The sequence below is a fragment of the Convolutriloba macropyga genome, chromosome 8, assembly GCF_964194025.1.
Source record: "Convolutriloba macropyga chromosome 8, txConMacr16.3, whole genome shotgun sequence".
Lineage (NCBI taxonomy): Eukaryota > Metazoa > Xenacoelomorpha > Acoela > Convolutidae > Convolutriloba > Convolutriloba macropyga.
In genome coordinates this window covers 25998124-26142302 of record NC_134475.1, presented here as the reverse complement: position 1 = coordinate 26142302, position 144179 = coordinate 25998124, and the positions used below count along the sequence as shown (strand labels likewise).

The window sequence follows — 144179 nt, the reverse complement described above, 5'->3', positions numbered from 1 at the left end:
TATACAATTTTCGAGTAGATCTTTGCATTTGGTAACCAAACTCTCTACTCTCACTCGCCTCACTCGCTTTTTCGTGAATAGCGTCATCAATGCTTTCGTAAAGTTTGCACAACTCTTTCTCAATCTTGGCCCTTGCATCAAACACCTTAGAAACTTTGCTTGTGAAGGGATTTGACATAATGGGAGAAATAATACAGCAATAGATTAACTTACAGATTTGGTGAACAAACAGAAAAGGAAGGTGAAACAATATTGAACTTAGTGCACTGCAAAATTGGGATTTTAGGACAAGAATTTAGGAGATAGAACAATTTGGGCAAAACAAAGTGATCGATAATTGGACAATTCTCGTGACAGGGGGCGTAACAGTAGGCAGACAGGAGGCGCATAGAAGTTGGGGCGTAACTCGAGGAACAGACGTCTCAATTAGTATAGTTTCTATAATCCCTGTAGTTTAAACTGGGGACACAGAACCCACAATCATTTGAGACTCAGAGAGCAAAACCCCAAATCGTAACAGGACTATAATATTTGCGCACAACAAGAGGACGAAATGGGAAAACGTTGGAGCGGCGGATGCAATAATTGAAAACCTTGAAAAAATGAGTGGTGCCAATCGAACAACACTGCAATAACCACGCAACGAAAGCAGGACACGACGGAGCAACTGAGTCCTACAACAAACAAGCTCTATAAACCCTAGTAGTTAAACTGAGATCACCAAGCCGGAAAGCAATAGGACTCAGTGGAAACTCGAAGTTAACGCCGCTTCAGCGGCGAGTTTCTTTTCTTTTTGGCTCTATGGCGTCGTTTATTGAGTTTGCTATGACGAGTGTTCTTAAGCAAGCGGCGAAGTGACTTCTGATGCGTTAAAATTAAAGTTAACGACTTAAGTTCCAAATGAGCTTTCTGATGCAATTGATAGTATTCTTTTGCTTATTTTGGGTTTTTCTGTTTCCGCTTTGACACTAGGTCAATCAGTACCAGTATAGTCACAACGTCTGTTTGCTTAAGAAATCCAAAGATATTTGGTGCTCCGTTTCGCGGGCAATAAACTATAGCTTTCAAACAAGCTTGGTAACTTTCTAGCACATTAGAAAGTTCGGAAAACGCTAGTGCTCGAAAATTATTCGTTCGGTGAGAAGTCAACGAATTGTTTATAGCGTCGTGCCAGATTATGACATCAGTTTTGTGCCGGAAGACGTTGCTCAACTGATACTTTTTCGTTTGTCTTTCGTTAACAGCAAAAGGATTCAAGCTTAATCCTGGAATTGAAAATACAATGCTTTTATACCAATTTTGGGCGCTCTTTGGTAGACTATTGATTGCGCGGAACAACCAACGAGCAACCAAAATGAATACCATAGGCTCACATCAACGTGTATTTACCGTATCGGGACAAAAAAACTACGAACCTTTCTTGTTTTTGATGTTTTTTAAGATTTTTTCTCAAAAATCGGCAAAATTGACAATTCTCAAAAATTTTGTTCAAAACACAAATTTTTTGTTGAACACCTGTATTATACTGTTACCCCAACTACACTGAACAATAATTTACCAGTTTAACAAAAATTTGGCCAAATTTTCGATTTTTCAAATTTTCGACCAAAATTTAGCAAAAAAAATTGGTAAATTTATCAATTTTTTTAAAGCTGGTTTTTCAAGTTCCTACCCCTTCATTACGTTCGACCAATATCAATTTATCAATTACGAGTGAGATTAATATTTTTCTAATATAACCAGTTTTTCTAAGTTTTTACGTGTTTTTCGTCAATTGCGGTCACTTTCGCCTTTTCTGGTGAAATTCTTCTTTTTTTAACCCAAATTGTGTCGGTCTTACAGTTTTTTGGGATGCACGGTTGCGCTGTCCTGAAGACCGCGTCAGGATGTTCCAGTTAACCGTTTTGCATGTAAATATGATGACTGAAACCACCTCTCTCACTTTTTGGGCTGAGAAACCGACTCTTCACAGGTGTTCAGAATTCTAGTTGTTGTTGTGCTCCCTGATTTTTTCTCTCGGTGGACCAAAATGTCCGCTCTCGTTGCGATAACTTTCGAAAAGATCAATAATCGAAGTCTTAAGAAAAATTAATAAGAATTCAAGACTTAATTTCTTGAGATCAGCAATGTATCGGAACAAAGTCGATATAGCAAGCAAAATCTTGTTTCGGTACAAGAAATCCAAATTTTTGTATTTCACAACGTATAAGATTCAACGTATAAGACTAAACACCTATAAAACTGATAACACTCAACGTATAACAGAAAAACGTACGTAAGATTCACTAGCAAGGTTGTCGGCCAAACGTAATTGATGCTCTTTTCAAGGTCGGAATAGGTCAAAAAAGCTATTAATTTGACCTCTGGATTCCATTTATATAAAAATGAGATTTTGTCCCACCGTGGTTCGAACCGCAACCTCTAGATTAAGGTGCCTAGCTCCTAACCATTAGGCTATGTCCCAGTTGAAACAATCTGTGCGAACGCACAAGTAATATGCTCTTTCATTTACGCTTACACGCTGTGGTACGGTTGTACCTTATTTTAGTTCATATTCATTAAGTTGTACTAAATAATTTATTCTTGTCCTTGTCAGACTAAAAGTCATCATTTCATAATACAAATACTTTACCGCCGACTAAAAAGTCAATATTTCATATTGTTCACATCGCCCACTTTTGACTATTATTCATTCTCTTGAATCTTGTTACTGAATTAAGTTGCATTAAATCTAGTCTGTTTTGCATTAGTCAAAGTCGTATTGGATTTGAGAAGGAAACCCACTCTCAGTAATTTGGTCTGCATTCGCAACACGATTGCTACTAATTCTAAAAGTGTTAATCCACTAATTCAGTAAAAGTTGGATTTGCGCCTCGAATCCATTCACCTAAATCTAAGTGGATTAGTGACACAAAATTGTATCTCTACAGTCAGAGATATCACATTGCGCAGTCAGCAACTAAAGAACGTGCACTCTTGGGAATCGAACCCTTTTGGGACAAACCAACACTTGAACCTCCATTGCAATTCGAGAGATGGCAGATTATGTTAAAGCCGGCTATCATGGCTAAAGAAGGAATATCAGTTGACACTCTCCTTGACGATCCTCCGGACAAAGTCACTCTACCTCCAGAACCCATTTACGAAGCTGATGTCGAAAATAACACGGCTCAAAGTGAACGAGAACGACGTACTAGAAACGAGCAACTAAAAAATTCGTTGCTCAATAGATGTCAAAAAATAGAACTTGTTGGCATACTATGTGGAGAAAAACCTTGGAAGTAGTGCGATAGTATAGCAGTCTCTCTAATATACCTCAGCTTGGGAATAGAAGGGAGACGAATATTCGGTTCACAAGAGCCGAATATCCAGATAGATAGACTGACAACAAAAATCCTTAGGGATTGCCTTGCTGGTGTATTCACGAAGCAAAGAAATATCACATTTGATCGCTACACGTTTCTTACTCGGAAACAAATGAAAGGAGAACCTGTGGAAAAGTTCTACGGGTGCCTTAGAGAGTTGTCCCTAAACTTCGATTTGGGAAGTCACGAAGAATCGATCATCCGAGATGTCTTTATTGCTAATATGCAAGAGGGTGAAATTCAACGGGAACTACTCAAAGAGACACGGACAGCTAAAAAAGCTCTCGAGGTGGCAATGAACATTGAAATGAGAATACAAAACCAATTGAAAATTTCTGGAACTTCCATTCCCAACACTACAAATGAAATTTCAAGTCAATCAATAAATAGTGTCCAAGGATCGTGGAATAGAACGCGAGCACCGACAAATCAATTTGTCAAACCTACGATTTGCCCAAATTGTGGCTATGGCTGGACTCCCTCTCATAGACAAAATTGCCCTGCTCGTGGAAAGTCTTGTAAAAATTGTGGAATCGCTAATCACTTTGCAAAAGTTTGTCGCAAACCAAAAAAACCTAGTAAACCGAAACCTAGAGTAAACTATGTAGATGAATCAGTTTCTGAGGCGGCTTCAATAGGTACCTCAACAACGGCGGCAGAACAAGTTAACAATATCAGCAAACTTCTACAGCAGAAAAGTATTTACGATGCCAATTACGATTCAGATTACGATTACTATAACGATAACTGTGTAGCTGCGATTTCCATCAAAAACGACACACGTGAGATAGCACCTGTAAATTTAGACATTTGTGTTGAAAATACATACACAAAAGCATTGGTGGATTCGGGCAGCGTATGCACTATTGTCAAAAAAGTCTGGCGGACACAGTGGTGTCAGATTGCAACGAAAGCTATTGGGTGGAGTCACCCGAAATACATGATTTGAAAATCTTTTCAAATGAGATGATCAAGATTGTAGGTGTAATCAACACATCAATAAAGTGTAATGACTGGATAGCCACGGGCATTGATGTAACTGTCGTGGAAGATGGTCACCGACCCATCATTGGACGAGATCCTTTTCCAAAGCTAGGCCTTTCTGTTATACAATTGGAACAAAATGCTAATATTGATCAAAATCAATGTCCAATCAAGAGGCAGATCTCTTCTGATTTTCCAGATCTCATCACTCGTGTCGGTAAATTTTTAAAACATTCAGTAAAGTCGACATTCCATAATGAATTTATACCTACACATCAAAAAGGGCGACGAGTTCCAATTAACTTACAACCACTCGTTAAAATAGAACTTAAAAAACTACTTGATGAAAAACACATCATAAAAATAAACAGTTGTTCAGATAAAAAGTTTATTTCTCCTATAGTCATTACAGTTAAAAGAGATAAAACAGTTAAATTAGCTTTAGATTCCAAAATCTTAAATAAATCTATTCATAAAAACAAATACCAAATGCCAAATATTGATAATTTGATTGACACAATTCAACAGAATTTAAATACATCCGCATTACAAGAAACAGCATATTATTCAATGCTGGATTTGAAATACGCATACAGTCAACTTAAATTAGATCCGGAAACGGCTCAACATTGTAATTTTAATATCATTAGCGGTGAGAATACTGGAACATACCGTTTTATTACGGGCTTTTACGGTTTAACCGATATGCCAGCAGCTTTCCAAAAAATAATGGATTACACATTAGTCGGACTCCAAAATACTTACTGTTTTTTGGATGATATTATAGTAGTTAGTCGTGGCTCTAAAGATGACCATTTAAAACTCGTCTATAAATGTTTAAAGAAATTAGATGAGGATAACTTACGAATTAACTTACCTAAATGTCATTTTGCAAAGACCGAAATTGAATGGTTGGGTCATAAGTTTAGTCAATCAGGAATAGCTCCACTTGAGTCAAAAACAGCGGCAATCGCTTCACTACCAGCACCTAAAAATTTAAAACAACTTAGATCCTTCTTAGGTTCTGTTCATTACCTCGGAAAGTTTATTCCTAATTTGTCTCAATTGTGTCATCCCCTTCGTCCTTTATTAAAAAAGAACACAAAATTCATTTGGAACACTGAACATGATACACACTTCCAAGCAATTAAAAATAAAGTTGCAAACACCTCAGAAAATACACACTATAATCCTCACTTGGAAACGCGGATCAAATGCGACGCTTCAAGAGCGGGTTTGGGAGCAGCACTAGAACAATGTTCGCCTTCGGGATGGCACACAGTTGCATTTGCGTCTCGTTTTCTCAACTCTAATGAGGAACGTTACAATATTAATGAACTCGAATTATTAGGTGTGGTGTGGTCTGTAGAATATTTTAAATATTATTTATTTGGCAAATCTTTCACAATCATCACAGATCACCGAGCATTTCTATCCATTATGAAAGAACATAGATCAAATAAATCTTATAATAGTAGATTAACACGCTGGATTGATCGCCTTTTGCTTTTTGATTTTAACATTGAACATATACCCGGTGCAAAAATGGGGCTGGTAGATTATATTTCTCGCCAACCAAATCAAAAAGCAAAAGTTACAAACAAATATGACGAGGAATTTGCGGTAGCAACAATTACCAGCATTTGTGACGCGATTGCAGCAATTTATGTAAATACCACACCACAAACCTGTCAATCACAGCACTTTAACAGCGTTCCTCACACAAATTCCACACGTGCCTCGCATCCTCGCTTAACAAACAATTCTCAATTGCTTTCTGCCATTAATCGAAATACAACTCAGTTGCTTCTTGAAAACTCTGCAAACGCAGCACAATTCCACTCTCTCTCTCTCTCTCTCTCTACAAGCAATACAAAGCCAGTTCAAATCCAGTCTCAATTCAATTGCCCCTCATATGCATCACATATCCTTTCAATCAGTAATCCCAAATGAGCAGCTCTGCATCTAATCCGCAGACTCCCCCTACACACAGCCGGGTCACATTCCAATCTACCCCCAATTCCAATACCACCCGCTCATCAAATGACGGACAAACTTCCCCCAACTTAGAATTGTCAAAAGAAGAGGTCTTTGAGAACAACTTGACGCAACTCTTCACAAAGGGATTCTTAGCAGTTCTCACTAGTAAGGACGCTGTTCTGAAAGAAGTACGCGACTGCGTTCTTCAAAACGACCCCCAAAGGTGTAAGGAAGTGAATCCTTACCTCTTCTCATACTGGAGGGATTTGCATGTTCGCTCGGGATTTGTTTGTGTGGACGAACGCGTTGCGATTCCACACTCAATTCAAGACGCGGTCTTGGAAAGCCTCCACTTAACGCACCCAGGAAGTTGGGGCATGATAACGCTCGGGCAATACGCGTTCTGGCCGTATATGCACCGAGAAATTTTGAATAAAGCGGCCACGTGCAAGCCTTGCACTGATATTGGTAAGAATCTTAAACCTGTTATTCCGGCGTCTAAATGGAAACCTATATTGCCATGTACAGAACCAAATGAAGAAATACAAATTGACTTTGGAGGTCCCATCACCAATGAAAAAGATCAAGATATCTATTTTCTTGCCTGTATTGATCGCTTTTCTAAATATCCTTCTGTAGAAGTGGTTGATAAAGCTAATGGACCTAATGTTATTAAATTTCTTGATGACTACATTCAAATTCACGGTGTCCCTCGAAACATCAGATTAGATCAAGCACGTTGCCTAATAGGTTATAAAGTTAAAAACTTTTGTAAACAACATAATGTTAACATTATCACTGCCCCAGCAAACGATCATAGAGCTATAGGATTAGTGGAGCGTTTGATACAAACTATTAAAAGACGCTTAGGTTGTATGAAATTAGACACTAGAAATAATACATTTACAATTAAAGAAGCAATTAAGTCAATTGTATATCAATAACGTATCTGTAAACAAAAGACAACAAACGTAGCACCTTTCCAATCACATTTTGGACGAAAACCAAATACACCACTAAGTAATATAAGTACAACACCTAAATCATCTAATCTATCATATGAGAACATTCTTCACCACTATTTAGACGCTGATACTGTCCCGGTTGAAGACTACTTAGACAAAAATGGATGGGTGACGGGTGATCGCAGTGACATTTTGATTGACGAGGCCATGCAGAGGGCTCAGGTAGACGCGGGTCGTCGCTACAATGGCGATCACAACAAGTCTGTCTCCCGCTTCATTCTGCACCCAAAATTGAACAACCCAATCCCGCGGGCAGAGCAATCACTTGACCTAAAGTTGGCCCGGAATGTAACGAAGCGCTCGAAACGAGATCTTTGCGGACTCTGGGAAACTCTGGCCCCCGGCAGTACAGTGGTCCGTACTTCCAACACAACTACAGTTATTAAGGAGCCAGGAGTACCGGAAGTCAGTGAACGCAATAGCGATATTGCTAAGTTCGGCACTCGTGCCGAACGCAATACTGATTTATGGGAGTATGCGAAACGTCGACCTTTGCCGTATGAAAAAACGACCGAGGAAAAGATCGCACAACACACCAAAGAGTTGAAGAAAAAACTTCGCGGAGAAATTAAAATCCGTCATCGCCCCAATCAGTCTGATGCAGCATCGGTAGTCTCGTCTGCAAACAGCAACATCTCTAAAGCGATGGCGTCTAGAAAACCCCGAAAACCACAAGCAGGAGGCAAACGTTCCCGAACTACATCTACCACACTGAACACCTCTAATGCATCATCAGTTGCTGCCTCCTCTGCAACATCATCAGTTGCCTCTCCATCAACTTCACATACTAAACGTAATCGCCGCGCGCCTGACTATTACGGATTCGAAAGTTCGGTGTGTTCCTTGAGTGACGATTCAGCTGCTCCCGTATCTAAAAAACAAAGAGCCGCAAATCCTGTAATAGAAACTATTATACAAGAAGAAGCAGCACAGCCTCCCGTTCCTGATACGGACTATGAATTGCAAGTGGTGAGCCCCCCTGCACGCCCTCCAGTGGGAACATGGTCACCCGTGGAGTATGATTATGACGATTATGCACGGGAGATAAGTATGAGCGTCTTTGACGCCGAAAATCAAATTTAAATCAAAAACTAAATAAACTTTCATCATTATTTGTTCAATTGTCCAAATTTCAATCTTGTAATTGTTGAGTTAAAGGTGGAATGGTATTGTTTTTCCACTCATTTTTTTGTTTAGTGTTTACCTTAAATTTGTGTTCGTGTTGGATATTCTTTGTTAAATTTGATGTTGCTAATGCAGCCATATCTTCGATATTATACTTCTGCTGGATTCGCATCGCGAATGTGCTTCAATTTAATTTGCGCGCATACATTTTACGGGAAATGATTAACCGTTTACATTGTTCTAATTTATTTCAACATTCGAGCCACTTTTCCAATATTCATCATCCACTTGTCTGTTGTTGCTCATAATCTTTATTATTTATATTAACCAGTACATATGTTAATATTATCATAAATTTTTCGCTGTGCAGTTTAAAATTTTGCTCAGCCCAGGATATGTGGTACGGTTGTACCTTATTTTGGTTCATATTCATTAAGTTGTACTAAATAATTTATTCTTGTCCTTGTCAGACTAAAAGTCATCATTTCATAATACAAATACTTTATCGCCGACTAAAAAGTCAATATTTCATATTGTTCACATCGCCCACTTTTGACTATTATTCATTCTCTTGAATCTTGTTACTGAATTTAGTTGCATTCAATCTAGTCTGTTTTGCATTAGTCGAAGTCGTATTGGATTTGAGAAGGAAATCCACTCTCAGTAATTTGGTCTGCATTCGCAACACGATTGCTACTAATTCTAAAAGTGGTAATCCACTAATTCAGTAAAAATTGGATTCGCGCCTCGAATCCATTCACCTAAATCTAAGTGGATTATTGACACAAAATTGTATCTCTACAGTCAGAGATATCACACACGCAATTGCGTCAGCACCAAAAGACTTCAGCAAAATGAGGTACATTTTTTTCAGTATAGTTTTAAAGATAACTGTTTTGTCAACAACGAAGATATCGCGAATCTATTTTTTCTGAACTTCACTGATTTTTTTCTGCATCTCCCCATGCTCAAATTCTCCAATAAACTTTAGTGCTGGTATTTGGCGTCATTCGACTAGAACCGTAAGGACCTCTTAATGACCTTGCAAATTGTTGTATTTTGCTCTAGCTTAGTTAACTTCAGTAACGCTCATAACATACTTGAAAACAATTTATTATTATATGACACTGAAAAGGAAGATGCATTCCTTGCGCAGGCTCATACTCCTAATTCTTTCAATAAGCTTCCTGCAATTTAAAAGAACTCAGTTAACAAACAAATGAAACAACGGGAAAATATCTGACCTCCAAAGAAGGGAATGGCGCTTTTTTTGGCTGCTACCATTTTTTGTGTAGTTTCTGATCCGCTAGCGAGAAATCACGAGAGTGTCTCTTGTTTGACGTTCTCATGAGGATTGGATTGTTCCATTTTCGGCTGACACATTCAAACCAATAGGCGCTTTTTGACCTGGTTCCTCGAAGGCAGATTGACAGGCGCTTCTTTGATACCCCAAATGTTCCAACCAAAGCGTGGAGTTCAATGCGGCTAGTTCTTCTCGCGACTGACCTCCTTTCGAAAACTCTCGGGAAGCTCTAGATCTCTGGGGGAGTTTAATGCCGATGAGCCAATATGTGCTGAGGGTCTGGTGCTGAACGAAATTCCTGACAAACTTTGCTGGACATTGTCTTACTGTATCATTTTTCGCTCAATCAATTCTAATAACGACGATTGCTTGACGATCACACTTACAAAAAACAGGTGTCGCTTGAAATTTTTCAACTCTTCAGCAAACAAAATACTCTTCTTTCTCTTTCTGTATAAAGTTTTATCGTTCCAAGATCTGTACTAAAGATATTACTCTTAGTTTTAGAATTCAAATGTAATTAACAGCATACAGTACTTTTGTTAATATTACTATCATTGTTCCGACCCTCTTGAGGGGGGAGGAACTATATACTCAACTGGGTTTTTTTTTGTTCCGTGAATTTTCGCCGCTCGATATATTCATCGTAGAGAGTTGAGACTGGTATCATTAGAAAACTCGTCCAGCGTAGAATATGGAATTAAAAAGATTTTTTTAATTTTCGTTTTCTACAGGGAGTTATCGAGGCTTAAACTTCTGAGAAAAGAAGAGTGAATTCACGTTGTTTTTATTCACATTTTCCGGAATTTTTGCCTAAATTTTCGTCAATTTTGCTAAAATTTGTTATAATTTTTAAGAATAGTGTCGTTGATTTTATTTTTGAAGACGAACAAGCATTTTTGATTGTTTTGATTTAATTTTTTGGTCAAAAAATCTGGATAAACATTTCAAAATTTAGCCTTTTTCATCAACAACAGCACGAAATAAGCTACTTTAGTCCACTTTGATTAAATTTGCCTACAGTACACCCCCAAACAACACTCATACAACCTTTGTAGACTCAGAGGGGGGCTATTTCTACTTCAGAGTCCGCAGAGAGTGCCTTGTAGTTAAAACTTTGCCGTTTTTTGCTAACTTTACTCGTTGATTATCAAAAATGCAAAATTTATTTTGAGTTTCAACTCAGAAATTATCTATATCTACAACATTCGAAAAATCAATTGTTCTTAACGGACAATAAGTATTAACAAGGGTAGTTTTGGGCCATTCTTGGACTGTTACAATCCAAAAAAAAATCGAGTTGTAATCAGTCGGTCTTTTTTTTTAAAAAAAAAAAGACTTTTTTTTTAATAATAAAGAACAGAACATATCAAATCAAAGCTTAGGAGTGATAGGTCCAACCAATTCGCTTGCTAAACAGCTCCAGGCTAATGCATTTAGTTTTTTAATTGAAAGTTTATGGTCGTTTCTTTTTTAAAAATTATTGACTTTTCAATAAATAATGGCTTAATTAACTTTTCCTCTATTTTTTTCTTAATTTGTTCAACTTCCAGCTTAGTGTCAGCAAAAAAAGACTGCTTCTTCTTTCTACTGAGTTAATATTTATTCTCGGTTGCAGTTTTAAGCCTGAAATTGTTGTTTTCTGGCTTTGATACTACAAGATTTTAGATTTTTGTTTGTTTTGATATTTGCCAGTTTTTCACGTTTTCTAATTTTGTCACAATATCACATTATTGACAGTTCTCATGTCACCTTATTAGCATTCAAATTAAAACACAATTGAACATATTAAAATCCTGAAAGATATAAATCATCGTTTTAATGGCCTCGACGCCTCTTTCTTGAAGAAATCAATTGATTTTTTTAATTTTGTCTTAATTGTCATTTATATTTTGTCGTTTCGGCCGTATGAAATTTCCTGTATAGTGATAGCTTTGATTGACTTTCCATGGAAGAATAGAAAAACCGATATTCTGATATTAGCAGATAGCTGATGGCTTTTATGACTTTCAAACCCATCGTTTTCCAAAATTAAAAAAAAAAAAACTTTTTTAACTTCGCAATTTTGTTCTTTCTATGTTTCTTTTTGTTACCTAATCTCGTTAGTTGATTACAGGTCAAATATGACATTATGGGTGTCAAGGGAATAAAAGGGATTGGTGTCCCAAAATCCTTTTTTAAAGATTTTGTTTTGACCTTACTGGCTTCGACACCGCTCTTTCACAAAAAAAAATTAAATTAATTTGATTTTTGTCATATTTGACGTTCTTTTTGTAGATGCAAGAAATATGCTGGGTAGTTACAGGTCTCGAGTGTTTCTTTTTCATGAAAAAACGACGATATCTAAATAGCTCTTTTTGTAATTAATGCCTTTCATGACATTGAATGTAATTTTGTTTCGAAAAAAAAAATTAAAAGTATTACATACTTTAGCACTTCGCTTTTTTGTCTACTTGTTACCTAGTCTTACTGATGAATGGCCACGTACTACATTATAGCTGTTTGAAGAAGGCGCAATCAAATATATTTTGAGTGCCAAAATTTGGCTTGACGGTTTTGACAGCGTTTTCTGGCAAGTTTCAATTGAAATTTTGTTTGTTCTTTGTTGTTCTTTTTAGCCGCTCTAAAAAATGAATAAGGTCAGGTCCTAATGCCCTTCTATAGAAGCAGTGGTAATCGCAAATTTGTGGTAATATTAATTTATTCCTAATGGTATTTATTACTTTGAAGTTAATTGTTTCAAAAAAATAAGTTAACTTTTTTTACTTTTCTGTTTTTGTTCTTTTTTGTATAATTGTTACCAAACCTTTTCATGGACTGGTCGCATATGTTTTCTGGTGATTTATAAGTTATTTTTGTTTAGTTTGAGGTTTATCTGACGGTATGTTGACTTTGTTATTAAATTTAGTTTTTAAGAGGGACATAAATTTTTTGATGTAATTAATGTTTGTTGTTGTTGTTGTTGTTTGATTTTGCTGTTCGTTTTGACTCGCTTTCTTAATATTGACATATTACAGCAATCTAATGCATCAATTTTTACTCCACTGAGTTATTTGTTTTGGAGGTTATCTTATCGTTCATACAGAGTTTTTTAAAAAAGACTTGGGCTTTTTTGGGATTCGCAAAAAATAATTTTTGGGTTTTTCTATCTGTTCCTCATTTGGTAGACAATTATGCCAAAATTGTGGATGGGCGGGGTCGGAACCTTATGTGCCATTGCACATTACCGAGCCGCCTTGTTTCTTATTAATATTTTCATTGATATTATTTGTACTATTATAAATGTTCTGTCTTTGTTTGAGCATCATACTGTCATTATTCATTTTACCTCTTATTTGTGCGCATTTGTGGGGGAGGGATATCGGGGTAATTTCTATACGGGACTAACTAGATTTATGATTAAATATTGGGAGTCGAACTGTGAATTCAACAGAAACATGAAGCAATTTTTAGCATTGAAAAAGAAACTATTGTGATGGTTTGACTGCTTGTAATTTGACTCTGTTTGTTAATTACTGTTTATCATTGCACGATCTGCAGTGCAAGTTTTTCCATTTTACTCAGTTTTCTGACTATTAACTCCTCTTTATTTGAGGCGAAAATGGAAAATAAGCACGTAATGGCAAAAATGGCAAAAAGCCACCGTAGCCCTTTTTTAGACTTGAATAATGTCGCGCTCTTATAGGAAATATGACTCCGAATATGAGACAGGGAAAAAGGAAACAGCGATGCCGTGAAGCCGAGGTCATTTCACAAATTACCATCTCATTAAATGTATCACGTTAGCTGTACAGGGCAGTTTTATCGTATCACATTGCAAGGATTTTCTATACATTTCTCGTGTTCAATTGCGCCCAAAAAATACCCAAAAAATAACAAAAATAAATGCCATGTTCATGTCTTCATTCATAATGCTGTTTCCGCTACACTCATGAATTATATGCAGCTCACTGATTTCAGTTATTCAGAGATTCTGTGACCTCAAAAAAGTATCAGTAGTGACCCTTTTAATCTTTTACTTTACCCTGAGAGCTTGAATATATAATGAGCATTTGCGTACCAGCGGTTGCTTTTTTCCAATGTTACCAATCAAAAACAATGTTCATGTCATAGAACATCACAACTAAACGTATAGAAATTTTTTATTTTCGATTCCAATTGCCACAGTGTTAATTTTTTCATATACGCACTTAGACAAGAAATGCGTTTACTCATAACATAAAATTCACTAAACCCGGGTCCTTCAAATGATAATGGAATTTAAACAAAGGACACTGTTCACTTAGCTAACAAGAAATATGTCATTTTCAGAGTTCATTTTTCAAAAAAAAGTTTGAAATAAATGCTTCAGAGATTCATTCAGAACCGAGATTCATCTAAACTACCGGAAAGGCAAAGCCCCTGAAATATCGTTTATAACGCACACCGATGATATTATTTTGCGCTCCTGGCTGTATTAAAAAAGAGGCAACAACAATGAACGAACGACAACAATATAATACAAATATTATGTTTTGAAATTTAATTTTTTTTACATATCTGGGTGGGTTTCATGGAATTACAGACACTGGTCGGATAAGGGAACATTGTGGTCTGGGGATAATTTTAGCAGGGAAAATTTTACGCGCACAATATTACGGATTAATTTATAGAAATAGTTTGTGCCAGGTTTAAACAGAAGTCTGTCTCCATTCGTCTAATGAAGCTCACAAGGTTTCGAAATGACAAAAGTCTGATATGAAGTCGATTTCTTCCTGGAATCTGATGAGAGTAATTCCAACCAATGTTATTACAATTTTTTATTACAATTCAAAGAATTTGAATTGTATTGGGGCGCTGTCTTTTTTTTTAAGATCTGTTCACACATTTTCATGATTTTTGAAGTCAAATTGGAGTAGTGATTTTGGTCACGCCGAAACAGGAAATGGAGCGAAAAAGCGAGTGGTTTTGCGGCGTGAATTGTTTTCGCTCTAATTTTAAAGTAGAGTGAGAAAACTGCGTTTGAACAAAAATTCGCTTTCTCGCTAGTGGTTTTTTGTTCACATGCGGCAATTTCACTCTGATTTTTACTGTTTTTTCGATTTTTGGAGCGGACTTTTTTCTAAATGGTTTTTCGCAATCCATTCACAGCTCATTCTAGGCCTAGTTTATTGTTTGAATTAAATTTTCATTTCTCCCTAGTGGCTTTTTTGTTCACATGCGGCATTTTGACATTGATTTTTTGTTTTTTTTCTTCTTATTTTTCGATCTGATTTTTTTAAAATGGTTTTCTCAATTCACTCATAGTCCATTCTAGGTCTAGTTTTTCTGTTGAGTCAATGAAAATTCTTTGAATTGTACGCCAGGACTTGTCCTGCTATGTTTTTTATTTTTTTTGGAAGAATTAGTGGACAGAGCTCACACAGATATCAAATTGATGGAGCAATATCTCTTCCACATAATTTTTTGCGGCTTCCCCATTTCCACACGCAAAATTTTTCGTGAAGCAGAGCAGTATGAACTGTCTCGGTCTAATATTAACTTGTTTTTCTCAGTTTATAATTCTGAAAATTAAGTTACCAAAATAATCTCTACTTAAATGGGATTTGCGATTAGGCTCTATTTGATTTGGCTCAAGGGGCTCTGTGATAACCCTGACTATAGGGTACAATCGTGCTGCGAATCCACTCAGATTTAGATGTATGGATTCGAGGTACGAATCCAAGTTTCCAACGTCAATTGGATTGTTACTTTTAGAATTAACTACAATCGCGGTGCGAATGTAGACAATTTAAATGGTGATGGATTTCTCCTTCAAATCCGCTAAGTTTTTATCTAGTGGAAAAGAGATTAGATTGTGAACGACTGAATTCAGTAAGAAGATTCAAAAGAATGAATAGTTGAGTAAAAGTGGGAGGTGTGAACAGTATGAAATAATGACTTTTTAGTCGGCGGTAATTTATAATTATGTGAACATTGACTTTTAGTTTTACAAGGACAAGTATAAATTAATTAAGTACAATTTACTAAATGGGAACTAAATTATGGTACAACCGTACCACATATCCTGCGCTGAACAAAAATTTTAAACTGCATCAGTATAAAATTTAGAATAATATTAAAATATGTACTGGTTATTATAGATAGTATACATAATGAGGAACGATTAATGAGTGCCGTAGGATTAGTGTATTCGAGTCTCAAATGTAAGAAAGAACGAACATAATGGAAATTGACAACATATGCAGTAAATTTTATGCACGCGATATAAATTAATTCACAAACGTGATTCAAATCCATCCAACTTTATAATACGCGGATTAGCGTTACAATTGCAACATCAAATTAAAGGGATGGAGAACTAACACACAATGAGAAATAAAATTAAACGAAAACATGAAATGAGTGGAAAAGCAGGGCAATTCCGAAATGAGTTTTAACAATTGCAGATTGGAACTAAGTTAATAAGATAACAATGACAATTTGAAATAGTTTTGGTTTAAATTTGGTTTTCTGCATCGAATACACTCATGCTAACTTCACGAGCGTAATCGTCGTAATTGTATTCTTCAGGGGACCAAGTTCCCACTGGTGGTGGTGCAGAGGGGCTGGCAATCGTCAATTCGTAGTCTGTTTCGGGAACTGGCGGCCTTGTAGCTTCTTCATGGAGGATTGTTTCAATCACCGGGTTTGTTCGTTTCGGTTTCTTGGAAACCGGAGCTGTTGAATCATCACTAACCAAATTGACCGAGCTTTCGAATCCGTAGTAGTCTGGAGCTCGTCGGTTTCGTTTAGCACTAGTATTCGAAGGAGACGTGGTTGAAGACGTCACGGAAGGGGCAGGAACAGACGATGTATTTGACGTATTCATACTCACCGATGTGGTGCGTGATCGTTTTCCCCCGACTTGAGGCTTTCTTGGTTTTCGTGCCAACATTGCTTTTGAAATGTTGCTGTTGGCAGATGACACACCCGATGCTGCATCTGACTGTGTTGGGTGGTGTCGAATTTTTATCTCCCCGCGGAATTTCTTCTTTAGTTCATTCGTGTGCTGCGCAATTTTCTCTTCCGTAGTTTTATCGTAAGGGAGGGGTCGACGCTGTGCATATTGCCAGAGTTCAGTGTTTCTTTCGGCGCGAGTACCGAATTTAGCAATATCGCTATTGCGAACGCTTACTTCAGGCACTCCTGGTTCTTTGATGACGGTTGTCGTATCTGATGTACGAACAACCGTACTTCCTGGTGCCAGTGTTTCCCAAAAACCGCGGAGGTCTCGTTTGGAACGTTTAGTCACCTTGCGAGCGAGCTTCAAATCCAGTGACTTCTCCGATCTGGGGATGGGGTTATTCAGTTTGGGATGTAAAATGAAGCGAGAGACAGATTTGTTGTGTTCGCCGTTGTAGCGGCGTCCGGCGTCAACTTGTGCCCGTTGCATTGCCTCTTCAATCAGTATGTCGCTTCTGTCTCCCGTCACCCATCCATTTTCATCCAAGTAGTCCTCATTAGGGACAGTGTCAGCGTCTAAATAGTGGTGAAGAATGTTTTCATATGACAGATTAGATGATTTAGGTGTTGTACTTATATTGACAGTGGTGTGTTTGGCTTACGTCCGAAGTGTGCTTGGAAAGGTGTTACATTTGTAGTCTTTTGTTTACATATACGTAATTGATATACAATTGACTTTATTGCTTCTTTAATTGTGAATGTTTTATTTCTATTGTCTAATTTCATGCAGCCTAAGCGTCTTTTATTTGTTTGTATCAAACGCTCCACTAATCCTATGGCTCTATGATCATTTACAGGGGCAGGTAGTATGTTAATATTGTGTTGTTTGCAAAAGTTTTTAACTTTATAACCTATTAAACATCGTGCTTGATCAAGTCTAATATTTCGGGGAACACCGTGTGTTTGAATGTAATCGTCTAAAAATTTTAGTACATTTGGTCCATTAGCTTTATCAAATACTTCTACAGAAGGATATTTGGAAAGACGATCAATACATGCAAGAAAATATGTGTCTTGATCTTTTTCATTCGTGATAGGACCTCCAAAGTCAATCTGTATTTCTTCATTTGGTTCTGTACATGGCAATAAAGGTTTCCAATTAGACGCCGGAATAACAGGTTTAAGGTTCTTACCAATATCCGTGCATGGTTTGCACGTGGCCGCTTTATTTAGAATTTCGCGGTGCATATACGGCCAGAACGCGTATTGGCCAAGCGTTATCATCCCCCAACTTCCTGGATGCGTTAAGTGGAGGCTTTCCAACACCGCGTCTTGAATGGAGTGTGGAATCGCAACGCGTTCGTCCACACAAACACATCCTGAGCGGACGTGCAAGTCTCGCCAGTACAAGAATAGGTGCGGGTTGACTTCCTTGCATCTCTGGGGGTCATCTTGAAGTATGCAGTCCCGTACTTCTTTCAGAACTGCGTCCTTGCTGGTCAGTACTGCCAGAAAGCCTTTTGTGAACAATTGTGTCAGGTTGTTCTCAAACACCTCTTCTTTTGACAATTCGACACTAGGAGAAGGGTGTCCCTCAGTTGAAGATCGGGTCGTTCCTGAATTTGGAGTGGATTGAAATGTCACTCGGCTGTGGGTAGGGGGAGTTTGCGGGTTTCGGCTGTGTGAAGGAGAAGTACTCATTTCGTGATTTTCAATTACGTGGATATGAGTGCGGTTAGATGTAGTGTTTATTTGTGACTGGATTTGAGTTGAGTTTGCACTGGTATTAGAATGAGATTGCAATTGTGCTGCGTTTGCAGAGTATTTAAGGAGCAACTGATTTGTATTTCGATTAATGGCAGAAAGCAAATTGGAATAGTTTGTTGAGCGAGGATGTGAGGCACGTGTGGAATGTGTGGCAATGACGCTGTTAAAGTGTCGTGATTGACAGGTTTGTGGTGTGGTATTTACATAAATTGCTGCAATTGCGTCACGAATGCGGGTAATTGTTGCTACCGCAAATTCCTCGTCATATTTGTTTGTAACTTTTGCTTTCTGATTTGGTTGGCGAGAAATATAATCTACCAGTCCCATTTTTGCACCGGGGATATGTTCAATATTAAAGTCAAAAGGTAAAAGACGATCAATCCATCATGTTAATCTACTATTATAAAATTTGTTTGATCTGTGTTCTTTCATAATTGAGAGTAATGCTCGATGATCTGTGATGATTGTAAATGATTTGCCAAATAAATAATATTTAAAATATTCGACGGACCACACAACACCTAGTAATTCAAGTTCGTTAATGCTATAACGTTCCTCATTGGAGTTAAGGAATCGAGATGCAAATGCAACCGTATGCCAACCTGTAGGCGAACATTGTTCTAGTGCTGCTCCCAAACCCGCTCTTGAAGCGTCGCATTTGATCCGCGTTTCCAAGTGAGGATTATAGTGTGTATTTTCTGAGGTGTTTGCAACTTTATTTTTAATTGCTTGGAAGTGTGTATCATGTTCAGTGTTCCAAATGAATTTTGTGTTCTTTTTTAATAATGGACGAAGAGGATGACATAATTGAGACAAGTTAGGAATGAATTTACCAAGGTAATGTACAGAACCTAAAAATGATCGGAGTTGTTTTAAATTTTTAGGTGCTGTTAGAGATGCGATTGCTGCTGTTTTTGACTCAAGTGGGGCTATTCCAGATTGACTGAATTTATGTCCTAACCATTCTATTTCGGTTTTTGCAAAATGACATTTAGGTAAGTTGATTCGTAGGTTATCCTCATCTAATTTTTTTAGGCACTGGTAAACAAGTTTTAAGTGGTCTTCTTTAGACCCACGGCTAACTACTATAATGTCATCTAGAAAGCAGTAAGTATTTCTTAGTCCGACTAAAGTATAGTCCATTACTTTTTGGAAAGCTGCTGGCATGTCAGTTAAACCGTAGAAACCTGTAATGAACCGATATGTTCCCGTTCTCTCACCGCTGATAATATTAAAGTTACAGTGTTTGGCCGTTTCCGGATCTAATTTAAGTTGACTGTATGCGTACTTCAAATCCAGTGTGGACTAATATGCTGTTTCTTGTGATGCGGATGTGTTTAAATTTTGCTGAATTGTGTCAATCAAATTATCAATATTTGGCATTTGATATTTATTTTTGTGAATAGACTTATTTAAAATTTTTGAATCTAGTGCTAATTTAACTGTTTTATCTCTTTTAACTGTAATAACTATAGGTGAGATGAAGTTTTTGTCGGAACAACTATTTAATTTAATAATGTGTTTTTCATCAAGTAATTTTTGGAGTTCTATGTTAACTAATGGTTGTAAATTAATAGGTACTCGTCTTCCTTTTTGATGAGTAGGTGTAAATTCATTATGAAATGTAGACTTTACTGAATGTTTTAGAGATTGACCGACACGGGTGATGAGTTCGGGAAAGTCAAAAGAAATTTGTCGCTTAATTGGGCATTGATTTTGATCAATGTTTGCCACTTGTTTTGATTGAATTACTGAGAAACCTAATTTTGGGAAAAGGTCTCGTCCAATGATTGGTCGGTGACCATCTTCGACGACAGTTACATCAACATCTGAGGCTATCCAGTCAATGCACTTTATTGATGTCTTGATTATACCTTTTATCTTGATTATCTCATTGGAGAAAGTTTTTAAGTCATGGATTTCGGGGGACTGTATCCAATAACTATCTTTGCATTCCAATACCACTTTGTCTGCTAGACTTTTGTTAACGATCGTACAAACACTGCCTGAATCCACCAATGCTTTGGTGCTTGTATTTCCAACTCGAACGTCCAAATTTACGGGTTCTACCTCGCGAGCGTCGGTATTGTATGAAATTGCTGCTACACAATTGTCATCGTAATCATCGTAGTCGGAATCGTAATTGGCATCGTATATGCTCTTTTGTTGTAGGAGTTTGCTAATATTGTTTACTTGTTCGGTCACTGATGTCGTGGTGCCGACTGTAGCCGCTTCCAAAATTGAGTCATCTACGTAATTTACTCGAGATCTGGGTTTGTTAACTTGTTTTGTTTTGCGACAAACCTTAGCGAAATGGTTAGAGATTCCACAATTTTTACATATTATCCCACGGGCGGGACAATTTTGTCTATGAGATGGAGTCCAACCATATCCACAATTCGGACAGATTGTCGGTTTTACGAATTGATTTGTAGATGGTCGCTTTTTATTCCACGATCCTTGGATATTGTTTATCGAGTGAACTTCATTAGTTGAATTGTTGGTTGCGGTTCCAGAGATTTTAAGTTGTGTTTGTATGCCCATTTCGATACTGATCGCTATTTCGAGAGCTTTTTTAGGTTCTCGTGTTTCTTTTAGCAATTCTCTTTGAATTTCTCCATCTTGCATGTTAGCAATAAACACGTCCCGTATTATCGATTCCTCACGGCTTCCCAAATCACAATTTAGGGAAAGTTCTCGAAGGCACCCGTAGAACTTTTCCACTGGTTCGCCTTTCATTTGTTTTCGGGATAGAAATGTATATCTGTCAAATGTATTATTCCTTTGTTTGGTGAACACTTCATCAAGGCATTCCCATAGAACTTTCATGGTCACTCTGTCAATTTGGATACTTGGTTCTTGTGAACCAAAAATTCGTCTTCCTTCAACTCCCAGGCTGAGATACGTTAGGGATACTGCTTTACTGTCACAGTATTTCCAAGGCTTTTCCCCACATAGTATGCCCACAAGTTCTGCTTTCTGGCATCGGTTAAGCCATGAGTTTTTTAGCTGTTCATTCCTAGTACGTCTGTCTCTTTCGCTTTGAGCAGTGCTGTTTTGAACGTCCTCCTCGTAGATTGGTTTTGCGGGAAGGTTAACTTTTTCTGGGGGGTCCTCAAGAAGAGTATCGATTGATATTCCTTCTTTAGCCATGATGGCTAACTTTAGCATGACCTGCCATCTGTCCCATTGCAATGGAGGCTCCAACGTCGGTTTTTCCCAAAAGGGCTCGATTCCCAAGAGTGCGCGTTCTTTTGTGGTGATGGATTTTGTGGTGATGGATTTATTTAAATGGTGATGGATTTCTCCTTCAAATCCGCTAAGTTTTTATCTAGTGGAAAAGAGATTAGATTGTGAACGACTGAATTCAGTAAGAAGATTCAAAAGAATGAATAGTTGAGTAAAAGTGGGAGGTGTGAACAGTATGAAATAATGACTTTTTAGTCGGCGGTAATTTATAATTATGTGAACCTTGACTTTTAGTTTTACAAGGACAAGTATAAATTAATTAAGTACAATTTACTAAATGGGAACTAAATTATGGTACAACCGTACCACAGGCTCAATTCGGATAAGCGAGTTAATAATTTATTGAAATTAATTTCAAGATTTAGTTATGCATCTAGAAAGAAACCAAACAAAACTCATTGAAATAATTCAATTGCTGAATTCACTAATCTAGACCGCGAATTATCAAAAGACCATCCTCGAGCGATATAAGGCATAAACGGACTGTCTTGGATAGATTTTTGGTATTAAAAGAGTTTGTCTGGACTTTAAGTGATGTCCTCGATTTTGACTGGAACTAAAACAACAGTACTCGAAATTGGCTAGACAAAAAAAACCGTCTCCTCGATTTCGGCTGAACAATAAAAAGTGTCCCGGATTTTGGCTGGACAGTAAAATATATTATATCCTGGAGTTTGGTTAGACAACAAAAAATGTCCTCGAATTACGCTTGCAACTGTAGCAATGTCTTTTTTAAACTTTCGTCAAAGTTAATGACATGTTGCACAATTGGTCAACCATTGGGAATGGTTGGAGAAGGTCACAAGACCAAAACCAGATGGCGGAATTTTTTAGTTTGACTCATTTTTGTTTATGAAAAAAATTTGGCTGGACTTAAGAAAAGAATGAATCTCGACTTTAACTAGGCTCCTCAAACGTGTAATTTTAATTCAAAGTTAAACCGCACCCTGGATTGAAAAGGTTTTTTCATAATGCCAGATCTAGACTAGAGTTCGCTTTGTGACTGAAATAAAACTACTAAATGCTTGCATGATTTATAAATATTAATTTTTGGTTATAAATTAATTTACTAGTTTTTTTTTTAAAACGACACATCACAACTTCGTTTCTTTATTTGAAATCTTATAAACCAATATATTATTCATACAATATCCATATTGCCAAATCGCCCAAGAAGCCTAAATACTTTTGATATTTTACGCCAACTTCTTTTCAATTTTTATTCAAAGCATTAAATTTGTCCGTAAATTTGTGATTTTTGGGCTCAGGTGCACTGATTTAGTTCAACCCATTAAGCGTTCCATTTTGATTACACTTCAGTTAAAAGTATATTCCTAAAAGAAGGAAAGTGAAAAAGCAATACTCCACATATTAATACTTTTGATCGACTACATAGAACCAGAATTCCTGGATTCTCTTTGCAGCACATTAAGTACACTAAAAAGAGCTTAAAAGAAAATGCATTAGTGGTCTGCTTCTAATGGCTTTTATCCTCAATTTCCACCATTCCATGGAAAAATTAAGTTTATGTTTCCTCACATAGCAAAATTGAGAGGTTTTGTGGAATCCAATGCGATGGAATCAGCATAAATTAATACTTAGGGGGCATTTTTAATGACCACGGAACGGATATGAATTTTGTAATGCGACTAGTAAAAGTTTCCCAGTTCCGTTTCCAGGATATATTTTTCCCATGTGAACAAACCTTTGTTTTCTCGTCATTTATCCGTCTGGTCTGAGAGGGCAAAAAGCACGCCGTGGCATGAATAAATAGTACCTATACTAGCTAATATATGAAGTCCTTCTATCCGTTGAAAACATTTCCATCTATTCGGTTGAACACACCCCCCCCCCCCGTATTGTCGCTTTGAAGCATATGGTAATTGTTCCGACCCCACTTGTGGGGGAAGGAACTTAATACTCAAATGGGTTTTTTTTTTTTTGTTCAGTGAATTTTGGCCGATCGATATATTCGTCGTAGAGAAATGTGAGTGGTATCATTAAAAAGCTGGTCCAGCGTAGAATTCAAAAGTAAAAAGATTTTTTTGAATTTCGTTTTTTTCGAGGAGTTATCGAGGATTGAAGTTTTGTGTGAACAATGGGATCTTTAGCATGATTGTTCACTTTTAGTACAATTTTCTTCAAACTAAGATCTTTTTTACGAAAACATTAATTCGAATTTCTATAAAAAGAATAAATTTTGAGTTCGTAAAAGTTGAATGCAAGGCGATAGAAAGACTAGTTCTGGTCTCATAGGGAAGTTCACTATCAAAAAAAAATCGAACTCTAATTGAAAGCCCTTTTTTTAATAAAACTTTTCTCTTTTTTGCTTTTTTAAGTCACCTAGAGACAAGTCACATTTTATATCGACGTTCTATTAATGACAAAACTCCTTTATAGTCGAATGAAGCGCAATGAACAAAAAACGTCGTTTTCAAGGAATTGCTCATGTTTTTTTTGGCTTCGATTCTGAGTTTTCGTAATTTTGAATGAAATTTTGAATTTCTTTTTGAAGTTTTACTATTTTTTTTGGAGTCCTATGGTAGGGATTCATTGACTAAGAGTGCAATATGTTCCATAATGAGCATTAAGTGAACATGTCTATTTCATTGAGGGGGCGGCTAATGGCTGTTAAGACTTAAAAAATAATTTTTCGAATTTTTTTTTGAATATTAAAGAATCATAATCTTATTATAGTGAATTGTAAGTCAGTCCAGGGGTGAGAGCACCCTCTTCCTTCCTACTGCAACCAAAATTAAACTGGTTAGCGGTTTTATCTTCTATCTATTGGTTATATGACTTCAATGACAAAAAATTTCAATTTTTTAAAATTTTTTTTGGATTTTTACGTATTATTGGTTACTTTTGAAATCTTATCACATTATCCAAATATTGACAGTTCACATTAGCTTAAAAACGATGTTCTGTGGATGACCAATAAAAATTTTAAACAAAAATTTATGGTTTAAATGGCTTCGACACGTTCTTCTTGCACTTTTCTACTGATTTTTTGGTTTTCTCCTGTTTTTTTTTGTTGTTTTAATAGTCATTATACTTACTGTGATCTCATAATGAATACCTATGCATGACAAACATAAATTTACTGCCACCGGGGCATCTTTGAGCGTTTTTATTGACTTCCGTTGAAAGCTATTGAATTTAATGTCTGTTAAAATAAAAATCACTTTTCGAAAATTTTATTTGAACAATAACAATTCCTAAATTTTTCTTGAACTGTTAGTGAGTTTCAGTATTGACTGGACCCACTTGCTTTTTACTGCGACTAAAAATATTCTGTTTAGCTGTTTTATCTTCTAGCTATTGGTTATATGACTTCAATGACAAAGATTTCAATTTTTTTAAATTTTTTTTTTGGATTTTTTGAATTATTGGTCACTTTTGAACTCTTTATCACATTATCCAAAGATTATTGTAATCCAATTGGCTTAGAGAGGACGTTCAGTGGATCACAGAGAAAGTTTTCAGAGAATAGCTAATGGTTTAATTGTCTTCGACACTTTCTTCTCGCATTTTTCTACTGAATTTTAGTTTTTGCTGTTTTTGTTATTGTTTTCTGTCATAAGACTTATTGTGATGTCTTTTTAACTATCTATGCATGACAGACATCATTTTCCTCCCTATGGGTTATATCTGAGCATCGTCATTGAGCTCCGATGAAAGATTGAGTTTACTGGCTGTTAAGGGTTTAAAAATAATTTTTCGAAACTTTTTTGAAATTCAACCATTCCTAATTTTTTTTCGTGAATACTCTTGGTCATTGTTGGTTCTAACAGAATCCATTTCCGTTCTACTATAGCCAAAATTAATCTGGTTAGCGGTTTTATCTTCTACCTATTAGTTTTAAAACATCAATGCCACGAGAATTCATATTTTTTTTGGGTACTTTATTTTGTTTTTCGATCCTTTTGAAATCTTATCACATCATCTTACTGCTGAGAGTCCCTATTGGTTTAAGGAAGAAGTTCAACGGATCATAAATAAAGTTTTCAGGGAAGAGCTTATGATTTGAGTTGCTTCGACATTTTCTTCAGGCACTTTTCTACTGAATTTGTGGTTTTTGCCTCTCTCTGTTGTTGTTTTCATAGTCATTAACTTGTTGTAAGGTCTTATTGATGAAATACGATTGGCAAAAAAACTTATTGTCCCCTCGAGGCATCATTTATTGTATATACTGGCTTCCGTTGAAGGCTAATGAATTTAATGGCGTTGATAATACGTGTTTTCCCGCAATTTTCGTGCGTCTAATGTATTTGTTTATATTTGTTGATTTTTTGAAATTATATTGATAAAAAAGGTTTTCCCATTGCTCCTGAAAAATTAATTTAAAATTGAAGAGTGTTTAGTGAACAGTTCATTTTTTTAATGCCTTCGACCCTTTTGTCGCTCAATTTTTTTTCCTGAATTCGCTGTTTTTGTTCTTTAGGTAGCCGTAAATTACTCACAGATCTCATAGGCTTGTAATTGAGGACTGAATGAATGATGTTGCTCGAAACATTCAGTATATAGCGAATAGGTTCCTTTCGTCAAATTTAACTTCTATTCATCAATCAGATGTCCCATCGAATTTCGTGTATTTCAAGAAATAACATATATATTGATATTATGTGCCACTGTTGTTTCGTTTTTCTGAACGTTTATTGAATGGCCATTTTTTGCGTTTCTTTTTCTCTTCCTTCAGAACAATCGCGTAATAACAGATCCCAATGGTTTTTAAATGTGGCCCAAGTAAACTTATTTAATCTTTCAGTATAAATCCTTCAACTGAAATAGCAGAAATAACAACTGAATTAAAAATACATATTCAGATGATAGGTATTGATTTTAATGGTAGCAAAGGTTTGTGTTTTCGCAAATCGTTTGTAATTTTTTGAGTTTCTCTTTAGTTTGTTTCTATGGCATAGTCTGACCACAGACGGGTGCTTTTGGTTTTGTAATGACTTTTTAGTAATTTATCAAGGATTTTTTTATTAAAAACCAATGTTTTTTAAGATTTTTGAATTTTCTTGGTGCAAAAAATGTTGATTAATTTTTAAGTTTCGCCTCACTGTTCGTTCTTTTTGTCGGCTTGTTACCTAGTCTCGTTAAGAAAACTTTTCATCTGCTGTATAGTTAGTAAAAGGTAAACTTGTGTAGTTAAGGTTTTATCTGACTGCATTTTGACGTTGTTACCAGGTGCTTTTAAATTTAGATATTCATTTTTTGCCGCCAAAATTTTGTTGGTGCTATTTTTTTTCTAGTCTCTTCAATGTCAGGTCACGTTGGTGCTGTAATGAAGCATGGCATTAGTAATTCAATTAGTAGATAGAATGTGTAACGATTGTTTTAAACTCAAACATCTATTTTTGTTATCTCTTGATTTGGTTGACATTTTAGTCAAAAATGTAGATGAGCTCGGGTCGGAACATCATGTGCGAACGCACATTAACGAGCCGCCTTGTTTATTATATTAATGTGCAACCTAAGGGCTTATTCTAGCTTTAAGATACCTTTAAGCTGAGGGATAACATAAAATTTTGTTATCAAAAATATTTTAAGTAATCAAAAATGCAAATGAGAATTGAATGCGAAAATGCGACTAAGAGTCACTTTTTGAAACATTGTTTCATAAACGCAAATGTGGCATTTATTTAGATAGGAACTATTCAGCAAACAGATTTTTCATCAAAACGATTTAAGCAAATAAATGGATGGAAATCTAGTTCATTTATTATTTGAGGTCGTTGGTTTCTTTCACCCCTAACAATTATCTACAATTTTGTCTCTTTTTGTAATTAGTACATCAAGACTAGGGTTGAAAATTATGGGGAAGTGTTTTGTGGCGAAAAAAATGTGTGATCAGTAAGGTAAGCATGAAAAAGATATGAATGATATCAAATTATGGTGGGGGGGGGGGGGGGGGGGGGGCTTAAAAAATGCATTGACGTGAAAACAAATATCAACCAACCTGCTTGCTGATTCACTTTAGCTTACTTAAACATGAATCCGAAAATCCTTTTTTCTAATTTTTCAGTTTGACGTAATCCATTTTTCCATTCATAGGCAGTCACTAATTGAAAGACTACTTGCCGTCAATAAAAACATTGACAAAGAACGTTAAACTATGAAAAATAAATGATTCAGCAGATGTCCTGAGGAACTCCTACTATCAATTACTATTTTGCTGCGCCTTCTGAGCTGTAGAAGAGAAGTCGAAAATTTAAACACAGTAGAAATTTATTCTTGTTCCCGAAATTTTAGCAATTTGTTGTTTTGATTTGGCAGTTTACTCTCAGTTTAAATTTTTCATAGGCCAGATATAACTCGGGGCCCAACATCAACATTGATCAGAGGGACAGTACAAGCAGAAGATCATTACGCCGCAGAGGTGCAAGCTAATCGTCACAGGCAAATTTGCCCGATCTGGGTATCTCTAGTCCGTTTTTCCTATGCTAATACATTGAAAATGCAGCAATATCGCGAAGAATATATACTTTAGCAAAACAAGCAAAATTGAAGGGAATTGCGCTACCCGTGTTCGCAAAAGTGACCAAATGTTAACAGCGAATTTGAGATACAAGCTGTGTATCCCATTTTTTGCAAGCTACGTATCACCAATCTGCTTGATTTATGTATTTCTTTTTCGCACACAAATTAATTCTATTTCGCACTTAATGTATCTAATTTTAGAACTGAATGTATCTATAATCCGCATTTAAACCTAATCCGATGCATGTAATTTAGTTGATAGAAATTAAGCGATTGAAAGTGGTTTACAGGTTAATAATATACCATAGTGGTCTCAAATTTATGTTTCATTTGATGTGAGCTGTAGATCAAGAATTGGAATTGGCATCACCCAAAGCCCAGTTTGAAGGTTTTTTTTAGAAATTTTGACAAATTAATTATTTCGAAAGATCCTTCGATTTCAAATTCTTATTTTTGCTCTCTGGTTGAATTGGCTATTTCATCAAAAAACCTAGCATTAGGTAAATTTTTTTATGTATTAATCGAAAGTTTGCCCTGTAGTATCTTATTAACTCCGCTTTTTTGTCCATAACAAGATAAGATTGGACTGATTGAAATTTCGGTAAAAAATCACATGTGAATTGATTACTATTTTTTTCTTGCCAAATTTGACTTAATTAGTGAATTGCATTTGAATTCAGCAAGTGAATGCTAAATTGAATTTGTTCAATATTTTTGCTTCTATTTACAGGTTTACAGGTCTCTAGCTTTTTTTCATAAAAATTCCCTCAATTCTGCGTCTGTCTTGGATGTCCAATTTTTTTTTCTGAAACATTCCTCCATTGCTTGATCACTTCTGCGTCTTTTTACAGGTTTATAGGGATCTATTATTTTTTGAATCAACAATGTGTTGCGCCTAATTACAGGTTTATAGGTGTCTATTATTGTTTTGCGCTCGTTTTCAAGTGTACTAGTGTCTACTGACTTTTTTTTAAAAAAATTCCTCCATTCTGCTCTCTCACTCATTGTCTGTCGCTATAAATAAATCTCAATCAGACAGAAGCAAATATTTAGAATTGCATTTTTTTGGCATTTTATAAACAGTAACAGATCAACACAAACATTACAAGGGAACTTCTATTTGGTACTCAGGTATTAAAATTCTTATATAAAAATTTTTAAATAGTTCACTTTTTGCCCATGACATGTCACTACCTTTGGGATGTCTTTCGAATTCCATCCTGGTGGTGTATCTGCTGCAATGGTACAAAAATAACGAAAATTACATAAACCAAATTTCTAAACAAATGTAATTTAAAATCTTCAAATCATTATGAACGATTCAAATCCATTTTGAATGCTTAATTAATGAAGCTTTAAATTACTTTTGCGTGCTCAAAAGCGCGCTTTTAATTAGACTCTTTTGCGAATTATAGATGAATTTATTGCGCAAAATAGATTTCTAAAATAAGCGCAAACGTGCTACAAGACTTGCACCTACTTTACAGTCTTAAATTATCTTAATTTCGCAAAAATGGCGCTACCCCTTTTGCGAAAAATGAGAAACAAAGCTTTTCTCCTAATTTCTTTCAATTTTTGTATCCATTTTCGCCCGTATTTTACTAAGGCGGAAATGTGACGGTATACCTCTGCGTCGTAATGGTATCAGTTCGTAGTTGTGAAAATTATTTTGAAAAAATGCCAGGGCAACAAAATCCAAGGCCAAAATACCATAAACTTACCCAATACTTTACCCTATTGTCTGAATTATCCATTCAATAAACTCTAAATTTTAGATTTATCTGGAAGGTTATTTAGCATAAAAATGCAAGATCGAGATAATTTTTAAAATATTAATGCGTCACTTTTAGCTAAAAAGCATTTAAGTTTTCAGTTTATTGCAATATCGGTCCCCGTGGCCATGCTTGGCAACAATGGGACGTGCTTTGAGACTATCACAACCGAGCAAATAGTTCACAACCAAGCAAAGTGTTCATAAAGTCATGACTTTTATCAAAAAAGACCAATATTCAACCTATTGATTAGACGCTTTCTGTTCATAATGCACACGCTGTTAAAACACTGTTTTTAAAATGATTCACTTGTTGCTTGCCCTTTTTTGCATCTTTCATGATAGATCTTATTATATTGCGTTATTCTTAACGTTCCTGAAAAAAGTACAACAACTTTACCTAATTACGATCAGTTATTTGAATCAATAAAGACGATGATTGACCAAAAACTGGTCATTTTTTTAACATGATTATTAAAAACTTGCAAGAACCTGATGAAAAAACAAATTTACCTGAAAAAAACTACTGAAATTGGAAATGATGTTATTAAGCAGGAACGTTATAGATCGAAAGTATAATTTACGAACTAACTGCAAACTAATGCGGCCTTAGAAAACCTGGCTTGCAATTTTTTTGCGTATTATCCAAATTTTCACAAAGCACAAAATGCGTGCCGTATTTTAAAATCAATGGAATTGATTGGAACTCAGTAACCGGGGAGATTGTCAAATTTGTACTTCTTGCAGAAAAATTGAATTATGCGGCAGAAAAATATGACTTGCAAATTAACTAAATCTGATTATTAACAGATCAATTATTTTTAAAGAACGATTTACACTTTATGATTAAAAAAATTTAGACTATGCTAACGAATCGGGTGTTATCACTACAACAGCCAATTAAAACTATTTACGAGACATGATAATGGAACGTTTCAGAGCATGTAGTGAGCTCGAAAAAAGCTGTCAATAATTTAAAAGATAAAACAGTCATGAAAAAGTTGCCACAACAAATGAGTTCAACAGATGACACTCAACTACAACACAGACTACACAAAACACAATGCGACGGTTTTATATCCTTGCTCAAATATTTATGGATTTCATCTGAGGAGGATAACTCTTTGAATATTATGCAGATTTTGGTTTGGAACGAGCTAAAAACAACATTTTTTGAAACCAAATGGCACTCAGTTGAGTCATGCTAGAGAAAGTAGTGCAAATGAACGTATGAGAAACTGGTAATCTTCATAACTTCAAACACTTTACTTCTTTATCCTGTACTGAATGGAATAAGCGAAGTAAACTCGACGCTTTCACGATTTTCAGAATTCATTTGGTCTCTGAATATAAGGTCTCTGAGATGCAATCATCATTATTTAAGAATTTTGATGATTTTTATTGGAAAAAGAACTTATATTTTTTCGTCTAACAGAAAAACTGCTCAAAGACAATGGTCCAATAGAGTTTATAAATTGATTATTATCAAAAAATAATTGCACAAAATGTAGAAAACAGGGGGTGCGTTGCCAATTACGTCACGACAAATTTCAATCAAGAAAATAGGCTGGATACGAGGTGGTTACGCCGACACCATAAGATTACTCAATAATCAAAAACAATAATAGCTAAACCTAATGCGATCTTTTAACTTCAATTTTTTCAACCAATAAAAAATCCGAGAAACATCCTAATCCTCGACATGTTTTGATAAGCCAATTACAAACATTACATCAAAAACAGCAATTTGGATCACTATAGTTTTTATTGTGTGATTGGCGCCTTAGTCTGACAGACTCGTGAAAAAATTATCAAGAATAATAGAGTTCACAACAAAATCAGTGATGAATTGAATACTCAATTTTGCAGTGAAAATTACAAGAAAAATGACAACTGACAAACTTTCAGATGTAAGATTGAAAACAAAATTTGATTGGAAAAATTTGAGCCACTAAAAACAGTATAATCTCTTCAAACACAAAACACCAAAAAACTTCAAAGATGTATGCGTTAAGATACAGAGCGTTTAAAAATAGAATAACAAGCTTATTATAGAATAAACAGTACTCTGCAAGTCCAGGTAAACGGTTAAAATTGAAAACAACTCAGAAATTCTTTCATGCACCATTTATGTGACAAACCTTCATCAAAGACTAATATTTAAACATTGATAAACTTACAAGTACATGATACAAAAGAAGAAAAATCACTTAAGGCTCAGAAACTAAAGAATTTTTTCATTATACTAAGGAGAAAAACACAAAAACAGAAAAACAACCCAAAAACATCAAATTAGCTCAATAATTAACAGAAAAAGTAAGGTTTGTATCTCTTCATAACCAAAAAAGAGAGGTTCCGAAAATACTTTAAAAATTATAAACAATAGTTCTTCGTATTGCAATGGCATCTCTGTTACAAATATTATATCTAAAAACAATATTTTGATTCATAGTAGTTTAAGATTGATTCAACAATATTCTGAAACGTAATAGTTCTGTTACAAATTTTACATCTAATAACAATATTTTGGTTCATAGTATTTTGATTCATAGTAAGTCATATGAGCGTTAACTTCATGAGCAGGATATTTTTTTTGACGTCCATGGTTTATGGTGTTTTAAAATTTGTTTATGCTTACAGCAGAATCAATTTATGTTTTAAAACACATTGAAACGCATTTTATTTGAATAAGATCGTGAAAAGTTAGGTTTACGTTTCTTGAAAACAAATTTTCAATAAAAACAAAATTTCATTGGAAAGATTTGAACAACTAAAAAGAGTATGATCTCTTCAAACACAAAATACCAAAAAATTTCAAAGATGAAGGCGTTAAGAGACAGCGCGTTTGAATATAGATTAACAAGCCTACTATAAAATAAACAGTACTCTGCAAGTCCAGGTAGAGAGTTAAAATTGGAAACAACTCAAAAATTTTTTCATGCACCATTTATGTGACAAACATTCATCAAAGACTAATCTTTAAACATTGATAAACTTTCAAGTAGAGGATACAAAAGAACAAAAATCACTTATGGCTCAGAAACTAAACATTTTTTTCATTACACTAAAGAACAAAACACAAAAACAGGAAAACAACCCAAAAAGTTCAAATTAGCTCAATAATTAACAGAAAAGCTAAGGTTTATCTCTTCATAACCAAAAAAGAGAGGTTCCGAAAATACTTTAAAAATTATAAACAATAGTTCTTCGTATTGCAATGGCATCTCTGTTACAAATATTATATCTAAAAACAATATTTTGATACATAGTAGTTTAAGTTTGATCTAACAATATTTTGATTCATAGTTGTTCTATTACAAATATTACATCTAAAAACAATATTTTGATTCATATTATTTTGATTCATAGTTAGTCATATTGGCGTCAACTTCATGAGCTTGATACTTTTTTTGGCGTCCATGGTATATGGTGTTTTAAAATTTGTTTATGCTAACAGCAGAATCAATTTATGTTTTAACACTCATTGAAACGCATATTATTTGAATAAGATTGTTAAAAGTTATGTTTACGTTTTTTTCTTTTTCATGATCACAGTAGAAATTGCTTTGAGATGATCTTATCTACAACTGAAATTGTACGCAAAAAACTTCTAGTTATTTCCCCTTTTCAAAGATGTTGTTAATAACTAGCTCAGACTCTTATAAGAACTCTTATTTGCGCAACTTTTCCGACTTGTTAAGTAGAGCCTGTTTTATGTCGTAAAAAATGTTTTAATTTTGCTCACCAAACGTTCCGCTTCTGTGAAACTTGTTCAAAAGATGTGAGGTTTCAGTTTTGCAGAGCCAAGATTAATTAGGAGAACTTGGTTAACTATCTGGACGGGTCATTGAACTCTACGCAAACTCAGCCTTTGTCCTTGTGTTAAGCCTTCATAATCATTGAAATTTATTGGTTCCTTTCTTTAGATTCATTTCACAACTTTCAGTCACGCATATATTCATTTTTTCCTCAAAGTATTTTGAGTTCACCTTTTTCAAGGGGTTAGAAATGAATAAAATTTTGCGCTTTACGCAGTTAAATTAACACATATGGCAGCCTTAATTGCTTAGATCAAGAAATTAATGCTAGGCTGTAACATCCTAAATATCTTTAAAGAAGCAATTGTTTTCGATTATTTTAGTAGCGAAACGAGGAAATTTCCCCTCCTCATCATGCAACATCCTGCTCCCAGAAACAAACATTGTCAATTTTTCCACAAGCAAAACATATTTATATTCATTTTATTTGTTTCAAATTTTTGTTCTTTACTTTATAGCAAACCATATGCATCCACTCTCCCCAGTGTATGCAAGCAATTTAACTAACACCTAATGATTATAAGCAGGCATATATTCGGGATACATGACGTTGTATGTATAATAGGAAACTGGCGTCTTTTTTATTTAACATTAAACAAAGTTGAACATCGGCTTATTGAGTCAGAACCGAAAACAATGGGCTATAATGACATTCGAGGTCTGAATAGCAGAGACCCCTTCCACCAATTAGTACATAGAAGAGTTCCCACTCAAACAAAATTTTGTTCACGTGGGCCGCATTGGGCTTTAACTGCCAATTTTGTTCTGCTTCTGCGTCTGCAGTGGATTTAATTGGGATAGACTGCTTTATTTTCCTCTTTTCCATGCAAAACAATCTTTTCTTCCACCTCTTTGCCCTAGACTTTGAATAACATTGCACGCGGAAATAAAAGATGTATATAAAGTTTTGTAGCAAAAAATGTCAAGCATATTATCCTTTCCCCGTCAAAATTGAAGCTATAATTAGTTTACGTTTTGGATATCCTGATAATGTAATTATGTAATTGGAATGGCATGGGCTATTTTTCTATGGCTTTTCAAATAAATGATGGGTAATTTTCCTATCAGCCACTATTACTGTTCACAGCCCGAAGAAAAAATTAGAGTGATGTTGTAAAGCCCTCATTTAATCGATTATAAATAGCATTCCAATTGAACAATGTTATTTAGATGTAAAAATATTTCTGAACAAAATCTAAAGCATTGAGACAGGCTTGATTTTCAGCTGTATTTGTTGCAGCCCATTTTAGTGGGGGATACAATTATATACTCAACTGATTTTTTTTGCTCAATCAACTGTCGCCGATCGATATATTCATCGTACAAGATTGTGCGTGGTATCATTAGAAAGCCTGACAAGCGTAGAAATTGAAATTAAAAAGATTTTTCCTTTTCGCTTTTTCTGAGGAGAATTGAAGCTCAAAATTTTGTTAAAATTAGGCTAATTTCTGTTGTTTTAATCAAATTTTTCATAATGTTTGGTTAAATTTTGATCAATTTTTGCTAGAAGATTATAAAATTGTTAACAAAAGTCTCAAGAGTTTTAAGTTTAAAGATAGAGGAGGGTTCATGATTAGTTTGAACCAGCAGTTATGGTCAAAATTTTCAACATTTTTTCATTTTTTTGTCAAATATGCCTATTTGTTCCACTTTGTCCAGTGTGACTAGTGGTAAAGACGCTAAAACTGCTCATACAGTCCTCCTTTCTTCAGATATGTTTATACAGTTTAATATTGATATTCTAAGATTCGCGTTTGCCAAAAAGGATTTTATCCAATTTTATAGAGCAAATTAGTTTAAAACAGCCGGGCAGTTATAACACGGACAGTTTTTGTCTCATTGTTGTTTATTGCAATGAAAAGTTATTCTGATTGTAATTTGCTACCATCCTTTTCGAATTTTTTTTTGCATTTTTTTCATTCCAAATAAAAAAGAGTCTATTTTCATTCATTCTGTTTTATGAGATTTGCATAAAACAGAATATTCTGTGAAATAATATTCTGTTTTATGAGTAGAGTTCATAGTTTTTATGGATTTGCCACCATTTGAGGTTTTTTGTTGTTATATCATAAAATATCAAATGTCTAATGCATTATCGGTGGAGCTAACAAAACATTATCGAATTTTTCCAGTTGATACATATTGGTTTTTTTTGTAATATAACTAAATAAGAGGCCAAAACTCTTTTTATATTTTTGATATAATGATTCTTTGGTACAGTTTATAATGTAATGTAGAAGCAGCAACAACCGGACAAACTTTGATCTAAATGTGGAATCTTAAAGTTCAGAAATTTATGGGATAGTAATGGGGTGCTGCATATATTTTCTGTCTTTTTTGTTTTTTTTGTTAGTTACAGACCAGAATGATTTCAGGTTAAACTTCAATTATTAACCGGTCAAATATAAGTACAAGGATATGGTTTTTAGGGTTTTGACTTTTTCATTAAGTTTTTCTTCACAAAATTGGATAGCTATTGACTTTTGGCCGTATGCAATGCTTGTTGTTTTTATTTGATTCTGATGTTATTCCTCTGTCTTACTCTCCTTAACTGAAGTTATCGTCGGCCCTATAAAAATTTATTATTTCAGTTGTATTTTGGTTAGGGCTTAAAACGAATTTTTAAATGGAGAAACCAATTATCTTTGAAGAGAATGTGATTTATGAAAATTTTCTATATCTTACTCATTTGGTGGACAATTAAGTCAAAATGATGGCTGCTTGGGGTCGTAACATTATTTGTGAAGGCACAATATCGAGACCCCTTGTTTGCTTTCAATTCAAAATTGCTTTGTAAATGAGGAACGGAAGATTAATAACCAAGATCCTAAAGATCAATATAAAGTTATAGCTCTCCATTCAGCATCTTGAGAACTCATCACAAGTTCAAAATGGCTATCTATATGACAAGTATTACCCCGAAACAACTTAAGGCACAGTAAGAAGAGAAGCTAAGAGCCCTTAACGCCCTCCGGGAGCTTATGTTTTTTGTAGTATTGCTAATTGGATAATTGCCGCCGCAATTACCGATACTACAGAGTGTTTATAATTACTTAACCGTCGACTTTGTGAACACTTTAGACTTAGTCCAAACTGACGGAAAATGACGGGAGAGCAATGCTGCGTGAAATGCGTTGAGTGAAAGAATACTTTGTTCATTGCCAAATACTGCTGTGTATTATTTAATACACTATTGAATAGGCCATGGCGGCTGATTCACTGCCGCTAATGATACACGTACTAGGTGAAGGATACTGAAGCTATCCAGGCCGCTCTTCACCGCAGCAAGTCTGAAACGAATATATGACTAAAAACGAATAATAGTCGGCTCCACGAATGACCTAGGAACTAAATCAGAGCTAGTCATAAGTCTTGTGATTTTTGAGTCATGTTGACTCAAGTTTAAACACGCATGAGCCTAGAGCTTGCTGTTGAAAGAAATCAGTTTCTCAACTCAACCAGCGCAACTTAAGCCGCTTCTGATTCAACTCAAAAAAATCTCTCTCTCTTTCTCTCTCTCTCTGCTCTAAGAGCGAAAACTCTACTCCTCCGCTAAGCGAGAGTAACTGCAGCAACTGTAAGTCTGCCAATTTTATAGCAAAACAAACTTAGAGTAATATTCACATCCAGCAGCAAGATGGATTTATTTAATTGATTAAGATTAGATTCCCCACCATTTTTTCAAGTAGGATTTTTTCTTCAAGTGTTCTCTATCTCTTCTATTTGTTTCGTAATTAACCTTTATCTAATCAATTTTGTTTCTAGCAACTAACACATAGTTTTAGAAATTAGCAAAGAACATTTTTAGCTTTTAGTGACACTTATTCTAGCACTTAATTAAGGTCGCGTAAATAAGATTGGTTTAGCTCTAGTGTGTTAATTAAGATCAAGCGAATAAAATCCTTACCACATCAGAGTTAAAATTATGCCCTTTTTTGCATCCAAAAGTTAAATGGGACAGACAAATAATGGCAAACAACAGCCGCAGGAATAAAGGAAACGACTAAAAAGGTCTTGCAAAAAATTCTCTAAATCAGAAATATCGACGAGAAAGAGCCGGTGTTCTACTATCGGAAACTTCAAAGAGACACAGCTTTCTACCAGATCTATAGTGTTTTGAAAAAAAAACAGATGCACATTTTAGTTTGAGGATCTGTTTTTATCAATTTTGTCATACGTCAATAGGTGGATAAACAATGCGTTGTACAACAACGCGTCGACAACTCGATTAGGCGAAAGCATTTTAGGTAAACAAAAATTTTAAATAATTTAGTGGAGGAAATTCGAACAAAAACCATTAAAAGATCAAAACCCGGTACATCAACAGTGCTCATCGCGAAGTCTAACAAGTAATCTGTATATGCATATGAGATGAGTTGTTACAGTGTTTACCAAAAAAAATCAAGTTTTTCAACACTTTGTGGTTTTTCTTCTTTCCTCACTGTTAATTATGCCAAGAACTTTGAATAAAGTAACAAGAAGAGCACGCTTAACATGCACAGTAACCCAATGTTTGTTTTTATCTAAAGAGTCTAGCGCCAGTCAACATTATTGATTTTAAAAAAACAAATCCATTAAGCAATCGAATTTTAAAACAATTATGTCAATGATGTTTTCTTCAGGACAAACATAGTTAAGAATTTGTCTTGCCTATTATATTTGTTGCATCTGCGTATTTCTTCTCTTTAAGTGAGGTTCTGGCTATTATCCTATGACCACGTGGAGAAAGCGTTCAGTATCTAAGTAATACAACCTGGCAAAATCTAGACAAGCAAACGGAGAGAAATCAGATTTTGCTTGCTTTCGGTAAAGATATGCAGGCTCATAACGTGCAAAATTTTTGCGCTTTTGATTTGCAAAAAGATAAGACTTTTAAAAAAATTAAACCAAGTAACCGTAGATAATTTAGGTCGAATTGGTAATTTATTCATAGTGAACTGATATCTTATCCAAAAGCTCCAGAAATCAAGGAGCTTTGAGCTCCTTTTTGTGTTGGCGAGTAAAAAAACTTTACCATTCAATATGCGTTATTAGATGAGATTGATATGAAAACTAATTTTCATATTTTCTTTAGGTTTATCATTTAGTTATTTAGGTCAGGCTAGCATATTTTTAACAGCCGCAATTTCATCAAAGTTTCATAAAAACTTCATAAAAGAAAAAACAATTTGAAATCAAAAAATTTTTTTCAATATCAATGATAAAGTTCTCTGACAAAGTTGGCATTAACAAAGTTATTACCTTAGTTTAATTTTAATCAAGAACAATTGCGAATTAATAGTTTTGATCCAGATTTTTGAGCTTTATAGGTCTTATTACGTTGTACATTAATGAGGCGTTGTACATCGGAGGCGGAGGTCGGAGGAGCCGCAAATCAAAGAGCCGCAATTCGAAATAACTAGATGCATGCGACAAACTCAAAAACTATAACTCAAAATCATTGTTAGTTATAATCATAATTATAATCATGGTTAATCATAGCTATAAAATCAAGGTTATTATCAGTTCAGTTTTTATTTCAGTGAGCATGTATGTTGAATACGCATGTATTTTAATTACGATCAAAATAGATAGCGAGAGAGAGAGAGAGAGAGAGAGAGATCTTGTACGCTATGAGCATATCAAAAACAGGCGGCATTTTAATATGCCCATAATCAGGGCAGATAAAATTTGTTTATGTCCAGACCGCAAACCGAACTAACAAAACTCATGTTCAGAAAAAAGTCAGTTGATGACTCATCTTGTCTTACTAAAATCATACTAAATAGTGAAATCTCGGACCTGAACATAGTGATGGCCCGCGTAAAAATCATTATGATTTATGTTCTGGTCCATTAATGAATCTCTATGACGACGCGCTCCGGGTTAACAATTAACTTTAGGTAAGAACAGTTCTGTGCAAAAACATGGGGCTCCTCTGATTTATATCCAATCAAAACATAAAGCACAATTATAATCAGAGTTAAGATCAAATTGAGCTGCAGAAAAAATTCAACACAGAATTTTCTCACGATATTTTAGTTTATTGAGACTATAGTGTTGCCAATTCTAGCAACGGGAGCAGAAAGCTCAATAATGCCAACGAAGTTGTCATAACCTCTAGGCCGGATAAAACTAAATTTCATAATCTGATTTAGTTTAGTACCATTGACTTTCATAGGAACTTAATAGGATAATAAAATTTTATTAGTACCTAATTAAGCTTTAATGTTCCAGTTGTTCCAGCAATATTTACAAATAATCAACGAAAAAAAGTTTATGGAAGTGATACGAAGAATACAATCCTAGAATCCATGAGTCATACTAAATAAAGTTAAGGTAAATTTACTCTTTAAATCCTTAGGCCTCGCCACCTTAACGAAAAGCATGAAGTTTTCACTAAATTATCTTAAAGCGAAATACCTTAACGTTTAACCATAACAGAAAATTTACACAAAAATTTACACAAAATATTTACACAAAAATATGTTTACACAAAAATTCCTTAATTTTAGTTTAAACTTGCTTCTCTTATGACTTAACTGTTTGGGTAAAATTAAAGTTATTTTGTGTGATTTTTAACTCGCTTACAATCGATATGAGACAAAATGTCGACATCAACTAGTTTTTAAATTCGCTCATGTCAATCAAAAAGAGTTTCTTGCGTTCAGCTTGTTGAACTTTGCATTTTTGAAGTCTTTTAGGATGTCTTTTTGTGTCTCTTTTTATTGCTGAAGAGAGCATCACTTCTTAGTTGAACCTAGAACGTGGAGAGGTCATCAAGACTGTTGATTTCAGAGGAAGTCAAGTCGGCTGCCGCGTCCAAGTGAGCCGAGACAGCCCCCGCCCCCACTCCCTCCAGGTTTACATCAGGCACTTCAAGATCTAGGTCCATTTCCTCTGTTAGAAGGAGCACTAGAACACACCAATTGAGACATAGGTAAAAAGTGATTGATCGATAGACAGGCCACTTCTTTCCGCTTTAACCATGTGGCTCTACGCAACAGGGTTTGTTAGCTATAGTAGTTTGAAACAATGCAAAAGCATCTGATCGCGGTTGTCTGACCAAAATTCATTGTTTACAGTCCAAAATGAACACCCAAGTCGAAAACAAAAGTTAATCTTGCACGACATCACAAGACTAAATTTCTGCAATAACCTTGCAAGATCTTTGAACATTAACTTTTGTTTTCGACTCCGGTGCACAATATGGCTCAAAAACTGGAAACAGTTTCACATGAAAAAAATTGGACATTATGGAAACTGCTTCATAGAAACTCCGCACACAGATCGTCAGAAAAACTAGATGATGTCCTTGGAGTAGGTGAAAATCATTATTATTATACATTAATTTTATTAGTAAAAGAGCCAAACTAATAATTCCAGGAGAACATCATTGTTCCGACCCCTCTTGAGGCGGGAGGAACTATATACTCGAATGGGTTTTTTTGTTCAGACAATTTTGACCGATCGATATATTCGTCGTACAGAGTTTTGAGTGTTATCAATTAAAAGCCCCTCCAGCGCAGAATATGGAATTAAAAAGATTTTTTATGAATTTCGTATTTTACAGGGAGTTATCTAGGTTTGAAGTTTTGTGAAAAATAGATGGACTTCCGTTGTTTTTCTTCACATGTTTCTGAACTTCGCCTAAATTTTCGTCAATTTTGTTAAAAATTGTAACAATTGTTAACAGTAGTACTTTGGATTTTATTTTTACAAACAAGGAAAGTATTTTTGACTATTTTGATTTAATTTTTCTGGTAAAAATTTTGGCTAAAAATTTCAAAATTCAGCTTTTTTCATCAAAAATTGCCCGAAATTAGCTTTTTGTCCACTTTGATTAAATTTGCCGATAATGCACACCCCGAAAACAGCACAACAGTTTTTGTAAACTACAAAGAGAGCCAATTTTACTTCTACTTCTATTGAGAGTAGTCTAGAATCTAAATTTTGCCGTTTTTTTGCTAACTTTATTTTGTGATTATTGAAAACGCGGCATTTATTTTTGACCTTTTAACTAACAATTTATCTACATATAAAGCAGTTGAAACTATTGAGCGTTCTAAACGGACAAACAGCATTAACAGTTTTGGTTTTGGTCGGATCGTGGACTGTTGCAGTCGAAAAAATAATCCGGATTGTAATCAGTCTTATTAAAAATAAATTCGACCTTTTTTATGTTGATTAAAGAACAGAACATCTAGCTCTCAGTTCTTAGGTCCAAATGGCTTCCTAAACAGTTCCAATTAAATGCATTTTTCTCCTACTCCAAAGATTATGGTCGTTTTGACTTTTAAAAATGTTTGCCTTTTAAATAAACTACGGCTTTTTGAATTTTGCCTTTCTTTTTCTTTCAATTTGGCCAACTGGAAGCTTAGTGTCAGCAAAAAGAATGTTTCTTCTTCCTATTCGTTGGAAAGAAGCAGGTTCAAGTTTTCCAGTCTTACGCGTTAAGTTATGGTTTTCTGGATTTGATACTACTTGATTTCAATTTTTTTTTTTATTTTTGGGTTTTTTAACGTTTTTTTCTCGTATTGTCAGATTATCATATTATTGACAGTTCACACATAACCTTATTGGCTTTTAAAATAAAACACATTTGCACATATAAATGTCTTGAAAGGCAAGATATTGTTTTTAACGGCTTCAACACACCGTTCTCGAAGATTTTAAATTAATTTTTTTTACAATTGTCTTTAACTGTCGATTTTAATTTGTCTTTTTAGTCGTATGAAACTACCTGGATAAAAACAGGTTTCATTGGAAATTCATGATGAGTGTGTTTTTATTATGATTTGAGAAGATAGCTGAGGGCATTCATGACTTTGAAATCAATTGTTAAAAAAACTCTTTTTAACAATGTTTAACTTCGCGTTTTGTTCTTTTTTTCTGTTTGTTACCTAGTCATGTTAATTACAGGTCACAAATGACATTTTTGTTGTCGAGTGAAGGTACAAATGTACCACATCTAATGTTTCTTTTTAAAAGAAATCGTTATGAATTTACTGGCTTAGACAAGGGTTTTTGGCACAAAAAGTAAACAATTTTTTGATTTTTGTCTGTTTTTTGTTTTTTTTTTGTAGACGTAAAACATATTGTGAAAATTACACGTCTCAAGCGCTTCTTTTGGACAAAAAAAACAAACCTATTAAAGTATTCCATTTTTTAGCTAATGGTTTTCATGACTTTGAAATAAACTCTTTCGAAAAGAAAACAGAAGTGTTAATTAATTTAGGCGCTTTTTCTCTTTTTGGTCTAATTGTTACGTATTCTCACTAATGAAATACATTTTTTATGATCGATGAAGGCTCAATCGAATCTATTTTGAGGGGACAATTTAACGGCTTCGACAGCGTTTTCTTGCACGTTTTAATTGAATTTTTTTGTTGTCTCCATTTGTTGTTTTTTTTGCAACCGCATAAAAAACTAATAAATGACAGATCTTAATGAACTCTTTTAAAGACGTATCTGATCTTAAACATATTGGTTAAACATGTTGCCATTTAATGGCTTTCCTTCTTTGAAATTGATTGTTTTTGAAAACAAAAGCCAATTTTTTTTATCTTTGCTATTTTTTGCTCTTTTTTGTCTAAGTTTTACCGAGTTTTTCCATAGAGTGGTGTCTTGTCCTTTCTGGTAAAGTAAAAGTCATTTTGTTTAGTTTTAGTTTTATCCGACGCTCTTTCGAGCTTGTTAGTAATTTTTTTATAATGGACATAAAATTTTGGATGTAATGAAGTTTTGTTGTTATTGCTTGATTTTATTGTTTGTCTTGACTTGCTTTCTTAATTATGACTGGTCTCATCAATCTAGCGCAGCATATTTTACTTTCTGAGTTATTTGCGTTGAAGGCAATCTTTGTTCAACACATTTTTATTGAAAAATACTTGAATTTTTGGGGTTTTACAATTGATCTGATCTCGTTCACCAATGGAGATCTTATTCCCAAACTAAGCAAAACGCCAAGATTTGGAACAAAACTTTTTTTATGGGCGCACAACGATAGCAGAGCTAGTTTTGGGTCTCATCGTGGAGTTTTAAACTCAAAAGTTTTTCGACAATGTGTCTTTATAAATCTTTTAGAGATTTACTAAGATTTGCAAGCATTTCTGGTTCTTATCGTAGTCTTAGGACTTTTTCTCTTAAATTTGAGGTCCATTTGACAACCCTAATAATATGTGAACCTATCTAAACGTCTGATTTGTCACCTGCTAACCTTTACAACTTTCAACATAATTTTTTGAACTTTGCGCATTTTAACTTTATTTTGTAGCTTATAGTCAGCAAATAGCTTTGTCTCATTAACTATAGAACAAACAAAAAATATTTTTGGAGGTTGTATGTATTAACGGTTTTATGACTTTGAGACAACGAGTTTTCAAAAAAAAAATTGTAAATTTTGCATATTTGCCAATATTTGAGAGTGTTTTTGGTTATTTGTCACGCTATTAATTAAAGGACAGGACCTGCTGGCGTTGTGAAGAGGCGCAAATGAACATATAAATTGTTTATAAGGAGAATAGATTATTGTTTTAATGGCTGCTGCGCTGTTTTAAAACTTTTAAAATTTTTCCTGTATTTTTTGTTGTTTATTAATTCTATTACTTAATCTGAATAACGAGAGGTCTCATTGGCTTCCTAAAGCGATATACATGAAAATACTTGATGTCTTCAAAGACGGTTTTAATGTTTTCGAATTTATTTGTTTCCAAAGATGTCATTGTATTTTCGGGTTTTGCTCCTTTTTGTTCTTCTTTTATCAAGCTGTAACCTTCTTCCCGTTAATAACAAGAGTTTTCTTTTGAATTAAACTTCAATGTTTTCGCATTACTAAAATTTTTTAACTACTGATTTTATTCTTAATAAAATAAGATGCAAATAACCAAATATAGTTTATTCCTCTAAAAGCGTATAATTTTAATAGATCCAACAATGTGTTTTTGTTGATTGTTTGTGAAATATTGAGTTTTGTCTGTATATTGTATCTTTTTACTTAGTCTCATTCATAACAGGTCTCAAAAGTAAAGCGAAACTTTTTAAACTTTCTAAAGTTTAGGATGCGCTTTTCATTGCGGTCTCGGACACACCAGTAGGTTTATGATTTGCCCCATATAGCGAGTCCTTGGTGAAAAAGCTTGAGGGACTACCTACGCTATAATAGCAGCTTGTCGGAAAACTTTTCCAATTCGTGAAAATCTTGGTACATTTACGGCCTACTTTTTTCTTGAAACTCAATCATTTTTTAATCTCTGCTCTTCACATATAACGCAGATTCCTACTCCACTGCTGATTCTCAAAATGCACATTGATTTGAAAGAAAACATTGTTCATCTAAGTTACCAAGTTTTTAGATTTCTAATTTACCATGGTGTTTATTAAATGAATCAGTGTGCAGGTTGCTGTCTATTTCTAACCGGAATGTGAAGAAAGGTAGAAACATTTTTGTTTTAGAATCAGAATCAAAATATCTGATATGTTGTAGCTGTCCATCAAAATAACAGCTTAGTTATCTTTGTACCTTATAGATGTAGTTCAATCTGTCTGTATTGATGAAGAGCGGGTCAATTTACTCCTAAAGTTTTTTGGAAATTGTTTACGTATTATACTGAATGATTTCTGAAGAATTAAACGTGCTGCAACTTGTTCAGCAGTCAAAACCAGACTGAAGCGTACCTATCTGCATTCTAGTTAATGACCACAGTTTTTGGTATTTCAATCTTATACAATTTTGCATTTTAAGCAGTCAATTCGATTGGTCATTCTATCGGACATCGAAAATGTTCTATGTACTGAAGTGCACTGAAGTTGTTAAGATGTCCCTGTCAATCGCATATTAACTCAAATAGAATAGAAATTATTCTTCCCTGTATTTTTTCTTTCATAGTTTTATTCAGAAGTGAAACACAAAAAGAGCATCTCATAATATTGCCCTCTATGTGAAAGCCACTGTGCAACTAGTTGAGTTTTTAACTATCATTAAATGCAAATTTGGCTTCGATAATCATGTCAAATTTTTGTCTTCCCAACTATTCAGAACCAATTCAGTAAAATCCCATTGGAGTAAAAAACGACAGAAAATATGCCGAAAAATTTGGAGCTCAGTTATTGCAAAACCTTCCATGTACTAAAGAGAACAGATGTAAGAGAATCATCGAGCCACTTAATAGTTTTTACGCAAGCTCCAGCAAATGCTATCATTTAACAATATTAATTAATTATCTAATTGTATTTCTCGGTTTGATAAATTTACTGCATTTTACTTTTCTCGCTGGTATTTCTAATTATGTATTGTTTTTTGCCTAAATAGTTGACTTATAAAAGTTCTGCCTCAGAAACAAACTTTTAAACATATTCTCAGGAGTAAGACATTAAATCATCACTCGAAGTTTCAAAGTCTGTATTGAAATTTATTTTTCAAAATAAAGATTATGTATATTGGGGATTATGTATATTGAATTCTGTAAAGTTCATTTGTTCCGCAACCACTTGTGAAGGAGAGGAACTATATGCTCAACTGGGTTTTGTTTTGATCAGTCAATTTTTGCGAATCGATATATTTATTGTGGAGTTGTATCTGGTATCAATAGAAAGCCCGTCCAGTGTAGAGAGTTTAAATTTTCATGAACATTTTACATTCGACGCAGATTTTGTTTGTATTTTTCGCCTGTATTCCTACAATTTTTTTTGCCGAATTACGCTTTTATTTACAATTTATTTTGGGTTTTTGGTAAACCTGAAGTAACATTGGGTCTTTTCCTGTCTCCTAGTGGTTTTGTAGAAGAAAGCAAGTTTGGAATATTGGATGTAGATTATTCGGTTTCTAGAGCCAATTTTTTTTCAAACTTTGGTAGTCATTCGTCTTCTCGATAGGTTTTTTTCTCGTAACTTTATGACGAAGTAAGCTAATTAGAATGAATTTGCGTTAGCTGTGACAACATATTGTGTTCTTAAGTTGCCTGTAAGGAATTAGCGATCTTGTTGACATTGAAAAAAAATCATTTAAGCTTGATCTATTGTTTTTTTGTTCTTTTTCTATCGTTATTGAGTCCCAATGTTGAAAGGTCTCAATAAAAATCTCGCGGAAGACCAAATAAACGTAAATAATTTTTTTTAGCACTGACTTTTTTGAAAAAATTTGTTTAAGTAAAAGTTTAGTGAATTCATGAGAATTGGGCAATCGTTGTCCGTTTTTGTTCCTATTTTGTATTGCTATTAAGTAACAATATTGAAAAGTCTCGTTGATGTTCTACAGAGGTCTAATTTATCTCAAAAGCTCTCTTGTATATATATATATATATATATATATATATATATATATTATTGGTGATGATTACTTCAAAAATACTTATTTTAGTAAAAATTTGGTATTTTTTGAGATTTGACTTCTTACGGTTTTTCTCTGTAACTTTGACAGCGTTTGAGTAACGAAAAGTCTAATTTTTCTCAATATTGAAGTAAAAAAGCTGATATAGCTTAGAGTGTTTTGACTGAAAGCTATTTTTTTTTCAAAAAACTTTCAATGACTTTTGAATTCTGACCGTTATTCCTTTTAATGTTGTGTCGCCCTTCAGTATCGTTTCTTCAGCCTTCATATAGCATTAATGATCCATATTCATCATATTTTTTTCAGTTGATAGTTAATCCAGATAAAAAGCTGACGCAATTTATTTCCGAGAAAATTAGGTGAGTCGTGTCTGTATTTATAGATGACTCTGAGTTTTGCTTTCAAATGCTCATTGATTTAAATAGAACGGTTTTGAGTTTTTTTAATATGTAGAAATGTTTAGTTTGGCCTATATTTTGTCTGTTACTGTTGCTTTTTTGTTATTCTTAGTAGTCTACAGTTAGACTCATCGGTTTTTCATTTTGATTTCTGACTATTCCGAATGGTCTTCTGGAGAGGCATAATCGAAACTCCCGAATGTGTTCATTCGAAGACGAATGGTTCTTGAATTAGTTTCAAATTAAAAACAGGGTTTTGGACAGATATTAGACCTCCAATTTTATATCGTCAATTGGTAAATTAACCCCTTGACAAGATGCCCCAGCTGATTCAAACGCAACACTATGTGCTTGTGCTTCAATAGTTGAAAAAATTGCTTAAATCGTGACTTACCTCGTGATTATATAGATTGATTAAACTATTTTAAATTTATCTGATTTTGCATTCTCAATTCCGAAGCATAAGTGCACGCAGTTTTTAAACTTCAGCGCTCTTGTATAAATCTAAATATTTAGAATCTTTAGAATGCAACAGACAATCTCCAGAGGCCATTTGTTTCTTAAAAGACATTGCAGTTTGAGATTGACTTTGAAAACGGGATTGTTGTTCACTTTATACAATTGTCTCTACTTTAGAAATTGCAGTAGAGTAGATTTCCTCTATCGTTTTGTTTGTTTGGTGGCACATAATAGTGAAGTAAGAAAATTGAACATACTGGTATGAATCTTTTTGGTAGAGAAGTCGGTCTTTTTTTAAACACTCCATCAAATTTTAATTAAAAGTTGAGCAACTTCATTAGAGACCGTATATCCCGGTTTATTTTGGTAGACAATTGAGAAAGGAGTGTGGTTGAGGTCAGAACATTGTGAGCCAAAGCACATTAGCGAGCCTTCTTGTTTTCATCTCACCTTGAAATTTAAAGATGGTTACAATAGCAGTGAAATAATAATTAATGAGTGTGAGTTTTTAAAATCAGTTGCAATTGGTTCTACTTCTAATTTTATCGTGTTTTGATCAAAATTTGAGTTTTCCAAAAAAATAGCCGGAGACAGCCAAACATTTTTGGGATATAATGCATATAATTATATGCATATCAAATCAACAATGATTTGATATGCACCGGAGTTAAAGTGTAACGAAAGATTTTTGGCTGTTTTTGTACCATGCTTTGATTACTGCATGTAAATCAAGCTTCACTAAACGGGAATATTGATATAAAATTTTCTGAAAAATATTTACTTCATCTATATATAAAAAAGTTTTGGTCCAGAAACTCCTTCTTGTCTAGAGATCAATTAGCACCCCCTTCCAAAAAAGATGGTACAGGAGGTAAGCCTGTTTTGTTCTCTAAATTTCAAAGTTTTGATATTCTCATATCGTAAAAAAAATATGTTACGTGTCACGCAGAATTGTATGCACAAATTATTCCCTCAAGATAGGTCTCCGCCGACAGTTTTCAATTGTATGCCCTTTTTGAGTAAACAATAAGAGCAACAGGACATGGGCTTGTTCTCCAAAATTCAGATTCGAGGTATTAAAGCATAATGACTCTTGATTTCACTTAAAAGTTGAACGGACTAATATTTTAAACATGTTTCACTGAAATGACATCGCAATTCCATTTAAATCTCTCTAACGTCATTTTAAGGAAAAGATAAAGAGAGGTGATAAAGAGATTTTTTCTTCATTCCCGGGTCGAGGTCGAATGGTTATCTTGTAAGAACTTGCAAGTTTCTGGCAGAAACTTACAAGGCGATGCATCGCCTTGCAAGTTCTTACAAGTTAACCATTCGACTTACAAGTTCTTGCAAGTTAACCATCTTTTGCAAGAAACTTGCAAAATCTTACAAGTTAATCATCTTTTGCAAGAAACTTGCAAGTTCTTACAAGTTAACCATTCGGTCTCGACCCGGGAAGCGCAAGCGCTATAACTGTTGATATTTCTTCAGTATCATCTCGCAGGGATCTTAACAATTCTATACAAATTAGCAATTGATGATTCGTTTTTTCTTCCTCTACCAGCAGTGATCTACAGCGAAACATTCCATTCATTGGCATTTTATAAAAACTTATGAAATCGAAATTTTTTGCATTGAAGAGGAACTCGGGATTCCAATACCCATATTTTCAACGGTCCATATTCATTACCTCCAGCCTTTTTTATGAATTTCTTCTGCGTTAAACGGGCTTCCGATTTCCAGAATGCTAGTTTTGCAATAAATCTAATTTGTGATCTCTTAAAATGAAAGTTGTTTTATATTTAAACTAAATTCTGCGAAAAATAATGGGGATTATTTCAAAATCGCAAGATATTTTGAAACTACCAAGTTACAATTTACAGAAAAATAATGAAAATAACAGTTTTATCTTCTGAAAAAATCTGAAAGTCTTTTCGTATTTTTTAAGAGTCCAATGTACCGTTTTTCAATTGATAATTTGAAACTAATACTTTATCTCGACAGCAGAAAAATTACTTAGCTTTGTTTCATAAACACATTGTGTTTATTAGTTTTTTCTATCCGTATTACAGTTTAAGTATTTACTTGAGATTGGATTTTTCACAGTGAATTAGCGAGACTTCATTAGGTTGTTTTACTTTTCAATAACCCTATTGTTGAAACATTTCCTCAATCAACTGAAGAGAAATTTTTTGTGTGTTCCTAACTGGTATCTCAAACACAGCCGATAGTTTCCTTTTCTTATTTCCTGTCGTGCACTATGAAGTTAATCAGAGTAATATCTCGGTAAAAAGGAATTGAAACTGATACTCTGACTTTATTTGTCTGAACTACATCTTACAAATTTTTAGATATCATAAAAATTCTCAATGAATGAAGGAGCAAACTTTTTACTGCTTTTTGCTGTTTCTATTGTCTTTCAAATCCATCAAGTTGCTTACTCAACACTGTTTCACTACTAATATTGATGTGCTAAGCAATTTTGACTATCTTAAACTCATTTCTCTTTTTTCAGAACAAAATTGCCCCAACCAAAACAATCACTTCTCAATCATCCCAACCATTCACTCATTTTACTGTGTATTTGAATTCTTTTTGCTCAAAACTTTTATGCCTCGAAAATCATTTGCAGCATTAATTGAACTTCGTTGCGTTTTAGTTATAGCCAATTTTCAAGAAATGTGCAGAAATATGTATTCGAAATTTCCAGCTTCGGATAATAAAGCGAGCGCTGCTGACATTCTTGAATAATGAAAAACCTGTCGCAATTGACTTGACCGCAAATCTTTTGCTTTAATATGACTAAAAATCGTTATATATTAATTTCTTAAAAAATAAATCTAATAAAGTATAATATTTGTTATTTTAAAACTGTTCACTAAGACTCCAAGAGATATACAACTAAGATAACAAAAGATTTGAAGAGACGTGCACCCGGGTCGAGGTATCACCGCTAAAAGTCGTAAAAGATGTTAGATTTGGGGTGAGTTTGAGTAAAAGTGTAAGATTTGCGTTCAATGCGATGAATGCGGTGAAAAAAAACTTTAAGCGGTAAATTTTTTTGCACCGGCACCGTTTAAGCGGTGAAAGAAAATTTTTCACCGCTACCAGCAGAAATTGATGGTTATCTTGTAAGAACTTGCAAGTTTTTGGCAGAAACTTACAAGGCGATGCATCGCCTTGCAAGTTCTTACAAGTTAACCATTCGACTTGCAAGTTCTTTCAAGTTAATGATTCGGCTTACAAGTTCTTACAAGTTAACCATTCGACTTACAAGTTCTTGCAAGTTAACCATCTTTTGCAAGAAACTTGCAAAATCTTACAAGTTAATCATCTTTTGCAAGAAACTTGCAAGTTCTTACAAGTTAACCATTCGGTCTCGACCCGGGTTAGCATCGATCAGCAAAGTACTCACTTATTTTGCCTGCAGTTGAACTTGAGGAGGGGGCACGCCTCTTACACAATGAGGCTTAAAACAACTCACTAAATTTAATGGAATCTTTTCCTATTCAAAACATCAATGAAAGTAACTTCATTCATACTTTTCAATACATGTGAACGTATTATGCCCGTCTATGGACACTAAATAGGGAAAAACAAAGTTGGGAAAGAGAAAATTTAATGTGCAATGCATAGAGGGAAGGAAACAATATTTTCCGCTAATACATTCTTGTGTACCCTAGTGATAATAATGCTTAAGTCTCATCCGTCACTTTATGGGGTTGTGGGCAGAAGGTAGAAAACTGACTAGATTACACGAGAATAGGGTCCGGGGAGCTGAGGGGGGCTGCAGGCTACGTGGTCTAGACAGGACACTAAAGTGGGGTTGAACTATTATTGTGCAAAGTAGAAAAGGAAAAGGGGAAAATTTCCCAACAAAAAGCAGATCGGATTAACCGTTCATGCATTTTCCTTTATTGTTATCGCGTATGGCGTACTTTCCGAATAAATTGGTATTAACGCGTCTTATTATGCTGAAAATAGTTCTAAAGTTTGATGCCCGAAATGTTTTCTTTTTCCCTAAATTTGTTTAAAACCAAGAAAAAAAATAGGTTTTCCTTTTTAAAAATAGCTGCTACTTTTAAGGAACTGTAAAAAGAAGTTCTTACTTTCTGTGCCGTCTTTTTGCCTGTTCCTATATTCCATCGTGGGTAATTTGAAAGTTATAAAGCAAAATTTGTCTATATTTTATTAGACACTCTTAGATTTATAAATAGATTCGAACCCTCTACCTTAATTGGTATCAGTTCATTCGAGCGTATATCTCTTTTGACCATCGACAAGAAAAGGATGTAAGAAAACTACACCAGAATCACAATTTAGCGTGATATTTAAAAAAACCAACTAGGAAACACTCGTATGCACAATAGTGTGGACGATATTTTGGGCGAGAAGAACAAACAAAATTTCCAGCTTAGCAAAGACCGTAGAAAACTAAAATCAGCGAAAATAGCAGACAAGCTTAGTATCCATTTTAAGCAAAAGTAGTTCCGCCGTTTTTTGCAATTGAGGTACTTTCAAATTGGACATGTAAAATTACCAGTCCTGTAATCGTGCAGTTTTGGTATCTATTTTGAGCACTTAATGTAACTTTTCTCCTCACTGAATTTTTCTAAAATCCGCAGTTAATATACACATAATCCGGAATTGTGCCTATTTTAAAGCGCCCTTTAGAGCTAGTAAAATTGGTTTAAACATTTTTTTAAATTAAACGCTCAAAAGTGGTTAACAGCTTAAAAATATAAAATATAGGACTTAAACAATTTTACAAGTTTTTTATACGTTTTGAATTGTAATTCCGGAAATACACAGCAAAACCATCGTTAAACTAAGCAGCCGGGTTGACCACCATAAAAGAAACTTACTAATCATAAAACGCCATATATGGATTTTATGGAAACTTACTAAGCATACAACGATCATAAAAATTTACGAGTTTGCCTGAGAAACAGTCCAAAGAGCTACATGCAGTTCCAAAACAACGTTTCTGTGCATAAAATTTCAAAATTCTGTACTTTATTTTTATGGTACCGTACTTACCATAAAGAGGCCATAAAAAACCTTTTTATGGACCGTTTTATGGTTACAAATTTTCCATAAAAAACTCTTTATTATAAAATTCCCGATTTTTTGGAGTTATCTTCCGAATAAAATCGAAAGACCAGTCTCAGATCAACTAAATGTCAAAAAACAAAAAGTCCACTTTTATGGTACCGTACTTACCATAAAACGCCATAAAAACCTTTAAATGGACCATTTTATAGTTACAAATTTTTCATTAAAAACTCTGTTTTATCAAATGCCCATTTTCTTGGGGTTATTTTTCAAAAAAATTCAAAAGTACAGTTTTAGTTTCAGACGTGTTTGAACATGATTGATCATTTTCGAGATTGATTCCTACAAAAGTTATTTGATTTCCGAACTTTTTATTGTGTAGTTTTTCCAGGTAATAAAGTTTGCGCCTTAGTTATTTTAGTTCGCCTATTGAGAAGACAAATGGGTAGATTCAAATTAGAAAAAAAACAATCTTGCATTAATACTGTCTGTCGGTTTGCTCCAAACGACAGCTCCACGTTTGTTCATTTTAGAACTAAGCTTGAGATCAAAGCCGCACGTCAACTCTAAGTGTTTAGGTAATGGTAACTTTTCAACCATAGAATGTTCCATAATGGTAAATTTCCAAAACATAAAGAGTTCCATAATGGTAAACTTACAAACCATAGAAAGTTCCATAATGGTAACCTTACAAACCATAGAAAGTTCCATAATGGTAACTTACCAACCATAAAAAGTTCCTCTATGGTAACTTAACAACCATAGAGTTCAAAAATGATATATTGCCAACCATAACAAGACCATCATTTTTTTATGGAAACTTACAAACAATAAAATGGAACATACTGGAAACTTACAAACCATAGCAAGTTCACAGAAAGAAATTTTTTTATGGAACTTTATGGGACCATTTTGGAACTTTTTATGGTTGGTAAGTTTGGTCAACCCGGGCATGCAACCAACGATAAGGATGAGCATTAAACTAATGTATACTAAATTATTTAGTTCCTTATTAGTTACGGACAATCTTGAGATGTCGTCATTTTTTATATTTGTGCCATGTATAATTGTTTTTGCAGCAGGAGAACTTTATTTTGTTATGCTCTACAGTTGATTACACTATTTCATCAAAACATCCACCATTTAGATAAATTTTCCATCTCTTGAAGGAAGATTTTTCCTGACGCCCTTCTGTATCTCCTCCTATTCGTCCATCGTCGCAAAGACTCAAATGAAGGATTTTTGCGTAAAAAGTCGTTTATGAATTGAATACTGTTTTTTGTTGCCTAATAGTTTTAATGAGTGATTTCCAATTCAAATCCTATCAAATGAAACTAATCAATTGAGCTGTGAAAAGCACTTAATGTAACTTTTCTCCTCATTGAATTTTTCTATAATCCGCAGTTAATATACACCTAATCCGGATTTGTGCCTATTTTAAAGCGCCCTTTAGAGCTAGTAAAAATGGTTTAAACATTTTTTTAAATTAAACGCGCAAAAGTGGTTAACAGCTTAAAAATATAAAATATAGGACTTAAATAATTTTACAAGTTTTTTGTACGTTTTGAATTGTAATTCCGGAAATACACAGCAAAACCATCGTTAAACTAAGCAGCCGGGTTGACCAACATAAAAGAAACTTACTAATCATAAAACGCCATATATGGATTATACGGAAACTTACTAAAGATACAACGATCATAAAATTTACGAGTTTGCCTGAGAAACAGTCCAAAGAGCTACATGCAGTTTCAAAACAACGTTTCTGTGCATAAAATTTCAAAATCCTGAACTTTATTTTTATGGTACCTTACTTACCATAAAAAGGCCATAAAAAACTTTTGTCATGGACCGTTTTATGGTTACAAATTTTCCATAAAAAACTCTGTATTATAAAATTCCCGATTTTTTGGGGTTATCTTCCGAATAAAATCGAAAGACCAGTCTCAAATCAACTAAATGTCAAAAAACAAAAAGTCCACTTTTATGGTACCGTACTTACCATAAAAAGCCATAAAAACCTTTTAATGGACCATTTTATAGTTACAAATTTTGCCTTAAAAGTTCTGTTTTATCAAATGCCCATTTTCTTGGGGTTATTTCTCAAATAAAATCAAAAGAACAGTTTTTGATTCAGACGTGTTTGAACATGATTGATCATTTTCGAGATTGATTCCAACAAAAGTTTATTTGATTTCCGAACTTTTTATTGCGTTGTTTTTCCAGATAATAAAGTTTGCTCCTTACTTATTTTAGTTCGCCTATTGAGAAGACAAATGGGTAGATTTAAATTAGAAAAAAAAAACAATCTTGTATTAATACTGTCTTTTGGTTTGCTCCAAACGACAGCTGTACGTTTATTCATTTTAGAACTAACCTTTAGATCAAAGCCGCACGTCAACTCTAAGTGTTTAGGTAATGGTAACTTTTCAACCATAGAATGTTCCATAATGTTAAATTTCCAAAACATAGAAAGTTCCATAATGGCAAACTTACAAACCATAGAAAGTTCCATAATGTTAACCTTACAAAACATAGAAAGTTCCATAATGGTAACTTACCAACCGTAAAAAGTTCCTCTATGGTAACTTGACAACCATAGAGTTCCATAATGATATATTGCCAACCATAAAACGACCATCATTTTTTCATCGAAACTTACAAACCATAAAATGGAACATAATGGAAACTTACAAACCATAGCAAGTTCATAGAAAGAAATTTTTTATGGAACTTTATGGGACCATTATGGAACTTTTTATGGTTGGTAAGTTTGATCAAACCGGGCATGCAACCAACGATAAGGATGAGCATTAAACTAATGGATACTAAATTATTTAGTTCCTTAGTAGTTACGGACAATCTTGAGAAGTCGTCAATTTTTATATTTGTGCCATGTATAATTGTTTTTGCAGCAGGAGAACTTTATTTTCTTATGCTCTACAGTTGATTAGACTATTTCATGAAAACATCCACCCTTTAGATAAATTTTCCATCTATTGAAGGAAGATTTTTCCTGACGCCCTTCTGTATCTCCTCCTATTCGTCAATCGTCGCAAAGACTCAAACGAAGGATTTTTGCGTAAAAAGTCGTTTATGAATTGAATACTGTTTTTTGTTGCTTAATGATTTTAATGAGTGATTTCCAATTCAAATCTCATCAAATGAAACTAATCAATTGAGCTGAGTTATTTTTTTTGCGTCTATTTACCGTTGTCAATGAAGACTAAGATAAAGATAGTGACAAAAAAACAAAAAAAGACTAAGACCTAACTGAGAAATTTTTCAGTAAAAAATTGCATTTGAATTGATTACTTTTTTAATTGCTTTTTCTTTTAATGAGTGGTTTCCAATTGATATAAAAAAATTACCTTTGAAGCCATTCAGAATTCTGTGTGTTTATTGACAGGTGTCGATTGACAGATAAACACCAATACTTGACAGATGGACATTTACAGTTTTTGCGGAGATTCACTAGTGTTTATTGACAGGGCTCTATTGAAAGTGGTCTAAATAGAGGTGTCCATCAACAATTGTCTGCAGACATGTATCTAATGGCAGTTTGTGTCTCAAATAAGTTTACCATTGATTTATTGAATAATCTCAATTGAACAAAATATTTCAATTTAAAAACACTCATTAGTTAATTAGAGTAGGAAAAAGTACGAATTAGCGAAAAAACGTCATTGAAAAATTAATAGATATTCGAATGAAAAACACCTCCATTCGTTTATAGGGATTATTGTTGGGACGTTGATACTTATCTCAATACCTCGAAGAAAGATATTTTACCAGTGCTAACACGATGAAATTACTTTATAGACTTTTTAGGATATTTACAAATTTATTGGATTTTTCGTAATTCAAGACGAGTTCAACACAAACGTTCCAAAAGGCAAAATTGATGTTTTGTGTGTGCAAATTAAGATGGTGTATAACTAAATTTTTCTCCACCTACAATTCAAAGCAAATGAAAACATTGTGGTAAATTTATCCTGGGCCCATATAGGGTTTTTGGTGAACTTTACACCTCTTCAACATGCCCCAAACCGCTCATCAAATAAGGCACAATCGCGGGTTGTCAATACATTGAGTGTGGAAAAAGTTAAGCTCAGTGCAAAAAGTACATACCTAAACTGTGCTGGAAAGTTTTACACAGCGCGAGAAAAAAACGATAAAAAGCATAAATGCGCCGTTAATATTTGGAGATTTTTTGCAAACACAGGTTGCGCAATTGTCTTCAATTTTACCTGACTTGGCTAAAATATCTATTTTTTGCAATGTAATTTTATTTTCAATGTATTAATTTGAGAAAAACAAACCATAGTTACGAAGATCAGGCAGATTTTCAAGTGACGATGTGGGGTATTCCTCTGCGGCGTTATGACAAGTAAAAATAAATTTGATACACTTAACGTTCCAGACTATGTATATGTACGGTTTGTGCAATAAGTTTTGTGGGTGAAAAGATTGCAGTGTCAATTGATATGGGTCATAAGATTATTATGCCAAAAAGTTCTCTTTTGCGCATACTTTTGTCATGAAAAAAAAGTCTAATATAGTATTTCGTAAATGAAAACCAGCGACTCTGAAAAAGTACTTAGCATTATCTTTGTATTGGCATTACTAACCCGATGACATAAAAAAACACTTTGTAAAAATGAAAACAACGACAACGTAAGTTTTAATGAATTTTTGTTTAGCAAGTCATCGCAATAAAATTCCTGTTCTGATTAAGTTTAAAATACAAAGCGGCTAGGCCATCCAAACTTCATGTGAGTTAAAAACTGTATCGATTCATAGAAGTGTGCTCAAAATGCAACTATCCTACGGGAAACAAATCTAATTGTACCTAAAATTCTTGTACACGGGCTTTTTAAACCAATGCGTCGCAAAACATTAATTCTCAGGACACCCAAAACAAACACAAAAATGAGAAATTCTCAAACATTCGCTAAACTTTTTACAAAAATACATAGTGAAAAAATAAAGAAAATTTAAAGATTTCAAATGATGAAATAAAAAAAGTTTTATGTTCCACTAGAAAGTCAGCGGACGTCGTGAAATAGAACAAAATTGATACGAAAAAAGGAGTTAGTAAATATGATCTGAAGTCAAAAGCTGCAAAACTAACAAAAATTTGAACAAGACATAGCATAAAAGTCAAAATCTGCCAGTTGCTCGTCAAAGAATCGTTGCGAAAATTAGACTTCTCTTTGAATTAAAAATTTGCAAAAAGTGTGAGCATACCGTGCAAAAAACGCCACCACATTTAAATCTAAGTTCTTGGTCCTTGGGTTGCAAAACATCATGAGAGGTCTTGAAACACAATTCAAAGAATTAAACAAACAAAATCCCTCACTGTCTGCCGCATTCGACGAACAGTATTTGAAAGTCGGTAAATCACATTCCACAGCTACGAGAAAAATAAATAAAAAGGTCTTGAGGAGTATCTTGATCTGCATTTCGACAAAAATGTCAAATGAAACTATTGGTTATATTTAATAATCATTCACTAGAGATTCATTGAGACCGTTCGCTAGGGCAACTATGTGACAGGACAAGAACAACAGAAACAACCAGTGAAACATAAAAAATTTAATTAATATCGAAATACATCAGGTTGAAGTAAAAGAAAACTAAAAATTTCTTTCTCACTATAGAACAGACTCTCTATATTGGAGACAAAAACTACAACTTCTAAGAGAGAGACCTAAAGTTAACTAACATTTTTTGAGACATTGTGAAAATCCATAAAAACTAAGAGCTATTGACACGAAAAAATAAATAGGTATGTTTACGCTACATTAGAAAGTCAATTTTACCTCGTTAACGACACGAAGTTTGGAGACAACAAAATTTTGAACTAATACGGCAAAACTCAAAAATGACCCAACGAATTATGACTTAACTGACAAACGCTCGAACTTTGAAATTTTGTTCTCATTTTGATTCAGGATTGACTACAATCCTTACTACAGTTTGACTTCTCATTGGAAAGTTGAAAAATATCGAATGTAATTCACAAATTTAGAAAGCGCCAGAGTACAAACCAAAGGTCTTCAATTTGAAAAAAAAATAGAAATGTTCTGGATTACAACTCAGAAAAGAAATCTAATGAATTTTCTCTGAACTAATCCTAACAGACAGCTCTCGGAACTCAACAAGGCAAATGAACTAGAAAAGCGAAGACAGGACGAAGAGAAAAGAATACGCAGAAATGAAAACGCGCTATTTCCGAGAACTGTTGGCTTTAATTTGCAACCTTTCACCTTCTGATAATTTTTTGCTAAATGTGCGTCAAGCACACCCTAAATTTGCTGAAAGCCAATAAGACACAACAAGGCAAAAGCGAATTAAAGAAAGCATTTGTTGTAAGAGACCTGAAAACATCATTTAAAATTTCAACAGAGCGAAAAGAATGATATTTAGCAAGGGAACAAAAATAAATGAAGCAAAAACAATAACGCAAATTGTTTGAATACAAAAGTTTCTGTAAACTCTGACACTGCTTAAGGAACCATTTTCCGTTGCAGTGAAGTGATGATGACACTTTCTCCTAGATACGGCAAAATTAAGTTTGGATTTTACATATTCAGTATTTTTTTTACTTCAGTAGTAGTTGTCTCTAGAATATCAAAAGTTGTGTCCTTTTCAAAATTTCAAAATTCGATGCCATATACCGATTAATTCTTTTACAATTGAAAACCCTGTCAGGAATGAAACTTAGATATTTGCAGAAAAAAATTGAAAAAAGGATCCCTACTTCAAAACCCTATGAGACAAATATTTTTGGGGACAAAACTAATACTTATCAGTTGCTGGAAAATTAGCAAAAAATAAAATACTACATCTTAGCAGATCAGTGGGCCTAAAACTACTACTCTGTAAGACAAAAAACCTTGCTTTCGCTGCGCGTCTGACAAAAACAAATAGTTTTTCGAAATGCTAGCGTTATACATAAATTCGTTTAAAAAATTAAATAACAAAATCAAACACTGTATTTTTCAAAAATTTTGATTTAAATTAACAAAAGGCCAGAAAAACTTCAGTTACAGATAACTCTTTTAGGAAGTAGAAGTAGAAATTGCCATCATCTGAGTTAGCAAAGACTATGTATGCTATTTGCAGGCCTGTAGTTCCGGCCATTTTGTACAAATTGGGCCAAAGAACCATATTAGGGCCAATTTCATAAGAAAGAACCATTTTTTAAAAGTTCGGCCAAATTTTTAACCAAAAAAATGGATATGACAGTTCAGCAACCCTCTTCAAAGGTAAATCTAATAACATTATAGTGCTACAGTTTTAGCATTTTGTAAAAACAATTGATCAAAGTGTGAGCAAAAGTTAGGGAATATCAACACAAACAACGGAAATCAGCCCAATATAAACAAAACTTTCAAACCTTGATAACTCCGCGTAATTAAAAAAAACCAATGAAAAATTCTACACAGAATGGGTTTTTTGATAATAAAAGTCATTTTTTCTGTGTCAAATATATCAATCGGCTAAAATTGGCCGAATGCAAAAGAAACCATTTGCGCATATAGTTCCTCCCCAACTAAGTGGGGTCTCGGCAATAAGTTCAATTTTGGCCTCTAATAACACTACCAAACAATGCAGGAGGCACTTATAAATAGTTCAGGTATAGAAGATTGAATTAGATTAACTATTTGTTTTGTGAATTAATTTTTCTTTGGTAATTAGTAACTGGTTCCCAAGATAGGTAGGTTTGTCTCCATCGCACGCTCAGAAGAACAGTTTTATAATTGATAGACAAACATATACTTTGATAATCATTTCTTGGTTCCATATTTTCTGTTTCATTCTTTCTATAACTTAATGAAGCTCCCAATTTGTTTCACCCCAGGAATTAGTATAGTAGCCTTATTCTAATATTCTAAAAAATTGGTGTATTGTAATGAAAGAGTTGATTATGGCGGCTTACAAGGTTGTCTGTTAGTTATATGACTACAGAATATTTCTTTATAACGTACAGGGTCGAACTATAATAAGTTTATCATGCTTTCAAGGTTCGCTCATTTTATAACAGCTCTCTGACGTCATTTTTCCTGCTATTTCTATAGCATTTTCCCTAATTTCATCCGCAAACAAAGTAAAAGCAACCGCAGACGTTTCAATTTATGTTAATTCTATCCCCAGAGAAAGTTGGTCAAAATTTTGCTAGGAAACGCTCTTGTTGAAGCAACTGCGCTAGAGTTAATTACAGACTATCAGAAAACACGATCGCAAAATGGGTACTTCGTCAAATGCAAGAAAAATATATGAACAGAAGAAAATATCCAATTAAAGTCTAACGAGGCAAGCTAATGAGCGAAAGACTTGCAACCAAGATTTGCAGCCCACGAGGAATAAAAATGTAAATTAACCCTTTGGGAATGTTGTAAGGGTTTATAACAAACAGAACGAACAAATGTAACCTAATGCGAATAAAACTATTGGCCTTGGCATTTCTGTTTTTCTCTTTCAGCTCACGGGAATCGATAGAGGGTGCAGAAAACGGACTTGAATCATTTTTCCTGGTTAAAAATAATATGAGGCAGCAAGTGTGCATTCGTGCTTGGATATGAAAGTATAAATGTGTAAATATGCGTTTGTGTGAGCATGAGTTTTCGAAAAATTTTTGGAACTCAGATGAAAGTGAACCAACCCGCTATATACCACTCAGTTTATCCAAACTTGAAAACACAAAATCTTTTAAACCAAGCTGCAAATCTTACAATGTTATTGTGACGTACTTTTTCTACACAAAAGTGTTGTTGAAATGTTGGATTTTTTCCGTTTGTGCCCCCAGTACGTTATGCCACTCCCTTTTACACAACACGTGCCAATAAATACTAAATCATTATGTAGAAACATGCAACGTGCGTCTCGGGGTGCAAAAAATATGCGCCCACTAAGCTGGAAGAGAAAGATTCCTTTAGGAAACGGGTTGTCTCTGAAAATTTTGGTTATTTGAGTTTAAAAAATTGAAAGCCTAAAAATTATTTGCGCGTATAGAAATATACAGTTTCCAGGAGCCAACAAGGAAACAAGTCAGCCAAAACTGATTTTTAAAAAAGTAAAGCAACAAAACGTCCTCTCGATAGAGAATTGAGTTTTTGTTTGACAAAATTTAGTTCAATTTTTTGACAAAAAAGAGAACAGATCAACATTGAACGGCCAGTTTCTCTTCTTTCTACGATAACTTACATTCAACTATTTCAGATTAAACAACAAGTTACTTTCTTCAATAATTTCACTATTGGCAGAACGAAACGAGGAAACAAGAGAAAACTAATTTTTATATCTTCGTCGGAATAAAAGCTGGCGGCATCGGATTATATGCTTCTCAATAAAATCATTTGTCTTTTAGTTTCCAAAACTTCCTTGTTATTGCACAAAAAAACATTTCAGCAAAAATTTTTTTCAAATATCAGCAAAGTAAAGAAATTTTTTCTCGTTTTTTAAGTTTTCAATTGGTTTTTGGTTTACATTTTCACCCAGTAAGAAATAATTGCTTCTTTTAGAAGTTAAAGGCTCTACTAATATTGACAGCGAAAAATTTACACCTCCCAGTCCGTCTCAGTGTTTCAATTCTGTATGTATATTAATTTTTTGAAGGTAAATTATGTGAACTGTATTATCCGCTACACATTAGATTAACGTTGTATTACTTCATACTCAAATAGTTGCAATAACCTATTGCTCAACTTTACTGAATAGCAAATTGTTTTTTTCCCATTGGACAGAATCAGAAAACCGAAATGATCAAAACAGGTTTCTTGTTATTAACTCAAACTGTAAAAAAATCAGGAATTCCGAATCCTACAAAATGTAGCCTCATATTTCAGCTATCGTGTCACGAAAGTTCATTGTTTTGCTATTAACCAATGAAATGGGACCCCTCTGAGTATGTGAGATCAATTTATTTTCAATGATTCATTTTCATTTCTGATTGATTCAATTTTCACTGATTGAGCCATGGATTCATTTTGAATAACACCAATATGAAACTACTCTACTACTTTGTAAGCCAGTAAGAGCAATTGCTTTGTATTTTGTACAAGTTTCATTTACTGTGCAACTTTGTTACTCCTGCGGCAAGAATGTTTTGAATATCAAATTTGACTTCTTTTTCAAACAGTTCGATGTTGAGTTAAGTTGTACTAATTTCATTTACAGAAAAAAGACATGATAACATATAATTTAGAATCATCGAGTTTTGCTTCAATACGCATCGTATGTCAATTTATTAAAAACAGAATTAATGAGCTTCAACTGATTTTCGGTACTTTTTCAGGCTCGCATTCTGTTGATGGTCAAGTGGTTTCACATGTAAAAAAAAATTGCAGGTTTTTTTGGCGGTAGATTAAAAAGATCTTTGATTGGCTGTAGATAAGAAAGAGGACAGAATTTGAGCAGTTTTCCATTGCATCAATTTTTCAGAGTAAGTTTGATGTCATAGGAAGTCTTTTAACTGCGTATAACAATTGTCGAATATTCTGTATCAAATTGAATATTCTGTTTCATATATATACTATTTGATTTGGTCTTGAGTTGGTTTGGTTATTCAATAAGCTCGGCTTCAACACAAATTTTTCAACACGAATTTCACTAAAATTGTGTTTGCTGTTGCTATTTTTTTTCAAAAAACCATTAAATACAAAAAATTGGCAGGTTTCTACAAATTGCGCAATAATTTAAACCCTGGGGATGCAACAAAAATCACACTAACAATCTTCAGCAGATCCGAGTCCTTGGGCAGTTGTGGTGGAACTCTGTCTGTCAAGTTGGTTGTTCCCATTCTGACTACTCACTCCACTCTCGCTCCTGATCCTGTCTCCCCTCCTCCTATCTGGCTGTCTAAGTCTATCTTCCTGTTCCCCTTGGGTCGGCGAGGCAAAGTCAAGGTCAAAATCTGAGGTCAAGGGTAGTTTGTTCCACCTGGAGCATTCGACAAAAGTGCATTCCCATTGAAAAAAAACTTGAAGTATCATCCCGGGTATGGTGTCCTGGCGTATGTCCAGAAAACAGGTTGGTTGGGGGTGGTGGCTAATCCCGACCTTTTCAGAAAAAGTCTAGAATTTATTTTTTGTCAAGAAGTGATCTGGGCTTACGAAACTTCTGTGTATAGGTGAGGGAATCTGATCATCATAGTTCCGGAGTTTGTGAAAAAAGCTTTGATTATAAGTCAGAGTTTTGTCTGTACATAGGTGGAAGCGAGACCAGTGGCTACAGACGACATAAGAGCAAATTGAAAAAAGCAAGTTGCTCTGTGCTCTGAAGATTTTTTCGGCCGATAGGGTCTATTTTTACCAATGAATGAACTGCATGAAGGATTTCTCTATGATTTTGGTCTTCTTAATAGATAATCAATCAGTAAGGATCTCAAAAATTTTAAGTATAGCAAAAAACAACTTAACTTTATAGTAAAATTTTACTTCAAGATAATTATTTTGTCTCTCTTATTAGATTATTATACTTTTGAAGGAAACCACTGTCTGCCAATTCAACATTACGACGCAGAGGTATACCCCTAAATTTCCGCCTCAGTAAAATTGGCTCTAAAATTAGATACATACAATGAACGAAATTAGGACACATACTTTGTATCTTACTTTTCGCAAAAGGGGTTCCGCCAATTTTGCGAAACATTCGGAACGAAAAGTAGGTCACAAGTCATGAAGCACGTTTCCGCTCAATTTAGGTATCTATTATTCACGCGCATTTTGAGCATGCAATAAGCACATTAATTAAGATTTAATTGAAGCTTTCAAAGCTTTAGAGTGCTTTAAATACATGCAACCAAAAACACTGATTTTTTTTCCGAAAAATCCCTTGCACGTCAAAGGCCTTCTATAACAATATGGGACTGGCCGATTTTAATAAGTAGTAATAAAGAGCACGAATAAGTAGTAATAAATAGTAATAAAAGTACTATAAATAGTAATTAAGTAGTAATTACTACTTGTGAGTAGTATCACAAAATGTGAGTAGTATCACAAAAATGTGAGTAGTATCACAAAAAAGTCGTCCAGCGTAGAATTTGAAAATAAAAAATTTAAAAAATTTCGTGTTCAAATTAAGACCTTTCAAATTAACACAGAGTTTACCATTTATTGTTCCTAGTGGTTTAATCCCGATAAAGAGTCTATTTTTGGTCTCAACGGAAGTTTACTATAAAAAAATCAAATTCGTCTTTTAAAGAAATTTGTGTTTTTTTAAGTCACTTAGTCACTTTTCAGATCAAACTCCCGTTAATGGCAAATCTGATTTACAGTCAAATATTGCTCATTGAACAAGTATTTCGTTTTCAAGAAATCGCTACTTTATTTTATGGCTTCGACTTTGAGTTTTTGTAATTTTTTGTTGAAATTATTTAATTAATTGATAATTTCATTTTCAATTGATAATTAATTTTCAATTAATTGCTTTCCTTTGGGGATTTTAATATATATTTTAGTTCTATGGCAAAGACTCGTTGATGAAAAGAGCAATAGACTTCTTGGGGGGCTTTAGAGAACCTATCTAGTGTTTTAAGTGGATATCCGATGTTTGTTAAGACAGAAAAACAGTTTATCCTAAAACTGACAGCTCGCAATGACTTAGAGAAGATATTAAATTGATCACTGATAAAAATTCCAGAGAAAAGCTTATGGTGTCGATAATTTCCTCTCGCACTCTTCTCCGGAATTAGACAACCTAATGACAACCTATGGATAAGAGATATCGCTGTTTTCCCATCGAGGTATAAGTTAGCAGATTCATTGATTTCCGTTGAAGCTATTGATTCTAATGGCTTCGATACTACGGGAATTTGGTGGTTTCAAAAGATTAGTTCAAATTTGTTGATATTTGAAATCAAAATGTTACAAAAAACAAATCAAACTGGTGCTAGAACAATTAGTTTGAAATAAAAACTTCTTACGGAAAATTGCATTTTTTATTAGCTGCTATACTTTTCTCTTGCAGTTTTTTTTGTGAATTTGCTGTTTTTGCCTGTTTTTTGTTGTGTATGTAGTCGTTAACATTTTTCTAAAAGCTGAGAAGTCTCATTAGCGGCTTATTGAGGATTGAATGCACTTTTTCACTGCAGTAAATTTGTAGCTAAGAGTCTTAAAGCTTATGATATTTGTTTTTTTAAAATTTCTAAGTTTTTAAATTTTTGTAGCTCTTCTTGTCAACTTGTGACTTATTCTCATCACTGAGAGGTCACATTAACCTTCTTGTGATTCAAGCGTTAACTTGTCTTTTGATATTACGTTATGACTGATGTTTTGTTCGTTGGACAATATGCGTTTCCATAAGAATTTTTTGATTGGTCATACTTTTTCACTTTTTTAGCATGACCGGGTTAGTAACAGATCGCAATGATTTTCAGATCAATCTCAAACGGTCATTTTTAATCTTTCTTAATATTTTTTATGGAATCAGTAAAGCCAATAACTGAAATAAAAACATAACTTTCAGATAATAGCTATTGATTTTAATGGCTTCAACAATTTCGGTTTTCTCAAGTTGTCGGTAATTTCTCGACTTTCTGCATCTTTAGTCCCTTTCTCTGGTTTTAAAAGAAATCAGTTTTCTGCAATTAAGCGTTAATCTGACCGTATTTTGACGTTGTTACTAGGTGCTTTTAATTTTAGATTTTAAGATTATGCTGTGAAAAACGTTTCTTTTTTGCTTATTTGGTTGTTTTTTTCTTATAGTCTTATTATTGGCAGATTTTGCGAGGGCTCTAAAGAGGCACGGCATTATGTAATTCAGTTACTAATTTGGGTGTGCAACGATTCTTTCAAGTTCATTTTTGAACATCTCTTCATTTAGCTGACAATTATGTCAAAAATGTAGAAGAGCTCGGGTGGGAACACTATGTGCAAACGCACGTTACCGAGTCTCCTTGTTACAGTATAGACCCGTATTTCTGGAACTGAAATCCGTAGGTCCTACTAAATAACATCTTTACATAACATTTTAGTTCAAAATTTTTTTCTTAGCGTTTTCCATTAATTGTAAATTGGTAAAGTATGTCAAATTCACGGATAAAAATTTGTGTGAGATTGGTAACAATTTTGAAAACAAAAGCAATGTTATCATCGCCATTGAGCTGCTAATAAACTGTGAGGTAAAACTGAGTTGTTGAAAAGTTTTGAGAGGGAGAAAACATTTATACGGTAAAGACGTTAATCAATTCTCGAGGCAATGACCACAGTTGCATAACTTACGTCACTGCAAAAGTAGTCCAATCACAAAGCAAAATTTTTGCAAGCTTCGTTTCAATTTTTAATTATACAAAAATTAAAGAAAAAGTTTTAGTGCCAAACACTCTAGTGAAAACACTACTAAAGAAAATTGTGTTTTTACCTCTTATTTTTCCGTGTTTGGATAATGGCAATATTGTCTGTGCACACTAATTACAGTTTTCTCTACAAAGAAAGGCGTACGTTCGCCAAAAAAAACCGTTACAAAACAAATTGTATGGCTTCCAATTTTCTTTTTAACAACAAAGGATATGTTAATAATCTTTTGGTTTCAAAGAAACCGTGATTATTAGTTTCTGCCAGGGAAAACTGATCATACAAGCCAGCGTCCACAAGAGGAAAATGAATCAGTTGGTCCAGTTTTTGTATCATACACATTTTATGAGACATAAGTCCCAATTTCACAGAATAATTTTTCATCATGTTTTCGAATAATGGGTTCTAACTATGAATACGGAAAATACCTTGAACATTCGATTTTACAACTCAAGTTGCTTAATATCAAAAAATTACAGGCTTCACTTTCAGCATGTTTTTGTGGCTTTGTTTTACTTTGTTATACTTAATACTTTGTTTTGTACTTAATATTTTGGGATTAGCAACAGGCGGCTTCAGGTAATTCCACTTCCAAGCGGATCAAAAGTATACAAACAAGAGTTTGTTAACAAAGGCTTATTCAAACTTAAAACTTTTGATTTTAAAACAGCTCAAAATAAATACAATTCTTTTATACATACGATAACTTATCTATTACTTATCTAAAAACCTTTTCAATGTCTACATAACACAGATGAAAACAAAATTTTGTTCTTTTTCTGATATTTTTGCATTAAAATTTTGTTCAAATTGTTTCCTTTTTCTTGTCTTCTTTTGGCACCCCATTTTAAATCAGCCAACACAAAAAAGCGCAGTTGTTCAAACCAAACAAAGATTAATTTTATTTCTGATAAAAATCCCTCTAAAAATTTTTCTTTCCCACAAACTATTTGCTCCTCTAAAGTTTTATTTATTTTTTAATTCCACTCTTTCATTTCAGGGTACTCTTCGATTGTTCAATCTGAACTAATGGATGCAATGTGTTTGCTTTTGTTCTTGAAAGCCCCACAAAACAACTTTCAAATCTATGGGGAAATTAAACCGCCAAATAGTTCAGGATTTTTTCTGGAATATTTCTCAATCCGCAAGTTTTAATTTGGATTCAAATTATATTGATCTTTTTTCTTTTAAAGTTTAAGCATGTTGAGGTTTAATACAGAAATTATTATAGAAAAAAAAGAGAATTATTCAGAGTAAAGATATTTTTTCTTTGAAAAAAGTTAGTTTTACTGTCCTGAACTATTGGGTTTACACTTTTAATTCTGAAAGAACATAGAATGGTAATCATAGTTCTCGTTCCTTGACAGTAAGTGTTTGCTTTCTAAAGCTCCTTGAAATCTGATCAATGGCCGACAAAAAGCAAAATACAGCTTTATGTGCGCAAAAACCATCGTATAAATTACATGCCGCATTGAGAATGGGCCTAAATAATCAGGGATTGTAGGGCAATTCGGGTGTGTGAATAAAGCCATAAATTTATGACAGTATTCTTCTACTCAATGAAATCTAAGAGACAAAGGTCTTGCACGACTCCACAAAAAAATTAATAGATGATAATTTGTGGAATCGGGCGTTAAAATAATGGTTGAGCGAAACATATTTCGCAAAATTCCGCAATGTAAAATTCTTTTCAATTGAAGTAAAAGGGGAACTTAGGCAACATTGTTCAATGAGATGACTGATAGTATCATAATTGTCGAATTGCTATACCAATCATTGTGGAGCAAAAATTAATTTAGTTCAATTTGTCAATTTTACTAATTGTTAGATTTTCCTGAAGTTGCAAATAATTTCAGTTAATGTTCATCCTTTTCAATTTGTAATGACTCACTGTCTGTTCATGAACTCAGTTTCCTGATCTTTGAAGAAATTTTAGTTTATTCTTTTTTGTTTGTAATTAAGTTTATGATCAAAGTGGTCATCAGAATCTGCAATCATATTAATTTCATTCTTTGGAAATTCAATACTTTGTTCAGTTGACTTTCTCTTTGAATTAGCCATCTGCTGGGCAAATCAAGCAATAAAAAGTCGAACTAAAAATTTATTCTTTCACTAAGCGAATCACTAGAAGTAAATAGTACCTTGTATTCGCGGAGCCAAACCTAACAAAAAATTGCTGAATAACTATATAAATCTGTCAAACAAAATTTTGCGCAATTTCACGCAGCGAAGTAACCCGAGGAAAAGTAAACTAATATTTTGGATTTGGCGAAGTGTAATTACAATCCAATATATACTGTAAATTTGAACAGCATGGAGCAGTCAGCAAACCGCGAATCTCTTAAAGCTCTTTGTCAATAGAATCATTCGGGGAGCAAGCAACGGTGGAACCACTCGTCCGTTGGGGGAAATGTCGGATTAAAGTAAAACCAGCAGTACTAGCACAAGAAAACATCACCCTGGATTTAATGATTTAATTCACCATCAAAATTCAGACTTCTACCCTAACCAAAAAACGAGGCGCCAATTGAAGAGGCAAAAGAACAAACAGAGAGAGAGGCAAATACGATAGAGCCAGCTAAAACTACAATGGGATCTGAAAAGCCATGTTTCAAGGAAACAGGGGAATATTTCGTCGGGAACGTCCATGGACCTTGTGCAATTCAAAATGCGTATTTCTGTATTATCTCAATATTAGCAAAGATTGACGAAGAATACTTAGACAAAAATTTCTTCATAAAGTCATCTACGATTTGTCAACACTCAAATTGTGGGAAATACTAGAAATAGATTTTATTGGAAATCAGAATATCACCTTTGTTCAATTTATTTTATTCTCTAGAAAACAAAAGAAAGGTGAACCAATACAAGAATTCTACGATACCTTGGAAGAGCTCGCAGAAAACGGAGTTTTTGAGAAATGTGAGGAAGACATAATCTAGGACATAATTATCACAAATGTATTTGACGACGGCAGTCAACGTGAACTGGTTTGCGATACGGTTGAACTAGAAAGAGCACTAAGTATTGCAGTACACATGAAAATGGTACAACAAAATCATCAACAAACCTAATTGATGAAAACGAATGCCGTATACACAATTCAACAATACAACTAATTTTGCGGCGCAAACACACAACTACGACAACAAAATTGAACTAACTGCATTCCTGAGCTCACTTGTCAGAAATGAAAATGAGGGAAAAGCTGGTCACCAAATCACAAACAGGTTTGCATCGCCATGGGCAAAAAGTTTAAACCTGTGCTCTTCTCAATCAATTCGCAAACGTATGGCTGATGAAACAGCAATAAAACACATCAGAAAGTAATACAGTAATTAACTTCAAAAATAATGAATGAAAGGCAAATTCGGTCGAACCGTAAATTTCACTAATTACAACGAACAAAATGTCTCTGACTATGATTCTTTATATGATAACTTTGTTCCAATGATTGAAAATACAGACACGAATGAAATTGCACCGCAAAACATGGACATCACAATTGGAAAAACAAAATGTAAAGTGCTCTTTGACTCTAGCAGCTGACGTACATTTTTAAATCTAACAATTGCGAAACATATTATTTATTATTGCGAAAACACTAAATGGCAGAGAAAAACACTAGAAATAAAATGATTTCGAACGACAGGTGGATACACAAGGAACTTTCAGAAAATGCCAGCTCTTTTTAAGGATTGGACAAACTAACGCACAAAATTTACTATCGTTGCGGAAGAATTCAAACCATTTTCGTTCGAAACCTATTCGATCAACCAGGAATCAAAATCAGGCAAAAACCTTTTCCCACTAGTGAATTCAATGACATCAATCACCAATGCTCCATAAAAAAGGAAATCGCAGACCAATTTCCAGAAATATCAAGCAGAATCGGCAAATCGAAAGATAATAAAGTAGATTTACAATTTAATAGAAACTATCAAGTTGCACATCCAAAAGGCCAAAAAGTATCTATCTATTTACAATTCAAAGTAAAAACCGAACTCGAGAAACTACTGAATGAAAGTCACATTAAACAATTGTCAGGTTGTTCAGAACAATACATCATCTCACATATCTTCATTATAATCAAAAAGGACGAGAATAAATATCAAATGCCTCATATCGACTCGCTAAATAAAAAACTTTTAAAGACACTGTCAAACGCATCGCAAGAGGCAGCTTATTTTACAACAATCGATTTGCAATACTCCTTCAGCCAACTTAATTTACAAGCGGATACGGCCCGCCATTGTATCTTGAATCTTATTAGAGGTAATATGACAGGCAGATATCGCTTTAAAAAATTTTTCATGCACAACAGATATGCCTGACGAAATTCAAAAAGCAATTGATTGTACACTGATTGGATTTAATAAAATTTTCCGTTTTCTGGACGACATTGTGATAGTTATTAGGGGAAAAGTGAAGATCATTTATAACTAGAAACAAATTGGTCTAAAAAATCAGACGATGGAAACATCAGAATCAAACTAGCAAAATGCAATTTCACAAAAACGGTAATAGAATGGCTCGGCTACAAAATCACCTAATCTGCAAAAGAACGCAATACAACTCTTTAGTGCACCGACAAACTTAAAAATTCAGATCGTTCACAGGTTCAATTCACCAATTTAGGAAAATTGATGTCAGTTTATCTGAACTCTTTTATTCTCTAGACCGCTACTGCCAAAAGACACTATATTCCTCTTGACAGACAAACAAGAAAAACAATTCAAAGAAAATGAAGAACAGATAGCTGAGATCACCGAAAACTAACATTTCAGTCCGGATTTAGAAACACAAACAAAAATATGAAGTATGACAAAAATAAAATGGGATGCTTCAAAAAAAACCTGAGAGCTGCACCTGACCAACATACCTCGGAAGGTTGGAAAACAGAATCGTTCACCTAGCGTTTTCTTGATTCAGTGGAAGAACGATACAGTGTTAAAGAACAAGAACTCCCAGATGTAGTTTGGTCAATTCAACATTCCAAATACTATTTATATGCTAGACCATTCAATGTCGTCACAGATCTTAGAGCTTTACTATCAATTTTGTGCGAAAATAGAGCTCACAAATAATATAATAATCGTCTCACAAGAGGGATCGACAGACTATTTCGTTTGATTTTTGGATCGAATATTTAACCAGCTCAAAACTGGGTCTAGCCGATCACATTTCAAGCGAACCGCAATAGGCAGCCGCTAAAAAATCTACATATGATGACAACTTCATAGTTGCCAAACTTGACCCAATTAAACGCAGCGCGATAAGTTTTGTTAAAAACAAACAATTATGCAGATTTGGAATTGAGGCCAAAATATGAACGCATATTTTTTAAATTTCAACGGCGAAATATGTTTGAAGTGAAACTGCGGGGTGAATACTAAATTTTTCTAAAACCTGTCATGATGGCAAAATAATTAGCGAATTCAATACCACTCATTCCAATCCCAAACCATCGCCCACGAAACGAACAATTGAATTTCGATTTTTGCCCAATCTCACGCTACATTTCAGTTACCTTCTACACTCTTAAAACTTAACCGCATTGCAAATGAATTGCAATCTGTTTTAATGAAGTTCAACTCAGATGATGAAACTCAATCAAACATTCGCCGTCCACGCCTTCAAAAGTCAGATTTGACGGCGAAGCAAAAACGTCAAATGCAACCTAACTGATAACAACACCCTCTAAACCAGGAACAGACACAAGCATCAGTCGCAAATACCCATCAAAAATGGAGAATTTATACGATGACTCTATCAATTTTGAACTATACATTTTCTACTGCACATTGATGAGTAGCCCCGCCTCGAAGGACGCAATTTTCAGAGAGATAACAGACTTCATCCTCACAGAGTATAATAAAAGATGCAAACAAATTTCACTGCATATACATAGCCACTGGAAGAAACTCTACAAAAGGATTGGATGTGTATGCCTGGACGACATATTTGCGATACCGAATTTGACAACGGACGCGTACATTGAGGCAATCCATGCAAAACATCCAGGAAGCTGGGAAATAACCAATTTGGCGAATTACGCATGGTAGCCTTACTTGCAGCCTGATTTGGTGTCAAAAACATCAAAGTGTAATCCCTGCGTCAAATTTGGAAAAAACTTAAAATCTTTAGTTCCTGCTTATTAACGGGCTCCATTAAAGTTATGTAGAATTCAAATGAAGAAACAGATACAGATCAGGAAGTATACTTCCTCGCATGCATAAAATTTTTTTCAAAAAAATCCAATAGCTGAAGTATCCGATAGAGCAAAGGCGCAATAAGTTTGAAAATTCCTTCAATATTATGTTATTACATGTCATACCACGTGCAATAAGACTAGATCAACTTAGTTTTCAAATCGGGCAGCAAAAATCACATTGTAATTAAAATATTATCAAATTCATTGAAGCCCCAATTCACGACCATAAAGCGATTGGATTAGTGTAAAAGCTTATGCAAATAAATAAAAGTATTTGTCATGAATTAAAACCGCGGGGCTAAAGCAATTTAATTTAAAGGCTTCAATAAATTCGTTAACCTATCGATTACAAATATACCGTCAAGACAATTAATCTTTCATCCCTCCTTTTAGAAATATAACCGCAGAACTGAACTCAAATACTCTCAAATATGAAAAATTCTGAACAAATTTTAAGATCTAGAAACCGTAAGATGGGATCAACTTATACCTGAAGATCGATGGGAGGATGGATCTAGAAGAAACATCAAGTTTGAATAGAGAATCAACACGCTGAATCAGGACTCAGTGCAGCGACGAAAAACAGAACCAAAACAAAAAATCACGAGTGCTTGAAAATCGGGAAATACGATTATCCGCTCCAAGAACTGAAGCATCCCTAAATCTGAAACTGGAGAAAAGATTCCTAAACAAACGCTTAAAGTAGAGTTCGGATAGATTATATGATGTTTTGGTCGCAAGATCTTCGGTAGTAAAAGCGGACAAGCACACCTCTGTGATAAAAGAACCCGAGTAACGATAAGAAACTCAGAATAAGCCAAATTTGAAACCAAAACTTGAACGCCAAACGGACTTCAATGGGAATGCAGAGTGTCAACGCAAACCAACTACGGGCAAAGCAATGTAAGAACTTACTCGAAACACGCAATATATGCTCGCAATAGGATTGAAGGAGGAAAAGGGATCAAAAACAGACAAGTAAAGGACGATACGAGCAGTGTATTATTAATTCATTTGAATGTCTGCAGAGCTTTGCGTGTGAGGATGCCCAATCGCGCGACAAATACCCAGACAAAAAGAGGCAAAAAAAATCCGCGAAGCAAATCATCGCAACCTCACCGTAGAGACCCAAAAGAAAACAAGCGGCGCTAAATCTTATAACACAAAAAACTAAGAGCAAACGACAGCGCAATTCACCTTCCATAGTTGAATCAGAAGAATAGTTGAATTTGACGCCAACATATCCCCCAACTCTTTAATCAAAAAAGCTCCATCTACGCAAAAGCGACGACAAATGATCAGACGAAAGCAGCAAGCAAATCAAAACATAATTTCAACAATTCAGGAAACGGCTCGCCAAAACTCTGATGGACCAGAAACTGACACATAAAACGGATCGTGCTCACCGGACCCCTATATACAGTCCAATATTACGTTTCCCCAAACTATGATGAAACCTCCATTAAAATCAAAGAAGCTGAATATGACTCAGACTCTGATTCTGGTTAACGCGACAAACTTAATAAAACAAAAACTTTATTAGTTACGATAACCAGTACATGTGTTTTTAGTTTTCCGCTATGAAAAAATTAAAATTTGGTTAATTTGGCCACAGGGGAATTGTGATATACGAGTACAGTTGATGCTGATGTTCTTGAAATTTGTGACGCTATTTATCAAAATTAATTTATAACCTCGATTTAATTCGCTTTGTTATTTGTAATTATTCTTAGATTTATTTTCATGAAGCTGTCAATCATTTCAGTTACTATTCAACTTTTTCAGTTTGCTTGATAAGACTCACTGTCTGTTCATGAACTGAGTTTCCTGTTCCTTGCCACAATTTTAGTTTATTCATTTCTGTTCATATTAAGGTTTACGATCAAACTGCTGATCAAAATCTGCATTCAACTTAATTTCATCATTATTAATTTCGTAAACATTCTTTAATGTAGCTGTATGGTGATCAAGTCAAGCAATAATAAGTCATATTCACAGTTTTGTCTATTGCTAAGCTAATCACTAGAATTAATTAGCACCTTGTATTCGCGGAGCGAATACAAACAAAAAGTTGCTATATAACTAAATAATTCTCTCAAACAGAATTTTATGCGATTTCGCGCAGCAAAACTACCCAAACAAAAGTGCACTAAAATATTGGATTTGACAATAGACTGCCAATTTGCACGACAATGAGACCCGCCTCAAATGCTTACTACTTTTTAAGAAACAAACGCTGTTGAATTTTTCGTAAAACTAGATTACTAAAATTTGATAACAGGATTTGTGACTTTTTAAACGCTGATAATGTCTTCTCCTAAAAAGGCTTCCTATTATTGGGACATAATATTCGAACTTGATTCCTTCTGTCAATGCCGTTTCAAGGTCCTCTATGAATGTTTATCGGTGACTGCTAATTTGGACAAAACATAGTCAAGGACGAGTAATTTTTGTAATCTGCGCCAGAATAGAATCCTCATACGGCAGAATCTTGTCTAGATTCCTCAAGAGATTGTAAACTACGTCTGGATCAAACAAAGTCGCACGACAACGTTGGCTTAAGAAGCTATTTTGAACTTCGAATCATGATAGATACTGTGAACAAAAATTTGACAGCTGCACGCGCCTCATTAGAATTTTAGGAAACCCAAGGTTAGTGGTTGCATCTTAATTGTAAAGCCTCGGCGCTTGTGACATTTTTTTCGTTGTCATTTATAACACAATGACGCGTGCTTTGTAAATGAGGGGAACAAAGCGTTTTTTGTGAATCGTTTTTGTTGCATTTCTTATTCACTTTCATTTCACCACTAAAAATTGAAGAAAGACTTTCTTGACCTGTTTAATCTTCCTTTTCTCGTCAGAAACTAATTAAATTGTAACTCTACTCGAGTGATGAAATAAGGCAACTCATTATAACCTGCTTTGGAGACCTGACGGCCCAATTTCACCACTATCATATGCCCCTGCGGTCACACGTTTCTCTCCCTCCCCTTCTTTGGACTCAAAATCTTTCCTCTGACCGAAATTTGATTCACCCGCTCCCATGTTGGGAAAATTATCCTCCTTGGAGTGTAGCCCAAATCTACTTTTTTCATGCCGCAAATTGTGGTAATCCTCTAAGCCCCTGTCGGCCACAACTTCTAAAACAAAGTGTGTTTGTGAGGCAGCAATTAATTCACTTTAAAAGTAAACCTATTGACGTCATCTGACTTAACAAACTGTTTCATACGTTCACACTTAAAATCAGAAATGGGAAACATTACAATTAGATTTTAGGGTGTCCCCCCCCCCCCCCCACCCCCTTCCTGCGGTGTTTTAAATAACTCCTTTTTTGCAAATTACGTCTTGTTATATAGAGCGTTAAAAAATAGCACGTTCTCTTGGGAGTGCGGGTAAAAGCCAGCTGGTTTAGCTGGCTAAGGCAGCTAAGCGCGGGGGGGGGGGGAGGCAGACAGACATAATGGATCCGAATTTCGAGAACCGCTGCAATTTTTAAATTGGTTCTTAATGAATTGTTTCAAAATTCGCTATCTACATCAGAACGCTTGGTTGAAAATTTTATAACATTTGACTATATGCGATGGTAGAGGAGGAAAAACGTTCGCGAAAGAAACGGAAATGAAATATGATTAGAAGACAAGAACTAGAGACAAAGAAATCAATTTAGATCAAATTGTCTTCAGGGAAAATGGCGTTAATTTTATTTTCACTCCGTCAGACGTAATGACGGAGAGGGGGGGGGGATGTTGCTTAGGTATTAATGCACATCAATAGAACCGTAAAATATTTGTTCACGTTCGAGCTTTATCTTTCGGACAAGCGAAAAATTATGCATGAATTGTTTTGAAATTGAAATTGCTTACGTACAAAAAATTGAATGGTGTAAATGTTTGGGTCTAGACAGCGGAAAATATGAAGGCTGCTGTGTTCATAAAACTGACAGCTTAAACAGTTTTCAACAATTTTTTATCAGAATTCATGACTGCTCAAAGAAATTATTGACTGCTGATGCGAGAATGCTTCATTAGTCGAATGGATTTCTCTTGCTGTAAGATTAACACCAAAAAGTGAATAGTTTTCATGTTCTTGACGTCAATTTTGTTTGAACTATACGTGATTAATCATGCTCCATTTGTAGCATACCGTTAAAATTATTACTATTGTTTTATGTTTTTCGAGAAATAAGCGAAAAGTCAGTTTTTACTGTACCTAGCTTCAGTTATTTTCATTAAAAAAATAGAAAAAGATTAGAAAAAAAGTATGCAGACAGAAATGAATAAGAAGGGGTTACGTTAGAATTAATAGGGGGAAATAGTGACAATTAGCTGAAATAGCTGATGTGCGTTGGCACACAATGTTCCGACCCCTCTGATCTAAATTCTTGGCTTCACTGTTTACCAATTAAAGCTGCGAAAGACTACGTTCAAAATTTTAAAAAAGCTTAAAATTAGGCAAACTGAGATTATGTGTTATGTCAAAAAAAAATTACGCCAAAAATGAAATTTTACTGGTGTGGGAGAGCGGTCAAGTAGGGTAACTAATTAGGGCAAGCATTATTTAGATTTAGGATGGCAATTATGTGGGAAACAAAATTCAATAAATGCGCGTTCAAAATATATTAATATTCCATACGTGTTTTCCACGTACAATTGTAAGACTCCATTGAAAAAGAATTGAATCAAGGGTAAGACATAGACGTTTTAGTCTTTGAAATTTTAGTGCCTGACTATGTCTTACCCTTGATTATTTATTATATTAAAAAAGAAACTTGAAGCAAAACAATGTCTTTAATTTCATCATGCTAAAATGTATTTCAAGAGTCGAATGTTTTCAACATGTTAGAATATCGATCAAACTATAGTCTTAAACTTAGTGAGAATTAGAAAGAAAGTTCGACTTACCAGATTAGAAACACAAGCAATATGACTTAGATCAAAGAAATTATATTAATGAATCGTCAAGAAATGGTGCTTAGAATCAATATTCGGTTCAAATTGGTGAATCTTGATAACTATTATTAGAGTTAGATTAAATGATGCAAAATCTTCCCAGCATGTATTAAATGATGATGATATCTCCGGAAGTGTGAATGAATTCTTAGAAAAGTGCAAATGCATTCCATTTATGGTTCCCTTTGCGACTGATTTGCAGAAGCAAACCATATTGGGTAACCTTTGCGACCCCCACTATAAATCACGGTGCTAAGATTAGTTTTGTATCTTGACTTTTTCACACTGATAATGGGTATATATACAGCTGATTTTTGAGTCCTTTTTCATCCCCAAGTTCAAATCACCATCTTGATCTAATAATCAGATCTCTCCTGTAAATCTCTAAATTCTACTGTAAAATATCATTTTGTTATTCCCTCAGTTTTGAGAAATTAATTCTTTTACTTATTTAAAAACGCTTTTTATTCCGCTTGCGAAAATCCATAACCCAACAGGTTATAGGCCCAGCAATTTTCTAAGTCATAAAATTAATTTCCAAAACAAAACTAATTTGTTGTTGACAGTCATAATCCTTTTCTGCTTAGTACCTTTTCTTTTCACAACTGTTTTGCCTGCTCAAACTTCAATGGATCAACAGACAGTGAAGCTTCTGACCTACACAGGAAAGGCACAGGACTTTCCAATCTGGAGCACAAGGTTTGTGGCGATGATGCAGACGAAGGGACTCTACAAATCACTACTGGGGACAGAGGAGCAACCCAATGAGCCTGCGCCACTGGCCGATGGGGCAACCAATGATGAGAAGAAGAACCACAAGGTGCTGAAGGATGCATATGAAAAGGAAGTTGCAGACATCAAGGAGGAGCGGAACAATGTGTGGTGCCATCTGGCACTGACTCTAGATGCAACAACCCTCATGCTGATGAGACATGACTGTGTGGGAGATGATGGCATTGGAGATGGAGCAAAGGCTTAGAAGCTTTTGCAAGAGAGATTTCAGATTGTGGAGACGCCGACAGTGGTGACTTTAGTGGCACAGCTTGCTCGACTGCAGCTTGAGGATTATGAGGATTTGGACAGCTTCTTCATCAGAGGACAGGAGTTGCTCACAAGGCTACAAGAAGCAAGGGAAGCCGTCTCAGAGACCCTCTTCAACGCCTTGGTCCTCAATGGTCTGCCAATGAGGGATGAAAGTTTTGTTATACAGGAAAGCTTCAACCCGGGAACGAACTTCACAGAGTTGAGGAAAAGGCTGCAGAACTTTCATGAGAGCACGGTGCAGAGACACAAGGGACAAAGTGCGTCAGTGGAACTGGCAGTGAAGCGTGACTTCAAAAAGGACCCAAGAAAGGAAACTGCTTTGTGCGTGGGATCCCTGGACACTTTGCCAAGAAGTGCAAGAAGAAGGAGACAGCACAATGCAGCAAGTGTGGTGAGAAGGGTCACCTAGACAGGGCATGCAAGAGACAAAGAGATGGAGGCAAACATGAGTCAGTGGCAATGGGTCCAACATTGGCTACACCAGACGAGGAATGCTGGGCAGCTCTTACCCAGTGGAAGACAGCAGGCATGCTATTGGACAGTGGTTGTACAGATCACATAGTGACGAACATCGATGCGTTCCTGGACTTTGTGCCCATTCAATCAGTGGTCAGAAATCCCAACAGAGAGGCTTCCAGAGTAGTGGGCAGAGGCTGTGTGAGAATCAGCATACCCTCAAACAAAGGGGAATTCCAATGCGAACTCAAAAATGTTCTGTGTGTGCCGGACTATTCTTCGAAACTCCTATCAGTCTCAAGATGCACGGAGTGGGGACATAGCTTCACTTCCGAGAGAGGAAACAGCTGCATGAAACTCCAGAAGGGAACTCGGGTAAAACTAACACAAGAAAATAATTTGTTTTACTTACCCTGCAGCGTTTTAGAATTCAAGATGAGTTCCAATAGCGTAAAACTTGGCAGTGCAAGGAAGTGGCACAGACGATTGGGTCATTTGAATCAAGCAGACGTGGTCAGGAATGCACCAGAGACAGTGGGGGAACTCGATGATGTTTGCAATGTGTGTGCATTGGCCAAGATCACAAAGACTCCAGTACCAAGAGTGGCAGAGACCCAAGCAGAAGAGAAGCTGGAGAGGGTGTTCACAGACGTGATGGGACCTTTCAGAGTAGAGTCACTGTCAGGGTTCCGGTTCTGCATAGTGTTTGCAGACCAGTACACGAAGTTTGTGTTTGTGGAATTGCTTAAGGCAAAGAGTGAAGCATTGGCCAGCCTGAAGAAGTTTGTTCTCAGTGTGGGGACGCCCAAGAAGCTGAGGCAAGACAATGCGAAGGAGTTTCTCTCAGAGCAGTTCAAGACGTACTGCTTAGATGCAGGCATTCTACAGGAGAAGACCATACCAGAGACGCCACAACAGAATGGGTTAGCTGAGAGGTGCAACAGGACACTGCTGGAGATGGCAAGATGTCTGCTCAATGACCCAGGACTTCCCAAGATGATGTGGGGAGCAGCAATTCTTCACGGAGCAAGGATCAGAAACGTGGTTGTGAGACGAGGAGAAGAAAAATGCCCAGCAGAGCTGATGAGAGGTATAAAACCTAAGCTTCCAATTAGTAAATTATCTATTTTTGGTTGCACAGTCTTCATGAGGAAGAGGGACAGAGAAGACAGCAAATTTAAATTCAAGGCACTGGAAGGAAAGTTTGTGGGTTACACTGAAGGAGAAAACGGATACCTGGTATACATACCCAACACACGCAAGGTGATGGCAGTTTGAGATGTGATCATCAAGGAGTCTGAAGTGGGCTCAATCCCTGACACCCAGATGGTCGGAACTGGGAATCTGGCAACCAGATGATGGTCATCAAGACTATGACAACAGAGAACGACAGGACACATCTACGGCAATAAAGGAGGCGTGGCATGACGCAGGGAGCGTGAATACTCACGAAACAACACTGAGACAAGAGGCCTTGGATGTTGGAGAAACAGCACTACAAGAAGGATCTACTGCAACAAGAGGGAGTCAGCGAGACTCAGAGTCACTGGAAGACAGTGACACAGAAGACTTCTCACAGTTAGAGACAGTTGGCTTCAATGAAGATGCACTGGAACACGCGGACAGAGCAGAGCCCAGACGAGGGACACGAGCAAGGAATATTCCGAAATTTTTTGGAGAAGTCAGGACCCATCTTGCTGTGACTGAGGGCAACTATGTGGAACCCAAAACAGTCTACGAAGCCAAGCAAGGTGACGATTGGGACAAGTGGCACCGGGCAATGAAGGACGAGGTCAAGGCACTCCAAGACAACGAGACTTGGAGCCTAGTGAGACCACCCACAGACAGGGACGTCATACCGGGCAAATGGGTCTACAAAGTGAAATTGGGACCCAGTGGTCAAGTGGACAAATAGAAAGCGCGCTATGTGGCGAAAGGCTTCAAACAAAAGGAAGGACTGGACTACTTTGAGACTTTTGCGCCTACCTGCAAGCCAGAGACATTCAGGATTCTACTTCAGCTATCAGCGAAGCAGGGCCATGTGATGCACCAATTTGATGTCAAGACTGCTTTCCTGCACTCACCAATCGAGGAAAAAGTGTATCTGGAACAGCCACAGGAGTTTGTAAAACGTGGATCAGATGGAGAGAAGTTAGTATGTCGACTAAATAAATCAATTTATCGTTTGAAACAGGCTGCTAACAACTGGTACGAAGAGCTGGCAAACTTCCTACTGAGACAGGGGTTCACCAGAAGCAGGAACGATCACTGCTTGTTCGCAAGATCAGAGGCAGAGGATCACATCTTCATCTTGGTCTGGGTTGACGACATCATAGTAGCATCGAGAAGTATGACAGTGGTCTCTGATGTCAAGAAGGCACTAGAAGCAACCTTTCACATGGAAGACAGAGGGAGACTACACTGGTTTCTGGGTCTAAGAATCAGACGAGAAGAGGGCAAAGTCACAGTCGACAAAGAACGCTACATAGAAACAATGCTTGAGCGGTTTCAAATGGATCAATGCAAACCCTCAAGAACTCCAGCTGATTTTAATTTGAAACTTCAGACAGCAGAGAACGGAGACGAAGAAGTGGACCAGAGGATCTACAGAAGCTTGGTTGGACCACTTCTGTATCTGGCCAAACAGACGAGGCCAGACATCATGTTCACAGTCAACATTCTATCCAGACACATGAATGCACCTACCAATCAAAACTGGATGTGCGGAAAACGACTTCTGCGATATCTTCAAGGTTCAAAAGGTTTAAAACTTACTTACACAAAAGAGGCTAGTTATGATTTAGTGGGGGAAAGTGATGCAGACTGGTCTGGAGACGTGAACGACAGAAAATCAACAACGGGCTGTTACTTCAGGCTCAACGGACGTGGCGCAGCACTCAGCTGGGGTGTCAAGAAGCAGGCCACAGTTGCTCTTTCTTCATCAGAAGCTGAAAATCAGGGAATGGCAGCAGCAGTTCAGGAAGCACTCTACCTGAAACAACCTCTAGAGGATTTTGGCATCCAACAGAAACGTCCAATAGCAATTGGAGACGACAACCAAAGTTGTATCAGACTCTGCCAAAACCCAGTCAAGCACAAAAGGAGCAAGCACATCGAAACAAAATTTCACTTCATCCGGGACAAGACGGAGGATGGGACTATTTCAATTCATTACGTCCCTACAGACAAAATGGCAGCGGTCATCTTCACAAAGTCCTTACCCGTTTCGAAAGTGGAAACATTCAGAACAGTTTTGATGGGAGCAGACTCTACGCAATCAGCTGAAATCTGAGTGGGGGTGTTAGAATATCGATCAAACTATAGTCTTAACTTAGTGAAAATTAGAAAGAAAGTTTGACTTACCAGATTAGAAAGACAAGCAATATGACTTCGATCAAAGAAATTATATTAATGAATCGTCAAGAAATGGTGCTTAGAATCAATATTCGGTTCAAATTGGTGAATCTTGATAACTATTATTAGAGTTAGATTAAATGATGCAAAATCTTCCCAGCATGTATTAAATGATGATGATATCTCCGGAAGTGTGAATGAATTCTTAGAAAAGTGCAAATGCATTCCATTTATGGTTCCCTTTGCGACTGATTTGCAGAAGCAAACCATATTGGGTAACCTTTGCGACCCCCACTATAAATCACGGTGCTAAGATTAGTTTTGTATCTTGACTTTTTCACACTGATAATGGGTATACATACAGCTGATTTTTGAGTCCTTTTTCATCCCCAAATTCAAATCACCATCTTGATCTAATAATCAGATCTCTCCTGTAAATCTCTAAATTCTACTGTAAAATATCATTTTGTTATTCTCTCATTTTTGAGAAATTAATTCTTTTACTTAGTTAAAAACGCTTTTTATTCCGCTTGCGAAAGTCCATAATCCAACACAACACAAGTACTGATACATTAATATTCTTTCTGCTTATTTTCACTATATATAAAAACGTTTCCAAAACTGTCAAGTCAATTAATCGAAACTGTAAATGAAAAATTTTGAATAATTGAAGATTAAAAAAACTCAAAAAATAAAGTCAATGCAATCGGTTAAAAACACATAAAATATGACAAGTCGTGGACTAATTTAAAAATAACTGAGAGAAAATTGCACATATATCAGCTCTTTAAAAAAATGTGGCACATAAATTTGATCTAAAATAATTAATACGGAATCTCGCAAAACGAAGCTTTATGTCTCTATCAACCTATTTTTGCTGAAAACTTGGCAATGATTCAACAACTCATATCTGTGGTTTGCGATTAGGGGGGAACAATCTCTACGCGGACGGCATAAATGAGAGAAATACTGAAGGACTGCTCTCAAGAATTTTGAGTGTTTTTTGTCAATTGGCACAATTCAATTGTCTAGATTTTGAGGCTGGAATATACCAAGATACCATTTTTTTAAAACTACAAATTCCAGAAATACACGGTAATGAAATAATACTTGTTGAAGTAAAACTATATCATCAAAAGTCACATGATACAAATTTCAGTTAAAAAAAGGTTCTACAGTAAAAACTACTTGCTTTTGCGGAACTAGTCATGTCTCCGGGAGCGCAGCAAACAAATCGCATTGCTTGTACGTAAGAAAAACATTAAAAAATAGAAGCAACTGCGTTACAGCCATTAGTCGGCAAAATCTATTTGTTAATTAAATCAGCTCTGATTAAAAAATTAAAAATGAAATTTTCGGCACCAAAAGTTTCAAAATGAAGCTCAAATCATTGCAGTTTGAATTAACTGTGGATGTTTTCCACGATCGACAAAAACTTCTTGTGAAGTTTTCACAACAATTAAAACGTTAAACGGACCCTACTGCTTGGAAACTTCTCCTTATTAACTTAAATTGTCATATAGATAATATATTTTTAAAACTTTTGCGGAAATTTCTGCTGTTCTAAGCGAATTTCTGACTTTAAATCCCAAGTTCTCAAACAACTATTTACGAAATAGATGTAGGATGGACGTAAATCTCTCGGCAAACATAGATTTCGTCACTGCACAATTTTCCGGATGACAATATTTCTGGATACTAGTCAAAAACAAAGTTTTTTGCAAGAAAATTAACACTAAATGTTATGACGAAATTGAGTTATTCTACTTAAAAAATCCGAAGACAGATGTTTTATGTTGTTTTAACAAAAATAACGGTTTAAGACTTGCTCAAGGCTACCGATACCTAGGAATTCGCATTGATTCCAAACTGACACGACTCATTTATACATTTTCCTGTGTACTATAGGACATAATTTGTCGTTTTCATGTCTCGTCAGGTCTCACATCCCTCAAAAAGCGAGATTAAGTATTTTGAAATTAACTGGACTGTCAAATTTTTCTGTCAGTAAAATATTTTCACGAAATTTGCAGCCTCAATTGATGCAAAGATTGATGCATGATAGTTTGTTAAATACGTAGAAACCTTTTATCAGTGCCGGCATCTTCTCCTAAATGCTGGTATTATCGTTAACTGGTTAACTGAAATATTCTACTTTGTTTTTGGTATGTTTAAAAATTGTAATTCAATTACAAAGTTTCAGAATTAAGTTTTTGAAAAGTTCGTTTCGGTAGAAATTTTAGGGGAGTCGATAACTTTTCATTCAAAATAAATGTTGCAGCGCAGCAGATATTACCAGCTGATGTCTGTTCCATTTGTTTCACCCGACTGTCCAGAAGCATCAAGGTTGATTTGAGCTCATTCAACTCAAAGTTTGCGGGTGGAACAGCTGGGGTATCGTTATTGGACAAACTGGAAGTTGACTTGAGAAGTCTCTCGGGTCCAGAAATTGAAGAATCTCGCATCATTTTTGAACTCGTATGAGCCACATCGTCACATCTCTAGGCACAAAAGCTGAAAAATTAGACGATGTATGTGACCTTGAGAATGTATGGGGGGCCAACTTCATAAATTCAGGGCACTTTACAACGTAGGGGATGCGAAGATCAGTCTAAAAGACAGAGAATTGCCTAATAATTTAATTCAGACGTTTGAGACACTTGGAAGCTCGTGAGTTCTATTTAAAATGCAGTTGGTTCGATACATTGTGGAAGAGAGCTCAATATACTGCGTTTTCCATTTCACTTGGCACAAAATTGTTCTCACTCATAGCAGGATTACGAACACTGTAGCGCAACAACCCCGATGAGGCGGGACAAGTTTTGCACGTTAGAGATTGAAGCTGTTAAAGCTCAAAAGATATTTGAGAGAATAAGAATTAATTTTAGGAGATTCAAAAGAGAAGAAAATAGTGAAGATTTTAGCAAAAATCAGTCGTATATATAGTCTAAAATATAAATATAAAATTTACAGTGTACATTGGTTAAAAGGTTAATGTATCAAAAATCAGGCGATTTGGGGGCGTATGAGTGGGTGCCATTTCATTATTACATGCAAAAATTTAGTTCACTTGAGATGGTTCACAAAGTTGCATTTCCTATTCAATATTAGTAGATAAATATCAATATTTGACAAACAAACAGTTCAGAAATAATTCACATTCATTTTCTAAATTGTTAGCTGCAGTTGTCGTTATAAATGTGGTAAGTTTGTTTTCTTTTTGAGTTCATTAATATAAGTTAAGTTTCTAAGCTCTAAGATATTTTCTAAGTCCTTTTCTGTGCTCCAATACCCCCACTCAGATTGTTGCCGCTAGGTAAGAATCTGGACTCGCCCAATAGTTGTTCTCGATGTTGTTCTACTTTCTGCTGTGGCAAATTTTTTGTCAGAAGATCTGCTGCCATTTCATTGGTGTGTAGATCAATTTGATAGAGTTGTCATCAACTCGTTAACGAATGAAATGATGTTTCGTGTCGATGTGTTTTGATCGTTTGTGAAGCATCGGGTTAGTTGCAAGCTTTATGCAACTCTGGTTGCCTTCTCCGATGGTTGTGGGCTCAAACCATTCGTACCCCAGTTCTCTGAGAAGACCACGCAAGAAGATGGCTTCTTGCACCGTGGCAGCTAAACCCTGGTATTCTGCTCCACAAGATGAGAGTGACACTGTTGGTTGCTTTTTGACTTGCCAACTGACAGATCTTCTACTGTCTCCCAGCTGAAAATAGTATCCTGTGGTCGATCGTCTATCATTAACGTCTCCACTCCAGTTTGCATTTGTTTCGCCAACTAGAGTGCTGTTGCTGGTTGATGGGAAAAACAGTCTAAGAGATTTAGTATGTTGTAGGTATCTCAACACGCGCTTGCCAGCATTGAAATGCTGAAAAGTTGGGTCATTCATGAAGCGTGATAAGACATTTGTCATCCACATGATATCTGGTCTAGTTTGCTTAGCTAGGAAAATTAGCAAACCTAATAGACTTCTAATCTCTTGTGAATTTACCATTACTGAATTTTCTTGAGCTACTTCAAGTGTTAGGTTATTTTCTGCTGGTGTTTTGCTTGGTTTTCAATCTTGCATATTGAACTGCTCTAATATGTTTTGAGTGTATTTTTCTTGATCTAAAACTATTCCTTTTTCTAATTTCAGAATTCACGTTCCGAGAAACCATTCAAGATCTCCTCTGTCGTCCATTTTAAACTTTGATTCTAGTGAACTTTTCAATTTGTTGATCTCCGTTTGACTGTTTCCTGCTATGACTAAGTAATCGACACAGGTTAGAACATACAGTTTGTCATTTTCTTTGTTTTTTAGAAAAAGACAGTAATCGTGTTTACTTCTCTCAAAACCTTGCTGAATTAGAAAAGCTGAAAGCTCCGGATACCAATTTTTGGCTGCTTGCTTAAGTCCTTATATTGATTTTTCAGCTTATAAACTAGCTTGTTTCCATTGCTGTGTAACGTTTCAAAATCTTTTGGTTGCTCTAGATAGATTTCTTTGTCTATTTTAGGATGCAAATAAGCTGCTTTTACATCTATTTGTTTTAAAAAGAAGTTTTCGATAGCTGATAAAGTTAGTAACGTGTTAAAGGTTTCACGTTTGCTTGTGGGAGCAAAGGTATCCGAATATTCAATTCCCTCAATATGTTTAAAATCTTTTGCTACATAAGGAGCTTTAAACTTATCGATGTGTTCCATTTGAATCATGTTTAATTTTGTACACCCATCGGCCAGGAATAAAATTTTGTGCTTCTTCTTTTAGAACTAAGTCCCAAGTTTGTGTTTCATTTAAACTTTCTATCTCTGTTTTCATTGCTTCAAGCCATTTGTCTTTTTGTTCAGAATTAATAGCGTTTTCAAAGTTTTCAGGCTCGATGATTTTTTTTGTTATTGTGCTTTGAACCGCATGAGAGTAGCTTTTGCCAAAACGTCCCGGGGGCGCTCTAGACCTATCACTTCACTCAGGTTCTCTTTCCTGTGCTGCTTCTTTTCTCAATCTTTTCATTTCATCGTACCCTGATCAAAGTTCGAAGGTCTTTTGGTCTACTGAAGGAATTGCTATTTCACCTAGCTTACCTATCATTTGCAGTCTTGAGGGTGGTTTTACTTTTTTCTGTTGTGAGTTTTTGACAGGTATTGGAATTTTTGAAGGCTTTCTTTCTATGTTTTTTACTGCAATATTTGGATTAAACTGTATGTTAATTTTGGATTTTGATTTGACGCTAGGACTTGATATTTCTTCTTTAATTTCTTGATCAACTTCAGTTTCTGTATTATTTTCACATTCTTGAACGCTCTCTATTTCAGTTAATTCAACCTCTGAACTTAACTCACTTGAGTTGCTTGTATCCTGAAGTTCTTCTCTTACTTTGTCTAAGTCGAGATATAGAAAGCTCTCTTCTATATCTTCGGTTTCATTAGGAAAACCTGGTAGATTGTTTTCATTGAAACTAACGTTTCTAGAAGTGCAATATTTGCCTAGTTTGTATGTTTTGCAACAAATAAGCTGTTGTGTTATCAGAGTAACCAATGAACAGGCACTTTGTGTCTTTTGGATCAAACATTGATTTTTTACTGGCATCACATTTTTTTGAATAGGCTACACAACCAAAAAATTTTAGATGTTGGATGGTCGCTTCTCGGTTTTCTACCAAAATATTTTTCGAATGCTGACTTTGTATTTTTGTCTTTAACCACTAAATTTCTAGCATAACATGCTGTATCTACTGCTCAAACCCAATAGCTGTTTGGCAATTTTGAATCTATTAGAAGGCATCTTTGAAGCCTCTACTACTGTTCTGTTAAAACGTTCTGCAACACCATTTTTCTCGGGTGTTTCAGGAACTGTGAACTCGAGAGCTATTTCTTTGCTCATGCAGAATTTTTTAAAGGCTTTGTTTTTGTATTCTGTTCCATTATCAGTTCGCAAAACTTTTGGTCGGCCATATTGTGCAACAAATTCTTTGAAAGTTTGCAACGCTTGCGTTTCGTATTTCATAAATTTTACTACTGCGTAGCCACTGAAGTCATCTATGAAAATAATTGCATATCTGTTGCCCCCTATACTCGATGGACTCACTGATCCAATAACGTCAAAGTAAAATCTTTCTAGTTTTTGAGCTGCTTTGTTATCGCTCATTTTTTGGAGCAGGCTTTTTCGAAATTTTTCCCAAAGCACAAGTTTCACAAAAATCTGAAGCTTGGGAAGCTTCGTCTGTTGTATTTGATACATCTCTAATGTTCAAATGTCCAAGTCTTTTGTGCCAAAGATTTGCTTGACATGTGCCCCCACTTAAGTTTGAAAAGTGGTGCTTCTTTTCATTTCTGTATGGTAGGAAGATAAGTTTGCATCTTCTTATCAGTCTGAAGCTTTCTCTGCTTTTGAGTTTTAGAACTGACTTAGCTTTTGTGTGAAATAATTCGCGTTGCTTTTGAACTAAACTTGAAACTGAAGTTAAGTTTGTTTTGTACTCTGTTACATGCAGAACTTTTTCAAAAGTCATCTTATGTAGCACACCTTTAGAGTCTCCTGCTTCTACATCTACATCTCCTATTCCTTCAACTTTTGTTTTCCCTCCATCTGAATTGTTAACTGTGATTTCTAGTTTTTGATATTTTTTAAAAACAAGTTTTATCTATCATCAAGTGATCAGTACTGCCTGTATCTACTACTAAATCAGATTTTGAAACTTCAAATGAGCTGTTAGCGCCTAAACTAGATGCTAAGCGTTTATGAGGACTTTTTGGTCGATGTTTACATGCACTTGCTAGGTGGCCTTTAGCCTTGCATATACTACATACAGCGTTGTCCCTTTTGTAACAACTAGCTGCTAAACTAGCAGGTTTGTTACATACAAAACACAATCTAAGGCTGTAAGAACTCAGAACTCGTAGGCTTAGAAAAAGTCTTCCTAGGATGTGATTTAAATGATGAGTGTACGCCAATTTGATGAGAAGCATTCTCTGCTGACATCGCAACGTGCTGATCCTCCTCCACATCATCCCTCTGTCTGCGACTCTCCAAAAAGTTGGTGAGACGCTTCCTCAGTTCCACAAAGTTCTCTGCAAGATTGAAGCTCTCCTGCACCACACAATGCTCGTATCGTTGTAGAAGGCCGTTCAATACCATTGCATTGAACAGCGTCTCCGAAAACTCCTCACCAGCATGCAATCGGGTGACCACTTCTTGCGCTCTGATGAAGTACTGGTGGATTGCTTCGTCCTCTCGAAGTTGTAGTCTGGCCAACTGCCTCATCAGACTGATGAATGTGGTTCTCTCGTCGCTTCTGACGCGTTGCTGGAGACGTTGCCACGCTTTCTGGCCATCTCCGAGACCCTTGCTGTTCACACAGTCATGCCGGATGAGCATGAGGCTGCTGGCGTCTAGAGTCATTGCCAGGCAGCACCAAATCTGGTTTTTGCGGCTCTCATCTTCTTGTACAGCTGTGGCTCTAGCTTGAGTCTGTGCCTCGTGTTCTCGCGTTTGCGCATCATTGGCATCTTCCCTTAGTGGTGCTGGCCTGTCAGGTAGATCAACTGTGTCTGTGAGCGTTTCGAAGAGGCCCTTGGTTTGTGCAAAGGCAGAGAAACGAGCGCTCCATGTTGGGTAGTCCTCTGCCAACCCACTAAACGCCATCCATTTCAAACTATTGTTTGATGGTTCCCTTATGAAATTTAAACTTAAATTTTTTATTACAAATTCTGATTTAGCTTTTATTTACGAAGGAAATTCAAAATTTTGTTTCTTAAAACTCTCGTCAATCTAGAAGTGCGAAAACTGCCATCACTGACACTTCAATCTCAACCAAAACTAGAAGCATCAAGGTTGATTTGAGCTCATTCAACTCGAAGTTTGCGGGTGGAACACCTGGGGTATCTTTATTGGACAAACTAGAGCTTGACATGAGAAGTCTCTCAGGTCAAGAAATTGAAGAATCTTGCATCATTTTTGAACTCGTATGAGCCACATCGTCACATCTCTAGGCACAAAAGCTGAAAATTTAGACAATGTATGTGACCTTGAGAATTTATGTGGGGCCAACTTCATAAATTCAGGGCACTTTACAACGTAGGGGATGCGAAGATCAGTCTAAAAGACAGAGAATTGCCTAATAATTTCATTTAGACGTTTGAGACACTTGGAAGCTCATGAGTTCTATTTAAAATGCAGTTGGTTCGATACATTGTGGTAGGGAGCTCATTATTCTGCGTTTTCCATTTAACTTGGCACAAAATTCTTCTCACTCATAGCAGGATTACGAACACTGTAGCGCAACAACCCCGATGAGGCGGGACGAGTTTTGGCACGTTAGAGATTGAAGCTGTTAAAGCTCAAAAGATATTTGAGAGAATAAGAATTAATTTTAGGAGATTCAAAAGAGAAGAAAATAGTGAAGATTTTAGCAAAAATCAGTCGTATATATAGTTTAAAATATAAATATAAAATTTACAGTGTACATTGGTTAAAAGGTTAATGTATCAAAAATCAGGCAATTTTGGGGCGTATGAGTGAGCTTCATTTCTTTATTACATGCAAAAATTTAGTTCACTTGAGATGGTTCACAAAGTTGCATTTCCTATTCACTATTAGTAGATAAATATCAATATTTGACAAACATACAGTTCAGAAATAATTCACATTCATTTTCTAAATTGTTAGCTGCAGTTGTCGTTATGAATGTGGTAAGTTTGTTTTCTTTCAGTGTTTATTAAGTTAAGTTAAGTTTCTAAGCTCTAAGATATTTTCTAAGTTCGTTTCTGTGCTCCAATACCAAAATAGACTTACTTCCAAAGGGTTGGCATTAAAAAATGACATTGATTACAAAATATTTAGAAACAAAAGTGGAAAACGAATTAAAAACATTGAATTTAGATGTCAATTTGTTGCTGGCGGACGCATCAAGGTTTATGACTAACTGTTAAAGCTCGAAATATTTCCGGTAAATATCGCTAAAAATCAACTGAGCTTTAAATTATTAAGACAGTTGTGGGAAATTATGAGCAAAACAGCTGTTGTATTTCCGGATAGACCAGAAGTTTTCTAGCTTAGAACTTGTCTGTTATTGATCCTCAATGTATAGATGAAGAAAGTTTTACAGAATTGGTAGGCTTACAACTTTAACATAGAGGAGAGTTCTACGACTTCGAATTCTTTTCAAACCAAAGTTCTAGGATAAAAAACTTTTTCATATTCATTATTCACAGCCCGATATTGACCCCCACAGACATAAAAACCAGTCGTAAATCTCCCTCTTATCTCAGACAACAAGATATTCTATTAATATAATTGCAGACTAAAATATATTTTAGAGTCAGATAGCTGAAAAAAATGATCAAAAACAATGCGCACAGAAAAGATTCTATATAGAAACATATAGCACATGAAGAGAGGGGCACAAGAAAAGAGAGTAGACAAAAAAACTCAATAAATTCAAATCAAGCAAAATTATTTCAGTCTTATGCAAAAATTCAGATTGAAAAATAACCAATAAACAAAATAACAAAAACAAATCAACTGTTTCTTTAATGACCATGAAAAATAGAACCAATTTTAGCTAAAAGACTACTTTTTAGAACTAAATCTTATAAGTTGGCAAAAAGGCATGTAACTGGAATTTTAGAATACTTGACAAGATATCTTCTAACCTCATAGATTTTCTGGCGAAAAGGCAACCAGAAAAGTTAAAAGTTGTCCGATTTCCTCCGTTAGCAATTTAAGTCATCCAAAAATAATAATAAAATGTAACTTTAATTTTTGGACTTCGAGTTTCTCAAAACACTCAAAGCTGATCATTTTTAGGAGTGGGAACTCGAATCCCGACCCCCTCCCCAAATTTCTGAAGGACACTTCCAACTTGCCTGATGATTTAGCGAAACTTTAGTCTAGCCCTAAGTCGTCTATCAAAATAAACAAAAAAAAGCACCACTTCTACAATTATGACTATTAGCAGTTATGTGGAGTAATAAAGAAGTTTTCTTATTTTGTCTGTTTATAGTTTGGTTTCCTAATATGTTAAATTTGTGATCCAATAGTTTAATTGTCAACTGCCGTATATTTTTGGACGTCCTATATATAATTGGGGACACCAACGCTATGAACATATCATGGCTGCCTTGGGCACATTGAACGTTGAGTGTCGTAACTTGACATTTGAAGATCAATTATTGACTTTGATCACTTACTTGACCAACAAATCAGAACTGAAAAAAAAAACAACAGGCTATAGAAGAATTTTTTTTATTCTTTGTCTGAAACAAGTTCTATAGGGTGAAACGTCGTTTAGTCTAAGCACAAAATTTCAGTAAAAGCAGTTAGCTCTCAAAATGATTGTAATTTGCTTCATCATCAACATCAGGCTCTAACTTTTAAGTTTTGCAAGATCTTGAAATCATCAATGCTATAAACTACTTTAAAGCTTTCAAACTACTTTAAAGCTTTAAAGCTATATAAAGCTTTCCAAGACAAAAAGATAGCAACAGCAACAAACTATCATTAAATGAAGGCCTACAAAATTTAATAGTTGGGGAATCTAATTTCTCACGTAGGCTAGTCTTAACTCCAATTAGTGAAGGATACAGTCGTTCACAAAGACCAAGCTACCGTGACAGGATTGTCAGCGAAATCAAGCAAATTGAAGAACAAAGCTGGATTTAACTCAAAACCCAAGTTGTAGGTATTTAGTTCCCGGACCAGGCTTAGCGAGACGAACAATTAGATTTTCACATTTTTGTGTTTCATCAATACAGCACATCTACGATGGCAACTAAAAGTTCTAACAGGCATTGGAAAACAATTGCTTGGCTATTGACTGCTCAATGCAAGAAACCGGGAACAGCCATCTGTGGTGCTTCATTTAAATTCGCAAGACCTTTCCAAATTAGAAGATTAGCTTAACTAAAATAAAAACAATGACCGCAAAGAAGGGGTATAATTTCGATGCTGACGCCAGGCTGATGTTGGACGTCAGCAAAAAAAGATGCGGGTTGGACAAATGGCCTAGTACACAACCTAAAAATACTGAAGAACGTCGCAGCAGTGTTGCCAACTATCGACGAGGCACTGAAACGTTCAAATTAATGGGAAAAAGTAGATTCATTCAAATCGAAGCGTCGTTGATAGGAAAAGAGTTGAGAACAAAAAAAAACCATCCGAAGTTCGAAGAACGTGATGTGAACAGCAAAAGATTTTTCAAATTGTGAAGTCAGATATTGCGATTCAGAGTTTCAAGGCTTGGTTGGAAGTGCTGGTACCGAGACAGAATCAAAAAGCATCACAGCAGACAGAAATTGCGGAAACCAGGCATCGCTTCTTGCGTCCACGACATCTAGAGACATTGATTCATATCAAACCACAATTCGAGAAGGAACAAATCTTTGTCTTCAAGACAAAACATTGGGGTTACTCCGAGAAGTGCTATCAAACCAAATAGAAAAGGCCGTCAACTCGCGTTCATTAAAAAAAAGCGTCAACTTAAACTCAACGAATTGGAATTGCCAATCATGGCTAACCAACAAACCCGGCAACAACTGTGGGGGCATAAAAAATCCCAAACCATTGAGAGGATGAGAGGGAGTTCATGAGCCCGGACGGCTCAAGATTGATCAGAAAACACGAAGTTCGAGGGCATCTGGTTCTGCGGTACACAACGTAGAAAAAAACCGATCTAGTCAAAAGAATAGAAAAAAAACAGGAGAGTTGATAAAATTGTTATACAAAAATTTCTTGGCATTTGACTATTTTCTCGGAATATTTTTTTTTACACGACATGACCAAACGTTGAAGACAGACGAGCTAAAATATTCAGTTTCCAACTATTCGTGTTTCAAACTGGTGCGGAGTATCATCAGCTCTCATCTAAAGGGTCGTTTAATTGGTTTTCTTCAATTGCTCTGTGGTTCATAACAATTTCAGCTAGAAAACGAGAAACGTCCTAACCAAATGTAGAATGTAGTAAAATGACATGGGAGAGGGAGAGTAAGTTAGATAAATTAGGTCAAGTTAGACAAGTTAATTAGGTGTTTGAAATAAGCGTTCTTTCTAAAAGGGTTATTGTTTCGAAGGCGCCAGAGAGGTGATTTGAGTGATATATCTTAAACAAACAAAATTGAAGAACAAAAGCATATTGAGCTGTCGATATATTTCTTTTACTAAGCAAAGTTGTATTTGTGCATCAGGCCAAAGTCGAAGTGATTGATTTAAATTTAGAAGTAAACTAGAGAGCGAAGATTTGAAGTGAACTAGATTCTTTGAACAAAATTGGAATTTCAATTTAAAGTAACTAAAAGTGTGATTTCGAATTTACAAAATAATGGGCATCCCCAAACATTGTACCCTCAACTATGTAAGTTTTATTCGTCATTGGATTTTGAAATTTTGTGGGGAATTTCCTCTAATGATTGTCCAAATATAATAGGGATGAAGGGCGCCGGTTAAACTTTTTCCGATCTGATTCATTAGCACGGGGAGTGATGTTATTCGACGATTTTTAATATTTTGCATTATAAATTTGATAGTTTATGGATGAAATAACGGTATAAACCAGTCGTAATAGCATGTACTTGTGCAACAATGTATTGGGTGATCATGGGAATGGTTTAGAAGGTTGTGGGAGAAATTTATTTGCTTTTGGAAGTAAGAAAAGGCAACTTATCAGTTTTTCCAAATACCCTCGGGTAAAAACTTGTCCGACCCCCCTGGGATGGGCAGGAGTTATTGGTTGATAACAGGTCAATGAAGGGAGGAACCCCTAATGGTCCTCTTTTGCGGGTATAATTTTCAGGCGAATCCAACCACCCAATCCCCAGCTATTAACAACGGAAGTAGTGTGATTTGAAGGTTTTTAGGTATTTTACTGTCAAATATGACTGTTTGGGTAATAATTAATGGGATTAATCAGTCATAATGGCATGCACGTATGAGTTAAGGTTTTTGCATGGAAGGGTTTAGGATGTAAAATGGCAATTTTTGGGTATACTGATAATTATCACAGGAAAGTGGTTAGCACCTAAATTTAAACAGTATTTTTTTGAAAAGTTGAAGTCGGATTGACCTGAAAATTGGGGGATAGACTAATTTGGGTACAAGGAATTCGATTTTATTGTCAGATCTGACCCCACACCAACTTGCAGAGGACTAGCGCACGCCCGTGCTCCGGAACGTAAAATTTGAATTGCTCGTGGAGTATTGGTAGTAGCCTCATGATTTTTGGAGGGTTAGTGTAACTTTACAAGGGCTTTCGATTGGTGATATTTTAAACCCCAGATTCCGACAAGAAGTTGGTGCTTCGGGACGACCCGAGTGCCGAAAACCGGAAATTAGCGTTTTTGAGCGGCCGAACGACTTTGAAATGGTATAAATATGATAACCTGAGACAGTTAGTGACAAAAAATAATCAACCCGGTCAATTTTGACGAACTCGGATTTTTCGGGTTTCGGCACCCACGACTCCTTAAAAAATTTCAAAATGCAAACGACTTGCAACGGCTAATCGGTAGGTCACGAAACTTGGGAGGCAAGTTGGTGGCACCCTATAGTCACTAGAAAATTTTACCCGAAGACGTTTTGACTGCTACTTCGCAAGTTATTAGGTATGGAAATTTGGGGTCATCCGGGAGGTCGGTGAAAAGAGTGCGCGGTCATTGCTCGTGTTCTAACGGGAGTTAGGCCATGACATTTTGTGGGTAGGGGCAAATGTGAGAGGACTTTCCTTGACAATAATTAGTTTTTATCAACTTGACCACGAATCTTTGATGATTGACCCCTAATTGACCCCTAGAGGTCAAATTGTGGGCTTTTAGGAATATCAGAATTCTCGGCATGTATTATTACAGGGAATTGCATGAAATGGTTTCAAGATTGAAAATAACAATTTCTCTTAGTTTTTGCGGTTGAGTTTAGTTATTTATTCAACACACGATGTTTGACAGGGATTGATTTATAGTTAGCTAATTTGATAGCGGAAATAAAGGATTAAGAATTTTACAGAACAACGTTCAATGTTTACTAAGCCAACACTGATTGACATGTCAAGTGCATATATGAGATAAAGTGGAGTGGATTTGTTTACATAAGAGTCCAAAGGTCGTGTACTTAAGATAAGGAGAATGCTCAACAATGGTTGGTAGCAGTTGAATGACAGAGCATAATTTGATATTGGTTTGTTTGCATAGCAAACAAAGCCCTCCTACAGAATGTGACAATTTCAAGTGTAAGTTGCAATGTGTGCTTAAGAGATTAAAGTTTGTTTACTTAAGATAAGAGCGTTTTGGTCGAGTATAAATTAAAGTAACACAGAGAAATTTAGGCAGAGGCAGACTTTGGAGATTTAGGGAGAACTTCAGAAGATTGAATTCGCACAAGCGAGAAAAAGTATTTTGTTTAGTGGGACTAAACTGTAAAAGATTAAACTGTAAAAGACTAAACTGTAAACAGTGTGAAAAGCAGGGAGGAGATTGAGAGTGCGATTGAACTCTGGAAAGTTGTAATTACAAGACCAGTTGGGATGCTGTGAGTTGTTTTGATTTAGTTCATTTGAGAAGTGAACCACGGATAATGGTATTTTTATTGTAATTACTTTTATAAATTGTCTTGAATTTGTCTTTTCCATTGATGTGCAAAAAATTCTCTCACCTTTGTTATCCATATAACTAGAATTGATATTACCAGCCCCATTGTGAGTTAACTTATTTCAAGGCAATCTAATTTGCAACAGCATACAAGAGTGGAAGAGGGGAAATAGCAGAGTAACAAATTAACGCTTGCTTCACCAACTCAAAGCCTTTGGTTATTTTATTTGATCGATCTTCTGGGCGACAGAGTCCCCTCACTGTTGAGCCTAGTTAGAAATTCAGAAGACGACACCGAAGACAAACCTACGAAGTTCTTCTACTATAACAAGAAACCGTCTAACAGAATTACATTACCCCTTCATGCCTGTCTTAGACCTTATCCAATGAATGACCATGCCAGACACAAAATTTTTTGAGGAGACTGTGCTCGAAAAAATAGCCATGGAAATCGTTATGCTCAACTCAATTGAGTTCTCAAATATTAATCAAATCACATTTCTCGGTCGAACCAAAATGTTACGCTCAATTTTTGCCTATTTGACGCTCAATTTTTGCTCAATTTTTGCCTATTTGACGCTCAATTTGACGGAAACAAAAATATTTTTAGGAGGCTTTCCCGTATGCAGAATAGCCATTTCCAAATTTAATTCGTTTTGGAAGAACGTCCTAGGTCGAGGAGTAAGCAATATTTCAGTGCTGACTAGACCTGAAAAGTGTTGAAAACATTAGAAAGAAAAGCAAAAGCGACACATCAAAATGAACACTACCTTTTCAACATATGATATTTTCTTCTGAAGTTCCCTCATCTGAGCAGAGTTACTCTCGAAAGTGGAGGCAATCTTTCTATTCTGACTCTTCACATCTTCCATGTCTTGTCTCAGGGTCGAGATCTCATCACGGAACAGTTTCTTTCTATAACAAATGAAAATCACCTATATTTACAGGAAAATGATGATAAAGAATCCTGTTTTATCATGTTTTAGAACATTTGTTAATAAACGAAATGACGAGTTGACCTAGTTGACGGAATGACTGGATTCTGATAAATTCTGATAAAAAAATTTAACATGTCATCTGAATGGTAATGGTAATAGTAATGCAAGTAATTCGTGAAATGATGAGTTATTTTTTCATGATGAGTTTACACTACCAATAACATTACCATCAGATGACACGCTGAACTTGGCAGCACCGTCGGGTGTTAATTGGCATCACTTAGTAAGTTTGCTTCAGTTCGATGGTCAAACTTTATGTTCTTAATGTCGTCTCTGAGTTACTCCTTTTTATTCTTGATCCTATTTGCCACTCAGATCGCATTTTTCTTAAAATTGACATTATTGGTACCTTCCCTTATGTGCTTCCAGGAGAAATGTCTAGAATATACACGTTTCTGCATATGATTTGAGAACAAAACAAGGCGACTCGGTAATGTGCAATTGCACATAAGGTTCCGACCCCGCGCATCCACAATTTTGGCATGATTGTCTCCCAAATGATGAACATAGAAAAACCAAAATTCAAGTATTTTTTTTAAATTGGTTTATGAACGAAAAGATAGCCTCCAAAGCAAATAAGTCAGTGGTGGAGTGAATAATGGTGCATTAGATAGATGAGATGTGCAAATATTAAGAAAGCGAGTCAACACGAACAGCAAAATCAAACAACAACAACAACAACAACAAAAATTACATCAAAAACTTCATGTCCGTTTTAAAAAACAAAGCTTAATAACAAAGTCAAAATAGCGTCAGCTAAAACTGATATTAGAAAAGAAAACTTTTAATTCACCAGAAAAGATATGTGACTATCCAATAAAAAGGCTTGGTAACAATAAGACAATATAGAACAAAAACAGTAAAAGTTGTAAATTTCGCTTATTTTTTTAATACAATTAATTTCAAAATAATGAAAACCATTAGGAATCAACTAAAATATCCCATAGGTGAACGATCACCAATTCTTCTATAGAAGGAATAAAGAACTGCCGGTATTCAATTTTTTTATGGGGTTACAAAAAGAACAACAAATAAACAACAAACAAAAAATCAAGTAAAACTTGGCAGAAAACGCTTTCGAAACCGTAAAGCCATACTATGGCCGTCAAAATATTTTCAATTGCACTTTTGGCGAACACCGATAATGTATTATGTAACGTCTCAATAATGAAGCTAGGTAACAACTAGATAAAAAGTTAAGTAACACTTTAATTTTTTTTCGTAAAAAATATTTCCAAAGACATGAACGCCATTAAATACAGAATGAAACAATTAAATAGGTTCATTTATTCTTCCAAAACAATTCCTTGAGAATTGAAATTATCCAGAATATGTCTTGCATCTACAAAAAGAACGTCATACATGACAAAAATCAAAAATTAATTTTCTTTTTTCCGTGTCGAAGCCAATAAAGTCGACGAATTCTTTAAAAACATTAGATTGTGTGACACCAATCCCTCTTGGAACCTTTCTTTGACAATAATAATGTCTTATTGGGCTTGTAATTAACGAGACTAGAAAACAAATAGAAAAAAAATGGAGTAAAATTGCAAAGTTACAAAAGGTTTTTTTTATTTGTAAAACAATTGTTTTCAGAGTCATGAAAGCCATCAGCTATCTACTTATATCAGAAAATCGGATCATTTATTCTTCCATGAAAAGCCAATCAAACCGGTTCATTGTACTGGGATTTTCATACGACTAAAAAGACAAAGTAAAAACCACAGTTAAAGACAAAATTAAAAAATTCAATAAAGTTCTTCGAGAAAGTAGTGTCGAAACCGTTAAAATCATAATCTATATCTCCAAGGATTTTAATATTATCAATTTTGCTTTATTTTGAAAGCCAATAATGTGATATACGAACAGTCATTAACGTGATAACGTGACAAAAGTAGAAAACGTTAAAAATGGGCAAGTACATAAAAATTAAAAAACATGTGAAATTTAGTAATATCAAAGCCAGAAAAACATAACTTAAGGCGTAAAACCGCAATAAAAATGAATTTGATTTCAATAAAAAGAAGAAGCATTCTTTCATTGCTGACTATAAGCTACAAGTTGACCAAATTAAGAGAAAAATAGAGGCAAAATTCAATAAGTCATTAATTATTTAAAAATCAAATACTTTGAAAAGTCAAAACAACCATAAGCTTTCAAGTAATCAACTAGATACAAACACTTGGAGCTACTTAGGAATCCATTTGGATCTATCATTAGTGAGCTTTGGCTTGAAACGTTCTGTTTATTATTTAATGTAGAAAAGATCGATTTTTTAGAAAAAAGACCGACTGATCAAAATCCGAATTGTTTTTGGATTTTACCAGTCCAGGATTGGTCAAAAACTAACCCTGCTAATGTTGTTTGTCTATTCGGAACAAATAATTATTCGAATGTTCTAGATATTGATATTTTGTTTGTTAAAAACTCAAAAATAGATGCTGCGTTTCTGATAATCAACCTATAAATTTAGCAAAAAACGGCAAAGTTTTAATTACAGAGCACTCTCAACGGAATTTGAACTAGAAAAGGCCACATTTTGAGTCTAAGTAGATTATGTCATTGACGGGTCTGTACCTCCTGTAAATTTAATCAAACTGGACTAAAGAAACTTATTTCGTGCTGATTTTGATGAAAAAGTCTTAATTTTGAAAAATTTAGACAGAATTTTTGACAAAAAAAACTAATAAAAATAGCCTACAATAAAGTTTTCTGTCTTTAAAAAAATAAAAATCAACAACATTTTCTATAAAAATAACAAATTTTAGCATAATTGGCAAAGTTTTAGTTAACAAAATTCCAGAAAATGTGAATAAAAACTCACCGGAATTCACTCTATTTTCTCAAACTTTAAACCTCGATAACTCCATGTAAAAAACGAAAATTAAAAAAATCTTTTTAATTCCATATTCTACGCTGGACAAGCGTTCTAATGATACCAGTCTCAACTCTCTACGATGAATATATCGATCGGCCAAAATTGACTGAACAAAAAAAACCATTTGAGTATATAGTTCCTTCCCCCTGAAGAGGGGTCGGAACAATGACCTTCTGCTTGTACAAAAACTTGGTAATGATATTAAAATAGTATCACACTAAGTAAAGTTAAGGTGAATTAATTGAAGAAAAAACATAATTCATCTTAACTGTTGAGATTATATGACTGTCGGTTGCCGTACGAAAAAAATCCTTCTTCATTTTAGATAGAAAATAAACCCCCAAGGAAATAAAACCCCATGGAAATAAACTCCCACTTTACTATTGAAGAGCTCACCTTGAAACCCATTTTTACTCTCTGTATGATAAAAAAACATTTTGCAGTGGTTTGATACCAAAAACTGTTTTTAATCCACTTTACCCCCTACTCAAGCCCATGTTTTCTGATTTATTAACTGAGTTATCTGACTGTCACTTTTATGGGTCAAAAGTTTTTCTGCTGACATAAAGTAGCTGCGAGTAATCAAGCAGTATTCAAGCGTTTTAACATTAACAAAAATTTGGGGAACCCTGGGTGAGATAGGATTATTTTCTTGCAAAATTCTAGAATAAGATGAATATCTTGTTAGACCTTGCGAGAGTCGCACAAAAGAAAGTTGCGAAAACTTGAAAAACTGACGATATATCACGTCGGATTTGCACATCTCTGTCGTTCGAGCTCGGCTGTTATTGGCTTTTTTACGCACTTACTTGGTTGATGAAAAAGTTACCTGAGCATCGATAGCGATTTTTTGATGAAAACCGATAAGATGATACCGAACGAAGTTTCAATAATAATAAAAAATTTTTCAGCACTGAACTCTAATCAGTTTTCTCCAATAATCACTTTCTGAAAACATCAAAAATTTATTTGTTAATTTCATTTACAGGTATCTATGTTACACAACTGCACTGCAAATTCTATTAAAAGTTTCAGAACTTTCCTGCGGTAAAAAATGTTTGAAACATTTTTTATACAGATCATTTTTTACTGTTATTACTTGAATCGAGCATCTACAAGGCAAAGAGTTATGCTGAATATTTTTTCAAGTGTTTGAAAACTTTTATCTTAAACAGATCTTAATGAGACAAATTGCGTTTTGCAAATTCATAAAAGAAAAATGTAGGTAAAACAGAAAAGGACGCTATAGCAAACGGTACTGCAAAATCAAAAGTTCAGTTGCGGTATGCTGATTTTTTCCTCGCAGATCAGTCCCAATGTTGTCAAGCCTAGAAGTTGACCTGGGCCATTCTATTACTGATGTGGACTTGGAGCTAATTTTTATCTTGTTCGACTGATTAAGAATTCGAAAGAATGATACGAGGTTGGAAAGAATGCCAAAAATCCGTCCAATACAACGCAGAGGTTTACGTACAATTTATTTGGCGTAATTTTGCCGAGTCATCAATTGTGAATTTTAGCTACAGAAGTTGAGCAAAAAGCTTGCTATAAAAAAAATGGTTTCAGAAACTTGCATTTTCCTTTTGACAAGCACTTTCAATTGTGTTGACAATCATAAAGGATTTTCCCGCACAACTATTGATTGTGTAAAATTTAGTGAAATCCAAAAAAATGCCATTATTTACCAATTTAGGCAAACCATTAATTGGCCTATGTCAGATTTAGCAAGTAAATCTACTCCATTCTGATCCTTATTTTCAATGCTAGTTCCCTCATTCCAAATAACTTTGATTGTCACAATCAGACCCATTTAAAAGAAACCCTAATTGATGAATAATTTTAAAAATGTCCCGCTTGATACCAGTTGTTGATTAGTGGTTTTAAAACTACAAATATCATTGACGAGAACAAAAGGTGAACAGACAAAATAGTCCCAGACAAAACAATCCCAGACAAAAGAGTCCTAATTTGTGAAATTGTTAAGTACAAAATAGTCCCAGACAAAATAATCCGAGGAAAACAGGCAAAAGAGTCCCAGACGAAAGATTCTTGAATTGCAAAATGGTCGCAGACAAAACAGTTCCAGACAAAATAGTCCGAGGAAAACAAGCAAAACAGTCCCAGACAAAACAGTCAACCCCCAACCAAACCGCTTGTTAGACAGATCAAAAATAAAGTGCAGACTTGATCTTGAAAGACAACTTTGAAGTCGGAAAATCAAAATTACCTTCGCGCAGGAGTTAGTGCCCTAGGCGCACTTGGAGGTCGCTTGTTCGAGCCCGATCGAGGAAAAAATAATTATTCAGCAATCATATTTTAAGGTAAATCGGATCGGAAAATCGAAAAAACTGGGAAAAAAAGTGCAGCTCTGTCTTTCAACGCCAAGCGGAATTTTCTCTTTTCAATACCTGCTGCATCAGGTAAATGGCCAAAAACTGTGATAACTTCGATTTGTTCGTTGCGTAGCCTGACTATTCCATTGCATCTTCTAATACAGCAGCGCCAAGAAAATTTGCCATCTGTAAGTTGTCCTTGCCTACATAGCCTGCAAAGACGAGCAATTTAGATTTTTTGTTTATCTGAAAGAATTCCATATTAACAATTTTTAACAAAAATTACGCCGCCAAACATCGTGAAGCTTTTTTATATGCTTCCCAATTAAAATAAAACCTGTCATTGAGTTTAATAACTAATTTTGCGTCCAGTTTTAGTACTTTAATAATTTGATTCGGTTTAGCTTTGTCAAATTAACTTTCGTTTATTAATGCGTTGAGTCCAAATCGGTAAAATTTTGCGACTATTTTGTATGGGACTGTTTTGTCTGTTTTTGTGACTGTTTTGTCTGCGAGTGTTTAGCCTGGGACTATTTTGCAATTCAAGACTTTTTTGTCTGGGACTGTTTTGTTAGGGAATGTTTTGTCCGGACACGTAGCAATTATGTCTTTGAATTGTTTCTCAAGTAAGTACGAAAATTTTAACTGCTTTGATAACAAATAAGTTCTCAGTTCCTCTCAACAGATTTTATAGTCAACGAGATATATAGGTAACGTATTATGTTTGTTATGATGCATTAGCGTACTCTGTCGGATTGGTGAGGGCCTGATAAGATATTGGTTTAGAATTTCAAAAAGAGAACTTCTAGAAAATATACTTGTTGCTTTTAATGTCTTGTTGTTGTGAAGAAGGATTACAAACAGTTTAATGTAAAACTAACCACTGACTAAAATAAAACCTCATTATTGTATTCGGAAAATCAAATTGTTAGAAGATTGTTGTATCTATAAATTTTCTCAAAGGTATGTTCCTTATTGATAATTATTTGTTCTAATATTTGTTTTGTTTATTATAATGCTGCTACAATTCATGATAATTTTCAATATATTTCTTGGCCACCATTACTACACATACGATCCGCCACTATACATTGCATTGCTTAACTCTTTACAATCAGTGATTTTTTCAATATCTAGGCAACAATACTGAGTCATTCCAAATAATTGCCCAGAACAAACAGGGACCTCATGTGTACTGATCTCTTAGAACTCATGTGTCCTAACGAAAACGAAACATGTCTGAGTTAATCAGTGTACAGTCTGTTTAAAGAATTTATTCCAGTGTAATACTGCTGACCTTGAAGCTCAGAAATATCCTATCGCAATTCACTGAAATGTTTTCTTTCCCACTTATTCCCTAAAGATCCCCCCGAAGCTGTTCGTTTGTTCGGTGGATTTCAATAGTAGAATACAAACTAAATCACTACCCAATTATTTTAAACCTACTCATTTTATAACGTTGAATTTGTGTTCAGTTAATTCGTTCTAAGTAAAGGAGCACAGAAAACATGGAGTTATATATTAATTGGATATCGCTCGTGGATTCCTTATTTAGTTCACACAAAACGAGCGCAATTGATTGAAACATGCAGAGATTTAGTGAAATTAAGGTGGGGTTGGATGTGGGGTGGGGGGGGGGGGTGCTAGGGCGACGACAAGATAGGGGACTAATTACCCTCTGATCTCAGCTGCGAACGCCGCAGGCTTGCTCAGTATCGCAAGAACCATAGCGGAAATTTCTCTCTTCATGAAAGAAATAAAAAGACGCAATTGTGCGTGATCAAAAACACATCAATCGCTGTTATTTATGAACAGAGTTACAAATACTCTTATGAAGTGATTAACAGGAAGTAGCATCTTCAGGTGAAAAGATTACTTCTCACCAATTGTGATGAAATATTTCTTAGGATTTTTGAGGCAGAAAAGTTGCGTGATTAAATGGTGGAATTACTTACATGTCTCCGATGTCTGATACAAGGGAAGTTATTAAATCTTCGCTCTTCATGCTCTTGTGTTGATGACTAGAAAGGCTGAAACAGACAAAGAGCTGAGGTTGCAAAACTGCTATTTTTGAGCAAACGACAAAAGAAGTCATTTTGGTTCTGTAATTTTGCAAAGAAAGAGAACGCAAGAAAATCAGCACACGCACAAACCGCTGCACAGGTTTCTAGGCATAATTGGATGAATTCAGAGAGAAAACCTCTAAAAAATGTGGAACATGGAATCTGGACTAATTTTGACTTACAATTCAAATGGTATTTAGGAGAGGTTGGCGGAGAATCGCTTCTTGTCGGTAATGAGGATAGACAAAATTAAATATTTGGATGGTTGAGAGGATATACAAAATTCTGGAACTGACTGGCGAGAATCGTTAGCAAATTTGTTCAAAAACTTAAGAACAGATTTCCGGCGAAATTTTCGAAAATATCAGTTTTTACAGCTTCTAATTCGGGACTGCGTAAAAAGCAATAACTGAACAATCTGAAAATCATAGTTACCCATAGTTACGCACAATTCTTATTATAAAAAATCTTAATTCACTTTAGAAAAAGAATAATTTTATTAATTACCAATTTTTTTAATTGACTATGATTTTGGAAGAGTATGAGTTAGTTATCATTTCCCTTAGTGTCGTTCCAACGAGTTTGACTAACTGCGGTATGTGTGCTTTGTGCTCGTTTCTCTTGGAACATCTCTGTCTAACAAACTGATATAAAGAATACAGTTTTGTTCGGTTAATATGTTTTGACACGAATCCCGTTCCCACTGGATTCTGATATAGCATGGCGGCGGAGTACTGCGTTGAATGTACTGCGATGGAAAAACACGATTCTAGGAAAAACTTGAACAGTGGACCTCTCTGCTGAAATTAGCATTCATAGCGCGCGATAACATTTCGATCGACGACCTCCTCACAAAAAACCCTCTATAGCAAATACCTCCAGTAACAGATTGTTTCAAGAGGAAACATATTGTGTCTACATAACTGTGTAATCTTACACGATGACAGAGCTATGCAGAAACAATGTAATAAGTTCTTATTTTGATTGCTTGTCGGAAAAATAATTGCTTCACCTTAAAAAAAACTTAACAATTCAAAAATTTAAAAACATTAAAAACATTCTGAAAAAGAATAAAACTCAATTTTTTACAATTCAATTTTAATTTATTTGAAACTGCGGTAGTTCTTTGCAATAGTTTAAAGTTTAGTATAAAGATTTTTGGTTCATTTCTCTAGTGCCAATTTGCTAATATCAATTTTTTAGATCCAAGGTGTTTTTTTACTAAAATATTTGAAAGAGAAAAAAGCTGGTCCTCAGGCTGACCTAATTTACAAAAATTAAAACAACTGATTTTTTGGGAAGCTGCAAAAAAGCGGGAGAAGCTTTCAAACACATAGTTTCTTATCCACAACCCTATGGCCTAACCGAAAAATTATCGGTCCCCTTAGCTTTGGAAATAACAAAGTTATTTTAATGATAAAAACGATAACATGTTGATGATAATCGTTTCGTCGCAGTTCGTTTCGCGACCTATTAGAAATATAATGTTCATCCTCTAATGATGTTCATCCATGTTCATCCTACAACAAAAACTAGACGGGCAACCTCAGGAAGTTAAAAGCATGATTGAGTTTGTCACAGTAGTTTTGTCATTATGCCATATTCAGGAAACACGTTAAATATCATTGTAATTCGTTCAATTGTTGAAAGAGTGTCGAAACAACATCTGAAAGTAACTTATGAGTCTCGAAGTTGTTTTTTCTAGGGATGAGTAGCAACAATAAAAATTAAGAACAATTGAATTGTGCATTAGCTCACCTACTATATTTATGTCTACTGATAGTGATAAAACCAGTCAATTTATTCACATCAAAACTTTTCCCAGAATCAATTGAGCCATCTCCGAAAAAAGACACATTCAGGTCTTAATTTAATATGTAAGAGAAAATACTTAATCTTCTCATTTAATCTCCTCTCTCTCTCTCTCTCTCTCTCTCTCTCTCTCTCTCTCTCTCTCTCTCTCTCTCTTTCTCCCTTTAGAACATTAAAACAACGTTCCTTCATTGAAAGAAGAAATCGGACATCTAGATCTAACATCTTTAAAAAAACCAATTAAATTAGGCCTTGATATCGGTGCTTAAAAGTTTCATGTTCCAGGTTACAACTGAACAAAAAGCTAAATTTTCCAACGTTTCTTTAAAATCAATTTGCAAACTTTTTACAACTCTTCGCAAATTTTTGTTGGGAGACTCGATCGCGCCCAAAGAACACCTCGAAATCATGATATTCATTTCTGATTGAAATTTTTAACATTTTTCCAAAAGTCTTTGAAGCTATAATTATGTAAAAATTCTGCGCTGTTGACTAAATTTAACTATGACTTCATGAATTTATATTGAGCACTGAGACATTCTAGCAAGGATGGAACAGATGCACGTAAATGTTCTCACTAGTTCAAAACAATTGTTCAAAAAAATTTTGTTCAATAAGTCATTTTGCAAAAAAAACATTATAATGAGAGTTCATATGAACCCCACTCAATCCTGCTTTATACAACTAAATTTCTTAATATGAAAGAAGATATATAGTTTTCTTTAAGAAAAACGGGAAAAAAATAGAAAAGAAACTGTTCTTATAATGTTACAGTTTACTATAAGTTTCTGCTGAATTTCTTCTACTAGTGAAGGCTGTTTTCTTTTCATTTTGAGTCAATTAATGTACTTTAGGGAATATCTTTCAATCTGATTTTGAAAAAAAAAATCGATTAGAGCCATAGAAACAGGAAATTAGGTTTATAAGGGATTATAAATTTTTGTGTTTATTTTTTTCTAGTTTCCGTTTTCTTCCTAGGGTGCAACCAATAATTGATTGCCTTAGAAAATGAATGGAACCATTTAGAACGCATCGACGTATGAAACAAGTAAATTAGAAAAAGAGAATTCGTCCAGCGCAAAGAAATTTTGCTTTAAAATTGCTAAAATGCCAAAAAAGGGCTTTAAAATGGTATCTTCCTTGTTTTTGCAATGTTAATTTTGAGCACCTAGCTTTATTCCAGAAAGCATTTCCAACATTTTGGCTGGTGTTCAGATGCGCTATGAAATGAAAATTTTAATTAAAATAAATTCAAACAATTTGTTTTGTTTTGATAATGGGTTTGGTAACACTAAAAATCAAAATGGTTTGACACTTTGCTGCCCAATTTCTTCTGTCTAGACAAAACTCAAATAACACAATGTGAATGATAGTGATAAAGTGTCTAATATTTTGAGTTTTTGCTGAGCTAACCAACCAATTAACCATTTTCACCAAAAATTCAAAAAATTGAAATGTTAACCAAATTTTGTAAACTGTTTGTAATTTATTTACAGCTGTGTAACACCACGGAAACGATGAGGTTCAGCAAGCACTTCAAATGAAATCACATTAGCTGGAAATGTATGGAAAAAAATACTCAAATTTTTCTGCATTAAATATACCAATCAACTTAGTAGTAAAATACATTTCCGGTTAACTTTTTTTTTATTTGAAGTGCTTGCTGAACTTTATCGTTGCCGTTGTTTTATTCAGAGCCTTACAAAAAGGCGAACAGTTGACAAAATTTCATTAATTTTTCATTTTTTGAATCTTTGGTAAAATTGGTTAATTGGTTGGTTACATAAGCCGTTCAACTTTTCAGTCAGCTTAACACTAGCCTTCACACTATATTGTTTGAATTTTGTCTATATAGGAGAAATTGTGCAGCAGAGAAATTGTAAACCATTTCGCTATCTAGAGTTACTGAACATTTTTTCAAAGAGAACCAATTGTATGATTTTTTTTTAATTAGAAATTTATTTTTCTTAGCACATCTGAACACAGGCCAAAATATATTGAGAGAATTTTCGGGAATAAAGCTAGGTGCTCAAAGTTAACTATGCAAAAAAAAGGAGATGCTATTTTGAACCCATTTTTGTCGCTTGGTGAAATCTTGTTTTCTATTTTGCTTGTTCTATTGTTCGAAGCGTTCTATATGCATCCATTCATTATATAAGACAATCAATTATTGGTTGCAGCGTTCGGAAGAAAAAAGGAAACCAGATAAAGCTAAATGCAAAAAGTTTATGATCCTTCATACACCTATTTTTCTTGTTTCTAAGGCTCTAACCGAAGTTTTTCTGAAATCAGATTGAAAAAGGTTTACTAAAGTAGATTAAATGACCCCAAATGAAAAAGAAATGGCTTCATCTAATGGGAAGAAACTAAGCAGAAATAAATAGTAAATTGTGACATTATAAAAACAACTCATTTTTCATTTTTCATTTCATATTTGTTTTCTTTCATACTAACAAATTTAGTTGTAGAAAGTAGGTTTGCGAGCGGTTCATATATACTCTCATTAGAACAAAATTTTAGAAGAAAAAAGTTGATAAACTTGATGCAAATTCTTGATCCAAAATGTCAGAGTGATTTTGATAAATTGGGGGGGGGGGAGGAGGACCGAGAACAATATGGCAATATGGGCACTTAAAAAGCGCGTCGTCCTCCATTTTGTCGACATACCCGTTAATTTGGTGTTGCATCTTTGCAAACTGGTCCATAAACTCGTTCCTAAACAATTCTAGTTGTCTTGAGTTGTTTCCCGCAGCAGCTGCAGCAGCCAGAGCAGCAGGGTGGTCCCCTTGATGTGCTAGAGACCTCCCGGATGTAGAGACTTCCATCTTCTCCCGCATACTTCGCATGTCTTCTTTGAGATCCTGTAGGACGTGTTCTTGATTTGACTTTTCGCGTTCAAGACTTCGTATTGTGTCGTAGAGATTCTCCATTTTCTATTAATCACAACAAAAGACTGTTGAACGCGCTATCAGTTGTATTTTGGTACTCGTTTTTATTAATGGGTTATTTTGGCATAAAAGCAATACATAATATCCCTCTTAATTTAAACAAGGTTCTACTTCTTTCCGGACCGGTTTTTTTTAAGCCAGCACCAAATCATTTCACCCCGCAAATTAGCAGTCAGCATTACAAGAATGTTTTAATGCTGTTAGGTTGGGATAGTTTCATATCCAGTCCCACAGGCCACTGAGGCATGGCCAAACTATATTACCAATTATATCAAGGATTGATCTCGGGGTGAAATGACAGAGAAGTAAAGAAATTGGGATGAAATGATAGAGTGATAAATAAATAGGGGTGAAAACGCGTGTTACCCCCTAGACAAACTCCGAGTTTCATGCAAATGATGCTTATCTCGCAAGATCTTGTAAAATTCTTGCAAATGACGCTTATCTTGCAAGACGCAAGCTCCGGACGACTATCTTGCAAAAGATCTTGCAAGACAGAAAGACAGATTTCGAAAAAATGTTAGAGACAAAAGTGCAACTTAAAAGACTGATTAACTCAATGATCATATTCTTTTATGAGTCCATTGAAGTGAGCCCTCGGTTCAAATTAGAAACTTTCATATCTTTCTATCTTCGTTAAGTATTTGAAAAACTCTTTTCCAAAATAATTGTTTAATGGTGGCTTTAATGGTTCATACTGTACAAACCAAGTGTGAATAGGTTGGTAGCTTGGAAAGAAGCTCTCCAGTGCCCCTTCCAGCTGATGACATGAAGTGTTTTATTCTTTTTTTTTGTTCATTAAATAAGACGTTTCTATGACTCCATTGATTTTGAATCATTATTAGGTAACAAGTACCACCCAAACCAATTGTCATCCACCAGTTGAGACTGAAAGAATGCATAGTTACTGAAAAATAGTTAATATAACGTTTTCCATTGTGATAACATAAAGCTTTTCAAAGACTAAATATGCACCTGGCGAAAATCGTAAATGTTCAATTTTGCCAATCTTCCAATCCAACAGAAGCCAAAAAGGCCCACGCACAAGCTAAGACTAGATTTCTGGACGCCCATATTGCAAGGGTCTTCCAAGACTTCACCGCTAATCTTGCAAGATCCTTGCAAAAATCAGACGCTTATCTTGCAAGATTCTTGCATAAACGACGGCTATCTTGCAAGATCTTGCAAGATGTTGCGTAATCTTACAAGACTCTTGCAAGATCTTGCAAGATAGCCGTCGGCAATAGACTAGGGCTGTTTTTAAATATACATATGAAGATTGCGCACTCTTGTAATCTTCATAACATTTGACTTGTGGACCCCTGCCTTGACAAACACTAACTTACGCCACTACCATAAAATAAACACTGAAATTAGCACATGAGTGGCTAATTCCCCCCCCCACACACACACAGCCCCAATTATGATGTACTTACCTTGATGGCGGGACTATTGTTTATATGGGCACTAGGCTAGGGGCTATAATGGGAAAAGCCCGTACCTTTTAATAATTAAGCTTTTCTGAACTGACAATTTGGTTTAGAAAATAACTCTTGCGTCGCTTCAGATTCGATTAAAACATTGGGTGAGAAGTCATGAAATCGTGGTATCTTTTTTTAACGGTTTGAGCTGTTGCAGAACTCCAACAGTATTCTCCATTTTTATACTCCTGTTTCCCCTTTTCAACTCACCCTCTGCTGTGTGTCTATTTTCTGCTTGAGCATTGTACTCTGCCCGAAGTTTTCCCGGTCCTCTGTACTAAAAACAAAAACTCGTGTCAGACACGTTCAAAATACGTCTCAGAAAATCGTCAGAAAAAACATATTCTCAAAACTAGTATGAATTAATTCACGCTGAAATATCTTATCTAATGGGCTCAATGCGCTTTTTCAAAAATATTCCGCGCATTACTCTTTTGTTTCTTTATAGCACTTAAGTGCGATTTAATTAATTGAAGGTAGTTTTCCATACTTTTTGAACCCATTTTTTATTTAAGAAACTGTAAAACACGAAGCAATACCATTTAGCAAATTAAGCAAAAGCGTCAGAAGTTATCAAAATTTAATTTTTTAAATGATTTCTTGAATGGTGGTATGGTCAACACAACTCTTAATTTTTGGATGATTTTTGCAGAGTGTACGTTTGTTTGACAAGTTGCCACTGGTTGAATTTAAAAAAACTATCTACATAATGAAAAAAACTTACTCGATGTCAGGGATCTCAAATGGCCGCTGACTGGGTGCCATGCTCCGTTGATCCGCTGTCATTGCCTTTTGTGACGTCACACGCGTGAGATCGAGTCCCGTACCGGTCGAATATTTTGTCAAATTGTTATTGAGCCCAGCTCCAGCACTCGCAGCTTTAGTACTAGGCATAGCCGAGTGAGGTCTTCCGGGTTCTGTGACTATTGTCCTGACGAGGTGTTGGGAATTCGGGTTGTGCAGGGGAGTCGTGTACCGCATGGTGGTTTCTCTTGAGTCGTGGACCAATCGTGGGGCTCCGAGTTCCATCTCTCGCTCGTCGTAACCGAGTTCTAAATTATTCAGAAGTATAAAACTGAAGAACTCTTCATCAATTCATAGTTTTAACTGAAATGCATATCAATTCACAAACCAACCAGAACTAGACCAATTAAAATTTCCTGTCAAGTTCGAACTTCAAAATGGCTCTTCAATTTAAAAATTTGCATTGTTATTGACTATTCAGTTGAAAGCCTGTTGGACTGTTTACACACTTCAAAAACGTTGAACGTGTAAAAGTACTTCAACCAGGTCAGAAGAAAGAACATATGTTAATATGCAGTAAATAAATAAATGAATCAGCGGTTGAGTAGGTGAAGGTTAGTACATATTCTGTATGCAAACTTTCAGGCATAATAGTCTTGACACTATTTTAATGCAGAAAACGAAATTCAAAAAACACAAAAAAAATGTCAGCTCTAAAGATCAGCTGATAGAAGCTCCTGTTGAACCCACGTCTGTCCCTCTGGCTGGTTCCGCACTGTATCCCCTACAATGGAGGGTGGGGATGCAAAACTAGAAACTAGTTGGCAGAAGTTTGAAAAAAACTTATTTCCAGCTTTTAGCACAATAACACAAAATGTACTAATTTAAACTTTCAAAACAGTTTGTGAGTAAATTTTTGTAATTTAAAAATGAAAATTCGCCTCCAGGTTCTATTTAGGAGCGTTTTCAGCAATGCAAACGGGTCTTTCCCCTCATATTAATTTTATTTATTATTTGAATTATTTATGACTACTGACCTTGTTTAAGTTGTCGATCACGCTCTTTCAGATTCTCTCGTTCCTGCCATATTCTGTACAACACATCCCGACCACTCTTGTAATACTCTTCAGCTCCAAACAGATCTTTGTGCGAGTGTGAAGACTTATAGTTCCCAGTCTTCTCTCGCTCGTCATTCATCCTCTTCAAACCGGACTCCGAGTATCGAACCTCGTTCGGACTTGGACCGGAGTCTCCCGGTTTCGAACCTCCATACTGTCGGAAGTAAGTCCAATAGTTCTCGGGCGCTTCACTGATTTTACTGCGAGATTTTTTATCCTGAAATGTTCTTGTTTAGTAATCATCTCCAATTTTTCAAAAGAAAGCGCCATCAGCATTAACTCAAATTTTTCAATAGTTCAACTTTCAATATATTTGTGATAAAAATCTCAAAGAATGAAGTCATGCACTAGTACTACGAGAAACCTTATTATCCTCGGAAAGTTGAAGCTAAGGCAACTCTTATATCCTCAAAACTACCTGTTGTTTCTCGTAGAAAGTCCTCCCTTTTAATCTGTCGGTGGCCGTTTTTGACGCGTCTCTTGTTGCGTAACCTACAACGTCATCGTCGCTCTCCTCATCCAATGAGATTCGAGTTCCCTTTATAGTCTTTCTTCTTCGCTTCCTTCAAACCAAACAGCATGAAATTGAGCTATATATGTTTCAAATTTCGATGCATTGAGATAGCCAAAAACTTTAAAGATAAACAGCGGGAAAATGAATAATAATACTAACAAAAAACAGCATCAACGAAAAGGCTATCATTTGAGAAAGTGAAAAGAAGTAAATTATTATTATAAGTAGCCAGAGGATTGACAGCAAAATTTTCTTAAAAATGATACCACGATCAAAATTGAAAGCATGCAAAACTATGGTATTGTCAACATATAAAACACACGCTTAAGGAGCACTGAAATGATAAATTGCTACCATAACCTTAACTGTAATCAAACTATCTGGGAAAAGAATATTTGAATGTCTATCCCAACTTTATACTATTCCAGCGTTACAGTGTCATAAAAACCTTTCAGAAATTTTTTAATGAAAATAATATTCAACAGCGTGAGTGAGGAACAAAAATTTATAAAATGCGTAAAATGACATCAAACATTATCTTTTAAACCGTTTCCATAATTCTTGTTTTTCCCAACTCATTTTTCGGGAAAACGCAAAAAATAATGGTTTTGTTCCATGGTTTTTTTTCGCTCAAAAATTTTTACATAATAAATTATGAGTTGCAATAGTAAATGACCCCCCATTTCCAAATATCTTGTTGCCAAAACTCATACTTCCTTAATTTATTTTCCTAGAATTTGGTCAATAATTAGAAGTTAAGTCCCGCAAATGGCACGCGGTATATATAGTTCACACTTTCATTCCCATCTGTTCATAAATATTTAGGTTTCCCGCAGTCTGCTGAATTATTACGAATTGAAGAGGAGTATTGAGATTCTACAGGTTTTTTTTAGAAGAAATCAAGTTTGTTCATGACTTGAGTTTTGACTTCTTTCTATTCGAGCTTTTACCTCCGTTTTTGATTGTTGACTTGTTTTCAAACATTGGACTTTAACAATAGCTTTGTTTGTAATGTATAGCAATTGGTAACAGTCTGTAATTCAAGGTGAAGAGGTCAATTTGAGAAAATTTGATCCCATTTAACTACCCCCCCCCCCAAAAAAACTACCCCCCCCCCCACTAACCTACCCCACCCACCCCCCCCCCCCCAACAAACCTACTCCTCCCTCCCCCCCCCCCCCAACGTACCTACTCCTCCCCCCCCCCCCCAACGTACATACCCCCCAACCCCAACGTACCTACCCCCACCGCACTTACCTACACCCCCACCAACACCTGCCTGCCCCCACCTACCAACCCCCCCCCCACCACCACCACCACCACCAGCCACCAGCACCTACCCACAACTGAACTCAAAGAAAAAAATTTAACGCTTTTTATGTTATATTGGTCTACTATTTTTGTTATTTCTAGTGTTTTTTTCGATATTCTGATTTTGTCCAAGTTAGTGTAGAGATTGTTTTTGCACGACGATTCGAATCGTTTCCGGTATTCTACCGGCTATGTTTTACATTGAATTAAACAAAGTATTTTTTGTTTCATACTCTGAGTTGTCCTCCTGTAGTCAAGTTCAACTCTATAGTTTTTCAGTGAGCAGAAAAAAAACTAAGCGGATTCGCATCATTAATCCACACATTTGCAAAGGTTATACTTTTCCAATTCAACTCTTTCAAAGTAGGTATGCTATAACAATACTGAACAGAGCAAACCAAAAAAAAACACAGTCAGTGCACAAATACGTAGCAAAATTTGCCTAAAAAATTGAACGGAATATTTTTGAAACCAACCTACATTTGAATCGCCCCTCAGATGGGAACGGTGGCGAATACACATCAAAATACCAACTTCAGCTAAAAAGTAATTTAGTTGAGAAATTCTTGGCGGATCTTCCAAGTGGAGTCAGATTACCCAAAGAGCCAATCAACGATACTGAAAAAGAAACCAACCAACAACGCACAGTCACGGCAACCAACCAACAACGTGGCAGAATAATACGCAACAAACAACTCAAATGATCACAAGTCAAAAGATTACGGCGGTCTCTATACTCTACGGGGAAAAGCCACGAAGAACTTCTGATTCAAAAGCGGCAACTTTGATGTATCCCAATTGGTGTACATAAGGAGGCACATTTTCAACTCAAAACATTCAGCGAATCCCTTGCACGAGATGACAACAGAAGATGGGAGGGATCTTTTGAACAAAATACTTCTTTACAAATCAACAAACTCATCTTTAGAAATATCACGTTCGATATTTACTTATTTCGAAGCTAACAGCAACATAAAGGAACCGATAGAAAAACTTTGAAAGCAAACGATTGTTATTTGAAAGGACACGCAGGGAATTCGGACTTCGGGGAAACAGAATATTGTATTATCGGTGCGGTCTTCATGGAAAACATGCCAGACGGTGAGATTCAGAGGAGACTGCTGTAAGATGCGGTAAAACCCAAAATAGCCCTCAATCTATCGATCATAATTCAAATGGGTATTCAAAATTAACTCAAAGTGACCGAAAATGCTAATTCTACTTTTATGACTTCCAATTCCATTGTTCATATTATACAACGTATTCGCACGACGAATCCTTATTGGTTACAAAACACGAAACCGATGCAGCCAAAAAAAAACAAATGGCCAATTTTGCGGACTTTCATTGTCAGCAGATCATCGCAACAAGCTTCCAGAGAGAAGAAGTACTTACCACAATTGCAACCATGCTTATCATTTTTTCAAACACAAATCACAAAATAGCTTGAAACCAAAACTCAGAAATATTAATTTAGCAAAAAAAACTATTTTGATGATGCTACAAACCAAGTTAACGAAACAAAATAAAACTATAGTCACAAATGTTATTCTGATTGTTTTTTTACGCAAAAAGTTTGTGACAGCAGTGGCTTCAAAGTCAAATATTTCAAATTACGATACCACTGCAAATTAGAAGTACAAAAGGATGAAACTGATATGAAAGCAATATTGGATTCAGGAAGCGTTTACGCGTTAATAGAATGGCGAACAAAATTGTTTGCGAAAAAATAAGTAGTCACATTGAATGAAAACAGCAAACAACAGGCAATCGAAAACAATCTTCAATGTCGCAATCAAAACATTGGGAGCAATACGCACGGCTATCTAATGCAGTAATTGGAAAGCGATTCCAATCTAAATTACAGTAGTTCCAGGCAGTCACAGAGAAGGGCCCAATGTAATTACGAAACTCGAATTACCAATATCCCTACTGCAAGGTGTGACTAACAAAGTTGCTGGTTTCTTGAAGCATCGTCCCGGCCCAATCAACGAAACGTTTCCTCGGAAACGTTCCAGTTTTAGCACCACGAATAGTTAGATGAAAAACCCACACTGTATGTTCGATCAAAAGCATTTACATGTGCAGAAATCTCCATGAGTAACTATAAATTTACAAACTGAGGCAGATTCAAGCGAAAAAACATTACCAGACTTATTGAAAAAGGACAAGCTGAAATTTGTCAAAGCCACGCAGATAATATCATTATATCCAAATCGTCATAACAGTTAAAGGACACAGTTAAAGAAAAGTTCCATTAGATTCCAAAATATTAAACAGAGCAGTTTTCGAAAACAAATTTGTAACGCCATAGATTGAATATCTCATCAATTCCTGCTCACAAAAACTAAACAGTGAAATTTCTGAAAATACAGCAGTATCACTGAGTCTGCAATAAGTGTAAAAGTCAACAAAAATTAAGTTCGCATACAGAAGGAAACAATAAATTTAGTATAGTCACTGCAGGAGCTACAGGTCAATATAGATTTGAAATAACTGGGAAACCAGTAAAATTTCAATACACCTTGGATTATATATTGCTCGCTCCTTGTTTTTTTAAAAAAAGCAGAGGAAATTAAAAAGATCATTTGCGAATCTTTTATTATTTTATTTTATGGGTACTTAAGTGATGTTGACAATGAAAATCTGATCTCAGTTTATCAAAATGTCATACGGCTGCAAAAAAAACTATTCGCTGTAGTAGATATGAGGAGTTGCATCAGAAGTTGCATCTGTAACTTTTGCATTACAAGTACCAAAATCTTTGAAAATATTCGCATCAGATTCAAGTTTTATACAACATTAAAGTGAAAGTTTTCCGAATTTATCACAATTATATCCTGCCTTAGGAGCGATCCTTGAATGAAAACAAAAACCACGGTTTGAAAGAAATCCACCATAAACCTCTCTATTATATCAAGACTAGAACTGGAAACGAGACAAAGAACAAAGAATACGCAGTACTTGTTGAATAGCAGCACTTAAAGTAGTTTTTCGTTAACAATTCTGCAAAACGTTAAAAACTACAAAAAAAATAATCAAACAAGAATCAAATTCACCCCAAAAACCCGATGGCGGATAACAAGACCGAATTAAATTCAACAAACAAAATCAGCAACAAGAGTAAACTTCCAACCCACCCCCATTTCGAATCGTAGTGTAAAGATAGTATAGACGCAAGATCCTCAAGCGCGAAAAGGGATGTAGAACTGTCCAGAGAGGGGGTGTTTGAGAATAACATCAATCAATTGATCACGAAATCACTCCTATGGCTGTATTAACCTTAAAAGATGCGATGACATTCTGAAAGATACACCATCACACAAAATGCTCAGAAACAATTGAAGTAAACCGAACACATTTTTGAACGACCAACTTTTATCAACAACAATTGATGTTTTGATCGTATGTATTGACAGATAGAGCAGAAGTCTTTTTCAACAGCAGAAGTCTTTGCAAGAACGAATGGAAATCATGTAATAAAAATTTTACCAGATTATGATAATGTTCGCGGTATAGAGAGCAATGATTGCCTGTATCAAGCTATATACTTTGCAGACAAAAACATTTTCGGTGAGTGGGAGAAGGCACAGAGAACCATTTGACTAGTAGAGAGATTGGAAAAAAAACGCAATTTCCTTCACGCAATTGCCTAACAAAGAAAACATTAACACTAGGATCATTTTTATTCCGATATTGATTTATTGTTCCGACCCCATCATATGGGGGGGAGGAACTATATACTCAAATGGGTTTTTTTTTGTTCAGTGAATTTTCGCCGATCGATATATTCATCGTAGAAACTTATGAGTGGTATCATTAAAAAGCCCGTCCAGCGTAGATTATAGAATTAAAAAGATTTTTTCGAAATTCATTTTTTACAGGGAGTTATCGAGCTCCAAAATTTTGTGATCATTCTGGCGTTTTTGTTCACTTTTACAGTTTTTTTTCACTTTTCCGATAAAAGCATGTGTCATATCATTGAAAAGCCCTTTGAAATAGATTATATAAGTTTTTTTTGAAAAATCCTTGATCAGGTAATATATTTTTTTAGTTATCATATTGACATTTTCGTGGTGTCAAAGTGTATTTCTGATGTTGGTTTTAGATTTTCGGTTTTTGGATAGCAAATTACCGTGTAAAAATATTCACTGCACCTAGGGTAGAATGATACCAATTTCGTAAAACCTTCGAAACAGAATAGATTCAAAAATTTCTAATTTCTGTCTGGAAAAGGCAAAAACAAAATTTTTGGTTTTTGCCAGTTAAGGTTATTAAAAAATTATTAAAAGGCTTTAGAAAGTTAAATTTAAAAAAGTTATGTCACCCTGATTTGGGGTTTTTGAACAATAAAGTTCGAAAACACCAAATCAGATTGACAAAACCTTTCTAAATTTAAATTTCAAGAACTAGCAGATTTGGATCTAGTCTATCCCCCACCAAAGTGGGTATCTATTTTTACGCCGCCCCACGCCTACGTGCTGTTGTTTTGCACAGTGATACGCTGCATCAGGACTCTTGAATTGTAAATGGTAGTAATGAAAAAAAGATAGGGGGCGGCGGAGCAGAACAGATCCCATAATTTTTTCCCCTTGTCTAAAAAACAGGGGTCTTCCAATTATAGGACCCCCCCACCTCAACTTAGTGGTCAGATAACCTATAGCCCCCCCCCCCAGTCATAGTAATTATACAATAATGGGGGCTAAAATTTCATGGGGGATATAATGGGAAAGACCGAAATATAGATCTGCACAACTTTAGTTCATATGTAGTTGAAACCTATTCAATAAATGGTCTTTCACATTATAGCCCCCTGCAATTATAGCTCCCCATTATGGTATATTTACCATGACTGGGGGTTATAAGTTATATAACCACTAAACTGGGGGGGGGTTATAATGGGTAAGACCCCATTATTGAGCCTGTTTCAACTAAAAATTTATAAAAAAATGTGTCGGTCTATCTTTTAGATATGGGGGGAGAATTATGGGATCTATTTCCCCCGCCCTCCGTACCTTGTTTCTTAATACTACGTTTTACAATTCATGTGTTGTGATGCAGAGTATTACTGTGCAAAACATTAGCATGTAGGCGTGGGGTGGCGTAAAAGTTACGGGTCGTTCCCATTATAGACCCCCCATGAAATTTTAGCCCCCATTATGGTATAATTACCATGATGGGGGCTATAGGTTATCTGACAACTAAGCTGGTGGGGGCTATATTGGGAAAGACCCAAAGTTACATACCCACTTTGCTGGGGGGGATAGATTGGTTCCAAAACTGATGGTTGCAATAATAGCTTTGACCTCATTCTGATGGTGATAATTAAAATGGGAGTAAATTGTATTGTGTTTGCAGAAATCAAACGTGCGTTCAAATCATCAAAAAAGTTGTGATTTTTGGCAGAGTTGTTTTGCTGCTGATGATTTCGCGCCAAGTCAAAAATTGCAGTGACAAAGAATTTTTTGCTCATCTCAATCTATAGAAGTCAACAGAAGTTATATTGTTGGGAAAAAAGTCGGTGTCCCCAAAGTACTAAATATCATCCCCCCCCCCAAAAAAAACATACATACACAAAAACACACACATACCCAAACACACACACACACACACACACACACACACACACAATCATGTATGCGTGGAGGGCGTTCGAAGTGGTTGGGGGGGGGTCGGAACATAATGTGCTGTGCACATTATCACGATTCGCCTTGTTTAAAGATTTGCAACCAAAAGCAACAACTGTTACACCATTTTATGATCATTATAACAACTAGATGATATGAGTACTCAACAATGTCGCTTAAACTTTACTGTTGATGAAAAAATTTTTGATCACTATTTAGAAGACTAAAGGAAGACCAGTTGAGCATTACCGTGACTACAAGGGCTGGGTAAACGCTAATAAGAGTGACCACGATATAGAATATTCTATCTGTGCTGCTCAGAAGAAGGGCGACAAACTGTATTGATATTCGGTGGATTGATACGTTATTCACACAAAAACTGGCGAAACCAAGTTCAGGGGATCGAATCCTCAATGAACATTGAAATTGAGCGGAAGCTACTAGCACACAAAAGAGCAAAAAGTCATCTGTCTGGTCTCTACAAGGTCCTCTTGCCTGGTTCAACCGTCAGGAAATCTAATCCAATATTTTCTGTAAAGAAATAGAACGGAAAAGTCAATTAAAAAAGGAATAGTGAATGCTTCAAAAGCGGCACAAAGATTGTTGCTTCGATATTTTGTGGAGCTATGCCCAATGCCCACCCACATGTATGCAGAAACAGTGGACATAAACTTGGCAAGCACATACAAGATTTGAGCTGAGGAGAAAAGAAATTGTGAAAGACAGAGAGAAACATCTGTCCGATCATCTGCAAACTCTAATGTCTCGCATGCTATGACTGTACGTAAACTTAAAAGGCCCCATTTTGCAAAGCAGACAAAACTTCTGCTCAAACAGCTGTACCCGCTCCGCTAAAATCAGCTCTCGCCAAATACACCTGAGAGAAGAGGACATAAAAGACTCGGCTATTTGTTCTGACCCCCACTTTAGTGGGGAGGGAGGAACTATATACTCAACTGGATTTTTTTTGTTCAGTCAATTTTGGCCGATCGATATATTCATCGTACAGAATTGTGAGTGGTATCATTAAAAAGCACGTACATCCTAGAATATGTAATTACAAAGATTTTTTCGATTTTCGTTTTTTACAGGGAGTTAGCGAGTATTAAAGTTTTGTGAACATTCAACTGTTTTTGTTCACATTTTCAGTAATTTTTGCTAAAATTTGACACAATTTCGGTAATATAATTTAAAATAAGTTTAAATTTTTAACGGCAGAGTGTTATTGATACCGTTAGAGAAAGATGAGCGTTGCTGAATTGTTTTTATGAAGTTTTTGGCTAAAAATTTTTGATGAAATTTTCAAAATTCGAATTTTTTCATCAAAAGTTGGCACAAAATATGCTTTTTTGGTCCACTTTGTTAAAGTTTTCCAGACGTAGTGACCAAGAAACCTTAACATAGACTCCCTAACCTCCAAAAGAGCGCTAGCTGAATTTAGACGCCCTATGAAAGTCTTCTGGAATTAAAATTTTAATTTTGCCGTTTTTTGTATATTTAACTCGATAATTATACAAAACGCATCGTTGTTTTTATTTAACATTTGAAGAATTTCACTCAACAATTGGTCTAAATCGCAAACACTTGGAATAGTTGGGCGGTTTGTTGGGAGCGCGGCCAAATCGGGGATAGGTTCGATATTATCATGGATTCCTAGAATCAGAAACCTTCAATTTTTATTTTAGTGCTGCCTTCTTTCAAAAAATTTTGCTTTTGTTCTTTTAATGTTAACTATTGACAAAAACTTTATCACGACTCCATAAATGACAGCTCCCACTTAAGTTAACATGAGGCTGATTGTAGATAGAGTCTGTTTTCAGAGAGCAATAGGGTTTTTATGGCTTTGCGGAATGTATTTGTTTTAAGGAAATTTCAGTGATTTTTTTGAACTTGTCAATTTCTTATATTATTTAAGTCAATTTTTGCGTATTCACAGTAAATACAGGTTAAACATTCTTCCCTAAGAGTACAATCTAATTTTGTGGCAGATTGTCTTAACGGAAAGTTTTCTTGTTTTTGGTACTACGAGTTTTCATACAAAATTTTATAATTTTTGTGCATAATTGCCCAATTTTGCTGTTGTTTTTGATTCTTTGGTATATTGTCACAATAGTTAACAGTTTATCTGAAAAAACTTTTACAAAGTTGGAATTGAAGGATTTTTGTTTTCATTACATATGGTTTGTTTGGGCTGCGACACCATTCCCTTGCAGAATTTGGTAAAGTTTTTTATTTTTGCCCTGTGTTTGTTGTTAATTTTTGTTGTCGTATGAAAATATTTGGTGATGAAAGGTCTCAGTGGGCAACTATAGGTAAATCATTGAACTTAATAGCTGATATTGGTAAATAGCTAATGATTTTATTGACTTTCAAACTAATTTCCTAAAGAAAAGAACAATAGTATCCCTTTTTTGATCAGATTCGGGTTTGTTTTCGTGTTTCACAATGTTGTATCTTTTTCGTAACTTCGCATTATTTAGAGCTCTTTTTAATGTTTCGTTGAATCAAACTTTAAAATCTCTGTTGTTCAAACGTTTTGACTGATGTCTTGAGGGCTTAGACAATTTGTTTCAGAAGAATTTTGTGAAATTTAGATACTATCTTGTTTTATGGTTCTTTTTGCTGTCATTTTGTGTAATCGATTTACAAAAAGACTTTATGATGATCAAACAAGACGGAAATGAAGATTTTAGGTTCTCCTGGATAATTTTTTTTATTGATTTTAATGGTTTCGACCATGTGGTTTCGTAAAGTTGTGTGTGAAATTTTTTAGTTCAGCTTGTACTTGATGTTATTTTGTAGTCCTATGATTTATTATCACTAATATCAAGCGCAACTAGTTTTCCAGTTAATTGCAAGATGAAGTGTCTACTCTTTTAGTCGAAAGTTTTTTGTTGTCTATGAATTTTGAAAATATTTGTTTTTCAAAAAAAACAATAGATTTTTGAGAATTGCCAATCTTTTTTCTGTAAACTTGTTAACTTGTAGCTTAGCATCTCTAATGACAGGTCACTTCATTTAACTATTGAAATACAATTCGCTCTTCATAACGGTTCTATTTTCCTCAAATGGTCTTTTTGCTTGGTAAAACCAGTTTTCAAAAAATATTCTTGATTTTTGCATATTCGCTTTTTTGTAGGTTTTTGTTTCCTTTTCACAGTGTTTAAATAACGGGCGTCATTTGATTCTCATTTTTTTCACTTTAATAAAGCGCGATTGAAGATTTTCAATGCTTTTAATTATTAGCTAAATGTTAATTGGCTGGGACATCGTTTTGGTGCAAATTTTTTTCGTGCAAATTTTTCCGTGCAAATTTTTATTTTTGCATGTGTTCGTCGTTCTTTTTGCAGTCGTATGACATATCCTGAGAGTGAAAAGTCTCAATCGCCCTCTGTGGAGGTATAAAAGAATCTCGCAATGTTTTCATTTGATGCATAATGTTTCTAATAAGGTCGAAATTTATTCTTTTTAAAAAAGCAATATTTTATTAAATTTTGCCCTTTTGCTCATTTCTTGTCGACTTGTTACCTAGTCCCATTGAGGATAAATTCAATATTTTGTTCCTATAAAGTACAGTTTAACCTTCTTAGTATAAGTTATCTGATGCCATCTTGATTTGGTTATTAAAGATTTTCAAAAAATGGACAACGAGTTTTGGTCGTAATTAATATTTGAAACTATTTGATTTTTATCGCCGTCTTTTCTGGTAGTCATATTATGGTGGTCACAGTTCGCATAGGCCCTCTAAAGTAGATTGTTTAATTCATTTATAAGTTTGTTGAACGACATGTTGCCGTATTGATTTTTTTATCTCTTCCTCATTTGGTAGACAATTAAGTGAAAATGTAGATGAACGGGGTCGGAACTTAATGTGCGAACGCACATTACCGAGCCTCCTTGTTTGATTTGATGATCCAGATACTTTTGTTATTGTGGCAACTCCAAATCAAGAGAGCAGCAACAGTTCAATCACCTTCAAGTCCAAGGCCCAATTGCGTGATTGTAAGTGAATCCACCGGAAAAACAAATTATATGTGACTTGCAGACCTATAAGTGCCAAGACCTGAGAGCCATCGTGATCCAAAATTGAGATGTGAAATCAAACTCAACCCAACTAAATAACTAGAACTTCCGTGTTACATTAAATTAATTGTTTACTTTCATTTTAAATTGCTATTAGAGCCTTTCTGTTTGCTATGTATTCATGTTTCGAATACACAAATTTGCCATTTCATCTTGACGGAAACCGCCAATTTTTGACAATTTTTTTCAGTAAGGATTTCTGTGTTGTCAAACGGAGATCATATATGGTTTGCCAGTGGTCATAAAAGTATCATAAATGATTTCAACTAACGGCGAGTCCTGATGTCCCCCTTTGGCAGATGAAGCATAAAGTTAACTTTTAAAAAATTGAATTTCAGTTCAAGACGGTTGCGTACTTGGTTAAAAACCGATCTTCAAGACTCAAAAACACTTGAATATTTGTCTGGTTAACGTGCACAGGAAATGTATATCAAACGCTTTCTTTAGTGAGATCAAATTGTTTGAAACATAAGCAGCCCAATAAGGACAAAACTAAAATCAATTTTTGGAAAAAATACCTTAGTAAATAAAAACCGGTTAAAAGCTGTAAAAACACATTGAAAACGGACTTTTCTTGAAAATGCCGGTCGTCAAAAACTGTTGTCACTTCCTGCAAAGGAATGGTCGTTAGTGACCGATCTTCTCCAATGAGCGGGGGGGGGGGGGGGGGGACAAACCTTAAATGTGAGATATAAGTGCTGAACCAATCAGTGTCCTTCCTGAAGTTTGTCTCCATATCTGGATCAGAAAAGTAACCAGTCGCCACTCCTCCCCCATTTCTGTCGACTCCTATCCCTCCTCCCGTAGATGTGACTGCCCTCCCTACTACACCTGGTGTGGTTGCAGCCATTGACCTTGAACCAGCATTCGGGATAGTTGAGGAAATGTTATTCTTGGGTGCAGGTTTCGAAAGTACACCTGGAAAAATTGATACTATTTTTTAACAATTAGTTCATAGTTTAATAGTTCCTCCTCTACATGTTAAGGCGTATAACAATTCGTAATACTGATCAAAACATGAAAACATAGTATTAACTTTTATCGCCATCTTAACAGCTCTGACAGAACATTACTTGACATTACTATTTCGATTCCTGAACATTATGAAAACTGAGAAAGCATGTAGCTATAGAACCATTTCAGTTGTTAAAGAAGCGAAACAATTTACAGTATCCAGTATTAAAGAAATTGAAAAAAATAGTAGCTGAATGCATCTAGAAGGGGCTATCATGTACTGAAATCTCTACCCATCTCAACTTCTAATTCAAAGGGTTTTTCGGACTGTTTAGTTGACAATTGACATTAGTTTAGAACTTTATGAAAAAAATGCTCATGTATAGTTTTTCTGAAAACAAATAAATCACTTTTGTTTCTGTCTAGAAATGGTTTGCTCTCAAAAAGCAGGCTTAATTATATCATACTCTGATTCTTATTTGTTAACTGAAATAACTTGATGGCGGCATAGATTACATTAAATCAAAATATTTCCTCTAACAGTTGCATCAATCAATTGCATACCCTAGTCGAGACCGGATGTTAATCTTGCAAGATCTTGCAAGTTTCTTGCAAAATACTGTTAATCTCGCAAGATGTTGCAAGAGGATGTTAATCTTGCGAGATCTTGCAAGAGGATGTTAAGCTTGCAAGATCTTGCAAGATGCTTTCAAGATTAACATCCTCTTGCAAAATCTTGCAAGATTAACATCGAAAAGCCTGCCTTTATTGAATCGTTCCATGATGTTGCCGTTTTTTAATAATTTTTGTAAACAATATAGCTTCTAATGACTGTGGCTAGTTTCTTAGGCCCTGATAAACGTCATATCAAAGACTCCAGTGTCATCCATCTGAGCTTTTTTTTTATTGATTTATCTGACTTTTTTTCAAGAAAAACGCTGTTTCTCTGACTCTAAGCACATAGAACCACCACAAGATTAACGTCCTAAATCGACTAGGGATGCATCCAACTAATGGAACTTTATTTGAGCCTTCTGAGATCAGAATAAAGACCAACTGCTTTTTGTTCCGGACCCACTTGTGGGGGGAGGAACCATATGCTCAAATGGGTTTTTTTTGTTCAGTCAATTTTGGCCGATCGATATATTCATCGTAGAGAAATGTTAGTGGTATCATTAAAACGCTTCTCCAGCGTAGATTTCGAAATTAAAAAGATATTTTTGAATTTCGTAATTTTCGAGGAGTTATCGAGGCTTAAAATTTTGTGTGAACACGGGATATTTGCATGATTTTGTTCACTTTTAGTGTAATTTTAATGAAAATTTAGAATCTTTTCTATTAAAAAATATAAAATCAAAATTATATTTCAGGCTACAATAAGCAATAATTTTTTGTTACTAATAAACGAAAGAGATAAAAAAGGCTAGTTCTGGTCTGAAAACGAAGTTTACTAAAAAAAAAAAGAATTCAACTCAAGTGCAGTTTTTTTTTGAAAAATTTTCCTCTCTTTTTTGTTTTTTAGACACTCTGAGACAAGTCACTTTTCATATCGAGTTTGAGTTAATGACAAAAGTCATTTACAGTCAAATGATGCCCAACGATTAAAAATATTCCTTTTCAAGGAATCGCTCATATTTTTTTTTGCTTCGACTCTGAGTTTTTTCTAAATTTAATTGAAAATTTGACTTTCATTTTCAGGTTTTACAAAATTTTTTGTAGTTCTATGGCATAAAATCATTGACTAAAAATGCAGTAGGTTTCGTAACGAGCTTTAAATGAACCTATCTAGTTCTTTAAACGGACAACTAATGGCTGTTACGACTTTGAAATTAAATTTTCGGAATTTTCTTTCAATATTAACCAATCATAAACTTGTTTTCGTGATTTGTAGGTCAGTCTCAGTAATTATAGTACCCTCTTCCTTCCTAATTCAATCAAAACTAATCTGGTTAGCAGTATTATCTTCGAACTATTGGTCATTTGACAACAATGAAACAAGATTTCACAAAATTTTCAATTTTTTGGATTTTTTCGTATTATTGGTTCTTTTTGAATTCTTATCACATTATATTAATACTGATATCTCCAACTGGCAAAGAAAAGACGTTCATTGTATCTTAGATAAAGTTTTCAGAGAAAAACGTATGGTTTAATAGGCTTCCACACTTTCCTCTCGCACTTTTCTCCTGATTTTTTAGTTTTTGCTTAAATTTTGTCGTTTTTACAGTCATAAGGCCTATTGGGATGTCTTATTGAGTAGGTGCGTCACAAAAATTTTTGTCCTCTCATTGAGCCGTAACTGAGCGTGTTTATTGACATCCGTTCAAAGCTATAGAATTTAATGGCTGTCAAGATATTGAAAATATTTGATCGAAAATTTTTTTTGAACATTAACCAATCGTGAACTTATTTTCGTGAAATCAGTCTCAGTAATTTCAGGTCTTCTTTCATTTTTAATTCAGCCAAAACTTGTTTAGTTAGCGGTTTTATCTTCTAACTATTGTTTGTATGACTTCCATGCACGAGTTTTCATAATTTTTTTAAATTTTTGTATATTTTTTCCGTAACCCTGGTTTCTTTTGAAATCTAATCACATTATCTTAAAATTGATAGCTCCCCTTGACATAGAGAAGACATTCATAGACCATAGATAAATTTTTCAGGGTAAAGCTCATGGTGTAAATGGCTTCGACAATTTCTTCTCGCACTTTTCCCTTGAAATTTTGGTTTTTGACTGTATTTGTGGTTGTTTTCATAGTTAGTGATTTGTTGTAATGTCTTATTGATGACAAACATCGTTTTAGTCCAATCGAGGCATAGTTTAGCGTATTTATTGGCTTCCATTGAAATCTATTGAAATTAATGCGTCGATACTACGGGTTTTCTCAAAAATTTTCTGGATAAATGTATTTTATCGTATTTCTTGATTTTTTTGAAGTCATATTGCTAAAAAAGAAGCCTCTCATTGCTGTTAAATTATTAATTGAAATTGGAAATTTTTTTACTGAAACTTTCAGTTTTGTAATGGCTTTTCACTCGAAACTTTTCTCGCTCATTTTCTTTTAATTTGCTGTTTTTGACTGTTTTATATTCCTTATGGAGCCGTAAAATGCGATCTATCTGATAAGTTTGTAACTAAGCAATGAATGAATTGTGTTACTCAAAGCAGTCAGTTAGTTTATAGCGAATAATCATAAAATTCTTGCTGTTAAACTTTTTCAAAAATATTTTAATTTTTTTAGTTTTTGTTGTTCTTTTCGTCAACTTGTAATTTATTCTCATCATCGAGAGGTCCCATACAATTCCTTGTTTTTTAAAAATTAACATGTTTATTGGTATTGTGACGTAACTGTGGTTTTGTTTGTAGGACAATATGCGTTTTTATTAAAAAAAGTTTTGCGAGTGGTGTTTTTGTTTCTTTTTCTCTTCCTTTAGCACAATCGCGTAATAAGATCCCAATGATTTTCGAAATGTGGCTCAAATGATCTTATTTTTTTCAGCAAAAAATTAGTTGAAATAGTATACATAAAAACTGAAATAAAACTATATATTATTCAGATAATAGCTAACGATTTTAATGGCTTCAATAATTTGTGTTTTCGCAAATTGTTTGTAATTTTCTTTGAGTTTTTCAGTATCTTTAGTCCGTTTCCATGGCTTAGTCTAAACAAACACAAGTCCCATTGCTTTCATAATGGTTTTTATTAATTTTGCCTAGAATTATTTCGTTATTAGCTAATGATTTTTAAGACTTTCGAATTTATTGGTTTAGAAAATGTTGATCGATTTTTGAATTTTGCCTCATTATTTCTTCTCTTTGTCGACTTGTTACCTAGTTTTATTATGGAAAGTTTTCATCTGCTGTATAGTTAGAAAATAGTAACTTTGTGTAGTTAAGGTTGTTTCTGATTGCATTTTGACGTCGTTACTATGTGCTTTTAAGTTTAGATATTGAGTTTTTGCCTTGAAATTTTTGTTTTTGCTTATTTTGTTGTTTGTTTTTTTTCTAGTAGTCTTTTTAATGGCAGAACTCGTGAGTGTTGTAATGGGGCATGGCATTATGTAATTCAATAAAAAGTTAGGTTTATAACGATTTTTTTATTTCAAACATATGTTTTTGTTATCTCTTCATTTGGTTGACTATTAAGTAAAAAATGTAGATGAGCTCGGGTCGGAACATCATGTGCGAACGCACATTATTGAGCCTCCTTGTTGTGGTTAAAAAATCAACACATTAAATTCGCCTTCTAAGATGCTATTCAGTTTCTCTCTCTCTCTCGCTTTCACACACACACACACTCGGACCAAAAATTTGCATTTTTCTAACCGGGGATGCCGGTGGTGGATCCATGTATAATGAAAAAGCAGTTGAACTGTTCTTCAAATTCACTTGAGCTCAATTGTGTAAACGTTTTTGTGTCTTTTGGCATTCGATTGAGCAATTTGATAATAAATATGTCTGTACCGCAAATCAAACAAATTAATCTCGCTAGCAACAAAACTCATTATGCTCACAATTTAGTCCGCTTTTAGTGCAAACCAATTGTAAACAAAAACGAAAAGTGATTTAACTTAATTTCAAAAAACTTTTTAAAAGCTATATAAAAACAACTTGAATATATATAGTCATTTTTCGGCCAAACATTTTACAAAAATTTTTTGAGTTAGAGGTCGAGATATGTGAACAGAGCGCGGTTTTAGTCGCCCCTTCTGAGTACATCCAGTTAGATTATTTATTTCTTTAATATTCGATGCTTTAAACCGTTTGGCTTCTCTAACAACAGAAAATGTTCTGTAGCTACTCACCATAATTTTTCGTAATGAATTTTAAAAATATTAAATTTAACTAGCTATAAATAGTGTTCCACTCCTAATTAATTTTCTGTTAATCTTGTTAAGAAGAGTTGTGTTTCATTAAATTTACAGATATTCTGATCCGCCGCATGAATTGGATAAGCAATAATTAAATAATAAAATTTTTCTAAAAGTACTAATTTTTCGAAGTGTGGTGTCCAATCTTTCAACCAAAATTATAATTTTATAAAAAATCCCGAATATTTTATCTTTTTCTCAGACGAAGTCAGAAGTCAATAGAAATTGCAATAGGACAAAAACTGAGGATACGGCAGAATTGGCTCTAAGAACGAATCTCAAGCCAAAAGTTTAGAAATTATTCAATTGACATAATGAAAAAAAAATGAACGGAAAGTGTGTAAAGTCAATTAAATCAATAGCGTTCTGTGAGAAATTGTTGACTCAGCAGTACATTCATCCAACTTTACACAACTTCATTCAGCGTATCAGGGAAATCACTCTATGTGTTCATTTTGTATAGAACATTTTAGGAATTCATTTTGTGGAAAGGAAAAAAGTCTTTTCAGAGCGACCACTCCGAAGCACCTTAGAAACCCCATTTCAACGAATTAAAGCATATAAAGAAAACAAGGAGGCTCGGTAATGTGAGTTTGCACATGAAGTTCCGACCCCGCTCATCTACATTTTCACTTAATTGTCTACCAAATGAAGAAGAGATAAAAAAATTAACACGGCAACATGTTGTTCAACAAAATAATAAACGAATAAAACAATCTACCTTAGAGGGCCTATGAGACCTGTGACTACCATAATATGAGTACGAGAAAAGACGGCAAAAAATCAAATGTTTTCAAATATTAATTACGACCAAAACGTCCATTTTTTGAAAATCATTAATAACCAAATCAAGATGGCATCAGATAAAACTTATACTAAGAAGGTTAACCTGTACTTCTTTAGAACAAAATATGGAACTTATCCTCAATGCGACTTGGTAACATGTCAACAAAAAATGAGCAAAAGGGCAAAATTTATTAAAACATTGCTTTTTTGAAAAGAATAAATTTCGAACTGATTAGAAACATTAAGCATCAAACGAACTCATTGAGAGATTCTTTTATACCTCCAGAAAGAGCAATTGAGACCTTTCACTATCCAGGATATGTCATACGACTGCAAAAATAACGACGAATACAGGCAAAAAGGAAAAATTTGCACGAAATCTTTGCACGAAAACGATGTTCCAGCCAATTAACATTAAGCTGTTCATTAAAAACATTGAAATTATTGCATTGAAACGATTTCGTTTTATTAAAGTGAAAAAAAATTGAGTCAAATGACGCCCATTACTGAAATACTGTGAAAAAAAAACAAAAAACTGCAAAAAAGGGGCAAATATGCAAAAATAACGAATAGTTTATGAAAAGTGGTTGTACCAAGCAAAAAGACCATTTGAAGAAATTAAAACCATTATGAAGAGCAAATTGTATTTCAATAGATAAATGACGTGACCTGTCATTAGAGATGCTAAGCTACAAGTTAACAAGTTAACAGAAATAAGATTGGCAATTCTCAAAAATCTATTGTCTTTTTTTTAAAAAAAACAAATATTTTCAAAAGTAATAGAGAACAAAAACTTTCGACTAATAAAGTAGAAAGTTTGTCTTGCAATTAACTGGAAAAATAATTGCGCCTGCAATTAGTGAGACTAAATCAAAGGACTACAAAATAACATTAAGTACAAGCTGAACTAAAAAATTTCACACACAACTTTACGAAACCACATTGTTGATACCAATAAATTTATTAAAAATATCTATCCAGGAGAACTTAAAATCTTCATTTGCGTCTCATTTTATCATCATAGAGTTTTTTGTAAAACGACTATCACAAATTGACAGCAAAAAGAACCACAAAAATGAAAAGTATCTAAATTTCACAAAATTATTCTGAAACAAATTGTCTAAGCCATGAAGACACCAGTCAAAACGTTTAAACAACAGAGAATATATTGTTTGATTCAACAAAACATTAAAAATAGCACTAAATATTGCGAAGTTACAAAAACGATACAATATTGTAAAACACGAAAAGAAACCCGAATCTGAACAAATAGGGATAATTTGAAGAATACTATTACTCTCTTTTTTAGGAATTTAGTTTGAAAGTCAATAAAACCATAAGCTTTTTATCGATATCAGCTTTTAAGTTCAATGATTTATCTATAGTTGGCCACTGAGACCTTTCATTGCCAAATATTTGGCATACGACAACAACGATAACAGCAAACAGAGGGCAAAAATAAAAGAACTAACAAATTCTGCAAGAGAATGGTGTCGCAGCCCTTAAAACCATATGTAATGAAAAAAAAAACAATTCACTTCCAAATTTTGTAAAGTTTTTTTTGGTTAGACTGTTTACTATTGTGAAAATTTACAAAAGAATAAAAACAACATCAAAAATTGTCAAGTATGCACAAATATCATAATATTATCAATATCATAAATTAGATTGTACTCTATAGGGAAAAAATATTGACCGGTAAATACTGAGAATACGCAAAATTGACTAAAATAATACAAGAGATTGACAGGTTCAAAAAAATCACTAAAATTTCCTTAATCACTAAAAAAGCACTATGGTTCCCTGAAAAGAGACTCTATCTACATTCAGCCTAGTGTTAATTTAAGTGGGAGTTGTCATTAATGGAGCCGTGAATAAAAATTTTTATCAATAATTAACATTAAGAGAATAAAAGCAAAATTTTTAGAAAGTAGGCAGCAATAAAATAAAACTTGAAAGTTTCTGATTCTAGGAATCCATGATAATATCAAACCAATCCCCGATTTTGCCGCGCGCCCAACAATTTGCCCAAGTGTTCCAAGTGTTTGCGAATCAGACCAATTGTTGAGTGAAATTCTTCAAATATTAAAAAAAACAAGGGTGCCTAAGACTTTTATAGGGTGCCTAAGTTCAACTAGCGCTATTTTGGAAGTTGGGAGTCTATGTTAAGGTGGCTAGGTCACTAAGTTTGGCGAACTTTAACAAAGTGGACCAAAAAAGCATATTTTGTGCTAATTTTCGATGAAAAAAGTTCGAACTTTGAAAACTAAATCAAAAATTTTAGCAAAAAAACACATAAAAACAATTCAGCAACGCTCTTCTATCTCTAAAGGTAACAATAACACTCTGCGGTTAAAAATTTAAACTTTTTTAAAATTATATTACCGAAATTGCGCCAAAAAATAGCAAAAATTACTGAAAATCTGAACAAAAACAGTTGAATGTTCACAAAACTTTAATACTCGATAACTCCCTGTAAAAACGAAAATCGAAAAAATATTTTTAATTCCATATTCTAGGATGTACGTGCTTTTTAATGATATTACTCACAATTCTGTACGATGAATATATCGACCGGCCAAAATTGACTGAACAAAAAACCCAGTTGAGTATATAGTTCCTCCCTCCTCACTAAATTGGGGTCGGAACAAAAGTTTGAAAAATTGAAAAAATCGTTGCCTGGTACCCAATGCAATTGAAATTAGGGTTAATAGGAAATTTGCAAACCCATTTTTGTGCTGGAAAGAATATAAACACTATCTAGTTACCTACAATTTATTTTCAAGTTGAACATGAATCAAATAAAAACGCTCCCTTCCCTAGTTTTCTAGTTTTTTACACAGAAGTACATCATCGTGATATAGCATTATTATAAAACCTTGAGTTTTCAACACTTTAATTTTTTGTAATTTCTATTCAACTTGAATTTCATCAAAACAATTATTTCGGAAAAGTAATCGTTCCGACCCCTCTTGAGGGGGGGAGGGACTATATACTCAAATGGGTTTTTTTTTGTTCAGTCAATTTTGGCCGATCGATATATTCATCGTAGAGAGTTGAGACTGGTATCATTAGAAAGCTTGTCCAGCGTAGAATATGCAATTAAAAAATCTTTTTGATTTTCGTTTTTAACAGGGTGATATCGAGGTTTAAACTTTCGAGAAAATAGAGTGAATTCAGTTGATTTCATTCACTTTTTCGGAATTTTTTACTAAAATTTCGCCAAATTTGATAAAATTTAATAAATTTTTTCAAGAAAATGTTGTTGATTTTACGTTTAAAGACCAAATATATTGTTGGCTGTTTTCATTGAATTTTTGTGGTCACAAATTCCGGCTAACAATTTCACGAAATTCAGACCTTTTCATCAAAAACAGCTCGAAATAAGTTTCTTTAGTCCACTCTGATTAAATTTGCAAGAAGTGCACACCAACACCACTAACACAATCTTTGTAGACTGAAAAGAGGGCTAATTCCACTTCAACTTCCGTTGAGAGTGCTCTGTAAACAAAACTTTGCCGTTTTTTGCTAACTTTATTCGTTGATTATCAAAAACGCAGCATTTATTTTCGATTTTTTAACTAACAAAATATCAATATCAAAGACATTCCAAACACCAACTAATCCTAATGGATAATCAACAATAACAGGACTAGTTATTTACCAACCTTGGACCGTTACAATCCAAATATAATTCGGATTGTCGTCAGTCGGTTTTTTATAAAAAAAAAAGTTCGATCTATTTTATATTAATTAAATAACAGAACATTTCAAATCAAAGCTCACTAGTGATAGATCCTATAGGCTTCCTAAATAGCTCGATTCCTAATTAATTTCTCTAGTTGACTGCTTGAAAGCTTATGGTCGTTTTGACTTTTAAAGTAATTGATTTTTAATTAAAAAATGGCTTATTGAACTTTGCCTCCATTTTTCTCTTAATTTGGTCAACTTTCACCTTAGTGTCAGCAATCAAAGAGTGCTCCTTCTTTCTGCTGCTGAATTCACATTTAGTCTTTATTGCGGTTTACGCCTTAAGTTATGGTGTTCTGGCATTGATATTACTAGATTTCACAATTTTTTAAATTTTTTTGGTATTTGCCCATTTTTCATGTTTTCTAGTTATGTGAAATTATCGCGTTGTTGTCTGTATCACATTTGTCAAGTTCAAAAAAACGCACAATTGATAATATTTAAATCCTTAACGATATAGATTGTGGTTCTTTACCGCTTCGACAGTACTTTCTCGAAAAATTTAAATGAATTTTTTAGTTTTGTCTTTAAATGTCGTTTTTACTTTGTCTTTATAGTCGTATTTAATTTCCTGTACAATGACCCGTTTTGATTGGCTTTTCCCGGGAAGAGTAGATGAGCCGATGTTCTGATATTAGAAGATAGATAATAGCTTTTATGACTTTGAAAACAACTGTTTTCCAAAATGAAAAAAAAATTTCAACTTCGCAATTTTGTTCATTTTATTGTCTGTTTGCTACCTGGTCTCGTTAATTAAAGGCTAAAGATGACATTTTTTGTCAAGGGAAGGTGTCAAAAGGGATTGGTATCACAAAATTTAATGTTTTTAGAGAATTCGTTATGACTTTACTGGCTTCGACACTGGTTTTTCACAAAAAAAAAGTCAATTAATTTTTGATTTTTGTCATATTTGACGTTCTTTTTGTAGACTTAAGACTTGTTCTGGATAATTGCAGGTCTCGAGGGCTTTCCTTGGAAGAATGAACGAACCTATTCAATTTTTTTTATAATTAATGGCTTTCATGTCTTTGGAAATAAATTTTTTTCCATAAAAACAGGTATTATATAATCTTGCTTTTTTTTCCTTTTGGTCTAATTTTAACCTAGTTTCATTAATGAGAGGTCACATAATACATGATCGGTGTTCGACGAACGTGCAATTGATCAATTTTTGGTGGCCAAAGTATGGCTTTTCGGCTCCCAAAGCATTTTCTGGCAAGTTTTAATTGATTTTTAGTTTTTTGTCTATTTGTTGTTCTTTTTGTAACTGCGTAAAAAATTGAATACCAAGAGTTCCTAATTCCATTCTATAGAAGCATTGGTAATTGTAAACCTCTGGAAAATTTTAGTTGACTCCTAATGGTTTTCATTATTTTCTAATTAATTGTTTTTTAAAAGAATTCAGCGAACTTTCTAACTTTAAAGTTTCTGTTCTTTTTTTTCTAATTGTTACCAAGCTGTATTATGAAATGGTGAATAACCAATCTTGTCTTGTGGGTTACAACTTATTTTGTTTATTTTCAGTTTTATCTGATGCTATTTTGACTTTGATATTAAGTTTTGTTTTTTAAAAAGGACATAAATTTTTTGATATAATTAATGTTTGTTGTTGTTGTTTGATTTTGCCGTTCGTCTTCGCTCGCTTTCTTAATATCGGCTCATCTCATCAATCTAATGCATCATTTTTTTTACTTCACTGAGTTGTTTGCTTTGGAGGCTATCTTTTCGTTCATACACCAATTTTTTTTTTGAAAAATACTTGAATTTTTTGTGTTTTTCCATCTGTTCCTCATTTGGTAGACAATTATGCCAAAATTGTGGATGAGCGGGGTCGGAACCTTATGTGCGATCGCACATTACCGAGCCGTCTTGTTTTAATAAATGCATAGATATTGGTTAACCTTACGCTCATAATTTACAGAGCAAATTAAATTTAAAGTTTTTGAACAATGTTCTAGTTTAATCAGCGAAAATATATTCTTGCGTCTTATATCTCAGAAGTTTCCTCTCTTACACTCTATCACCTTCTTTCCAGATTTACTTTCAATTTTCTTTATCTTCTGGCGATCTTGGCTTCGGTTTTAACTCCCGCTCGACTATAATTTTTTTCAACATAAAAGTAATGTTTCCGATTGAAGCGTAATTGGACAATTTGAACTTAATATAAAGTTGCGTAACAAGATTGCGTAATGAAACAGAAGCAACAATGACAGCTATGCTGTCAATGCGTCAGCCGAAATGCCAAGTCAAATTAGTGGCTATTTTCATCAGACAGATTTACAGCTAACAGTGGAAGCTTTTCAGACATTTTGTGACTTACTTCTACTTCGATACATTCTAGACATGTTGACGACGTATGAACGAGGTATGAACTAATTCATGTTCCTAAACAGAAAAAAAATCCCACAACTGAAGTCATGCAATCCCAATTCGATGTGTACTTTAATTGTCAGACAATGTGCGTTTTTGGCAACAAAGTGTGGCCATTAACAAGCAATATTCTGATCACTACTAGTTAAAGTCTGATCAGCGCTGATTATTGTCTGGATAGATCTGACCATGACCACCTCAAAGCGCGGGGCCGCTTTTTAACAAGTTGACTTGTTTTGCCAACATCTGGCCTGGGGTGGAAAAGCAGGCTTAAGTCTGATAAAAAATTTCTGAATTGATCGGACCATTAAGGGCACCTCGACATGGGACCTGGGGATACTTTCTTTAAATTTCATTCACTTCCTTGTTCAAACAATAAGTACCGTTTTTGCCCTTTTGCCCACCATGTTGGGAAAAGTGGATGAGAGGAACTAGCTAAATGGTCTTAGGACCGTATTCAATTTCGAGTAGTGAACTGTGAAGAAGAAAGCAATTTGTCAATGTCTTGAATGTGTATGATTTCAATAAAGGGGGAAGAAGTAGAATATTAGGAGGGGTTAATACGGATAGAAGTCAAATTCGCCGGGAAAACTGAAATATGAGAACCGAGAAAATGGAATATGGAAAATGAATGAGGGAAATAATTGAAGAATGCAATAAGCGGACATTTGAATACGCAACGTGGTCGGCAATAGGCCTTCTAAGCCAGCTATTGCTAACTATTTGAAAAAAGTCATAATCATGCAATCAAGGAATGTAATAAAATTTAAAAATTTCTGAGAAAATGTCCTCAGATCAACATAGTCCATACATTTCAAACCTCGTGAGAAATTTTTTATCCGATCTCTTTTTATATCAATCTCTTGCGTTAAGCTGAAATAATATATCGGAAATTTAAATTATGTTACCGACCTTTAGCCAAAATTTATCAGAAGACTAAAACTGGATTAAACCAAATTGGCCGCCAAAAAGGCTGCAATAAATTTCATCTTACAATTTGCCAAAAAGTAACGTTCAAATAAAAACAATTTGTTGAAGTTCATAGCATCAAAAACTGATTTCATCGGAAATAAACAACAAAACCACATATATTTGTCGAAAAGATTTTTACGGCTTTTTACAAACTACATAACAATACAAAAAATCAGTCAATAATTTTCATCTACGTCTCCTATACAAGTACTGAATTAAGCATTCTCGCCATATTTTTTGACACAATATTTTCAGTCCGGTGTTTTGTTTGTTTCTTGATATTTTAAATATTCGGGGGTGAAAACTTTTATTACAGGAAAAGATCTATCTATTCAATGGTGACTGCAATTTCCAAAACCTATGAATTATAACTAGGCCGCCACCATTTTAATTTAGCTAGGTTGGCACTCTTTTCTCTCTAAAACGCATGTACTCAGAAAACCATCCTTCTGGGGGAAAACTGGTCCCGTATTTTCGGTTTAAGGTAATCATAATTGTAAGCGCTTTGGTTACAAAAAGAACACAAATGTAAGAAAAGCTGCGAAGATTTACACCCTTTACCGTCGCGATTGGTGCTTTATCGATGAAAAACGATGTCGAACCAATTAATCTGAGCATGATTACGGAACAAATTCGAAGATAAGTTTGAAAACAAAAATGCCATTTTCACACTAACAGGTGCTTCGCTCAACTTTCCTTGTAAGCCCATGAAAATTCGTAACGCCAGTAAATTAAGAAATTAAAAGAATAACTTACAGAATGTCGAAAATGACAAATTTCATCTCATCCATTGATCAAACGTTTGCAAAAAATTCGTTAAAAAATGCAAGAAAAGTAATTAATTTCTGACGTCGCTACGTCAGCGTAGTTTTTTTGAGAAAATTGTGAAACACTCAGACATCAGCTAAATAAATAAAATAAATCTGGAAAATCGCAAACAATATCAATATTGATATTACTAACTTCTTGCAATGAGTTCCTTGCAATGCAATAAGAATTAAGACTTTCAGAAATGAGCCAGAATGTATCCGTAGCATTAATAAATTGGACAGACGGAAACCCCAACGTCGTCACTTATTTCTCCCTTACAATATTTTCAGTCCGGTGTTTTGTTTGTTTCTTGATATTTTAAATATTTGGGGGTAAACGTCAGAATGATCTCACCAAAACATGCAAAATTCAGTGTTAGTATTAATTCATTTTAAAAATGTTGTTGACTTTTATGTAGGGGTAAGAAACATTTCACATTCTACAGTGCTAACAGTTAATAGCTGTTTTTCTCATCAGAAAACTTTTATTAGAGGAAAAGATCTATCTATTCAATGATGACTACAATTTTTCTCTCTAAAACTCATGTAGTCAGAAAACCGTTCCTTTAGGGGAAAAATGGTCCCGTTTCTTCGGTATCAAATTTGTAAGCGTTTTGGTTACAAAAAAACACAAATGCAAGAAAAATTGCGAGGATTCACGTCCTTTACCGTCGCGATTGGTGCTTGATAGATGAAAAAGGGTGTCCAAATAATTAATCTGAGCATGAAAACGGAACAAATTCGGAGATAAGGTTGAAAACAGAATTGCCATTTTGTCACTAAAAAGTGCTTCGCTCAACTTTCCTTGTAAGCCCATGAAAATTTTTTGTTTGTTTTGGAAACGCCAGTGACTTAAGAAAATAAGAGAGTAATTTATAAAATTTCTGAAAATGACAAATTTTTGCTCATCCATTGACCAAACATTTGCAAGAAATTCGCTAACATATTCCAAGAAAAGTAATTTAATTCTGACGTCGTTACGTTAGCGTAGTTTTTTTGCCGTAACTTGTGAAACACTCAGACATCAGCTAAATAAATCTGGAATATCGCAAATAATATCAGTCTTGATATTACCAATATCTTACAATGTAAAGCTTTTTTTGCGGGCCGCTGAGAGCTTCTTGCATAGCAATAAGAATTAAGATTTTCATCACTGAGCCAGAATGTATCCGTAGCATTAATACATTGGACAGAAGGAAACCCCAACGCCGTCACTTAATCCTGTCTACTCTTTGAAGAACGCCGGATCAGCCGTTAGCAAACATCTCAGCTTCATAATAAGTGGTTATTTTTATAGATCAGCATTTCCAGAAAAGCTCAAAATTGCTCAAGTTACCCCAATTCACACAAAATGATCGGGAAGAATCAGATAATTATATTGGTCCATATCAATTACGTCATGTGTATCTATGGTCTGTGTGAAATTTTAGTGAAAGAACAAGTTGATGAGTTCTTGAACAATTATAAGTTTTTTTAGTAGAAACAGATTGGGTTTGAGTGAAAAAACGCTCAACAACTCGTGTGTACACTACCGAATTCATAAGACATCACACTGACATAAACAATTTGGTTTCAGCAGCCTTCCAGGAATTTTTATTAAGCTTTTTATTTTATACAAGTTTTAATAGAAAAACTGAATTTAATTGGATTTGATAAATAAAGCATATCATTTGTTGATAGTTTTAGTTCACTAAGAAGACGAAAATTACTTCACTGAAGGGTCAACAACACTGACAAATCGTATAAGACAGTGGGGTTCCCCAAGCGACTTCTTTATAATTGATAAAGAAGTCATCCAGTAGTCAGTGTTTGTCAGCCTAAAAACACATCTGTCTAAAAACTTAGATTTTCAAGAAGAAGTAAAACATGTTCCTTAAAAACTGGCCTGTGAAATAAAAATTAGAAATGCACGTCAGAATTGCGTCCCGTTATCACTAAAGGAAACAGTTCTAAACGCTTTCTTATTGATCCGTTTATATTAGTCTGCACTATTAGTTGACTCAATTGACAAAAATATGATTTTAACTTCAGAGAAACAATTAAATGTGAGCACTCGGGCATGTTATCGCAGTAAAAAGGTGGAATCAACACAATATCTTAAAACTAAACATTCCATCCTGTGTATAGAAAATTTTCTCAAATGGAAAAGACTGACCTAAATTAGGCAACTGAGAAAAGGAACTGCAACCATCATTCAGACAACCAGAAAAGAACACACTCCCTAAATGGAGTATAAACGAGCACGAAAGAACTGGGAAACTATTCTTTATCTCCAAAGTTACTAGTCAAAGGGACGAACGCTCAATTGTCAAAAAAAACTCTCTAGGACTGGAATAGTCTTCCGCTTCAGCCAAAAGCCCCTAGAACAGAACAAAAAAGTTAAGTCGGAAATATAAATCCGTATTTTGCAACAGTTTGCAAAGCGCAGTAACTAATCGTCTTTTGGTACCATCATCTGGCAACAACTCAGACTTAAAAGCCTAATAAGGTCCTTGTATCCTTATTCTTGTTGCCGTTGGTCGAGTTAGCCAAAAAAAATAAATTTATACTAATTGGTTACATGAATTTAATACATTTTGATTTGCATTCTGTACGCTCCTGGGCAGTCCTGTTACAATAAATAAAACGTTGCAACTTCTTGGGAATGAAATTGTCTTTTCAGGTGTAATTTAACAAAATGTGCAGAAACAACTTTGTGCGTCACATGCCAAAAAAACATCGATCACACGCATCAACATCATACGTGATCAGCTCCAATCACCAGAAAAGGCAAATAATTGCAAAAAAGATCTTCGAAAAATCGTACAAAAGGGTGTGCACTAAAATGACTCCGCAATTCCATGACGTCAACAAAAACTGAATTTCAATGATTTTGGAAGAAAAATTTCACACAGTGTTGAGATCCTTGTTCAATCAATCACGTGTTAAAATAAGCCCACAGATTATAATTGCACATGGAGGCATTCAGGCAGACCAAGGTTTGATCGTCTATATTCCAGAAATTGGCTCAATCTCAAGTAGCTGGGGAATGTTACCGGCCTGTGTATGATTGTGTTGCGATTAAAAGATCATAAATGATCTCACCTGACGTGAAATTAACCTCGACCTAGTCCAGCTTACAATTGTTTCAACCAAGTCGTTATTTAGTTATTAGTGCTCTTGCTCCAGTTAATTTATACCATTTCATGTCATAGAAACACACGCATTCTATTGTGAAAAAGTACACACTATTAAACTATCATTTTTTGAAATAGTTTCAAAATTGACATGCATAATGTTGAACAAAACTAAATCAATAAAATTTTTAATAACTTACCATTGTTAATGGTCACAGCAGCCATTGGTTCAAACCACACACGTTACTCAGCATACGATTTAGCATTATGTTTTACGAGCTCAAGAACTATACATACTACTAGTCAATGGCCAGACTTTCTATTCAACGCAACAGTAATCATGCGACTTTAATAAATATCTCTTCTCTTTTGTAATGCGTGCTTGTCAGCATTAATTGCTTACACATTAAAAAAAAAAGATAAATTTACCTGAAAAAAAAACACCTTAACTTGCCTGAAACGTTAAGGTGATTTTGCCTTGCCTTAAATTACCTGAAATATGCCTTAAAATTACTTTAAAAGTTCAGGGGGCACCACTTTAAATATTACCTTAAAAAACCTTAACTTTTATCTTGAAAAACAACTTATCTGTTAAGGTAAAAGTAAAAATTAAGGTTAAAGTTGCCTTCATAGTTTTAAGGGATTTTTGAGGTAAAATTAAGTTAAATTTGCTGAAACTTAAGGTGGTGACCCAAAAACTTTTAAGGTAAGTGTAAGGTGTGTAAAGTAATTTTAAGGTAAAATTA

General features: G+C 34.7%; 1 protein-coding gene across 5 annotated transcripts; it reads right to left on the bottom strand.

The window, feature by feature from the left end:
* Window positions 1-40219: 40219 nt before the first annotated feature.
* LOC142344039 (uncharacterized) lies at window positions 40220-143760 on the bottom strand. 5 transcript variants are annotated; one of them, XM_075395505.1, is made up of 15 exons: window positions 143634-143760; window positions 142027-142134; window positions 138487-138551; window positions 126482-126722; window positions 114688-114832; window positions 114189-114486; window positions 113132-113459; window positions 112618-112684; window positions 110646-110911; window positions 106059-106133; window positions 98665-98809; window positions 85629-85833; window positions 76447-76669; window positions 63754-63962; window positions 40220-40691 (listed from the first exon to the last, which is right to left on the bottom strand). In XM_075395505.1, the coding sequence occupies exons 3-15, from the start codon at window positions 138509-138511 to the stop codon at window positions 40537-40539; spliced, it is 2382 nt and encodes a 793-aa protein (XP_075251620.1). In that variant the 5' UTR covers window positions 138512-138551; window positions 142027-142134; window positions 143634-143760; the 3' UTR covers window positions 40220-40536. The 5 variants fall into 5 exon arrangements, with proteins under 5 accessions (XP_075251620.1, XP_075251621.1, XP_075251622.1 ...); XM_075395506.1 differs by having other exon boundaries at window positions 142032-142134; XM_075395507.1 differs by lacking the exon at window positions 138487-138551.
* Window positions 143761-144179: the final 419 nt, after the last annotated feature.

Bases quoted from the DNA above. Each gene is read 5' to 3' on its own strand.
- LOC142344039 (XM_075395505.1), bottom strand. From the start codon at position 138,511: ATGTCTAGAATGTATCGAAGTAGAA. The intron at 106,134-110,645 runs GTATGTCGACAA...TGTCTGTTTCAG, and splicing joins ATGCAACACCAAATTAACGG to CCTTTCTAGTCATCAACACA. The intron at 76,670-85,628 runs GTAATATCTGCT...ACTTTGTTTTAG, and splicing joins AATGGAACAGACATCAGCTG to AAGTTGTGGCCGACAGGGGC.